At 42.2% G+C, this 144,179-nt stretch overlaps 1 protein-coding gene across 1 annotated transcript; it reads left to right on the top strand.

Moving 5' to 3' along the window:
* Window positions 1–24,659: 24,659 nt before the first annotated feature.
* On the top strand, window positions 24,660–84,038 carry LOC124805697 (myogenesis-regulating glycosidase-like). Its single transcript, XM_047266266.1, has 5 exons — window positions 24,660–24,777; window positions 42,671–43,662; window positions 63,697–64,131; window positions 72,864–73,020; window positions 83,839–84,038. Exons 1-5 carry the CDS (start codon window positions 24,660–24,662, stop codon window positions 84,036–84,038), a joined length of 1,902 nt encoding a protein of 633 aa, XP_047122222.1.
* Window positions 84,039–144,179: the final 60,141 nt, after the last annotated feature.

Below are 144,179 nucleotides of genomic sequence, written 5' to 3'. Positions count from 1 at the left end.
GAGATGAGCGAGGACAGTTAGGAAGGAATCGGGGCTTTCTCGAAGGTGACGGTAGGTGACACAGTCGTGACCAGGGGCCGTGTTGCGTTTGGACTGGAGGAGAAGTTTAATGTCTTGTGCTGTGATGGGAGTGTTGACGTCGGAGGGGGGCAACTGCCCCAAGTACTGGAGACTAGGAGCAAGTGGAGTGACTGAGGTATGAGCACGTTCCATGATGGTGGGGAAAAGAGAATAATCAAAGTGGGGATCATCGGGGATGGGGAAGACCTCGGAAAGGTGGGAAGCGAAGTGGTTGGCCTTACTGAGGGTGTCTGGAAGGGGGCGATCGTTATGGAGAAGGGGGTAGTGGGGAGCGGAAAGGGAACCAGTAAGACGATGGAAGGCGGACCAGTACTTGGAGGAGTTGATAGGGAGGGTGGCATTGAGTCGTGTGCAGGTCTGGCGCCAGTCCCGGCGTTTCGTTGCTGTAATAAGGTTCCGGACGTGTCGCTGTATTTGCCGGTGGCGTTGGAGTGTATCCCTGTCACGAGTGCGGAGGAAGGAGCGATAGAGGCGGCGGGATTCACGGAGGAGGAGGACAGCCCGCAGAGGGAGAGTGGGACGGTGTGGGTGGATGGTTTTAGTAGGAACATGGGCCTCCACGGCGTCAGTAACTACCGTCTGAAGGAAGGACGAGGCGCGGATGATGTCGTCAGGATGGCGATAGGTAAGAGGGTGGCTTTCGACCTGGGTGGAGATGGAGTCCCGGTAGGCATCCCAGTTGGCATGGCGATAGTCATGGACGACCTTGGGAGGGGGTGCAGGTTGCGGAGCCAGAGGGGGGCGGTTTGCAGACGTTATGGTGAGAAGGACAGGGAGGTGATCGCTACCTGTGGGGTCAAGGATGGCGACAGTGATACGCCCAAGGAGGTTGACGGAGGCAATGACAACATCGGGGGTGGTGTTACTTTCGGGTCGGGTGTGCTGGGGAATGGGAACAAGGTCACCCTGGATTGTGGAGAGGAACTGAAGCCACCGCCGAAGGGCAGCAGGAGTGCGGCTATGGATGTTGAGATCGGCGGCAATCACATAGGTGGAGAAGGTGTGGTCAATGTGTGAGATGAAGTCATAAGGAAGAGGAGCAGTGGAGCGGACATAGATGGTGGCACAGGTATTGGTGAGGGAGGGGAAGAAGACGCTAAGGATAAGGTGTTCAGTGGGGTCATTGAGGAGAGGTTGTGGCCGGACGGGGATATGCTTAAGGTGGCCAATCGCGACTCCACCCTGCGCACGAGGACCAGGAGCATCAGTGCGGTGGAGGATATAGGGGGAGGTGCGGATAGAATGGTGGGGCTGGAGAAAGGTTTCGTTCATGAGGAAGGTGTCGACCTGGTGGTGGGAGAGGGTGTGCATGAGGAGGTATTTGTTGGAGCGGAAGGAGTGAATGTTCTGGAAGAGGATGCGAGACTCGTGCTGCGCCATGACGGGAAGGAGGGGGGGAAGAGAGGGAAGGGAAGAGACTTAAACTAGGGTGTCGAGGCGGGTGAAGGTGAAGTGGGCTTGGTTGTGGGAGTAAGAGGCGAAGGTGTTCAGGTGGAAAACAGAGCGAGCAGCAAGGGATATTTGTTGGAAGGTGTGCGGGCACTGAAAAGGGTGAATGTTTTGGAGTACAACGGTAATGAACCGGATGATGTCCTCGGCCGTGGGGGGTGGACGGAGGGAATTGTTAGGATGGACAGGAGGATCGACGGGACGAACTGGGACTGTAAGTTCAGGGGTGGCTGGAGGGGGTTTAGCTTTACACTTGTGGGAGTATGTGGGATGGGGGCCATTGCAGGTATTACAGGAAGGAGGAGCAGCGAGGTTGGGGCAGTTCTTGAGAAAGTGGGTGGCCTTGCAATGGGGACAGGTGGGGGGGTTTTTGCAGTTGGGAGTCAGGTGGCCATTGTACATCAGGCACCGCTGGCAACGGTAGGATTGGGGAGGGGATTTGGAGGATTCAACAGGGTGGCGACGGTGGTATATCAGGGCACCCTGGGTGAGGAGATGGCCTATGGATGGGGCGGACTCTGAGTATACCCGCATGAGGTAGGTGGGACCAGAGGCATTGTGGATACGGCGGGCAGAGCGGATTTCCAAGTCCGGGTGGGAGTTCAGTTCTACCAACACTTCATCCTCTGTGATCACCGGGCTGAGCTTGGTGATCACAGCGGTGTAGGTGGGGGGGCGACGGGGAGGCTGGGGCTGACGAGGAGTGGAAGCGGAAAGGAAGGGTGTCAGAGAGGCGTGGGGGCCAAACATAACTCGTGGGAGTTTTCGCAGGAGGTCTGTGTGAAAGGGTGGGGACGGGGACTTGATAAGGACTGAGTCCCTACGGGGAATGAGTTGGGAGATGGGAGCACCAGGTAAGTACTTACGTATTTCCTTGGTGAGGGTACGAGCGTCGAGGAACTTAGGATCGGGAGTTGACAGGACAAAGGTGTGGAGGGTGGGGGCCAAGGTAGGGGTGGCAGGAGGAGGGGTGGTGTCCATGGTGACGGCAGGGGGAGGTGGTGTTGATTTTTTGTGGGAAGTGGCGGGAGCAGAGTCGGTAAGGACGCGCTTTTGGGGTTTTTTGGAGACTGGAGGCTGGGAGGAGGGGAGAGGGACGGGGAGGAGAGGGAGGTGGCGGGTGGCAGATCCCTGTGGCGTAGTGGAGGCACCGGGAGAAGCAGCTGGTTCAGTGGTGGCGATGGTGGCTCGGCGCGACGTGATGCGTGCGGGAGATGCAGAAGACGAAGCGACGGGGTCGGTGAGAGAGGGGAAGCCAACCACCTGAGGGGTGGCAGCAGAGGCGGCAACAGAGGCGTACGTGAGGGCGGGGGTAGTAGTGGGAGCTGTTGAGGGTGTGGAGGCTGGAGGAAGGGTGTAGAGGTGTGGGTATACAGCAGGGGAGGAGATAGGGGGGTGGGTAAGTGGGGGAAGCAAAGGGGAGGTGGAAGGAGGGAGGCCAGAGGCGGCACTCCAGGAAGTGACTGTGGGAGAGGGGGAGGGGGAGGTGTAGATGACGGTGGAGGTGGGAGTACTCATTGCAGACGAACGGCGACGGACAGACGGACGTGCAGCAGGCAGCGTCGGCGATGGGCAGCGGCGAACAGACGGACGAACAGCAGGCGGCGTCGGCGTCGGCGGTGAACAGACGGACGAACAGCAGGCGGCGGCAGCGGTTACGACGATGGCGATGGACAGCCAGCAGGCAGGCGGACGGACGGACGGACGAACGAACGAACGAGACAAACAGACAGACAGACACACACACACAATCTTCGAAGACGGAGATTCCTCCCTGAGAGTAGCCCAGGGTTTGCAATCTGACGCTTTCGAAGGAGGGGATCCAACCCTCTAGATGCGCAATTAGGTCAGCGTCTAGGGTTCTTGTCCAGTTAATAATCTTAATGTGGATAGAAGCTGTTCCAAGGTTGTCTTTCAGAAATGACTGCAGTATAATTTATCGTTTTTTTTTTTTTTTTTTTTTTTTTTATTCATGTCCACCTCTTCCTATTCAGCAGACATACCACTAACATTTTCCACACCAAATAAAGTCACAGTCTGCATAACAAAACCCCAGATCACGTAAGAAACAGATTGACCGTCCTTACAGCGGAACAGGCAACCGTAAAAATAGTTTTCCCGTCAGTCAACAGATGTCACAGGCGACGCTACAATGCCAACTGACCTGTCCATGTCGTGGAATTGGCAACGCTGTATATTCCGTGACGTGAATGACGCTGATACGCGTTCGGCTAGAGCGCTGCGCGCAAAATGCATTCGTCACACTGCTGACTGTAGCTCATGATCGGCTGTGGTTTTTCCCGAATTTTCAATCTAAGAATGTAGATTAGCTCCTGTAATTCTACAAACCAAGTTTATTTCTCACAATCATATGCGAAATGAAAAAAATGAAAATAACACACAAACATTTCTCGCGAGTTAGTGTTTAAATGCAGACTGTATTGCAGTCACAAGGGTTTTACAGTCGCCTTCCATGCCGTCTTTTTCTCTTTGCTATACAGCTCTTCTGATACGGGTTATGGGAGTAAAAAAGATCTCCACGTGCAGGTTAACACTAGAAAGTTTTCAAAATCCGCACTCGGTTATGATGCGAATTAAGGCTGGACATATTTCAGTGACAGTCATTTCAAATTTAAATTCTTTTACTTTGCATGTAACTTATCGTAAATGATATAAGAGTGGCACAAAACGATGAATTTTGGATTGTTGTTGAAAGGGGGCTGCAAACGCGGTAACATACAAGTGAAAGCGTGTTTTTCGAGCATATTTTGGCGGTGTCAACTTTGAAGAGCCACAGACGGCAAACCATTATTATGTTAAAAATTTACTTTGTACAGTTTAAAGATAACCCGCAAATATTCGCAACAGACGTATGCTTTCATCTGCAACACAGTTATTACTGGGGATATCCGCACTCGCGCAGACCTGTTACTATAAGTAGTGTTGTTTTCAAATGAAAGCTGTGTGAGGATTAATAGCGCTCAGATAAAAAAATTAAAATAGGCAGCATCTATAGTTTGCATGTTATGCTCGTTCTCTTCTATTCTCCTCCCTTCATTCCAGTATAAACGCTTGTTCAGAAGAATAAACGAATGGCAGTGAACATTGGCGAATTATCTATGAACACTAGTTTGCAGCAGTGTAAACGAGGTTTTACACTCGTTCACTTCATTGGCTCTAGTACATACCAGGATTTAGAGGGACCGATGATCGAGCAGTTAGATGACGGCTATTATTCATTTATTTCACTGTTGCGATTTCAGCTCTAGAGCCATTTTCAAGTACCAAGGGAAAGGTCTTGTAAGGTAATGCTTCTTAAATTGTTTACCAAATGTTACCACACTATGCTTTGCATTTTGTTATCCATATGTTATATTGGTTTCAGTTTTCACATTGCACACAAAAATGCCTCTACACCCAAAATTACGATAGTGAAGTGAATAAACAGTTTTAAAAAGTCCAAATCGCAGCAACGATTTCATTTAAAAATTATATTATATGATATGATTCTTGTACAGGAAGGGCTGCCACGTTATATCGAATATAACATCGACAAAATTTAAAAAGGATCGAATGCTTATGGTTCTTTATTAATTCTTACTCGTAACTAATTTATTGATTTACCTGAATTTAAAATCCACTCGCGTAACCTTTCTTTATCTTTGACGGGAAATCTGAACATTTTTAGTTCAGGATTTGTTCGTCTACTCCCTCCACAGTTGATATACTCGTAGGTCCTCGGTATGACGACTCGATCCACTACCACCGGTATGTCAGAAACAGCTGTACTTCACAGACGCTAAATAGTGGAAAGCTGCACGCGTTCGGCCGATGTTGCCACATATTTCACAGAACGGAGTGCCATCTAGTGGTTGATTCCAGAAGTAAGGGTGTGACGCTGTTGCCGCCTGGTGGCCGTTCCCTGACAAGGGTTGCCTGCTAGACCAAGCGATCGGGCAATCTGTTTCTTACGTGATCTAGGACAAAACTTTGTGCTAAGAATCTCTTTGTTCTCACGATACACAACAAAGAGTCTCGTGATCTGTACTCGAGGATTGTCGAAAAATTGGTGACGTTTTTGGCAAGAGTATATCCGTGACATATTGTTGCAGACGCATCCAGGATAGTCGATGATTCAATGTAATACTGTTCACATTTTCGCTTTTAAATAACACAGAGCAAAGTAACTTACTGTGTTTACCATATGAAAACACTTGGAAAATGTTATGGAAATTAAAGATATTTGTGAAAGTGACAAAATAAACTCGTTCTTCAAAAATGTACACGTTGAGCCATGTCATAAAATCATCATAACAAGAAAACTGGCGTTCTACGGATCGGAGCGTGGAATGTCAGATCCCTTAATCGGGTAGGTAGGTTAGAAAATTTAAAAAGGGAAATGGATAGGTTAAAGTTAGATGTAGTGGGAATTAGTGAAGTTTGGTGGCACAAGGAACAAGACTTTTGGTCAGGAGAATACAGGGTTATAAATACAAAATCGAATAGGGGTAATGCAGGAGTAGGTTTTATAATGAATAAAAAAATAGGAGTACGGGTAACCTACTACAAACAGCATAGTGAACGCATTATTGTGGCCAAGATAGACACGAAGCCCACACCTACCACAGTAGTACAAGTTTATATGCCAACTAGCTCTGCAGATGACGAAGAAAGTGATGAAAAGTATGATGAGATAAAAGAAATTATTCAGGTAGTGAAGGGAGACGAAAATTTAATAGTCATGGGTGACTGGAATTCGAGAGTAGGAAAAGGGAGAGAAGGAAACATAGTAGGTGAACATGGATTGGGGCTAAGAAATGAAAGAGGAAGCCGCCTGGTAGAATTTTGCGAAGAGCATAACGTAATCATAGCTAACACTTGGTTCAAGAATCATGAAAGAAGGTTGTATACATGGAAGAACCCTGGAGATACTAAACGGTATCAGATAGATTACATAATGGTAAGACAGAGATTTAGGAACCAGGTTTTAAATTGTAGGACATTTCCCGGAGCAGATGTGTGTGGACAATGACCACAATCTATTGGTTATGAACTCTAGATTAAAACTGAAGAAACTGCAAAAAGGTGGGAATTCAAGGAGATGGGACCTGGATAAACTGAAAGAACCAGAGGTTGTACAGAGTTTAAGGGAGAGCATAAGGGAACAATTGACAAGAATGGGGGAAAGAAATACAGTAGAAGAATGGGTAGCTTTGAGGGATGAAATAGTGAAGGCAGCAGAGGATCAAATAGGTAAAAAGACGAGGGCTAGTAGAAACCCTTGGGTAACAGAAGAAATATTGAATTTAATTGATGAAAGGAGAAAATATAAAAACGCAGTAAATGAAGCAGGCAGAAAGGAATACAAACGTCTCAAAAATGAGATCAACAAGAAGTGCAAAATGGCTAAGCAGGGATGGCTAGAGGACAAATGTAAGGATATAGAGACTTATCTCACTAGGGGTAAGATAGATACCGCCTACAGGAAAGTTAAAGAGACCTTTGGAGAGAAGAGAGCCACTTGTATGAATATCAAGAGCTCCGATGGAAACCCAGTTCTAAGCAAAGAAGGGACAGCAGAAAGGTGGAAGGAGTAGCCTATATAGAGGCGATGTACTTGAGGACAATGTTATGGAAATGGAAGAGGATGTAGATGAAGATGAAATGGGAGATACGATACTGCGTGAAGAGTTTGACAGAGCACTAAAAAACCTGTGTCGAAACAAGGCCCCGGGAGTTGATAACATCCCATTAGAACGACTGACGGCCTTGGGAGAACCAGTCCTGACAAAACTCTACCATCTGGAGAGCAAAATGTGTGATACAGGCGAAATACCCTCAGACTTCAAGAAGAATATAATAATTCCAATCCCAAAGAAAGCAGGTGTTGACAGATGTGAAAATTACCGAACTATCAGTTTAGTAAGTCACAGCTGCAAAATACTAACGCGAATTCTTTACAGACGAATGGAAAAACTGATAGAAGCCGACCTCGGCGAATATCAGTTTGGATTCCATAGAAATGTTGGAACACGTGAGGCTATACTGACCCTACGACTTATCTTAGAAGAAAGATTAAGGAAAGGCAAACCTACGTTTCTAGCATTTGTAGACTTAGAGAAAGCTTTTGACAATGTTGATTGGAATACTCTCTTTCAAATTCTGAAGGTGGCAGGGGTAAAATACAGGGAGCGAAAGGCTATTTACAATTTGTACAGAAACCAGATGGCAGTTATAAGAGTCGAGGGGGATGAAAGGGAAGCAGTGGTTGGGAAGGGAGTGAGACAGGGCTGTAGCCTATCCCCGATGTTAATCAATCTGTATATTGAACAAGCAGTCAAAGAAACAAAATAAAAGTTTGGAATAGGAATTAAAATCCATGGAGAAGAAATAAAAACTTGAGGTTCGCCGATGACACTGTAATTCTGTCAGAGACAGCTAAGGACTTGGAAGAGCAATTGAACGGAATGGGCGGTGTCTTGAGAGTATAAGATGTACATCAACAAAAGCAAAACGAGGATAATGGAATGTAGTCGAATTAAGTCGGATGATGCTGAGGGAATTAGATTAGGAAATGAGACACTTAAAGTAGTGAAGGAGATTTGCTATTTGGGGAGCAAAATAACTGATGGCGGTCGAAGTAGAGAGGATATAAAATGTAGACTGGCAATGGCAAGAAAAGCGTTTCTGAAGAAGAGAAATTTGTTAACATCGAGTATAGATTTAAGTGTCAGGAAGTCGTTTCTGTCGTGTGAGACCCAACTCGCTTTATTTGTTCATGAGACCCAGAAAATATTAGATACAGGCTCCCAGGTAGATGCTATTTTTCTTGACTTCCGGAAGGCGTTCGATACAGTTCCGCACTGTCGCCTGATAAACAAAGTAAGAGCCTACGGAATATCAGACCAGCTGTGTGGCTGGATTGAAGAGTTTTTAGCAAACAGAACACAGCATGTTGTTATCAATGGAGAGACGTCTACAGACGTTAAAGTAACGTCTGGCGTGCCACAGGGGAGTGTTATGGGACCATTGCTTTTCACAATATATATAAATGACTTAGTAGATAGTGTCGGAAGTTCCATGCGGCTTTTCGCGGATGATGCTGTAGTATACAGAGAAGTTGCTGCATTAGAAAATTGTAGCGAAATACAGGAAGATCTGCAGCGGATAGGCACTTGGTGCAGGGAGTGGCAACTGACCCTTAACATAGACAAATGTAATGTATTGCGAATACATAGAAAGAAGGATCCTTTATTGTATGATTATATGATAGCGGAACAAACACTGGTAGCAGTTACTTCTGTAAAATATCTGGGAGTATGCGTACGGAACGATTTGAAGTGGAATGATCATATAAAACTAATTGTTGGTAAGGCGGGTACCAGGTTGAGATTCATTGGGAGAGTGCTTAGAAAATGTAGTCCATCAACAAAGGAGGTGGCTTACAAAACACTCGTTCGACCTATACTTGAGTATTGCTCATCAGTGTGGGATCCGTACCAGGTCGGGTTGACGGAGGAGATAGAGAAGATCCAAAGAAGAGCGGCGCGTTTCGTCACTGGGTTATTTGGTAACCGTGATAGCGTTACGGAGATGTTTAATAAACTCAAGTGGCAGACTCTGCAAGAGAGGCGCTCTGCATCGCGGTGTAGCTTGCTCGCCAGGTTTCGAGAGGGTGCGTTTCTGGATGAGGTATCGAATATATTGCTTCCCCCTACTTATACTTCCCGAGGAGATCACGAGTGTAAAATTAGAGAGATTAGAGCGCGCACGGAGGCTTTCAGACAGTCGTTCTTCCCGCGAACCATACGCGACTGGAACAGGAAAGGGAGGTAATGACAGTGGCACGTAAAGTGCCCTCCGCCACACACCGTTGGGTGGCTTGCGGAGTATCAATGTAGATGTAGATGTAGATGTAGACTGGCAATGGCAAGAAAAGCGTTTCTGAAGAAGAAAAATTTGTTAATATCCAGTATAGATTTAAATGTCAGGAAGTCGTTTCTGAAAGTATGTGTAGGGAGTGTAGCCATGTATGGAAGTGAAACGTGGACGATAAATAATTTAGACAAAAGGAGAATAGAAGCTTTCGAAACGTGGTGCTACAGAAGAATGCTGAAGATTAGATGGGTAATTCACATAACTAATGAGGAGGTATTGAATAGAATTGGGGAGAAGAGTAGCTTGTGGCACAACTTGACTAGAAGAAGGGATCGATTGGTAGGAGATGTTCTGAGACATCGAGGGATCACCAATTTAGCATTGGAGGGCAGTGTGGAGGGTAAAAATCGTAGAGGGAGACCAAGAGATGAATACACTAAACAGATTCAGAAGGATGTAGGTTGCAGTAGGTACTGGGAGATGAAGAATCTTGCACAAGATAGAGTAGCATGGAGAGCTGCATCAAACCAGTCTCAGGACTGAAGACCACAACAACACATGGGTTGGTAAATTTCTGATAAGAGACATCATTTGTGTTTTATAAAATAAAATTGAGAACAAAGTCGTATTTGATATTTTGTTGTGACATTTATAGGAGGACTAATTTTCATAGCATAACCTCATGACTTGTAAAATTATACATACCTACTCGACTAACTTTATGCACGGCAGAACTTCGCCAGACTATTACAGCATTGAGTAAATATCCAAAAACATGAATCGCACACCATATATCTGAAACAGGTATAACCATGGTTGAAAATAAAGCGGTATCATAAGTTTCCGTAATTTGAAAAAGTTATATAAGACCTTGTTTTATTATAGATACCCACTTGTGGCGTTTTAGAACTTTTTATTATTAATTACCTGTTTTCTATCACTATGCTATACTGATGAATACCAGTGTAAAATCTTTTAACAAGATTAGCGTTAACAAGTTTTTTTTTAAAGGGGCCTCTTTTCTGTGTCTACCCATGGATGAGAAACTTAGAAGACATGTTACTATCGATAAGCGACTAAACAAGTGGGTGAATGACCAGGAGCTTATAGCTTAAAATGTAGTTTTTCTTTTCTCGAAATTATTATGAAGATCTTTTACAAACTTCAATCTTGGTAAAGGAGAGTGATTTCGTTATGTATGGAAAATCAGCTACAATATATTTCTTGTTCATATAATGGTTTTTTTGTGTTCGAACAGAATCCTACAGAATGTCTCTAACAAGATGTATGTTGAAAACATATTAATCACTCAGAAAAAATAAAAACCCGATTTACGTTTTATTAAACAGAATAAGCCACACCTGGGAAAAAAATACAGTGAAGGTAGTTACAGAATAAATTAATTCTAAATATGATAAAATTCACCTCAATAGTGTTCATAGTGTTGAAATGGTCTGCCACTGTTGTTTTCACCACTAATACATAAAGTTCTCACACCAAAGCTAATGCAAATTACTTCCAAAGACGTAGATGCGATGTTTTTCGTTGGAATCGCACTAACCAGAAACTAATGGGTAAGTTTACGTCTGTCAAATGATTGCAGAACGTAGAATTTGACAATAGAATTCCAGACGTATTTTGCATCTTCTCTATTGATAGCCTATTGACTGTGGCAATAGTTGATTTGATCTATGACAGAAATTTGAAAACTTTCGCCAAGAAAGTTATGAGTAGTGTTGCAGTGTGTTAAAGAACCAGCGAATAGTGGGAAACGGGAAGCCTAGACAAATGATTAGCCAACTGAGGAGAAGATAATTAATGAAAATGTAAGAAGCAGTAATCAGAAGTTATATGAGAAGAGAAGCATTAATTTAGAAAAAAATAAGTGTTTTGAAACAAATATACGAAATCCCGCTTCCTAAATGTTAAACCAATTCTTATAAAGATGTATCACTGTTAATAAAGCTAAACACTTTATTTCTTCTTGAACTTTGTGGTCAGACACAACTGGCAAATTATTTTTTAACGATACCAATAGAGAAATTTTTAAAAAAAAGTTAAATGTGGAAAATGGCTCAACTGTGAATACTGTAGGAAAAGTCGTTGACACTTGACTGAAACTGTGGACAAGAAATGTGTTTGTTCTCCAGTGTTTGCTCATGTCTAACGAACAATTCTTTAGCTACTGATAGTTTTTTGTTAACTTTATTTGGTTATGTGTGTCTTGTATTTTTTAGTGCATTAGAGTTTCAGTCCCAAACAATCGAGGCTCATTCACGAGAAGCATTACAGTTTTTTTTCTAGCATTTGAAATGTCTTAATCTGTGACTGTCTCGTGTGTATACAAAACGTTGAAGAAGGAAATCACATAGCTCTTAAAAATAAAACCATATCTTAAGGGACACTGCGGTTGTATATCAGATTTCAAATTACTGACACGTCATGTTCTGGTAATATGTCTTGAGGTTTACTTTCAGTTTGGAAGAGAATCTATCCGTATTCCCCGCATACTGCTTACAAGCATTCATTAAACTGTTTGTCAATGTGAGTTTCATACTTAGCATCAAAGTTAAAACACATTTGTCTTTTGTAATTTGATGAGATTAAAAAATTTTCTTGGAGGTAAATTATAATTCTTCCTGTAAAAAATTTAAAATGAGTAAAATAGTTTCTGTCTATTTACATGTTGTTGTTGTTGTGGTCTTCAGTCCTGAGACTGGTTTGATGCAGCTCTCCATGCTACTCTATCCTGTGCAAGCTTCTTCATCTCCCAGTACCTACTGCAACCTACATCCTTCTGAATCTGCTTAGTGTACTGATCTCTCGGTCTCCCTCTACGATTTTTACCCTCCACACTGCCCTCCAATGCTAAATTTGTGATCCCTTGATGCCTCAAAACATGTCCTACCAACCGATCCCTTCTTCTAGTCAAGTTGTGCCACAAACTTCTCTTCTCCCCAATCCTGTTCAATACCTCCTCATTAGTTACGTGATCTACCCACCTTATCTTCAGCATTCTTCTGTAGCACCACATTTCGAAAGCTTCTATTCTCTTCTTGTCCAAACTGGTTATCGTCCATGTTTCACTTCCATACATGGCTACACTCCATACAAATACTTTCAGAAACGACTTCCTGACACTTAAATCTATACTCGATGTTAACAAATTTCTCTTCTTCAGAAACGATTTCCTTGCCATTGCCAGTCTACATTTTATATCCTCTCTACTTCGACCATCATCAGTTATTTTACTCCCTAAATAGCAAAACTCCTTTACTACTTTAAGTGTCTCATTTCCTAATCTAATCCCCACAGCATCACCCGATTTAATTTGACTACATTCCATTATCCTCGTTTTGCTTTTGTTGATGTTCATCTTATATCCTCCTTTCAAGACACTGTCCATTCCGTTCAACTGCTCTTCCAAGTCCTTTGCTGTCTCTGACAGAATTACAATGTCATCGGCGAACCTCAAAGTTTTTACTTCTTCTCCATGAATTTTAATACCTACTCCGAATTTTTCTTTTGTTTCCTTTACTGCTTGCTCAATATACAGATTGAATAACATCGGGGAGAGGCTACAACCCTGTCTCACTCCCTTCCCAACCACTGCTTCCCTTTCATGTCCCTCGACTCTTATAACTGCCATCTGGTTTCTGTACAAATTGTAAATAGCCTTTCGCTCCCTGTATTTTACCCCTGCCACCTTCAGAATTTGAAAGAGAGTATTCCAGTTAACGTTGTCAAAAGCTTTCTCTAAGTCTACAAATGCTAGAAACGTAGGTTTGCCTTTTCTTAATCTTTCTTCTAATATAAGTCGTAAGGTTAGTATTGCCTCACGTGTTCCAACATTTCTACGGTATCCAAACTGATCTTCCCCGAGGTTGGCTTCTAATGTGGTAAAACTGTATTTCGTTAATATTTCCATCGGTAATAATGTTACACTTCCTTTCTGTTAGCCAGTGTGCCTCTCGTAAGAGTCGTCAGTCTCAATTTCTGTGGTATTTCAACAGATATTTGCAATTAAGTTTTCGCATTGTGTTGCTATAGTCAGTCCAAGCAAATAAGCCTCATCACGTATTACATGCGACGCTCAGAGTGGATTCAAAGCTTAGACTTGTTTCCCGTTACAAACAAAATTATTTTTATGTCGGAATTTTACGTGCCCATTCGAAAGAACAGTCCTGGGTTAGTCTAGCGTGATAATCCTTTTATCTGTATACATAAATAGAGACATTACTACACGAACAACAACTACTGCTCCAGCAGCGACAACACTGCCCTGGTCCGAACTGAACAACAGCTACCGCCAAGCATGCAGCATTGCTGAGTCGCTGCTGGGTTGCTGTTTGTTGTTCGTGTTTTACTGGCCCTGTAAACACTTATCGATAAAACGATTATCGCACTAGACTAATCTGGGACCGGTATGTCAGGATGGGCACGTAAAATTCCTATTTAAAAAATCATTTTGTTTGTAACGGGTAACATACCAGCGCCTTCCTTCGACAATTGGCGTCGCATGAAATAAGGGATGTGGATTATTTGTTTTGGCTGACTCCAGCTACACAATGCGAAAAGGAAATCGCTCTCTGCTGAAACTCCAGAGAAAATGAGTCTGGCGACTCTTACGAGAGGCACTCTTTTTAGCTTTGTTAGAGCCATTAACACATTTATGAGCAGAAACATTATTACTTTCCATTTTTGTTAGCTTATCTTTTACATTGTGGCTGTATTTTGTTAGCGAACTGTATCTACGCTGTTTGTTCCAATACCATCCAAATTTTCTCTTTATCTTTCCAGCTGGTTAATTTTGCAAACTATGGGATCTGCTAAATTTCATTTGCACTCTTATGGGCCGTAAGTAAACTGAGTCTGCGCCACAGTCTGTAATATGTCGCTTAAAATGTCCGTGTCGTCATGTCTCACTGTATTTCGCCTTTCTTGTGACAATGTCTCTTATGACTTGATCACGTAATAGTAGTAGGCGACGTGACTAAAAATTATGTGGTATAAACTCGGCTTGTCCGTAGGACTGACTGAATTACGCAAGTCACACTTTTTTGGAGTAGTTCTGTAACTCGAAACAAATCTCGTCCAAGAGCCTGATAGCAGTCATGATAACGTCGATAAAAGATTACTGAAGTGAACGTGCTACTTATAAAAAGAGAGAACAATGAAAACTTTTCGCATTATCCGTGCCACATTGATCACCATTAGAACAAAGGTAAGCTGCCATATTCAGTACGTAATAAAAAAAACTGATGTGTTAGTTATAAGAAAACTATTGACTCCTCATTTTTAGACTTTCACTGCAAATTTATTCCCGAAGTTTGATGCATTGATGATATATGTCAGTGAAATGAAAGTTATATTTCTTTCAATTTATGACGCGAAAAACACGGGGCAGCTAAGTACGGGTCCTAATAATTCTGAAGAATGGTGCAGCCCTATGACGAATTTCGTTTCCTGGCAAAGTTGAAATTGGTGTCAAGGTGTATTTTGTGAATATTTTAGTCACACGTTACACATAAAAGCCCTGGATGTCTATGAGTTCTACTAATTTTTCTTTTCACTACAGCATCATTGATAACACTTTCTGAGCACTGCTAATTCTAAGATAGGCTTTAAAGTTGCAGCAGCGTCTGTGGGTAGACTTTCTTTTAATTACAGATAAAACTTGCTCCCTCAAGTGGGTCGTTCCAGACATCGATGTAATAGTATCCGAGAACTTGAGAAGTGGTAGAAATTTATGTTCCGGAAAATTTTTATACTAGTCTACAATATTTATTTTATTACGAAATTTGCCAGGCACTGTCGGTCTGTAAGTTCTAACTGTAGGTGGCCATACTGCACTGGTGTGTTGCAAATTCATGTTGATGTTTTTCTTCGATTTAAAAACAGCTCTCTCCACTTTAAGCACTGCGCCGCTAAGTATAAAGCGTTCTCTGAATTTTTCAAGGAGACTGAATAAACAATATTTTGAACTGGAACCCACGTCCGGAAACGTACAATTTTCGTGCTGCAGCCGTATGGAAACATTTTTGCTAGGTAGGTATGTAATAGGACAGTCATGATCAGGGGGGGGGGTGGCGCGGGGGGGGGGGGGGGGTTGCTTACTTCGAATCGGCTGATGTCGTTCGACATCTGTCCTACGTCCCTGACCTGGTTCGACCCTTATTCACGCGTCCGTGAGAGACAGAGCAACATGGCTGAGTATACGTTTGCAGAATACACCGACTTGATTCTTATGCATCGCGAAGTTCACGGTAATGGAAGAGCTGCTCGTCGCTTTTATCAAGATCGTTATCCTCAACGTCCGACTCCATCGCATACCATTTTCGCCACAATTACGCAACGGCTTCGGGAAAGGCGTACCTTCACCACTGGCAGGTGTGATTGTGGTGCTCCAACGGGACAGACTGCAGAAACACCAGGCGTAATGGTCGCAGGTACAATGTATGCACCACACTTACACCAGGCGTAATGGTTGCAAGTACAATGTGTGCACCACACTTCGTCGTGGATACATCGAACCTCACTCGTAGTGGATCAGAATGCTAACCGTCCATTGAAAATGGAAAAAACGGTGTAACTGTAAACAACATTGTTTGTGAAAACTGATTAAGTTTAATTTTTGTTTATTTGCTTAATTAATGAGTGAAATTGTAAGGCAAATGATGTACTGAATCATCCCTAATAAATTACATATAAAAGTGGTCACATTATCAACGTGTTCTCAGTGGTTGTAGCACGGATACGGTACTTTCCCGGAGATGGGCTCCAATTCAAAATATTATCTATTCAGTCCCCTATAAAAGCACCAGAAGTTTGTAAGGCGAATTTAAGAGTACCCTACATTGAGGTGACAAAAGTCATGGGATACCTCTTAATATCGTTTGAGCCTCCTTTTGCATGATGTAGTGCGGCAACTCGACGTGACTGGAACTCAACAAGTTATTGGAAATCTCCTGCAGAAATACTGAGCTATGATACCTCTATAGCTCTATAGCAGTTCATAATTGTGAAAGTGTCGCCGGTGCAGAATCTTGTGCACGAACTGGCCTCTTGATTATGTCCCACAAATGTTCGGTGTGATTCATGTCAGGAGATCTGGGTGCTCAAATCATTCGCTCGAACTGTCCAGAATGTTCTTGAAACCAGTCGCTAACAACTGTGGCCCAGTGACACGGAGTGTTGTCATCTGTGCAACATTCAATCGCTGTTTGGGAACGTGAACTTCATGAATGACTACATATGGTCTCCAAGTAGCCGAAAATGACCATTTACAGTCAACGATCGGTTCAGTTGGACCAGATCACCCAGTCCATTCCATGTCAACACAGTCCACACCATTACAAAGCCACCATTAGCTTACACAGTGTCTTGTTGACAACTTAGGTCCATGCCCTCATGAAGTCTGTGCCACACTCGAAACCTGCCATCGGATCTTACCAACTGAAATCGGCCATGGTTTTCCATCCTTCTAGGGATCAGTTGATATAGTCACAAGCCCAGGAGAGACACTGCAGGTGATGTTCTGTTAGCAAAGGCACTCGTGTTGCCTACTGTCCCAACGAATACGTTCGTCATACGTCCCAGATTAATTTCTGCGGTTAATTCACGCAGTATTGCTTGTCTGTTAGCACTGACAACTCTATGCAGACGCCGCTGCTCTCGGTCGTTAGGTGAAAGCCGACGGCCATTGCGTTGTCCGTGGTGATAGGTGACACCTGAAATACGGTTCCCGGCTCACAGTTGACACTGTGGATCTCGGAATATATAATGCCCTATCGATTCCACGTTCAAAGTCTGTTAATTCCCGTCGAGCGGCCCTAATCAAGTCGGAAACCTTTTCACGTGAATCGCCTGAGTACAAAGGACAGCTCCGCCAATGCACTGCACTTTTATTACTTTTGTACGCAGTAATACCGCCGTCTGTATATGTGCATATCGCTTCCACATTATTTGAGTCCTGTTTACAGTACATTACTGCTTGTGATACTGTCGTACAATGAACACTATTATTTGCTACGTATGTGACTAACAGAATCTAGACATTCATATATTATGTCGAAAGAATGAGATAGGCTACGTTTTCCAGTACTTTTTGATTTGATGGGGATTTTCAGTTTCTTGTTTTTTTTTTGTGAAATTTTGAATATCTTCCCATAAGAGTACATAAGGCCATTCTGAACCCTAGACAAAGAGACAAAGTCTGTACGATAATTATTTTCGTTTCTAGTATTGTGCCCGCGTATACCGTAGTTCAGTTGAAACGGATTTTCATTAGCAGCGATAAAAACCATTACGGAGTAAATGTGTTGAGAAGTGAGTGTAAAAGTCCCAAGCTCCTGAAGATATGTACTATAAGATATAACCGTCATGTACTTTAGGCAATACTCTTACTGGTGGCTGTTGCTGAACAAAATCTTTATTTACAGGGTGTACATAAAGTCCGGGAATACTTTCAATTGTATATTGCATAAGAACTAAACATTGTACAGATGTCTTTCATATTGCATTTTGAAAGGTTTTTTTACAAACATTCGAAATACGAACTATGAGTGACCCGGCAGACGTCAGTACGGTAATTGAATTCTTGCCATACCCGTCCTAGCATAGCATCGTCGATTGTGGCAGTCGCTTCCCGTACTCTCTCCCATACCCGTTCCAGTGTGGCATCGTCGACTGTGGTAGAGGCGGTACATACACCAGATCTTTAATATGTCCCCACAGAAAAAAGTCACACGGAGTGAGATCTGGTGATAGGGGAGGCCATTTCCAACTCCAACACATAGAAAGTTCGCCCCGCACCTGAACTAGCCATGTTTGCGTCTAGCGCTGACTATCGGCAAATTACCAAACTACGCTGTGGCGGTATACATATAAAAAAAAACCATTCAGGGTTCCTCTTCAAAATGACGTATGTATGATATCTGCACAATGTTTGGTTCTTGTGCAATAAATAATTGAAAGTGTTCTCAGACTTTTGGTGCACTGTGCCAGAATATAATTCTGCAGGACAGCAGGGAGTAAAAATATTCAGAATAAGCAAACACTGTTGTTATATGTTTGTCTGAATGGCTATCTTTCGCAGTAGCTGCTAAAATCAACTGTTATTGGATTTCCCGTCTTAAGCTTACTGCAGTTAATTAAAGGGAATTTTACACCAGACGCGTTTCGCTTTTTTTATAAAGCATCTTCTGTGGTCATTCTGCAAATATGGATATCTGTGTTTGTACATCTCTAGTTGTTTTAGATCAAAAACAGTGTTTTGTTTATAAAGTTGGTGTGCAATTTACTTACGGTGTTTCTGCTTCTTGCTGACATGTTCTGCAAAATACTGCTTATTCCTTCTTTGTTAGCGGATGCTGATGTCGAATGAAACTTTGTTGCACGCATGCACTCGACAGTTCTTGTTTTTGCACTTTCTCTTACGCTGCATTGGCGTTACCTCACTTTGGTAAATACAGCTGCAGTTCTAAGTGGTCTCTCAGCGCAGTATTATAGTGTTCATGTTTGTTCGTTTGTTTTTCGTGTACGCTGTGAGCATGCCAACTTGTGATACTACTTTTTTTTAAAATTATACATGTAAAATTCATGTCTGTGTGTGTGTGTGTGTGTGTGTGTGTGTGTGTGTGTGTGTGAGAGAGAGAGAGAGAGAGAGAGAGAGAGAGATAGTTAGTGTAAATTAGTCAAGATGTCTTGTTTCCAAAAGTGAGGAAAAGCGTAAATAGCGCCAGTGCTGCGTAAGAAAAAGTACAGGAAGCCAAAAACTGCCAAGAGAATATGTGTAATGGAGTTTCTTTCAACATCAGCCTCCGTGAACAAAGAGGGAATAAGTAATGGTTTGTAGAATATGTGAACAAGAGGCAGCAACAATGTAAGTAAATTACACGCCGATTTCGTAAACAAAATACTGTTTTTAATCTAATCATCCCTTTTCTCTTCTCCTCTGCTACCGCTCTCTTAGCCACCATTTTCTGCGTAATGTATTCCTTTCATGCTTCTTCTGTTCCTTTTGAAACCACATACAAAAGTTTTTGCTTTTAAATACAACTTCTTTCCTCACTCTATCGTTACACCAGGGTGTTTCTTTCCGTCCTTTCTTATCACTTGTTTTTTTTACACACTTTTTCTGCTGTTTCCACCATATTTTTTCCCTATTTCTTTTCTAGCTACTTCATTTCGTCCCTGTTGTTCTTGACTATTTTCTGAAATTCTTCCTCCAATATCTCTTCTTTCATTTTCCACACTCTTACCATTCTTTCCTGTCTCTCTATCTTCATTTCTTCTTTAATATCCCTAACCTTCAGTATGTCTACATCTACATGATTACTCTGCAGTTAACAGCTAAGTGTCTGAGAGGGTTTATCGAACCACTTCCAAGCTGTTTTTCCACCGTTCCACTCTCGAATAGCACACGGGAATAACGAACGCGTAGATCGTTCCGTGTGTGGTCTGATTTATTTTATTACGATGGTGGTTTCTATGTGGGTGGGAGCCAACGGAATATTTTCACACTCTGAGGAGAAAGCTGGTGATTTAAATTTCATAAAAAGTTCCGCCTCGACGAAAAATGCATTTGTTTTAATGATTTCCACCTCCATTCGTTTATCATATCTGTGGCACTCTCTCCCCTATACAAAGCGAGATGCCCTTCTTTGAACTTTCTCGATGTCCTCCGTCAGTCCTGACGAGGATCGTACACTGCGCTTCAATACTGCAGAACAGGGCGGACAAGCGCAATGTAAGCCGGCAGTCTCTTTAGTAGACTGATTTTATTTTCTAAGTGTTCAGCCAATAAATTGCAGTCTTTGGTTTACTTTCACATCAACATTATCTATGTTATCTTTCCACTGTAAGTTATTTGTAACTGTAACCTCTAAGTACTTAGCTGAATTTATAGCGTTTAGATTTGTGTGATTTATCATATAACTGAAATTTATCGGATTCCTTTCAGTGCGCATGTGGATGACTCCACACTTTTCGTTATTTAGAGTCAACTTGCATTTTTTACACCATACAATTTATTGTCTAAACCCTTTTGCAATTGCTTTTGACCATCTGATTACTTTACGTTACAGTAAATGACATCATCATCTCCAAACAATCTAAGAGGCCTACTCAGATAGTCTTCTAAATCGTTTATGTAGATCATGAAGAGCAGAGAGCTTATAAAACCTTCTTGGGGAACACCAGATATTATTTCTGTTGTACTCGGTGACTTTCCGTCATTTACTACGACCTGTGACCTTTCTGACACGAAACTACGTATACAATCCTACAATTGAGACGAGACTCCGAAGGAATGCAATTTCATTAGAAGTCGATTGCGAGGAACGGTGTGAAACGCCTCCTGGAAATCTAAAATATGGAATCAATTTGACATCCCATGTTGATTTTCTCATTATTTCTTGAAAATAAAGAGCTAATTGTGTTTCAAAACAACGGTATTTTCTGAATCCGCGTCGGCTATTTGTCAATAAATTGTTTTGTTCGAGGTAATTCGTAATATTCAAACACAATAAACTTTAGAAAACCATACTGCAAATCTACATTAGTGATGTTGTTGTGGTCTTCAGTCCTGAGACTGGTTTGATGCAGCTCTCCATGCTACTCTATCCTGTGCAAGCTTCTTCATCTCCCAGTACCTACTGCAGCCTACATCCTTCTGAATCTGCTTAGTGTATTCATCTCTTGATATATTTCATTAGTTACATACCCATCTGTAATAACAATAAACATTTTTAGACGTAGAAAATTGGATTTTTTTTAAAGGCCTGCTATTTAAATTTGAACAATCTGTGTTTCTTAAGTCAATAGTATTTTTAAAAGTAATGTTTCGTAAATTATAAAATTATGGTAGAAGAAAAATAGAACTCAAAAATGAGGTATATATCAATCTTAGGACACTTTATTATTGATGGGGACGAAATTTTACCTGCTTATCATTTTACTGAATTGTAAAAGTTTGAATAATTTCCTTATGTAAAATGTTTTTACACAGAATAATTGTACCATTATTGTCAGCCACATGTAATTTCCACTTTAAATAACACAGATTAAAAAATTGTGGCTTGCACAAGAACTCTGAAATTTCATGTAAATTCAGTATGCAAGTTAGGAAATAAAAAGAAACTTTATTTTGTCCAATTGAACTGTGATTTTGACACTGCTGCTGTTCATGATTTAAAAGACAAATTAAAACAGTTATCTGTGTCAGTCACTTTTATTTTTCTTCACAATTCATTTCAAGGTCTTGTTGTTGTTGTTGTGGTCTTCAGTCCTGAGACTGGTTTGATGCAGCTCTCCATGCTACTCTATCTTGTGCAAGCTTCTTCATCTCCCAGTACCTACTGCAACCTACATCCTTCTGAATCTGCTTAGTGTATTCATCTCTTGGTCTCCCTCTACGATTTTTACCCTCCACGCTGCCCTCCAATACTAAATTGGTGATCCCTCGATGTCTCAGAACATGTCCTACCAACCGATCCCTTCTTCTAGTCAAGATATGGGTCTATAATTTAGTGGGTTACTCCTGTTTCCTTTTTTGGGTAGGCTACTGGTGTGACTTGCGCAATACCTCAGTCTTTAGGTACGGATCTTTCGACAAACGAGCGACTATATATGATTGCCAAGTATGGAGCTATTTTACCAGCATACTCTAAAATGAACCTCGCCGGTATACTTATATTTCGACTAGAGCCCTTGCCTTTATTAAGTAATTTAAGCTGCTGCGCTACACCGAGGATATTTACGTCTAACTTATGTTGCCGACTGCTAGCCCTCCTCTTTGTACAAAAGTCTCACAATATTCGTCCTTCCTCATTTATCCTTTCCCATCCTTCCGTTCCCAATACTTACTCAAACCATTTTCTTTGCTTACCTGTGTGTGCATTTAGCTCCCATTATCATAACTGTCTCTAGCATTTGGTTATCACAACTGTCTCCTCATTTCCTCTTCTAAGTGCTCCTTCTCTTTAACAGCACGCACACTTGCAGAATTTTCAGATCTTGCCCTTTGACTTTCACTCTTAACTGTATCAACCTGTCACTTATTCTCTTCACTTCCTGTTTCAACCCTCCTTTTATAATCACTGCCGTTCCATGTATTTCTTATTCCTGAGTGCTACTTCAAACACAGATCAGATCGATCCCACAGTTCCCTACTTGCTTTATATCCAATTTCTGAGAATCCTGGAAAAGCCAGTCTCCTCGTATTCATAAACTCCACTACTTCTTCCACCTCCCCTGTCAGTGTCTGTATATTCAGTGTACTAAATCTTAGCCCTTGGGAATAGCTGAGTAGCCTTCTACTACAACCATTCTATCCGAGGCTTGTTCCAAATATGAAAGCATGTATTTTATCTAGTGTTCTTTCTGTAATTTCTCTCTAAGAACTCTGATCAATTCAAAGTCTATAATTTGCTATAAGGTACTTCCGTCTTCTGCACACAATTGGTCAGTAAAATTTGTCCATCATGGTCATATAAACAATCTCCTATTAATTTTACAGCTAAATCACTGCAGATTGTTGGATATAATTACAAATTTTCAATAGCTGCTGCACTTTGTCATTCAGTTCTCGTAGGGACTTTTACAGTGGAAAATAATTCAGAGTTCGACATCAGCAACTTTTTTACATACATAGCCAGTCCTCCTTTCTTCGTAGTGTTTTTACATTAATGTGAAATTAGCTCGTATCTCGACGAGTAAAATAAATTTCAGTGATTTGCATGTAATCTGATACGCGCAAGTCTGCTAAAATTCCATCTATCCTTTTATTTTTCTGTCTGGATATTATGACAAGCTTATCGTTTCTATAAATGAGGCTTCTGATGTTTTGATGGAAGGTATTAAGTGATTTCCTTAAACAACCTTGACTTTGTACAAACTGTAGTATTTTGTTGTACTAGTTACTGTTTCAACTGTAACTATATCTATTCTGCAGCTTTGTCTTTCAGGTGAGTACGTCCTAAAAGGTCCTAGTGATGAACCTTGCTGAAAATCATTGGGATAGCATGGATTCTGGTATGGTCAGAACGGATGCTACTGGTAGTTAGCCATGCAGAAGCATTCAGATGAAAACCGTGTTGTGTATTATGTGACTGAGAGAGGCGATGCATCACACATCCATGCGTGAAAGTCGTTCTATATAGAGCGCGTTTATACACTCTGCACTATCAGCTGTGTCAATCACACATTTCCACCCGTGTCGCTGCCTAGGTGTGAGAAGTTAACAGTTTTACGTGTAGTCCGAGAAAATAAAGGAAAGAAAGACAAAGGGATCTGAGACAGCTTTGCAGTTGTGGAACGCTACTGGATGAAACCTGCTTTGCTCTCCATCTAAATGTTATTACGAAACCCGTAATACCATAATGGTGATGGACTGAAGTAGAATTAAATCAAACGATGCTGCGGAAATTAGACTAGGAAATTAGACATTAAAAGAGTAGCTGGAATTTTCTCACCGGACAAGAAAAATAACTGGCGGCGGCAGATATAAAGAGGATATAAAATCCAGACGGACAACAACAAGTAAAGTTTTTCAGGCCAAAAGAAAAATACGTTAACTTCGATTATAAAGATATATTTTAGGTAGGATTTTCTGAGGGTATTCGGAGTTTATCTTTGTGTGGAAGTGAAACATGAACGAATAATCGCATATACAAAAAGAAAACAAAAACGTTTGAAATGTGGAGTTGCAGAAGAAAGCTGAAGATTATCAGAGGTTACCAGATAACCATTGAAGAGCGCTGACTGTAATCAGAGAGTAAAGGTGTTTATCGCACAACCTTACTAAAACAAGAGACAGGTTCATAGGACTCATGCCGAGTCTCCAAGAAATACTTTATTTGGTAATGGAGGATGGTGTGACACGCGGAAATTTTGGAGACAGACCAAGCACTGAATACAATAAACAGGTTTAGGTGGACATGAGTTAGAATCGAGTTGTTTTTGAAGTAACCAGAAGACATTGTTAAAGATAAACGGCAATGTAACATGAGAGGCTTGCCGGAAATTAGAATGAAACTAGATTCAGAAAGCTTCTAATGGACTACAAAAGTTGAGAGCAGGAGGCGTGCAACGTATCAACCACCGTTATTATCACTCTACCATTAATAGACAGAAATGATAGAATGTTGTCTAATATTGGGCAGTGATAGATGTGCGCAGTCCATAGTCTGTAGTCGCCCTGCAGCAGAATCGTACATTGATGACTTGTGTGGTGTGTTTCTGTCGCAGCTATGCGTGCGCTGTTATTGATGTCGTCGCTGTCCGTGCTGATGATGACGTCGGCTGCGGCTGACGTCAGCACTCGGTACGACGAGAGCACCGGCCGCATCGTCGTCTCCATCGAAAGAGGTGATGTCACTCCTTCATCAAACCTACCCTGCTACAGCTTTAACCAATATCTAGACACACATCAAATTTAAAAAGAATCAGCTTCCACTGTGATCAGCAGCGTCAGCAGAATCAGTATCCCTCCTGATTGCATCATTTGAAACATTACCCACCCTTACCCCCTTCGTTTTTAACACTGTGTAGCGTAGATCAAAGGGCGTTGCTGACCGCTGAGTTCAACTAATTACAGAATTATAAGGGGTGATCAAAAAGTTTCCGTTCAAAGACCACACCAGCCCCTTGCCTTCATGTCAGTGCGGATGTACCACATCGCAGCTGCGCTGGGTTCCATTTACGCTGCAGCAAAGCTCTCAAACGGAAACGTCTTGATCGCTTCCTGTACAAACACACGGTCGTGCTTGTTATTTCACATTGAACTGCAACAATTGTCTGTCAGTGAAACTGCAACAGTGTTTCGATTAACTTCTTTTTCATTATTTCTCCCCTACATAAAGCAATTATTATTTAGACAGTGATTGCTGAAAGACGATAAATACACTGCGTCACAAAAAAGTGAACCTCCAAGAAGGGGAGAAGAAACAAAATGAAACTTCATAGGTTGGGAGGGTATGGGGAGTTATTTCAGTGTTTGCAAAACAGCGTCAAATTTACAAAGAATTTGGCAGTATGAGTCCACTTATCTGTATGATGTTGCACTTTCTCTGACCTGAATGAATGCGCTGATCCGGTTGGGGAGGGTGAACTAAAGACGTTGTATTCTATCCAGAGGAAAGTTTGCCCCAAACTCCTGTAACTTGTCCTTGATATCCTTGATACTGGAACTGGAACGGAGTTGGCTCCACACAGGTTCTATCGGGACAGATCTGGAAATCTTGTTGGCCATGGGAGTACCTTAACATACGCTGCAGTTCATAGACCAAGTGCCATGTACGGAAAAGCATTGTACTGTTGAAAATGGCACCACAATACTGTCGCATGAGAAGTAACATGTAACGTCGCAGGTTGTTCACTACGTATTGTTGCTCCATTAGAGTTCCTTCAGTCACTACCAGCTCCGACCTGAAGTCATACCCCACTGACGCCAAGTATTGTGGTGCCATTTTCAACAGTACAGTGCTTCTCCATACATGGCACTTTACAGCATATTACTCCGTACTACATCACCTTATAAATTACGATTTTGCCTCATACCTGACTTTACGTGCTTATTTTACGTGTACAAGTAGGGTGACTTTGAACCTCTGCATCTCGGAAACGGATGAAAGATATGAAGAAAATTTTCAATGTTGTTCGAGATCGGTATCTTAGAAATATATCGTAAAAATTTCAGCCATTTTGTATGCATAACCGTCTTGGAATCCTCGGCTTGGTTTTGGTCCATTGGTGACGGTGACAATATAGCAAAAAAAAAAAAAAAACCTTTTTGTGTTGCGAGCAATAGAGGATGAATATACTGGAATACGATATAATGATGTAGACTGTGATAAATTTTGGGTCAGTCTTGCAGGCGTGCATGGAAAACCGAAGTGGTTTAGGCGACAGGTCACGATATGTGGGAAATCCGTATTTGAGTCTCGGTCTGGCACACATTCTCACACATATGTCAGTAATAGTTAGTATCTCTTTCCCAACACAGCTGGTGCTAAGATGTTTGCAGGCAGTGAATTTATTTCGAATTAATTTCGGATAGCTGTCAGTCGTCATTAATGACTACACATACAGACATACAAGTAAATATTACATGCTGAGGCGGGCGCAAGACGATAATATCATGGATCTGGATTCCTCATAGTCTCGTTCTCACTGGTGTGGGAATACAGAGTAACGCTGTGGGCGTTAAGCGATGAATGTAGGGGACTATGGTACAAGGATGAAAACAATGTGACAGATGGAAGTTCGGGTCGGTCCGGGAGGCGAGCACACATAGCCGAAGTGGTTAAGGTGACTGTTCGTGATAAGCGGGGAGTTCGGGTTCGAGTCCCGGTCTGGCACAAATTTCCATATGTCACTAATAGATAGTGTGAGATCTATATCTCACACAGCTGATGCCAAGATATTCACAGTCAGCGAATTTACCTTGAATTGCACTCATTGACGATGGCATCATGCAGAGCTATTGAATTTCAGCGATATTGATTGCTACGTTTCACTCACTGTTCCAAATAGTAATAGATATGTTCAGTGGTATTCAGGGGTTGGTTGGGTTGGGTTGATTTGGGGGGGGGGGGGGGGGAGGGAAAGACCAAACAACGAGATCATCGGTCTCATCGGATTACGGAAGGAAATCGGCCGTGCCCTGTCAAAGGGACCATCCCCGCATTTGCCTGCATCGATTTAGGGAAATCACGGAAAGCCTAAATCAGGATGGCGGACGCGGGATTGAACCGTCGTCCTCCCAAGTGGGAGTCCAGTGTGCTAACCACTGCGCCACCTCGCTCGGCGGGATTCAGATCGAGTGAGTTATCAGACCAGCTGATGTGTGATAGGATGCCTGAAAGTTCATCAAAACTTCTCTGTGAACACAGCCATTGTCATCTTTCAAGACGGTGGTGTAAACTGACGATTGACCATTAAGATGGAGAAACAGCCACACTTGTTCACCTAGTACCTTGAAATAAATATCCTAGTTCATATTCAACGTGATAAATAACCTCAAAACATCCGCAGAACCACTTCTCGTCTGAAGTGCACCCTCAACATACTGCTGGTTAAATGCCAGATTGGGCTGTTAGTGCTCACAACAGGTCGCAACCCTGCGCTAAACGCCTCGAGTCAGCTACTGCCCCGTGTTTGTGTTACTTGGCTCGCTGAAGACGTCTCAATGAGAGTAATGGCCTTTTGCGGGGCACCCGGCTGCTAATGTCCACAACAAACAGTTACGTCCGCGATGTCTGCACGGAATCTGCTTGAGTTAGTCCTGCATACACTGACTGCAGCAATTGATGTCGATCTTGAAACCGACTGCCACTGACAGGGAGTGATACTCATCGTCGTTTCCTGTAGATTATGATCCTTTTGCGATCACTTTTCTCACGACATGTTACATAGCATGGGATGGTACGCTATTCCGTATTCAAGGTGTCCCAGAAATGTTGCGACGGATATCGATTGGTTGTAGAGCGTGTCTTGAGGAGTAAATCGAAGACAGGAATCCGTGTCCGGAAAAATCATCCAACGACGCTACAGAACGTCAAAGTTGAGGCACCAATGTCTGCCACTACGCAACCCGTTCGGCAGCAAACGTGACTTTATTAGGTGACGCACCGTAGGCGGAACGTCTCGCAATGTTGCTTGTTATTCAGTGATCGCGACTGGTTGCCACCATCTCCAGTGGAGAAGATGTAGCTAGCTGTTGCGTAGACTGACCTTGTCTTCTATGAACGTGATGCTCTGTTCCCTTGCTGGATGACGGTTGCCATCTGCCGTTTATTTTTCTCATGGATTCCGAAAAACATTGGCGATTGTAGAAGGTTCCAGTAGGAAAATAAACTGTGGATGGAAACCGGTGCCCAGAATCGCCATCCACCGATGCAACAGAGCTTCGCATTCGTAGGAGACAGTGCCTTTCTACGCAGCGGCTAGCTCCATCGTCTCCACTGGCGATCACTGAATAACAAACAACACGGCGAGACGTACCGCTTACTCTTCGTCACCATACACTATCACGTTTGCTGCCAAAGGGGTGTTACAGGGGCAGGCGTCACCATCTTTTACACCTTTTACTTCGACGCTCTGTAGCGTCGTTGGTTGGCGTTCCTGGACACAGGTTCCTGTCCTCAATAACCTCTCGAAGATGGTCGCATCATTTTTGGGAGATCCTGTAGACACATTGGGTAATCAGCATTGATACACCAAAAAGTTGTGCAACTTCATTTGCAGTGGGGTCATAAACACTGTATCTGCCGACTGCTGTGGCCGAGCGGTTCTAGGCACTTCAGTCCGGAACCGCGCTGCTGCTACGGCCGCAGGTTCGAATCCTGCCTCGGGCATGGATGTGTATGATGTCCTTAGGTTAGTTAGGTTTAAGTAGTTCTAAAGTCTAGGGGACTGATGAGCTCAGGTCTTAAGTCCCGTAGCGCCTACAGCCATTTGAACCATTTTGAACACTGTAACTCTGCCATTCTGTCACTCTTCCACGTCGGCCTATTGCACTGGACTGATTCCATACAAACAACTGTTACTTGCATAGGACGTCAGTGGCATGATTTAATGTCAGTGAATAACATCAAATAAAAGTTTAAAAATTAAGAAGCCTTTTCGGAAGGTATTTGTCTGGAGTGTGGCACTGAACAGAAGTGAAACGCGGTCAATAAGCAGTTCAGACAAGAAGAGATTAGAAGATTATAACATGACCACGTAAAATTATACTCAGATCAGATTCGTGATATATGATGAATCGTATTGTGCCTCTTCGCTGCACTTTGCTCCACCTGAAACTTAGATCCTGGATTTCCCTTATGGTCAGGCAATTTATCTGGTAATTAATCTTCTTCTATAAAATGACGCAACCGAAACATATAAATCCATTTTATAACACTTTCGTCGCATCACAAGATTACGTGACACACAAATGAGCTTTGCCAATATCTGTAATAAAATTGACCCTGACAAGATCTTTAACTAAAGTAATTGATTCTGACTGTTACCGCTGAGGTTTATATAGATTCTAACTATCGGGACATAGCTGTTTACATTGTTTAACATAGGAATTTTGAAGATTTCAGTTAAAAATTGTATAGTTTTAAGGATGAGTTACAGGATTTAGATTAATAAATCATTGCAAACACTTCAGAATAACAAACAGACGGAAAGAATATTGTTAATGTTGTTAAAAATCAAAAAGTATATTTTTACAATAATACACTGACGGAAAAAATCGCTACACCAAGAAGGAGTTGTGTGCCATAAACGAAAGTTGGTAGTCGTGTTACTACAGCTGAAAGTTGATATCTATTCACGTTTCACGCTGCTCGCATAAGAGTAGCACTACTGGCGCCGCTATGAGGATGCAAATTATGTTTGCTTTAAATACACGCTGTAACGGTCATGAGCGTTAGTTACTTTTGAGAATGGACGTGGTGAGTTGATGGTAGTCAAGAATGCTTTTAAGGCACAAAGACACCATTATCAACATCCCACTGAGTATGAACGAGGTCGTGTAATAGGGTTACGAGATGCTGGATGTTCCTTCTGCCACACTGCACAAAGACTCGGTTGGAATGTAGCCACTGTATACTACTGCCGGCAAAGGCAGTCGCGGGATTGTACGGTCGCAAGAGGATCTGGCTCCCGACGGCCACGCGATGCTAATGAGAGGGAAGACTATCGTGTCCAGCGTATGACTCTGGCTCATCGTCCTGCATCTGCAGCAGTAATTTGAGCAGCAGTAGGCACCACAGTGACAGAATGAACTGTTGCAAATCAATTATTTTAAGGACAGCTCAGAGTCAGACTCCCTGTAGCGTGCATTCCACTGAAACCCAAACAATCACCTTTTGCGACTTCAATAATGTCAAGCGACAGCTCATTAGAGGGCAGAGAGGAGTTCTGTTGTATTTTCTGATGAGAGCTGATTCTTCTCGGAGCCGGTGATGGCCACGTGTTGGTTAGAAGGAGACCACTTGAGCACCTGCACCCAACCTGTCTGTCTGCTAGACGCACGGCACCAACTCCTCGACTTACGATAGGGGTTGTGATTTCGTATGACAGTTGGTGTGACCTTCTTTTGTGTTTATCCAAAGCACCCTGACCGCAAATTTGTAGTAAATCTGGTGATTCGACCTGTTGTGCTGCCATTCATGAACAGCACTTCAGGGGGTATTTTCCAACGGGATAACGCTCGTCCACATAAAGCTGTTGTTACCGAACATGCTCTACGGAGTCTCAACATGTTGCCTTGGCTTGCTCAGTCACGAGATCTGTTCCAATCGAGACATGAGACAGACATGAAACTCCATCCCCAAAACTGACACCGGGCATCTGTACAACACAATGCATGCAAGTTTGTATGCTTGAATTCAACATTTTGGCGGTTACACCGTTTATTAATGTGGCAGCATTTCACGTTTGCGATAACTCATATGCCGCTTACGTTGACCTGTGATTTTTCAGTGTTCAAAAAAATGGTTCGAATGGCTCTAAGCATTATGGGATTTAACATCTAAGGTCATCAGTCCCCTAGACTTAGAACTACTTAAACCTAACTAACCTAAGGACATCCCACACATCCATGCCTGAGGCAGGATTCGAACCTGCGACCGCAGCAGCCATGCGTTTCCGGACTGAAGCGCCTAGAACCGCTCGGCCACAGCGGCCGGATTTTGCAGTGTTAATCACGTATATAATTTACAAAACTATATAACTCTTTACTCCTAAGTTTTTTTGTGAGTTTTACAATGCGTTTACATTCATCTAGTCCATCTTTTATACGAACTGTATTTCATAAAGGTTTCATTGTAGTTCATCATAGCTGCATTCAAAGTACCGTAATTTTATCAATTTAGCTAATAACTAAGATTATAACGTCAGCCCATTACCAGTTCCCACATCGCGTACAAATCGCGAAGTCTTACCGAAAGGTTCTGTTGGGCGGGAATCGCTGTTTCCATTAAGCGCCAGTCAATTCTGTTACTTACAGGTGCTATAGAAGACTGTTCAAGAGTGTATGGGCAGATCGAATAACTAATGAGGAGTCACTGAACCGAAACGGGACAAAACAAATTATGGCACGATCTGACTGAAGTAAAGGATCAGTTGTTAGGACACATCGTGGGGCATAAAGGAATTGTCAATTTGATAATGGAAAGAAGTGTGGGGAGTAAAATAGTAAGAAGAGACCATGACTTGGTTATATTCCACACGAGTGAGGGGAGCAGATGCACAAAGTTCTCCATTTGGTAGACATGTAGTTGGTTGATTTGGTGGAGGGGACGAAACAGCGCGGTTCATCGGTCCCATCGGTTTAGGGAAGGATGGGAAAGGAAGTCGGCCGTGCCCTTTCACAGGAACCATGCCGGAATTTACCAAAATCGATTTAGGGATATCACGGAAAACCTAAATGGTTTGAACCGTCGTCTTCCCGAATACGAGTCCAATGTGCTAACCGACAAGGCAATAAAAGAATGAGTGTCTCAATATGGTGTAGAATGTGGGCTGTTTTGAAACTTCGAAGCCGGATCCTTTCCTCTCTCGGGCAATATTCTAACCGATTTAACTGCCCAGGCAAGACGCACGACCCATCCTGACAGTTGCAGTTCTGCCAGTGGCTCCATCCTTTAAAAATTTCCTGGCATGCAGATTGTCCCACAAAATTTCGGGAGAGCTACCGGATATTTACAACTTGGTGCCAGGATATTTCAGAGCAGAGTCCTCTAGTCACCTTCAGGTGATATTGACGAATATTCACTGATTTCACGTATTTAAGAAGCCGCCGGCACATGGCTGGTGTATCCACCTGGCATAGCGCATGTGCTGATTGAATGGTGAATGCTCGCCACATAGATATTAAATCGATTGTCCTCGTGCGGTAAAATCGCGGAACGACGCCGGCTACGCAGAGCACGAAGTTTTCTTTTGTGACAAGATTCCATGCAGAATTTAACTGGCGACCGCCGCCTCGATTAATAAGGGACTCAGACAGATCATTGATGCATTTATGGCCGGCCGGTGTGGGCGTGCGGTTCTAGGCGCTTCAGTCAGGAACCGCGTGACCGCTACGGTCGCAGGTTCGAATCCTGCCTCGGGCATGGATGTGTGTGATGTCCTTAGGTTAGTTAGGTTTAAGTAGTTCTAAGTTCTAGGGGACTGATGACCACAGATGTTAAGTCCCATAGTGTTCAGAGCCATTTGAACCATTTTTGAAGCATTTGTGATGGAGCTCCAAAAGTTTGACGTTTGACCCAAAGTTTTTTTTTTTTTCAATGCATTTCATCAACTGACTTGTGGATATGCAGTGTTCGGCGATAGCTGACTTGGAAGAGGCGAGTATGCCGTTGATGTAATACAATACGATCCTGCACAGTGCATGTCGTTTTCCCTATGTAAGATTTGCCACATTCGCGCGGAATTTTGTAAACATTTATCTTGTGCAACTCTAGTGGTCTTTGACAAATACACGTATCGCTGGTGTTTTGGAAGGGCGAAGAAAGATTGCTTTAACTTTATGGCTTCTTAATATTCTGCCTATTTTCAGTGAAACATTTCGAATACATGGTACATAAGCAGTCTTTTTAAAGGCCCTATCCTCTTCCTCGTTTTGTCGTTTGTACTTCTATGGCGCTCTCTGTACTTGCTGAGACGAATATCCACTGTTTACGAGCACAGTTTGCAGGTGTTTCAGTTCCGTTTGCGGATTATCGACATCCGAGATGGTATGGACTCGGTGGATTAATGTCTTTAGAATGTCCATGTTTGTGCTGGATGGTTTCAACTAGTAGCTTGTAAAGATAGGTCTTTATTAGTGGGCTTTCGAAAAACAGAATGGCCAATTGTGGTATCACTCTTACGTCGCACCAAGACGTCCACAAACGGCAAGCAACCACCTTTCTCCATCTCCGTAGTAAATTTTAAGTTATCATGTATGGAGTTAAGCTTTCGAAAGAACTTTCGGAGATTGTCCAAACCATGAGACGAAACTCTAAAAGCGACATCAGCATATCGCCAAAATACTGTTGATTTTAAAATAGCTGATGTGACTTCTCGCTCCTCAAAATCGTCCATAGAAAGACTAGGGAGACAAAGGACTCCCCATGGCGACACCGCCCGATTGTTAAAAAAACTTATAGTTAAATAAAAAGTACGTTGAGGAAAGGGTGTGCTGGAACAAAGCTGTAATGTCAGCTCCAAACCAATTGCCAGCGAGCTGCAGTGAGCTCACCAGAGGGACATTTGTAAAAAGAGAAACAACATTATAACTGACCAACAAGTCATTGCTTTCCAGCTAAGTGAGTGAAGTCTGTTGATAAAAATAACTAGAATTTCTTATATGATGTGGATACTTGCGGCGAAATATCGTGGCAACAAGTAGCAAACATCCAGCAGTTCTCTCGAAATTTTATGGAACCTCTTTCCTACCTCCTGAATTTCACAGAAGATCCGCTGCTAACCACGTTGTGCTAGCAGTACTGGAAAACTTGAAAAGTAAGAGAGAGGTTTTGGCAAAACTGAAGCTGTAACAACGGGTCGTGAGTCGTAGGTGGATAACTCAGTAGGTAAGAGCATAGATCGAAAAAGGTATACATTTCGTTTGGCTTTAAGATACAGTGTGTTGTTACAAGATACAATGTACAATTATTTACATATTTACAAACATATGCGGGTTTAGACCTCGATCTATGAGTAACTTCAATATTATTATAGATGGATATTCAGTGTCCTCAACCACTCCACAGCTTCCTCACTGGCCTGATGAATCTCCTCCATCGAACCATTGAATCTTCTAAGTGGGCAATGCATAATGATGTGGCAGATGGTCTGACAGCAATTTTCCACTTGTGCTTCCAAAAATGACATCTGCCATGTTGAGTTTTTATCCGTTTAAGCGATGTCCAGATTTTTCTGGGTTGTTTGAAACCAGGGGTTGCTTGGTTGGGTTCGAGACCAGTCCAGATATATCTAGGTTTGAAGACAGCCAGGCGCTGCGCCAAGCTTCTCTTACTGTAAACTGATCTTGGGCTAGGTACCTTCCTAGAATCCAAGAAGGGTTCCGAGATTTCAGGATGAGATCTTCATGTAGACAGTCTTAATGTATTGGTAAGAGAGTGTTGTCACAGCGTTTATGTCATTCTATCTTCAGTGCTAATGCTCTTCGGAGATGAGGAGGTGGAATACTAGAAAGTACCGGTAGCCACTTCTGAGGAGAAGACTGGATGGTGCCTGACATAATCCTCAATGTGTCATTCAGCTGGACATCTACCTTCTTTGTATGGGTACTGTTAAGCCGTAGTGGACTGCAGCATTCACCTACTGGGTAAACTAGGGTAAGTGCTGTAGTTCTGAGAGTAGATGCAGAGGGGCCCCAGGCTGTTCCTGTGAGTTTGTCCAGGATGTTGTTACGGCTATTGATTTTAGAACATGTTTTGCATAGATGTGGACTGTAGGTCAAGGATCGAGCCAAGATGACTCCTAGATACTTAGGGTGAGGATTAAACTTCAGCAGGTGGCCACGATATTGAACTTGGGGAATATAGTTGGCTTGTCTGTTGCTAAGATGGAAACTGCTGCCCTCTGTTTTCGTTATGTTTGGTTTCAGTCTCCAGCTTTTGAAGAACTTGTCGACTCTCTGAAGATCTTCTGTGACCGCGGTTTCTGCTGTCAGTGCAGCGTACATAAACTTTCTAGCAGCAGTAGCTGGTAAATCCGCAGGGTATATGTTTAACAGCAATGGGGCAAGGACCGATCCTTGTGGTAATCCATCATTCAGTTTGTAAGGTGTGCTTACGTTGTCATTTAGGTGCACTTCGATCGCTCTGCTGGCCAATATGTTGTTCAGAAGAGTGGCAAATTTTTTGTATGGTATTGTTTTAAGGAATTTAAGGAATTTGAGGATCATCACTTTCGCCAAACTGTGTCATATGCTGATGTCAGGTCCACAAACACATCTACAGTCTTCTTGCGATCCAGAAACCCTCTCTCTATGTGACTTGTTAGGGCTAGCAACTAGTCTGTACAACTGCGCTTTGGTCTAAAGCCAGCTTGCCCTATTGGTATGTTATCTAGAGTTATAGCCGAGATATTATATATTATTCTTTCCAGAAGCTTATAGCTGACACTCAGGAGGACAATAGGCCTACAATCTTCTGCATTATCTCCACTTTTCCTAGGTTTCCGTATTGCGAAAATTTTAGCTCTTTTGGATATTTGTGGTAGCTTTCCATCGCGTAAGATTTTGTAAAATTTAGCAAGCCATTTAGTTGTTCGGGGACCACAGTGTAATAGAAATTCTGGACATCTAGTATCTAGTCCAGCAGCTTTTCGTGATTTTACTTCCTTTAGCGCAGATGAAACCTCAACAGCAGTGATATCAAGTGAAAAATGACAAACTGCTTCAGCCTGGCATATATTTGATTTTAATTCTGACCGAATTCTTTTTGCCTCTTTCTTGTCATTGTCGGCAGATTTTTTTTGCCAGACTAACTAATCTGTTTGCTGTTGCATCTGGTTGTATTTTGGAGCACTTAGCACTGAATTTAGGAATACTGCTACCAAGTGTTCATAAAAGAGATCATTTTCCCTGAGGCTGATCCATTTTTCTCTTCTAGCTGAGTCTAGGGAATTTAGTAATTCATCTGGCACATACTAATCCCGTAAAGCGCTTATAATTTTCTATTTTAGATGTGATCCACTGTATATTATGTTCCAGTTCGCAAGTGAATTCTGACCAGTTGGCTTTGGCAAAGTTCCAGCGTGGCTGTGGGACTGATCTGATGGCAGGCATTTCTAGGCCGACTTTGACGACTGCTGGTCTGTGCTGACTTCGTGGGAAGTTGTCTAGAATCTTCCTGCTGCATTTCAGAGGTCTTCCGGATGAGTCCATTGAGACAAAACATAGACCCGGGTTATAGTCATTGTTCCATCTAGCAGAGTGGAAGGAGCCATTTTCTTTGGCATAGTACAACAGAAAGAGGTCTTCAGCATCGGCCCACTCTCACACGTCTTGGCCCTCCTTGTCGGTATAATCGTATCCCCAGTTGGTGCTCTTGCTGTTAAAATCTCCGAGGATTACAGCTGGGTGTTGGATGTTCTGGATGGCCTCATTCAAGATCCAAGGCTGTGATGGAGGCTTATAGATGTTTGTAATTTGAGTGCCTGCAATCTTCATTTTGGAGGCAAACATATTATTGTTCACATTTGTGCTCATTGTTTCAGCTTCATCTGTGTTGTTTCTTACATACGGTGCAGTACCATAACTTCTGTGAAATGTTGCATTAGCAAGCTATATCCTGGAATCTTGCATAAAGCTGATCTTGATTTTTGCATTGAGTCTCTTGCAGCAGAATAGCATCCACCCTGTGGTTGGACAGTAATTTTGCTAAGTATTCACTTTTTGACCGGCTTACTCCTTCTATATTGAGTTGTAAAACTCTTAATGTATGGTCGAGGGCCATTCTGAGCTTGAGCCATGTTGCTGTATCTTCCAGTTGCTGGGATATCCTGAAGGAAAACTTGGGGCCTAGCAGGCAACGTTGTTGCATTCTTGGCACCACCCTGGGGTCTCGTGTGGGGCACTTTGAGGTTAAACCCACGGACGTGAAGCAACGACGAACCCCATCGAAAAAAGTGGACAGCCAGATACACTACCAGTCCAACACGCTATTTTAAACTGCCAGCAAGTTTCATAACAGCAATCACTTCCTCTGTAACGAGGACTTAATATGACCGAGGTCCTGTTTCCTCGCGAGTCAAATCCTCATTTCATTTCGTCGGTTATTTCTATCAAATGTTTAGCGTTACACATCCGTTCATCTAACCGTATATAGCTGTCTAAGACAACCGTCAGCTGGTGTAGAGAAGAGTCGTGCAGTATCGACTGGCTTAAGTTTTTTGACTTTACTGTGTAACTGTGGTGCCTAATCGGTAAATTAATATACGATTCTCTTACCTCAAGACATGGTCTACGGATAGCACAAAGTAACGATTTTTACTTTCTACGAATAACACAGTGTAAAGATTTTTACTTTTTATTTATAGTGCTTAATGACATCGAAAGTAAATGAACTGCAATTATAAGACTTGCCTTGCACAAAGCGTTTTGCAGTATGGGAAATTGTCTCTCCTGTGATAATATCGGTTGTTAATCATTCACTGCATTGTTACTTATTGAACAATACGAGGGGAGATCAATAAGAAACGCAACATATTTTTCTGTGAAAGTAGGTTGGTTTCATTCAGGATTAGAATACACCGTATTATTCCCTACTCTCTCGGCTACAGAACCCTATTTCTACAACGTAATCTCCGTGCAACGCGACGGCCTTACGCCACCCTACAGGGAAGGTCTTTGTGCCGCATGGTACAGCTCTGCTGGTCGGTGTTGGAGACAACGCCTTACTGTATCAGTAACCTCTGAATCATGCACGTACTGCTTCCCCAGGAGTGTATCCTTCACTGCGCCAAACAGATGGAAGTCTGAAGGTAGGGTGGATGAAGAACTGTCCAGTGACGTTTTGCGGACTTTCTGGTGTGCGCAGACTAGTGTGAGGACCTGCTTGTCATGTGAAGAAGAAGTTCATTTGTGTTTTTGTGACGAAGAACACGCTGAAGTTGTTTCTTCAATTTCCTGAGGGTAGCATAATACACCTGAGAGTTGATCGTTGCACCATGAGGGAGGACATCAAACAGAATAAGTCCTTCAGAGTCACTGAAGGCCGTCGCCACGACTTTACAGGCTAAGGATGCGTCTTCTAACTTTTTCTTCGGAGGAGAGATGGTGTGGCGTCACTCTATGGACTACGGTTTTGCTTCCAGTTCGAAGTAATGAACCCATGTTTCATCGACTCTTACGATGTTTGACAAGTTGTCACTATCAGTCTCGTAACACGCAAGAAATTTCATACAGATGATACTTCTTTGTTCTTTATGGTCTTCTGTTAGGCGGTGAGAACTCCAGTGGGGGTACACACATTTGAGTGAAACTTCCTGGCAGATTAAAACTGTGTGCCGGACCGAGACTCGAACTCGAGACCTTTGCCTTTCGCGACCAAGTGCTCTACCATCTGAGCTACCCAAGCACGGCTCACGCCCAGTCCTCACAGATTTACATCCGCAATTACCTCGTCTCATACCTTCCAAACTTCACAGAAGCTTTCCTGCGAATCTTGCAGGACTAGCACTCCTGAAAGTAAGGATACTGCTGAGACATGGCTTAGCCACAGGCTGGGGGCTGTTTCCAGAATGAGATTTTCATTCTGCAGCGGAGTGTGCACTGATATGAAACTTCCTGGCAGATTAAAATGGTTCAAATGGCTCTGATCACTATGGGAGTTAACTTCTGAGGTCATCAGTCCCCTAGAACTTAGAACTACTTAAACCTAACTAACCTAAGGACATCACACACATCCATGCCCGAGGCAGGATTCGAACCCGCGACCGTGGCGGTCGCGCGGTTCCAGACTGTAGCGCCGAGAACCGCTCGGCCACCCTGGCCGGCGGCAGATTAAAACTGTGTGCCGGAACAAGACTCGAACTCGGGACCTTTGCCTTTCGCGGGGATGTTTCCAGAGTGCTAGTTTTCAGGAGTGCTAGTCCTGCAAGATTCGCAATATCCTTTCTTTCAGGAGTGCTAGTCTTGCAAGATTCGGAGGAGATCTTGTGTAAAGTTTAGAAGGTACGAGACGAGGTACTGGCGGAAGTAAAGCTGTGAGGACGGGGCGTGAGTCGTGCTTGGGTAGCTCAGATGGTAGATCACTCGCCAGCGAAAGGCAAAGATCTCGAGTTCGAGTCTCGGTCCGGCACACAGTTTTAATCTGCCAGGAAGTTTCATATCAGCGCACACTCCGCTGCAGAGTGAAAATCTCATTCTGGACAGATTTGAGTGTTTGATTGTGGTTCTTCGATCATCTCGAATGAGTGTGTGCGCACGTACCAACAGTGCGGGAATCACAGCTGCGTGGGGCCGGCGGACATGCGGGAAATCGTCCAGGTTTGCGCTACGTTGTTGTGATGATGACAGACGCTTCTCTATAGATATTCTGGAAGCGCCTATGAATGTCTGCGATGTTCTTGCTTTCAGCCAAAAGAAACTCAATGACAGTTCTCTGTTTGGAACGTACCTCCGTTACAGACGCCATTATGAAGGCTATATCGCCACCACTTATCGGAACTTCATTAAACTATAGGGACTGAAGGAGGAATATTCTACGATGTCCCACAATGAATTCCGCATATTTTCAACCTAAACTGGCAGAGAAAAAGATGTGTTGCATTACTTACTGAACGCCACTCTTAGTAGAACCCATAAGCGTGGCAACTTATTGCCACTATTTTACCTCAGTTCACCAATATTTATCTCGCTGTTTAAAAAAAAAAGGTTCAAATGGCTCTGAGCACTATGGGACTTAACATCTGTGATCATCAGTCCCCTAGAACTTAGAACTACTTAAACCTAACCAACCTAAGGACATCACACAGATCCATACCCGAAGCAGGATTCGAACCTGCGACCGTAGCGGTGACGCGGTTCCAGACTGAAGCGTCTAGAACCGCACGGCCACACCGGCCGGCGCTGTTTTACAGATGTCGCAAATAAAATATAAAATATTCTCCTGATACACACATCCAACATGCGCCCAGAATCTACACTTGGTACACAGCACTCAGTGTTCTTAAAATGACTGCAGACACACAATGCACTTTTCAGTTTCTTCTACTGACCGATTATTTCCATTGAATTCGTGTTCTCTTCGCTTCTTTGCGATTGTGTTCCAATGGTCAACCTTTGGTGTTTGTTTCATTTTGGAACACCGTTACTTCTACTCTCTTGCAGACATTATTTTTTCTGCTTGTAATCTTTTTCTAATCATTTATTTCTAATTGTTGAAAAAGCTTCAGCTGCCTCCCTCGCCATCGTAACCTTGCTGAAAGCCTTTTTCATGCACTGTTCATTCCAGTTTCTTCTTACTTTTTTACATTTACCGCCATTTCAATCTGAAAAGAAGTGAGAAGAAGTAATTATAATTTAAAAATTTAAATTACTTATGGTCGATACCGAAAGACAAAAAGGGGGTGGGGGGCGGTACTGCACAACAAACACTCAGTAGGATCTCGTCAATTTTTTTAAATTTAATTCATCAGTCTTCTGACTGTCTTCCTCTCCTGTGCCAACCTTTTCATCTCCGAGTATAAATTTCACCCTACGTCCTCAATTATCTGCTGGATGTTTTACAATCTCTGTCTTACTCTACAATTTGCACCCTCTGTAGCTCTCTCTAGTACTACAGAAGCCAGTCTCTGATGTCTTAACAGATGTCCTATCATCCTCACACTTTTTTCTTGTGTTTTCTATATACGCATAGCGTTTCCTCGCCGAGTCTGCGGAGAACCTCTTCCTTCCTTGCCTCATAGCGGACAATTGCGAGTGTAAACCACCCACTGCCAGCTGCTCCAGTTGCGACATCAAGTGAAAAATTAACTCGACATCCACGGAAAAAGATAGGACCTAATTTTCCAAACTTGTCTCCAGCACCACGTCTAAGCGGATTCTCTTCTGTTCGGGTTTTCCCACAGTAAAATTTTCGCCACCATACTATGCTGTGGTACAAACGAGCATTCTCAGAAATTTCTTCCTCATATTAAGGTCTGTGTTTGATACTAATAAACTTCTCTTGGTAAGGAACGCACTTTTGGCCAGCGCTAGTCTACTTTTTCTGTCCTGCTTTTTCCGTCCATCATGGGTTATTTTGCTGCCTAGACAGCAGAATTTTTGATTCCGTCTACTTCGTTATTCCCAATTGTAATGTTACGTTTCTCGCTGGTCACATTTCTTCTAATTCTCATTAGTTTCTTCTTTCTTCGATTTATTCTCAGTCCATATCTTTTACTCATTAGATTGTTTGTTACATTCAATAGATCCTGTAATTCTTCTCTTTCTTTGAGGATAGCAATATCATCTGCGAATCGTATCATATCGTAGATATCCTTTCACCTCGAATTTTCATCCTACCCATGCACCTCTCTTTTATTACCGCCATTGCTTTTTCGACGTATAGTTTGAACATTAGAGGCGAAAGACTACATCCCTATATTTCATCCTTTTTAATCTAAGCTCTTCGTTCTTGATCTTCCAGCTTTATTATTCCCTCTTGTTTCTTGTAAATTTGTATACTACCCGTCTTTCAGTTTTCACTTTGTCGCATATTTTTCCAGGTAGACAAACCCTATGAACGTATATTGATTTTTCTTCAGTATTGCTTTTTATCAACCGTAACGTCAGGACGACCTCTTCACGCTTTTACCATTCCTACAGCCAGACTTACCGTCATCTAACAGATCCTCAATTTTCGTTTTATTTCTTTTGTATATTATTCTTGTCAACAACTGAGATGCATAAAATGTTAAGCTGACTGCGCGGTAATGTTTACACTTGTCGGCTTTTGCTTGCTTTGGAATTGTGTGGATGATGTTTTTCCAAAAGTCTGATGGTATATCGCCACTCTCATACGTGCTACACACCAATGTGAATGGTCGATTTGTTGCCACTTCCCGAATGATTTTGGAAATACCGGTGAAATGTTGTTGTCCATTCTCTCTTATTTGACCTTAAGTCCTCCAAAGCTCTTTTAAATTCGCGTTCTAATTCTTGATCCCCTATCTCTTCTATATCGCCTCCTATTTCCTCTCCTATCACGTCATCAGACAAGTCTTCCCCCTCATAGAGGCCTTCAACGTAGTCCTTTCACCTATCCGCTCTCTCCTATGCACTCAACAGTGGAATTCACATTGCACTCTTAATGTTACTGGCCTTCTTGAACTCGCCATAGTGTACGTTCTTTTATTTACAGAAATTATCACGAAATGTTTGTTAGATGTCACACCCTGCATAACATAGATAACCGAAATGTAGCAACGAAGTTAAGCACTCATCTTAAAAACGGGTACCACAGACCTCAAAATATCTTGCGTGCGCTTTGAGCTACGGCAACACCACGAAGCATTCGGAGCAAGCAAAGCACTGAAGACAAGAAGAAGATAACTGTCTCTAGGGTACATGGATACGCGAGCTCGCTTCTTCTTACTGTAGACTTCTACCATTTGGAGGCGAAAAGAGAAATCTCAATAGCGGCCGGTACTGTAAGCCGGCCGATATTGCGCGGCTCTCTCCTACCTTTGACTGCAGATTTGCTTTGGGAATAAGTAATTGAACTTAACTGTTGTAATAAAATCGTATTTGGTTTTTCAGGTGGTGACAATGTTGACGTCGAATCCGTCGCTGTCCTGGGATACGAGGGTGCTCCTAGTACATGTCACAATGCTGGACTCGATGAGGATTGTTTCCAGTTCCAAGAATCGAGGATTGTTGTTGAGCGTTCTCAGAGGGACGAAGGAGTGTGTTACAGATTTTCTGCGTCGTACGATATCCCAGGTATAATAGTAGAAAACTGCATTCCTCACAACGGTAGCCACCTATACGGAGGTCCAGAGCAGTATAATCAATACTGGCCCATAGAGTCCAACGTATACAGCAATTATTCGTACGTCACTAAACAGCAGGACAACGTCGGCATTGCCGAGCGGTATTGGCTTTTTTCGGACGGTAGATACGTCCACGCGCAACCAAATATGCCTCTCTTCATCAATCAGAACATCAACGACTCTGTGGGTTGGCTGTGTCTTGCCGCTGAGAAGGCACCGCCATACTCGCTGGAGCGATCCGGCATCGTCCTGAACAAGACGACGTGCGTGTTTGAAGACGCGAGGCAGGCCCACGAGGATGCAGTCGAGAGGTACCTGGGCAGACCGTCTGGCATACCGGACGAGCGAATGACCACGCACCCTATTTGGTCAACGTGGGCGCGGTACAAGAGGGACATTAACGACTCTACGGTGAGGCAGCTGGCCTCGGAAATAGTCGCCAACGGCTTCAACAACAGCCAGCTCGAGATAGACGACCTGTGGGAAACCTGCTACGGGAGCCTGACGTTCGACACGGCCAAGTTCCCTGACGTGAGGAAACTCACAGAAGATCTGCACGACCTGGGTTTCCGCGTCACCTTGTGGGTCCACCCCTTCGTGAATCTCGACTGCGAGCCGTACCATTCTCAGGCCCTCGCCAGTGGATACTTCGTCACCAATACCGAAGGCAGCGCCAATACCTCCTGGTGGAATGGCGAAGGCAGCGTCGTCGACTTCACAAACCCTGAAGCGGCAGCCTGGTGGGCCAATAGGCTTTGGGTAAGTACTGTTGTGACTCCTAAGTAGTAGCGAGTTATCATGTGACAACTCAGTATCAATCGATCTTCGTTGGGTAGCTACTTGCGATTATTGGCTGTATTACACGACCTGTCAAAAGCCAGAAAAACCATCTTTTGCAGCGCAGGCCATTGCGAGACGTGCAGGAAGACAGACTGTGAGGTTCTGGAAGGTACGGTACCAATGGGGATTTGGAGCCAGGCTTATAACAGTGCCGTGTCCAGCTGCGCTAGGTTTCTTGGCTGAGGATCGATGGCGCGAACAGCCTGATCGAACTGGTCTCACACTTCCTCAGTTAGGTTTACAATCTGAGAGTTGGTGGCCAGGAAAGTACAGTAAATTCATCTTGGTGCTCTTCGAACGACGCGCTTACACTGATAGCTGTGTGACACGTTACATTGTCCTGCTGACAGATACCATTGTGCCAAGGAGAAACAAACATGTAGGGATGGACATGGTCCCCAAGGATAGATGCACTCTTGTATTGACACACTGTCCCTTCCAGAATTTCGAGATGATCCAGGGAATGCCAAGAAAACATTCCCGTGACCATAACGCTCTCTCCTCCTGCCTGCCGTCTTTCGAGGATTATTGTAGGGTGTTTGCTTTCTGTCCGATGGAGCTTAAAACTTGATTTTTCGGAAAAGGCATCTGTCGCCACTCAGTAGATGTCCAGCTGTGATACTGGCGTTAAAATTCCAGCCTTCGTCGTCGATGAACAGCGATCAGCATGGGTGCGTGAATAGTGAATAAGGCGCCTGGTGCGGAGGCCCATACACAGCAAAGTTCGCTGAACGGTCGTTGGGGAGACACCGCTGGTAGCCCTCTCGTTCATCTGGGAGGCCAGTTGCTCAACAGTTGCACATCTGTTCGTCTGTACATATCTCTGTACTCGTCGTTCACCCCTGTCATCTACACATTTACCTCGGTACCGATTTTGGATATTACCGTTTTGCGACGCACGGTCTACTTCAACCACTGCGGTACGCGAATAGTTTACAAACTTAGCCGTTTCGAAAATGCTTCCAGCCTTGTTCCGATAGTGAATGGTTGTGCCCTTTAGGACGTCAGATAAATTGCTCCAGTTCCGCATTACGACTGGGGACTGATGACCTCAGATCTACATCTAAATCTACATCCATACTCCGCAAGCCACCTGACGGTGTGTGGCGGAGGGTACCTTTAGTACCTCTATCGGTTCTCCCTTCTATTCCAGTCTCGTATTGTTCGTCGAAAGAAGGATTGTCGGTATGACTCTATGTGGGTTCTAATTTTTCTGATTTTATCCTAATGGTCTCTTCGCGAGAGATACGTAGGAGGGAGCAATATACGGCCTGACTCTTCGGTGAAGGTATGTTCTCGAAACTTCAACAAAAGCCCATACCGAGCTACTGAGCGTCTCTCCTGCAGAGTCTTCCACTGGAGTTTATCTATCATCTTCGTAACGCTTTCGCGATTACTAAATGATCCTGTAACGATGCGCGCTGCTCTCCGTTGGATCTTCTCTATCTCTTCTATCAACCCTATCTGGTACGGACTGCTACGGATCCCACACTGCTGAGCAGTATTCAAGCAGTGTGCGCACAAGTGTACTGTAACCTACTTCCTTTATTTTCGGATTGCATTTCCCTAGGATTCTTCCAATGAATCTCAGTCTGGCATCTGCTTTACAGACGATCAACTTTATATGATCATTCCATTTTAAATCACTCCTAATGCGTACTCCCAGATAATTTATGGAATTAACTTGACTAGAAGAAGGGATCGGTTGGTAGGACATGTTCTGAGACATCGAGAGATCACCAATTTAGTATTGGGGGGGGGGGGGGCAGCGTGGAGGGTAAAAATCGTAGAGGGAGACCAAGAGATGAATACACGAAGCAGATTCAGAAGGATGTAGGCTGCAGTAGGTGCTGGGAGATGAAGAAGCTTGCACAGGATAGAGTAACATGGAGAGCTGCATCAAACCAGTCTCAGGACTGAAGACCACAACAACAACAACAACAACTGCTTCCAGTTGCTGACCTGCTATATTGTAGCTAAATGATAAGGGATCTTTCTTTCTATGTATTCGCAGCACATTACTCTTGTCTAAATTGAGATTCAATTGCCATTTTCTGCACCATGCGTCAATTAGCTGCAGATCCTCCTGCATTTCAGTACAATTTTCCATTGTTACAACCTCTCGATATACCACAGCATCATCCGCAAAAAGCCTCAGTGAACTTCCGATGCCATCCACAAGGTCATTTATGTATATTGTGAATAGCAACGGTCGTACGACACTCCCGTGCGGCACACCCGAAATCACTCTTACTTCTGAAGACTTCTCTCCATTGAAAATGATATGCTGCGTTCTGATGTTAAGTCACATAGTGCTTAGAGCCATTTGAGCCGCATTATGACAACGACTGCACACTGTCGCCACCCCCTCCCACACTGTCCCCCGACACGCTCACCTGCTGTAACATAGACTGATAGACTGTGATCACATTAATGTGACTGTATCGTGTAACTGCAGTAGGTACCAGAAAGATTAGGAAACACCAAAATGATTTTTCCGCGTTTTATGGAAGTCATATTCACACTAATAAAAGGAACGTCACAGGTATAGTTTTATCATCAATGAGTCAAAACAGGAAATGAAAGAGAAAAAAGGAGGCAATAACGGTGCGAATCTTTTCCGGGAATTAGAATCACTTTGCACCAAATCCTACAGATAGATGATTTCAGCAAGCGTGTGTGGTCCTCACATGCAGTCTCGCCCATAGTTTTCGTATACTCTCTGCTTGTACGTTGTTGGTAACATATATAAACGGGTGTGATTACATTTGTTGGAAGCAGTTAGTATTACATAATGCATTAGTGAAACCAACAAAACCATAGTACACTACTGGCCATTAAAATCGCTACACCACAAAGATGACGTGCTACAGAAGCGAAATTTAACCGACAGGAAGAAGTGCTGTCATATGAAAATGATTAGCTTTTCGGAGCATTCAAACAAGGTTGGCACCGGTGGCGACACCTACAACGTGCTGACACGAGGGAAGTTTCCAACCGATTTCTCATACACAAATAGCAGTTGACCGGCGTTGCCTGGTGAAACATTGTTGTGATGCCTCGTGTAAGGAGGAGAAATGCGTACCATCACGTTTCCGACTTTGATAAAGGTCGGATTGTAGCCTATCGCGATTGCGGTTTATCGTATCACGACATTGCTGCTCGTGTTGGTAGAGATCCAATGACTGTTAGCTGAATATGGAATCGGTGGGTTCAGGAGGTTAATACGGAACGCCGTGCTGGATCCCAACGGCCTCGTATCACTAGCAGTCGAGATGACAGGCATCTTATCCGCATGGCTGTAAAGGATCGTGCAGCCACGACTCGATCCTTGAGTCAACAGATGGGGACGTTTCTATGGCAACCATCTGCACGAACAGTTCGACGACGTTTGCAGCAGCATGGACTATCAGCTGGGAGACTATGGCTGCGGTTACTCTTTAAGCTGCATCACAGACAGGAGCGCCTGCGATGGTGTACTCAACGACGAACCTTGGTGCATGAATGGCAAAACGTCATTTTTTCAGATGAATCCAGGTTCTGTGTACAGCATCATGATGGTCGTATCCGTGTTTGGCGTCATCGCGGTGAACGCACATTGGAAGCGTGTATTCGTCATCGCCATACTGGCGTGATCACCCGGTGTGATTGTATGGGGTACAATTGGTTACACGTCTCGGTCACCTCTTGTTCGCAATGACGGCACTTTGAACAGTGGACGTTACATCTCAGTTGTGTTACGAGCCATGGCTCTACCCTTCATTCGATCCCTGCGAAACCCTACATTTCAACAGGATAATGTACGACCGCATTTTGCAGGTCCTGTACGGGCCTTTCTGGATACAGAAAATGTTCAACTGCTGCCCTGGCCAGCACATTCTCCAGATCTCTCACCAATTGAAAACGTGTGGTCAATGGTGGCTGAGCAACTGGATCGTCACAATACGCCAGTCACTACTCTTGATGAACTGTGGTATCTTGATGCTGCATGGGCAGCTGTACATGTACACGCCATCCAAGCTGTTTGATTCTATGCTCACGCGTCAAGGCCGTTATTACGGCCGGAGAATGCACCCAAATTGCGTGTAAATGGAATCACATGTCAGTTCTAGTACAATATATTTGTCCAATGAATACCCGTTTATCATCTGCATTTCTTGTTGGTGCAGCACTTTTAATGGCCAGTAGTATATCATCTTCTGTAGATGTATAACTGTTTTCAGGAAGGGTTGTTTCTTTTGTTAGGACTCAGAAACATTAGCAGTACGATCAGCCACAAATATAGCTGCTGGACAATGACTGCTAACATTATTAGGAAACAGCGCCTTCAGTAGCAATAAATTTACTTTCCTTATTAATTATTCGACAATACTTTTACTAATTCTAAAATAAGCAGTTGCTATAATTCAAGCCAAGAAATAGATAAATTATTATAATTGTTGTAAAAATGAATGTTGGATTATTATATAGGACAGTTTTTCTAAAGATACTGTTATTTCTTGATAACTGATTGAATTATTACTTTTTCTCCTTTCTCTTTTTACATTTATGCAAAGATACTAGATCTTGTCACTAACTGTTCCTTGAATATGAAAATAATCTGCAGTGGTAACGGTTTGAACCATGACCTTGCCGTTGGTGGGGAGGCTTGCGTGCCTCAGCGATACAGATAGCCGTACCGTAGGTGCAACCACAACGGAGGGGTATATGTTGAGAAGCCAGACAAACGTGTGGTTCCTGAAGAGGGGCAGCAGCCTTTTCAGTAGTTGCAAGGACAACAGTCTGGATGATTGACTGATCTGGCCTTGTAACAATAACCAGAACGGCCTTGCTGTGCTGGTACTGCGAACGGCTGAAAGCAAGGGGAAACTACAGCCGTAATTTTTCCCGAGGGCATGCAGTTTTACTGCATTATTACATGATGATGACGTCCGCTTGGGTAAAATATTCCGGAGGTAAAATAGTCCCCCATTCGGATCTCCGGGCGGGGACTACTCAAGAGGATGTCGTTATCAGGAGAAAGAAAACTGGCGTTCTACGGATCGGAGCGTGGAATGTCAGATCCCTTAATCGGGCAGGTAGGTTAGAAAATTTAAAAAGGGAAATGGATAGTTTGAAGTTAGATATAGTGGGAATTAGTGAAGTTCGGTGGCAGGAGGAACAAGACTTCTGGTCAGGTGACTACAGGGTTATAAACACAAAATCAAATAGGGGTAATGCAGGAGTAGGTTTAATAATGAATAGGAAAATAGGAATGCGGGTAAGCTACTACAAACAGCATAGTGAACGCATTATTGTGGCCAAGATAGATACGAAGCCCACGCCTACTACAGTAGTACAAGTTTATATGCCAACTAGCTCTGCAGATGACGAAGAAATTGAAGAAATGTATGATGAAATAAAAGAAATTATTCAGATTGTGAAGGGAGACGAAAATTTAATAGTCATGGGTGACTGGAATTCGAGTGTAGGAAAAGGGAGAGAAGGAAACATAGTAGGTGAATATGGATTGGGGGACAGAAATGAAAGAGGAAGCCGCCTGGTAGAATTTTGCACAGAGCACAACATAATCATAACTAACACTTGGTTTAAGAATCATGAAAGAAGGTTGTATACATGGAAGAACCCTGGAGATACTAAAAGGTATCAGATAGATTATATAATGGTAAGACAGAGATTTAGGAACCAGGTTTTAAATTGTAAGACATTTCCAGGGGCAGATGTGGACTCTGACCACAATCTATTGGTTATGACCTGTAGATTAAAACTGAAGAAACTGCAAAAAGGTGGGAATTTAAGGAGATGGGACCTGGATAAACTAAAAGAACCAGAGGTTGTACAGATATTCAGGGAGAGCATAAGGGAGCAATTGACAGGAATGGGGGAAATAAATACAGTAGAAGAAGAATGGGTAGCTTTGAGGGATGAAGTAGTGAAGGCAGCAGAGGATGAAGTAGGTAAAAAGACGAGGGCTAGTAGAAATCCTTGGGTAACAGTAGAAATATTGAATTTAATTGATGAAAGGGGAAAATATAAAAATGCAGTAAGTGAAACAGGCAAAAAGGAATACAAACGTCTCAAAAATGAGATCGACAGGAAGTGCAAAATGGCTAAGCAGGGATGGCTAGAGGACAAATGTAAGGATGTAGAGGCCTATCTCACTAGGGGTAAGATAGATACCGCCTACAGGAAAATTAAAGAGACCTTTGGAGATAAGAGATCGACTTGTATAAATATTAAGAGCTCAGATGGAAACCCAGTTCTAAGCAAAGAAGGGAAAGCAGAAAGGTGGAAGGAGTATATAGAGGGTCTATACAAGGGCGATGTACTTGAGGACAATATTATGGAAATGGAAGAGGATGTAGATGAAGATGAAATGGGAGATATGATACTGCGTGAAGAGTTTGACAGAGCACTGAAAGGCCTGAGTCGAAACAAGGCCCCCGGAGTAGACAATATTCCATTGGAACTACTGACGGCCGTGGGAGAGCCAGTCCTGACAAAACTCTACCATCTGGTGAGCAAGATGTATGAAACAGGCGAAATACCCTCAGACTTCAAGAAGAATATAATAATTCCAATCCCAAAGAAAGCAGGTGTTGACAGATGTGAAAATTACCGAACTATCAGCTTAATAAGTCACAGCTGCAAAATACTAACACGAATTTTTTACAGACGAATGGAAAAACTAGTAGAAGCCAACCTCGGGGAAGATCAGTTTGGATTCCGTAGAAACACTGGAACACGTGAGGCAATACTGACCTTACGACTTATCTTAGAAGAAAGATTAAGGAAAGGCAAACCTACGTTTCTAGCATTTGTAGACTTAGAGAAAGCTTTTGACAATGTTGACTGGAATACTCTCTTTCAAATTCTAAAGGTGGCAAGGGTAAAATATAGGGAGCGAAAGGCTATTTACAATTTGTACAGAAACCAAATGGCAGTTATAAGAGTCGAGGGACATGAAAGGGAAGCAGTGGTTGGGAAGGGAGTAAGACAGGGTTGTAGCCTCTCCCCGATGTTGTTCAATCTGTATATTGAGCAAGCAGTAAAGGAAACAAAAGAAAAATTCGGAGTAGGTATTAAAATTCATGGAGAAGAAATAAAAAATTTGAGGTTCGCCGATGACATTGTAATTCTGTCAGAGACAGCAAAGGACTTGGAAGAGCAGTTGAATGGAATGGACAGTGTCTTGAAAGGAGGATATAAGATGAACATCAACAAAAGCAAATCAAGGATAATGGAATGTAGTCTAATTAAGTCGGGTGATGCTGAGGGAATTAGATTAGGAAATGAGGCACTTAAAGTAGTAAAGGAGTTTTGCTATTTGGGGAGCAAAATAACTGATGATGGTCGAAGTAGAGAGGATATAAAATGCAGGCTGGCAATGGCAAGGAAAGCGTTTCTGAAGAAGAGAAATTTGTTAACATCCAGTATTGATTTAAGTGTCAGGAAGTCATTTCTGAAAGTATTCGTATGGAGTGTAGCCATGTATGGAAGTGAAACATGGATGATAAATAGTTTGGACAAGAAGAGAATAGAAGCTTTCGAAATGTGGTGCTACAGAAGAATGCTGAAGATTAGATGGGTAGATCACATAACTAATGAGGAAGTATTGAATAGGATTGGGGAGAAGAGAAGTTTGTGGCACAACTTGACTAGAAGAAGGGATCGGTTGGTAGGACATGTTCTGAGGCATCAAGGGATCACCAATTTAGTATTGGAGGGCAGCGTGGAGGGTAAAAATCGTAGAGGGAGACCAAGAGATGAATACACTAAGCAGATTCAGAAGGATGTAGGTTGTAGTAGGTACTGGGAGATGAAAAAGCTTGCACAGGATAGAGTAGCATGGAGAGCTGCATCAAACCAGTCTCAGGACTGAAGACTACAACAACAAACAACAACGGTTTGAGCACGGAAATAAAAGCCTTTGCTTGCAATCTGTTCGTCACCACAATAAAAAACTGTACGCTAAGCAACATCCAAATGGTTCAAATGGCTCTGAGCACTATGGGACTTAACATCTGAGGTCATCAGTCCCATAGAACTTAGAACCATTTAACCTAACTAACCTAAGGACATCACACACATCCATATCCGAGGCAGGATTCGAACCTGCGACCGTAGCTGTCGCGCGGTTCCAGACTGAAGCGTCTAAAACCGCGCGGCCACACCGGCCGGCAAATAAAAACACGTAAAATTAACATGAAATGAAGAAGTTAATTATATTGGACTATGATTGGCATTGTTAGAAAAACTAAAAGAATAACAAAATCAGAGTTCGTCATCTGTGCAACGCGCACGTTCAAATTAACAAGAGAAATAAGCCAATGAAATCTGTAACCAAGGTGCACAAACAACCAGATGAATGAGTGGTGCTCGGAAATTTGGGGAAATCTGTGGTAAGGTCATATTGGACCAAACTGCTGAGGTCATCGGTCCCTAAGCTTACACGCTACTTAATCTAACTTAAACTAACTTATACTAAGGACAACACACACACCCATGCCCGAGGGAGGACTCGAACCCCCGACAGGGGGATGATGCTCAGAATACGAACTCTGAAATATGAAAATAACACATGCTATAGCAAGGGCGACACTCACATCTTCAAATTTCACACTCAGGAGGGGACGACAACAAGAAATCGAATGCTTAGATAACCAGGAAGCGAATGGTAGGAAGTCAAAGCTCTCCGTTCTCAGCGAAAATTCTGTTGGAGGGGTGACAGCATGTTTGTAGTCATTACGGCGAACGAGAAAGTACATTGGAACATGAAAATAGGGGGGAACGCTGTAAAAATTTGCTCGAGATACCATACAATGCTCATAAACAATTTGCTAGGTTCGTATCTAGATTAAACTATCTTTTACTATTGGTCGATGTATACACAATATCTAGTACGGGAGGCAGTACACTGGTCTGGATGAACAGAAATAGCGTTGATTTGTTAAAACGTAAAACATTATTTTCCAAAAGTCCTTTAATGCATAGATCGCGTTTACATAAGAAAATTAAAAGATGTTGACTAGCTAGGCCGGTTGTATCAACTATCTTCAGATCATGCTTATATTAAATGCAGGTTGAATGCAAACTGAATGTACCGGTAATAATCATCATAAAGTGAGCCGCATTTGTGTTGAAAGAAACACGAATGAAAAATTTGGTCCTACATCCCTGTTCATAACCATTCTTAATTTTTTTGCCGTTGCATAAAGCTTTTTAGCTGAACTATACTGTAATGGTACAATCAGTTTGTTCAGCCAGAGTCTTGTATACTATGGTGCTGAGCCAGACACAGTTTTGCTGTTGGTGTTAACACCAAATTTCTTATTCGTGTTTGTTTCTACATGTACAACAGGAATAATCAATTCCTAACACGCCAAACACTTTTAATGCATCATTTATTTTGACCATTTGGGCTGCCTCTTTTGTGAACCCTAGCGTTGGAGTCTTTTTGCCTTTACTCTTTTATTCCCATTATGAAATATTCTGCCACATTACTCCTTCACCGTACATGTTATAAAAATAGCATTTTGTTGTAAATAATATGACTGCCTCCTTCTCAATTTTATTACAGTTATATTGTTTGTGTATTGTTAGTCTTAGTCTATACTTCTGCAGCATAATTTCAGGGATTTCAGAAGTATTAATCTGCCTCATATTGTGTAACAATTTCTCAAGATCCATAACCGACTGGAGGATTCGTAATTTTCTTTACTGTATTTCGACGCCAATTACAGGAACTACAGAATCTAAAACGCAAGAAATGAATATTTAAATAGAAAACTTTGGAATATAACATGTTTTTTAAACTGACTAAAAACTTTAAAATAATTTCTCCTAGACCCATACAGACTACTAACCCAATACAGATAGTCCCAAAAATTTGTGCTTGGATATTTTTAATAACGATGACAATACTTGTGAAATTTAAAACGAGAAATGTTGGGCGCATGCTGTAGGTAACTGATGCATTAATAGTTCACCTAAGTCACCAACAATTTTATTGCGCTACAAATAATAAGAACTCTTTTGGGAATTTTCTTAGCGACAGCTACTCTCGACACTCCGTACTGTACCTACTTCATGTGCCGCACGTTTTTCGCTTTAAGTTTTAAGGTGTTGTCATAGCTATTAAAAATTAACAAGCACTAATTTTTGGGTCTGTGTTTATGGGGTTAGGAATTCGTAATGGGGTTCAGAGAAATTATTTTATACTTTATAGTCCGTCGGTCTCGTGAGGGCTCACTAATATTGGAATAGCACCCCCACCTTCGTACGTATGGGAAATCCTGTATGTACCTCAGGCTTACGTGATGGAATTATATTTTCCTCGAGACATATTGAGACTCATATTTTATCTTCGATAAGGATATAACCTGAAGTAATGAACTCAAATTTGTGCCAGAGCTGGGACTTGAACCTGGGTCTTCTACTTATTAGGGAGGTGTGCTACCCACTACACCACCCTGGGATTGCGGCTAGCAAAAGACTGAGTGAACGGATCAACGAAGAACCTGAACGGGTGTCATTGGACGTCCACCCTACCACCCCGAACAAATTCAACGAACAATACAGAACAAAATGAGATCAACTAAAGAAAAAAAGATCCAATGCCCCCCCCCCCCCCCCTAACACGAACTTCAATTCACACCTTTACTCATCTTCATTTTCTATTTCTTAAATTGTCGTTATTGCTGAGGCTCTCAGTTTTGTACATAATGGAGAAATCCTGCCTGTTCCTCAGGCACAGGTGATCTATTGATCCGATGGAATTATATTTTCCTGGAGACATACTGAGTCTCAACTTTATCTTCCATGAGGATAGAAGCTGAAGTAATGTATTAAAATTTGTGCCAAGGCTGGGACTTGAACCCAAGTCTGCTGCTTACTAGACATACTTACGTTACTCACAATGTCAGGATGGTGCAATGCATAACACATAAGCCTGATAAGCAAGAGACCCAGGTAATTTCATCATATCGACAGATCACCTATGCTTGAGGTACAGGCAGGACTTCCCCATTACGTATAAATCTGGGGTAAGCTGAATTCGGAATCGCTGGAGAGAAGGCAACATTCTTTACGAGGAACGCAATTGAGAAAATTTAGAGAAACGGCATTTAAAGCTGACTGCGGAGCGATTCTACTGCCTCCAACAAAAACTGTTCATAGGGACCGCGAAGATAAGATTCGAGAAAGCATATAGATTGTCGTTTTTCACTCGCTCAATTTGTGAATGGAACAGATCCCTCGCTCAATTTGTGAATGGAACAGAAAAGGAAATGAGTATTAGTGGTATGGGTACTCTCCGCCACGCATAGTTCGGTGGATTGCGGAGTTTCTATGTAGATGTTGATTTTCAGAAGGGTTTTGGAACATATAATGTGCTCAAACAATATGAATCACCTCGAAGAAAACGATTTATTGACAAATAGCCAACAGGGATTCAGAAAATATCGTTCTGCTGAAATTCAACTAGCGGTTTATTCTCGCGAAGTAATGAGTGCTATCGATAGGGGACGTCAAACTGATTACAAATTTTTAGATTTCCAGAAGGCTTTTGACACCATTCCTCACATGCAACTTCTGATTAAATTGCAAGCGTATAGAGTACCGTCTCAGTTGTGTGACTGGATTCATGATTTATGGTCAGAAAGTTCACAGTTCGTAATAACTGACGGAATTTCATCGAGTAAAACAGAATTAATATCTATTGTTCCCCAAGGAAGTGTTATAGGTTCTCTTTTGTTCCTGATCTACATCAACGATTTAGTAGTAATTTGTGCAGCCCTCTTAGACTATTTGCAGATGATGCTGTCATTTTTCCTCACGTAAAATGATCAGATGATAAAATGAAATTGCAAAATGATGTAGACAAGGCATCTGTATGGTGAAACAGTGGCAAATGACTCTTATCATGAAAAGTGTGAAATCACCTTCATGTGAACTAAAGAGAATCCTATAGATTTCAGTAACACGATAAATCACACAAATCTAAAGGCAGTAAACTCAACTTGGAGATTACAGCTACGAATAATTTAAATTGGAACGATCACATAGAAAATGTTGTGAGAAAACCAAACCAAAGACTGCGATTTATTGGCAGAACACTTAGAAAATTTAACAGGTCTTATGACGATACTGCTTGCACTACACTTGTGCGCCCTCTCCTGGGACTATTGCCTTAGAGTGTGAGATCCACATAGGATTTCCGGAGGACATCGAAAAAGTTCAAAGAAGGGCAACTTGTTTCGTATTATCGAGAAATAGGGGAGAGAGTGCCAGGGATATGATACACGAATTGGGGTGGAAGTCATTAAAAGAAAGGTGTTTCTCGCTGCGGCAGGACCTTCTCAAGAAATTTCAATCACCAACTTTCTTGCTTTTTTTGACACCCACCTGCAGAATAAGAGAAATCAGAGCTCGCACAGAAAGATTTAAGTGTTTGTTTTTCCCGCAAGCTGTGCGAGAGTAAAACGATAGAGAAATAGCTCAAAGGTGGTTCGTTAATCCCTCTGGCTGGCGCTTAAATTTGCATTGCAGAGTAATCGTGTAGGTTTAGATTGTACTTATGAAACACACCTGGGACGACTTCGTGCATCATCTGCGAGTCCATAATCCAGCTGCCCTTGACCTGTGAGGAGACATCAGGTGCTACATACGTTGAATCCATGCGACTCATAATAACTGAAGTATTGCGTTCCAAATCAGCACGCTATTAAACAGGCGGTAATAATGTTTCGGGTTAAGGGTAATTTGTTAATGAGAAGTGGGGAACGGTATGAAACAGCATTCAGCGTTTCCGTTGAAACATATTTTTGAAACCATTTTCTTGAGAAATAGTGTTCGTCGACCACCCTGCAACCACAACAATATAGCTATGACAATATTTATTAAGTGCAATGGACGACAAGTTTTGCAAATAATGATGTTTATTTGTGTTCCTCGTTATGGATGAGTTATTTCATGCTGAAAATAACGGTAAGAAATAAAAAAAAGTCTGCTTAAATTGAATTTTTTTTTCGAGGGAATTAAGAGGAACTTAATGACAGTTGTAGCAGATTCAATTTACTATTCAGTATATTTTCGCTGCAAGACAAACTACTCTGAGAACTTTATCTCTGGTGGACATCATAGTACTACCTTCTACTAAGAGTCAGACACCTGACCAGCTGTTTAGTTTCTTGGCTTCTAAACACAGAATAGTGTTTCGATGTTAGTTATTTGACGTCATGTGCTGTCAAACACATTTTGTAATCGTCATTCACATCATCATCGTCTGAGTAGTTTGGAATCCAGGTCTTGTCTAGGCTTTCCGATGCACTGTCATCTACAGCGACAGGCATCGATGGTGCTCTTCCCATTTCCCATTAGGTCGCTGTCTACGCTTCTCAGCCAGCTATATCTCTGGGTAACCCCGAATTCGTGGCATTCCTAGCTTACTCTGCTCACTTAGCCCTTATGGGCTGGCTGCACTCGTCCATCAAACAAACATTGTCTCTCGCACTGCAAAAAATGGTTCAAATGGCTCTGAGCACCATGGGACTTAACATCTGAGGTCATCAGTCCCCTAGAACTTAGAACTACTTAAACCTAAGTAACCTAAGGACATCACACACATCCATGCCCGAGGCAGGATTCGAACCTGTGACAGTAATGGTCGCGCGGTTCCGGACTGAAGCGCCTAGAACCGCTCGGACACAACAGCCGGCTCTCGCACTGCAGTGCGGCTTCTTGTAATGGCACACAACGTGTACTTCTCTTTCATTACACTAAGTATTGCAGATTCCAATCCAGTATTCGTTGTCCCAATTTACTAATTTTCCTGTCTCCGCTACCCGGCCGCGGTAGACGAGCTGTTCTAGGTTCTTCAGCCCGGACCGCGCTGCTGCTACGGTCGCAGGTTCGAATCCCGCTTCGGGCATGGATGTTTGTTAGGTTTAAGTAGTTCTAAGTCTTGGGGACTTATGACCTCTGAAGTCCCATAGTGCTTAGAGCCATTTGAACCATTTGAACCTGTCTCCGCTGGTATAAAGGCGATCAAAAAGTTTCCGTTGCTGCACCTTGTATGTAACGTAGCGCGACTCCAATGCATGTTCAAAATGATCAAATGTGACTGAAATCTTATGGCAATTAACTGCTAAGGTCATCAGTCCCGAAGCTTACACATTACTTAACCTAAATTATCCTAAGGACAAACACACACACCCATGCCCGAGGGAAGACTCGAACCTCCGTCGGAACCAGCCGCACAGTCCACGACTGCAGCGCCTTAGACCGCTCGGCTAATCCTGCGCGGCTCCAATGCATGTATACGAGCACTGGCGTGAAGGTAAGGGTCTAGTGTGGCATTCGTATCTTTCCAACGTGCGTGCTGTAAATATCGAATCATCAACTATGGCGACGTTAGTACCAAATGCGTCCAGACAGGACCAACGTACTGTTATTCTTTCCTTGGCTGCCGAACAACAAACACCGGAAGACGTCCATCGGAGAACGAAGAATGTCTACGGGGATGAATATCTATCGAAAACCACCGTTGAGAAATGTTGCGCCAAGGGTGAAGCTGTTTCATGATAAGCACGTCTCCATATCGCAAATGTCATAACTCAGAAGTTACGCCAACTAAAGTGGGAGACACTGGAGCATCCCCCCTCCAATAGTCCTGATCTCTCCGCCTGCGATTATCAAGTCTTCGGTCCCTTAAGAAAGGCCCTGAAGGTCCCACGACTCCTGTCGGACGACGATGGGCAGCAGGCAGTTACGGACTTCTTCACGCAGCAGGACCCGCCCGCCGTTTTACCAAAGCAGTATCTTCAGACTAGTGCGTCGGTGGGATGAGTGTCTCAATGCTCAAGGCGATTTTGCTTGATTGGTATAACTATTCTAGACTGCACGGCCTTCGAACAGAAACTTTTTGACCGCCCCTTTTAATTCCTAATATGCATCGTACCTCTCCATTGCTCGTTCAGCAACCTCCAAGTTCCCAATAGTTTTCGCATTAAAGTCCGTGTCCCACAGCTATATACTGAAACAGATAACAAACTTTGATTGTAAATTTTCTTTCCAAACACATCTGAAATACACTACTGGCCATTAAAATTGCTACACCACGAAGATGACGTGCTACAGACGTGAAATTAAACCAACAGGAAGAAGATGCTGTGACATACAAATGATTAGCTTTTCAGAGCATTTACACAAGGTTGGCGCCGGTGGCGACACCTACAACGTGCTGGAATGAGGAAAGTTACCAACCGATTTATCAAACACAAACAACAGTTGACCAGCGTTGCCTGGTGGAACGTTGTTGTGATGCCTCGTGTAAGAAGGAGAAATGTGTTTCCGACTTTGATAAAGGTCAGATTATAGCCTATCGCGATTGCGGTTTATCGTATCGCGACATTGCTGCTCGCGTTGGTAGAGATCCAATGACTGTTAGCAGAATATGGAATCGGTGGATTCAGGAGGGTAATACGGAACGCCGTGCTGGATCCCAACGGCCTCGTGTCACTAGCAGTCGAGATTACAGGCATCTTATCCGCATGGCTGTAACGGATCGTGCAGCCACGTCTCGATCCTTGAGTCAACAGATGGGGACGTCTGCAAGACAACAACCATCTGCACGAACAGTTCGACGACATTTGCAGCAGCATGGACTATCAGCTCGGAGACTATGGCTGCGGTTACCCTTGACGCTGCATCACAGACAGGAGCGCCCGCGATGGTGTGCTCAACGACGAACCTGGGTGCACGAATGGCAAAACGTCATTTTTTCAGATGAATCCAGGTTCTGTTTACAGCATCATGATGGTCGTATCCGTTCTTGGCGTCATCGCGGTGAACGCACATTGGAAGCGTGTATTCGTCATCGCCATACTGGCGTATCACCCGGCGTGATGGCATGGGGTGCCATTGGTTACACGTCTCGGTCACTTCTTGTTCGTGTTGACGGCACTTTGAACAGTGGACGATACATTTCAGATGTGTTACCACCCTTGGCTCTACCCTTCATTCGATCCCTGCGAAACCCTACATTTCAACAGGATAATGCACGACCACATGTTGCAGGTCCTGTACGGGCCTTTCTGGATAGAGAAAATGTTCAACTGCTGCCCTGGCCATCACAGTTTCCAGATCTCTCACCAATTGAAATCGTCTGGTCAATGGTGGCCGTGCAACTGGCTCGTCACAATACGGCAGTCACTACTCTTGATGAACTGTGGTATCGTGTTGAAGCTACACGGGCAGCTGTACCTGTACACGCCATCCCAGCTCTGTTTGTCCGCAGCTCGTGGTCGTGCGGTAGCGTTCTCGCTTCCCACGCCCGGGTTCGATTCCCGGCGGGGTCAGGGACTTTCTCTGCCTCGTGATGACTGGGTGTTGTGTGATGTCCTTAGGTTAGTTAGGTTTAGGTAGTTTTAAGATCTAGGGGACTGATGACCATAGATGTTAAGTCCCATAGTGCTCAGAGCGATTTGAACCAGCTCTGCTTGACTCAGTGCCCAAACGTATCAAGGCCGTTATTACGGCCTGAGTTGGTTGTTCTGGGTACTGATTTGTCAGGATCTGTGCACCCAAATTGCGTGAAAATGTAATTGTGGTGTCACTGCCAGACACCACACTTGCTAGGTGGTAGCCTTTAAATCGGCCGCGGTCCGTTAGTATACGTCGGACCCGCGTGTCGCCACTATCAGTGATTGCAGACCGAGCGCCGCCACACGGCAGGTCTAGAGAGACTTCCTAGCACTCGCCCCAGTTGTACAACCGACTTTGCTAGCGATGGTTCACGGAGAAAATACGCTCTCATTTGCCGAGACGATAGTTTAGCATAGTCTTCAGCTACGTCATTTGCTACGACATAGCAAGGCGCCATATTCAGTTACTTTTGATATTGTGAATCATGTACCGTCAAGAGCGACGTTCATCATTAATGGATTAAAGTTAAGTATTCCACCAGCTACGTCCGTTTTTCTAAATTCTAATTTCCTTGTCCTGTTCCAGACCTCACGCCAGCCTGCGTGAGCTAAAACGCGTGCCTTTCGACCTCCTCTAGTAACACAGTGTTGGCTCTCCTGCCAACCACAACAGTAATCACATGTCAGTTCCAGTATAATATATTTGTCCAATAAATACCCGTTTATCATCTGCATTTCTTCTTGGTGTAGCAGTTTTAATGGCCAGTAGTGCATTACCCAGTTTACCAAAACCATTCCACGCCATTTTCATTTTCCTTTCATTTATTTTATTGTTCACTGAGTCTTTGTCTTGTAGAGCCATATTTACAAAGGAAATCTCAGCTGTTGCTTCTAAGGCTTTATTGTTCATCTCTAGAATTATTCGAATGGGATTCTAATAGTTAACTGATTGCAGTTTCAGAGAAAGTGGATGTTGAACAGAAGGAGCTTCTCAAATTGGGCAAGTCAATAAAGCGTTGGTCCACCTCTGGCCCCTATGCAAACTGCTATTCGGGTTGTCACTAATTAAAAGAGTCTTGGATGTCCTTCTAATGGATACTGTACCAAATGATGTCCGACTCACGCGTTATTTCGCCGAAATACCGAGATGATTGGATGTAGTACCAATAACGCTCCAGACGTTCTCATCCGGGGAGAGACCCGGCGACCTTGCTGGCTATAGTAGGGTTTGGAAAGCAAGAAGACAGGCAGAAGAAACTCTCACTATGTGCGAGCGGGCATTATCTTGGTGGAATGTAAGCCCAAAATAGCTTGCCATAAAGGGCAACAAAACGGGGCGTAGACTATTATCTACGTAACGCTGTGCTGTGAGGGTGCCGTGGATGAGGACCAAAGAGGTCCTACTACGAAATGAAATCGCTCCTCAAACCATAATTACTGGATGTCGGGCCGTATGGCGTGCGACTTTGGGGTCGGTACCCCACCGCCGTCTCCTACGGCTCCAGACACGTTTTCGGTCTGAAGTCTCATTGACTGATGTAGAATAGTCGTCAGTGATGATTCTCGCTTCAATCTGAGCTCCGATGACCAGCGAAAACGTGTCTAGAGATGCTTCGCACAGCAGTGGGATAACAAGCTGACTGTCACTTGCCATGTTCCCCGACAACCACGGGTGATGGTATGGACTGCCATTGCAGTACGCCTTTGGCTGTCATCCGCGACATCCTTACAACACAGCAGCACGTCGAAGATTTTCGGTGCCCCGTTTTGTTACCCTTCACGGCAAGCTATTTTGTGCTTACATAATACTCACTCGCCATACGGAGAGAGTTTCTACTGCTTGACTTCGTGCTTGCCAAACCTTACCTTGACCAGCATATTCGCCGGATCTCTCCTCAATTGAGGACATTTGAATCATTATGGACGGCCCTCCAACCAGCTCGGGATCTGGACGATCTAGCTCGCCACCTGGACACAATCTGGCACGATATCCCTTAGGAGGGCATCCAACAATCATATGAATCTATGGAAAGCCGAATAATTACTTTTATAAGCGCCAGAGGTGGACCAGCGTTACTGACTTGCTCGTTTTGAATCTGTTTCTCTTGAACAAATCATCCAATTTTTTCTGAAATTGTGCTTATTTGTTTGGTTTTACATGTAGATCACATCTACCGACTTCCGCCGCATTCAGATAATCTTTTTTTCGTCTTAAAGTTGAAACTTACCCTTTGAATGTAAAGAAAGACTGTGTTGGTAAACTTCTACGTTATTTGATACTGAAACAGCTGAGTAAAACTGAACGTACTCAGACAGTTTTCTCTTTACTTATTCTGATCATTTCTAAACTGACACACAATATTTTAGCACAAAGCAATCTTTTAATAATCCGTACTGCCGCGCGGGATTAGCCGAGCGGTCTAAGGCGCTGCAGCCATGGACTGTGCGGCTGGTCCCGGCGGAGGTTCGAGTCCTCCCTCGGGCATGGGTGTGTGTGTTTGTCCTTAGGTTAATTTAGGTTAGGTAGTGTGTAAGCTTAGGGACTGATGACCTTAGCAGTTAAGTCCCATAAGATTTCACACACATTTGAACATTTTGAATTATCCCTACCAAAAGAATAGCCCTGAATAACAATAACCTATACCCTTCATGAATCACTTACCTCACAAAAATCTTCGTTACTCGAACTACTGCAATACTGCGAGCGCCAATACTGCCAGCTAAGTAAAAGATTAGGCATATACTTAGCACATGAAAGATTTTGATAGAGAACAAACAATGTATTTACCTTAATAGTGTTCAAAAGTCATAAACTATATGTATAACTTCTTGACATCTATTTTGACAAATTTCGTTTTCTGACGGATACACGTCCAGATCGTCTACTCATATTAACATCTAAAAACTCTGGCATCTCTCTCCCCACATCCATCACTGCTGGCGGCTCACCTCCAACTGCCCAACGCTACGCGCTGTTCACATCCAACTGCCCAACACTACACTAGCGAATAATCCAACAATGAGTCCAACCAGCCACAGACTGCACGCCGGCCGGGGTGGCCGAGCGGTTCTAGGCGCTACAGCCTGGAACCGCGCGACCGCTACGGTCACAGGTTCGAATCCTGCCTCGGGCATGGATGTGTGTGATGTCCTTAGGTTAGTTAGGTTTAAGTAGTTCTAAGTTCTAGGGGAGTGATGACCTCAGAAGTTAACTCCCATAGTGCTCAGAGTCATTTGAACCATTTTTGAACAGACTGCACACAGCGCAGTCAGCGATTTTAACACAGAGCGCTACGTGGCGTCACCAACATAAAAACCTTAACTGCCTACTTACAAAGTATACATTATTTTAGCCATATTGTAAATGATTTTTAATGCGGCATTACATATCTGAATACATTTCACTTGAGTGATTTGTCAGTCCGACGATTTTAAATATGGAATTAGATATCTGAATACATTTTACTTGTGCAGTTTGTCAGCCTGACGTTCCTGTGTGACTGTCACATTCGTTCATGTACCTTTCTAGGCACTAAAAAACGAGACGGGGATCGACTCGTTCAAGTTTGACGCGGGTGAGACCAGCTGGCTGCCACAGCTGCCCGACGTCGAACCCTTAGACCTGAGCCCGGTGCAGTTCACTGAAGACTACCTGAGGACGGTCTCGCAGTTCGGCTCCACGATAGAGGTGCGCGTAGCCGAGCGGACGCAGCAGCTGCCGGTGTACGTGCGCATGCTCGACAAGGACAGCAGGTGGGGCTTCGACAACGGGCTGCCGACGTTGGTGACGACGCTGCTGCAGATGAACCTGGTGGGCTACCCCTTCGTCCTGCCAGACATGGTGGGCGGCAACGGCTACGGCAGCGACGTGCTCACCAAGGAGCTCTTCATACGCTGGCTGCAGGCCAACGTCTTCATGCCGGCCATTCAGTTCTCCTACGTGCCCTGGGACTTCGACAACGAGGTACATTAAACTTTTATCCATTCTAGATTTGGGACACGGAGACTATCTTAAAAATGGTTTCAGGAATTACTGCAATAAATCGCCGTTTTTCTTCAGTTTTTAATAAATAATAAAAAATAATAAATAAGAATAAAATAATAAAAATTGAAGAAACAACGGCGGTTGGTTGCAGTAATTCCTGAAATCTTTGACGAGATACGTTACTGTATGGAGAGGGTACCTTTTACAAATGCCTTTTACTTGCAGCTCCACTCAGAAATTAACCCTTTCTCTTGGGTCTTCATGGAAGGGCACCAGGACAAGTGCCAGTAAGCGAATCTGGTTGTCGTCCGCAATCTATATAAACAAAAACGTCAATGTTCGTTTGTTCAAAATCGTTTATTTCCGAAAGTCCTTGACCGATTGCTTTGAAAATTTGTCACAACGTTGTCTTAGAATGCGAGCATGTTTTTATATACCTAATGGAACGTCACATCGTATATAAATATGCATTATGATAATAAATGTCGGTAATATGAACACGATCGTCCTTAAAATGAGAAAACGATTTTCTCTCCGTGCATTATCCCAAACACGGCGAAAATGTTTCTGACTGCCTCCGCTGCTGTCATCCCTCTACTGAACACAAACTGAAGAAGACGTCGGAACTGTTCCGATTTCTTCACTTGGTACTCCATTTTCTAGCATTCACAGTCCCACTTACTACCTCCAGATGACAAATTGACTATGTGTAAACTCTGACAGCAACAGTGAAATACAAGTAAAAACGACAATCGATAAATGAACCTACAGCAACTGGAATACCAACGTGCAAACAAAAAACACTAAGGACTTATGCACCAAACTAATTGAATGCCAGGATCAAATTCTGTTCAACATTCTCAAGTTATGTTCCACGCCAATTTGAAAAATGCGATTTGGAGAAAAACGTATTTATTGGATTACGTTTTTTTAAAGTAAATTAAAAATACCTCTAGTCAGCGATCCCAGACCCGTACAGCAATCCAAAAATATGTCCTCCATCTTCCTCGTGGCTATGATGGTCATTTTTAGCACCCTTTGTCGAACATTTCTCCATCTGAGGGGCGCAGCCACATGTGCAACGGTGTCCCTTAATGCGCGCCTTCTGCGGAACAATAGACCCGCAGAGTTCTAATTCAGTTGTCGAAATAATAATATTAATTGTCGCTTGACGTATCTTTAAGTGTAAAATTTTGTCTTCCTTAAGGTGTCATAGAAAACGCCTGTCAATCTGAAAGCCGCTGTCACGATTAATAAGATCTTCTTTCAAAAGTATTAGATTGGTGCATAAGTTTATAGCGTTTTTGCATGTTGGTATTACTGTTGCTGTGGGCTTATTTATCTATTGTCATTTTTTATTTGTAATTAACTGTTGCCATCTGAATTTACATATTATCATTTTGTCATCTGGATATAGTGAGTGGAGCTGTGGACACTAGAAAATGGAGTACCTAGTGGAGAATATTTCCGACATATTCTTCTGTTTGAGTTCGACAGAGTGGGGACACCAGCTAAGAGAGCGAGATCCATTTGCACCGTGTATGTGGATAGTGACAGTGGACACGGCAAGGAAATGGTTTTCTCATTTTAAGGAAGGTCGTTTTGACATTACTGACTACCCATGTTCATTAAGACCTTCAGTATTTAATTAAAATTGTTTAAAGGCATTAATCCACAGTGATCCACGTCAGTGCACTCGAGAACTGACAAATGCGATGAAATGTGACCATCGTCACATTTGCATGCAATGGAGAAGGTTCAAAAACTGGTGTATGGGTACCACTTGCTATAAGCCAAAACCACAAAAATCAGTTGGTGGCCATATGTGTATCTCCGCTTGCTCGTCAGCTACTGGCTCGTGAACAACACCGACTATTCCTGTACTGTGTTATCACCGGTGACGGGAAATAGTTGTCTTATGCTAAGATAAGGAGAAGAAGGGAATGGTTGAACCCAAACAAAGCAGCAACAGCAAGACCCCAAACAAAGACCTGCGCGCGTCCACAAAAGATAATGCTATACATCTGGTGGTTCAAATGGCTCTAAGCACTATGGGATTTAACATCAGAGGTCATCAGTCCCTTAGACTTAGAACTACTTAAGCCTAACTAACCTAAGGACATCACACACATCCATGCCCGAGGCAGGATTCGAACCTGCGACCATAGGAGCAGCGCGGTTCCGGACTGAAGCGCCTAGAACGGCTCGGTCACAGCGGCCGGCAGCATCTGGTGGAACAGCGACTGTGTGGTGTACTATGAATTGCTCCCCCGAGGTGTACCATCATTGCTGACATGCACTGTCATCAACTGAGATGGATTGCAGCCGCAGTCCAAGAACAGCGACCAGCAAGACTGTGTGAAGTGATGCTACTCCACGCTGAAGCCCGCCCACATTCGCCTAGGCTGACGAAAGGCACTATAAAGGAGTTGGATTAGTAAGTCATTCCGCACCCACTTTATTCAACTGACCTTGCGCCCTCAGATTTTCAAATTTTCTGCTCTCTGTCAAACAAGCTTCAAGGAACCTCCTTTCCGGACGAAAATGCACTCCGAACATGACTAGAGTTCTTCACCTCAAAACCATGTGATTTGTATAGTCGCGTAATCGAAAACTTAGCGCAGCGTTGGCAGACTGTTGTAAACGGTGAAGAATAATCACGTTCTTAGTTAGTCTGTTTTTTGAGAACTAAGATGTTTGAGTAAATGAGAGAATAGCAGTGTACAGTATGTATTGATCAGTCTAATATGTCATTGGTAACTACAGTCTATGTTATGTGTATCTGTTGAACTTATGGAAAACGCTACGAACTTATGCATTAACGTAATGTCTCCAAGGATTTCTCCATAATTGATTTCCGGAATATCTCATGGGAGGGGGGGGGGGGGGAGAGGCAAGATTTTTGTGACAGAAAAATCCATGAATGTCCTATGGAGTTACAATGCTCGACTATGGCTGACTTACTGAGCTGCGAACGGCAAATGTGGCAATAATATTCTGCGCACCTTTTATGAATTATGTGTGTGGTCCGACCAATGTTGGCCTTGCGATATTGTCATGGTATTCTCCAGACTCCAGCAGGAAATCCAGATTATCCTCTACCGTGCCGAGAAGACCATATGTGTTTTTAGAACGCCGGAAGACTATTTTAACACAATATTTCGTTACGATTCTGCCTAATTTAGATGCAATATTGCTCACATGTGGGGAGGAACGCACTCCACTTGAGCAGCTCCTTATCGAGTTGACCTTGTGAGCGGTCGCGCTTCTTCCTCCTCAAAGCTGTGCTAATCTGATGTGAAGAAAATTCGTTGTCTTTCAAAACAGATTCTGCCTGCAAGAATTCAGAATTTCTCGACAGTAACACTGAATATACTGTTCTCGGGCTTCCAGCCCCGCCAAATGGTTAAATGCCCTGAGCTTTCAGCCAAGTAAGCCTTAGCTATTGTCAGGTAGAATGGCTGTTGATATACTCATTTATGCTCTAGCTAGAAGACAAGTCAGTGGTGACTGCGATGTCACCATATATGGGCATATGTTGACTCGACATTCGATGCACTCGCTTCAAACTCGCCATCGCTTGACCCCACACCACAATGAACTGTGGGCCACTGTCTGTGTTAAGAGTGCTGTCAGTATTTTTTACTTCAATGAATAAAAACTGTCATGCTCTGTCTTGAGTTGTTTTACGACGCGCACTATTTGTCTGACAATGGATTGGCTGCACTCGCCTGGTATTTTGTAAAGGTCTTAGATCGCCTGGGGTGTACAAAACATCCCGCAGGTTCCGCCACAGATACGTAGGACAGACAATCTGCGCTATAAACAAGAATTGTAGCTGCAGCAGCAAAATACCTCGTCATCAGATGCACAACAGATCACCGCCTATCCTACTTTCAGAGCAGGCAAGGCTGTCACTTGGACGCTCCGTGATGTAGCGTAGACGTTCAACACGTTCTCGCTTACTCGTGGTTTCGCTATCCCTCGACGCAATACGCGAGCAACAGACCAGATTTGCCATTTCCAGAATACTGGTTCCCAGATGCCGAGTCGTAAGAACATCACACCCCCGGCAAGAAAAGTGACACAACTCGAAAATGCACTACATGAGATACTGTAAATCGACTTAAAGGATACTATAAACTTATACTAAAAGATGGCAAGCGTCCTTTAAATTTCAAGTAAGTCATTTTGCCAACAAAATTACATTACAGTTTATACAACAGTAATATGGACATGTATGTATGTTCGCGTCGAATGTGAGCTGTTATCAGGTAATTATGAATTTGTATATGAGCGTTTGGCATCATTGGCCGGGTGGCCCCTTGCGGGACAGGTCCAGCAGCCTTGGTGCAGGTCTTATTACATTCGACGCCACATTGGGCGACCTGCGCGCCGGATGGGGATGAAATGATGGTGAAGGCAACACAACACCCAGTCGCTGAGTGGAGAAAATTCCCGAACCCAGCCGGGAATCGAACCCGGGCCAGTAGGACGGCAGCCTACAACAACACTAACAAACCTACCAGGAAGTGGACAAATTGCGAGATAGAAAATATGACGTTCTTCGTGCGCGTTGGGGCACTTCCACTTATTTTTCAGTGAAAAAATTAAAAATTGCCGTTTTTTTGATGTGTCGCTTATATTGCCGGGTTACGAAATTTCCTTTTGTCAAATTCGTTTGCGTCTCTGGATTTCACAATTGCGGCCCGTTGCGTCACAAGAATGATTCGACCTTTCGTCTCAGCTCCACTTAGGTATGAGGGCTATTCATTTATCAAGGGCCGATCGGTCGTGAAATGGAAACCACAACGAAAATAAAACATGTTTTACTTGCAACGGATAGCTACACATTCCATCTACTTCTACTTCTCTACATAGTTGCTGCTCCGACTTACACTCCTGGAAATGGAAAAAAGAACACATTGACACCGGTGTGTCAGACCCACCATACTTGCTCTGGACATTGCGAGAGGGCTGTACAAGCAATGATCACACGCACGGCACAGCGGACACACCAGGAACCGCGGTGTTGGCCGTCGAATGGCGCTAGCTGCGCAGCATTTGTGCACCGCCGCCGTCAGTGTCAGCCAGTTTGCCGTGGCATACGGAGCTCCATCGCGACAGCGTGGACGTGAACCGTATGTGCAGTTGACGGACTTTGAGCGAGGGCGTATAGTGGGCATGCGGGAGGCCGGATGGACGTACCGCCGAATTGCTCAACACGTGGGGCGTGAGGTCTCCACAGTACATCGATGTTGTCGCCAGTGGTCGGCGGAAGGTGCACATGCCCGTCGACCTGGCACCGGACCGCAGCGACGCACGGATGCACGCCAAGACCGTAGGATCCTACGCAGTGCCGTAGGGGACTGCACCGCCACTTCCCAGCAAATTAGGGACACTGTTGCTCCTGGGGTATCGGCGAGGACCATTCGCAACCGTCTCCATGAAGCTGGGCTACGGTCCCGCACACCGTTAGGCCGTCTTCCGCTCACGCCCCAACATCGTACAGCCCGCCTCCAGTGGTGTCGCGACAGGCGTGAATGGAGGGACGAATGGAGACGTGTCGTCTTGAGCGATGAGAGTCGCTTCTGCCTTGGTGCCAATGATGGTCGTATGCGTGTTTGGCGCCGTGCAGGTGAGCGCCACAATCAGGACTGCATACGACCGAGGCACACAGGGCCAACACCCGGCATCATGGTGTGGGGAGCGATCTCCTACACTGGCCGTACACCACTGGTGATCGTCGAGGGGACACTGAATAGTGCACGGTACATCCAAATCGTCATCGAACCCATCGTTCTACCATTCCTAGACCGGCAAGGGAACTTGCTGTTCCAACAGGACAATGCACGTCCGCATGTATTCCGTGCCACCCAACGTGCTCTAGAAGGTGTAAGTCAACTACCCTGGCCAGCAAGATCTCCGGATCTGTCCCCCATTGAGCATGTTTGGGACTGGATGAAGCGTCGTCTCACGCGGTCTGCACGTCCAGCACGAACGCTGGTCCAACTGAGGCGCCAGGTGGAAATGGCATGGCAAGCCGTTCCACAGGACTACATCCAGCATCTCTACGATCGTCTCCATGGGAGAATAGCAGCCTGCATTGCTGCGAAAGGTGGATATACACTGTACTAGTGCCGACATTGTGCATGCTCTGTTGCCTGTGTCTATGTGCCTGTGGTTCTGTCAGTGTGATCATGTGATGTATCTGACCCCAGGAATGTGTCAATAAAGTTTCCCCTTCCTGGGACAATGAATTCACGGTGTTCTTATTTCAATTTCCAGGAGTGTAGATACACGTCGTAGCGTTGTATCAACTTTCCAATACCCTAGTCGTAGAGCGCAGCGGCCTGACACTTACGCAAATTCCCTAAGCTGGTCTGCAACTCGTTGTCTGTCTCAAAATGTTGTCTTCATAACAAGCGGTTCCCGCGCGCAGAGATAAAACTCACAGGGAACCAAACCCAGGTTGTGCGGTGGGTCATCAAACACTTCCCACCGGAAACGCAGCTAGAGCACAGTGTGTGGCCGAGAATGATAATGAGGAGTGGAATGCAGAAATGCATGGCACTTATGTTATGAGGGCGGCATGAAGTCGGACGAAATCTCTCAACAGGTGCTTGTACATGGCAGGAGAAACTGTTTTCTTAGTATCTTTATGAACTCAAAGCGACATCATACGGTCGGCGGGCATACTAAACACACTGTCCAAAATATATCTGCAGTGCTTCGTCAGATCTTCACTGTAGTTCCCATTTCGCGACCGATCGGACGTTAATAAAAGAATAGCCCTCATACTTCCATTACTGCGTCATGTGCTCGCAGCGCCACCACATGGGATTCGTTCTTGATCTTGGTAGAGGCCACAATGATTTGACCCATCGATTAATGTTGGACGTCCTGCGTGTATACACTAACGGAAAAAAATAGTACAACTGGAAAGAGGATGTTGATCTTGATCCGATGACAGCAGTCGCCATCTGTGGGGTAGTAGATGTACTGATAATGGTTCAACGTCGTCCGCCAACATACAGGGTAGGATAGTAGCATAGTTGCCAGAGCGCCACCTACGCCTGCTCTTTAGTAAGGAATGTTCACAGCCAGAAGACTCAGTGTGGAACAAGCGTGTGAAACAAGCAGGCAACGATGCCCTGGAGATGAACTCGAGCTTCCTGCAGCTAAGTGAGCGAGGTTGAAAGAGGTCAAATTGTTGCCGGATGGTCCTTTCGGAGACTTTCCACACAAGTTGGATGTGCTGCGTTGGTTAGGTAAGGATACTAGTATCAGTAGTCACGTGAACATACTCAAACCTATAGACGAGGTTCTGGACGTCCATGCTACACAGACGACCGACAGGAGCGTCATATTGTAAGAGCAGAAGGGGCAGATCTTACAGCTACCAGAGCACAGATAAGAGGGCTTGATTGTTACGAACCGATTATTAGCACGGGACTACAGGCAGGCACACCTGTAGCCCATATTCCAGTTACACCGCAGCATCGACGTCCACGGCTCGACTGGTGCTGTCAGAGCGTTACTTGGAAGATGGAATGAAGGAAGCTCAGTGACCTTCAGCAATCAAAGCAGATTATTCTCACACGCAAGGTGTGTACATACGACGTAGACCTGGTGAGCGTTGTCTCGTAGAATACCCAGCCCATGGCCTTGTAGTCTGGGTGCGATAAGATACTTCTCCTTTGGTGTTTCTGGAGGGGACGCTAAGCAGCGCTCGTTACGTCACAGTGTTGTTAGACCTGTCCTTGTACCATTCTTACAACAGGAAGGTGGTCTCTTGTTGCAATAGGATAATGCTCGCCCACACATTGTGGCTGAAACTCAATGTGCTCTGCAAGACGTGCAGCAACTTTCTCGGCGAGCACAATCTCCAGACGAGTGTCCAGTCGAGCATTTGTGAGATGTGACTGCACAAGAGGTGACTCGTGAGACTCGTCAACCAACTACTCTTATAAAATTATGTAAACAGGCCGAGCAAGCATGGAACAACTATTTCCAGGACGGTATTCGCCATCTGTACAATCGACATGATGCCACAGTGAGCGCTAGCATTGCCGACCGCGGAAGCTACACCACGTACGAACATAATGAGATTTTCACTGTGCAGCGGAGTGTGCGCTGATATGAAACTTCCTGGCAATTTAAAACTGTGTGCCGGACCGAGACTCGAACTCGGGACCTTTGCCTTTCGCGGGCAAGTGCTCTACCAACTGAGCCACCCAAGCACGACTCCCGACCTGATATGAGACTTCCTGGCAGATTAAAACTGTCTGCCGGACCGAGACTCGAACTCGGAACCTTTGCCTTTCGCGGGCAAGTGGTCTGCCTACTGAGCTACCCAAGCACGACTCACGAACCGCGCACACTCCACTGCAGAGTGAAAGTCTCTTTCTGGAAACATCCCCGATGCTGTGGTTAAGCCATGTCTCAGCAATGTCGTTTCTTGCAAGGAGTGCTAGTTCTGCAAGGTTCGCACAAGAGCTTCTGTTAAGTTTAGGAGGTAGGAGACGAGGTACTGGCGGAATTAAAGTTGTGAGGACGGGTCGTGAGTCGTGCTTGGGTAGCTCAGTTGGTACAGTGAATTTCACAAATTTATATTCGTTTGACTGTCGACTGCGAATGTAGTTGAGTTTTCCAGCTGTACCTTGCTTGCTCAGTAATCCACACTGCGTCACCGTGTTGCTGTGCTGCAGACGGTGGAGATGAGCCGCGAGTTGACGGCGCTGCACGCAGCCTACGCACCACGCATCGTCGACCTGATGAAGAAGACGGTGCAGGACGGCACGCCCGTCAACCTGCCCATCTGGTGGCTCGACCCGACGGACGCCACTGCGCAGGCCATCAACTCTGGTGAGACTCACCTCCCGTGTGCTGTTGTTTATAACCAGCATCTCATTTTCGCCTATCGCTGACATATCTGAGTTTCTCCACATTTCGTTGTGCCACTTCTCTGCATGTACTCGCATCATTAACGTAGCTAATATTAAAAGTTGAGGTATGTCTTGTTTGATACGCTATCTACGGCAAAACAGTTCATAATCTCGCAATAAGAGCATTTTTTTCTGAGAAACCTAAATAACCAAAACTATGAGATACTGATGTCAGACCTCATGTGGAATGTTCTCACATATTTCTCGCGCTACCTTTCATCTCTGCTCATCTTTTATCTTTATTCGCCATCGACCATACACACGATGGAATAGGCTACATCTCTGATACGTATCACACATACACTTAATTACATTCACAATTACACATATATTAAATTTTAACATACATTCACATATTATAAAATATAGATTCAGCCAATAGTTATACAACTTTTTAAAAAAATTTGCAAGACATGGATTATGCTGAAAGTGCTAATTTGTTAAATACACTTTAAGACAAAAATAGCGACGCACCACACAAGAAATATCCGAATGGGACGGAAATCGGTAGATTTACAGACACACAAATCATTAAAATTTTAGAAAAAATGGATGATTCACTCAAGAGAATGAGCTTGACACATTGAACAAGTCAGTCACGCATTGGTCGACCTCTGGCCCTTATGGAAGCAGTTGTTCGGCTTGGCGATGGTTAATACAGTGCCAAATTCTGTCCACTTGGCGCGTTAAATAGTTAAAATTCCGAGATGGTTGGATGGTCCTGCCCATATCGCACCGAAGTTCTTAACTGGGGAGAGATCCGGTGACTTCCTGACCAAGGTACGGTTTGGCAAGCACGAAGCAGACACTCGTCTTGTATGGGCGGGCATTGTCTTGCTGAAATGTAAGCCCAAGATGGCTTGCTATGAAGGGCAACAAAACTGAGGGTAGAATATCGTCGAGGTACTGCTCTGCAGTAAAGGTCCCGCGGATAACGACCAAAGGGGACCTGCAACCAAAAGTAATGGCACCCTAGTTAGTCCTCGTGGTTGTTGGGCCGTAAGAGTTGTTCTAATCAGAATCGACAGCAGACCAACACCGACAACGATAGTTCAAGTATACATGCCGACGTCGCAAGCTGAAGATGAACAGATAGAGAAAGTGTATGAGGATATTGAAAGGGTAATGCAGTATGTAAAGGGGGACGAAAATCTAATAGTCATGGGCGACTGGAATGCAGTTGTAGGGGAAGGAGCAGAAGAAAAGGTTACAGGAGAATATGGGCTTGGGACAAGGAATGAAAGAGGAGAAAGACTAATTGAGTTCTGTAACAAGTTTCAGCTAGTAATAGCGAATACCCTGTTCAAGAATCACAAGAGGAGGAGGTATACTTGGAAAAGGCCGGGAGACACGGGAAGAATTCAATTACATTACATCATGGTCAGACAGAGATTGCGAAATCAGATACTGGATTGTAAGGCGTACCCAGGAGCAGATATAGACTCAGATCACAATATAGTAGTGATGAAGAGTAGGCTGAAGTTCAAGACATTAGTCAGGAAGAATCAATACGCAAAGAAGTGGGATACGGAAGTACTAAGGAATGACGAGATACGTTTGAAGTTCTCTAACGCTATAGATACAGCAATAAGGAATAGCGCAGTAGGCAGTACAGTTGAAGAGGAATGGACATCTCTAAAAAGGGCCATCACAGAAGTTGGGAAGGAAAACATAGGTACAAAGAAGGTAGCTGCAAAGAAACCATGGGTAACAGAAGAAATACTTCAGTTGATTGATGAAAGGAGAAAGTACAAACATGTTCCGGGAAAATCAGGAATACAGAAATACAGTACAAGTCGCTGAGGAATGAAATAAATAGGAAGTGCAGGGAAGCTAAGACGAAATGGCTGCAGGAAAAATGTGAAGACATCGAAAAAGATATGATTGTCGGAAGGACAGACTCAGCATACAGGAAAGTCAAAACAACCTTTGGTGACATTAAAAGCAACGGTGGTAACATTAAGAGTGCAACGGGAATTTCACTGTTAAATGCAGAGGAGAGAGCAGATAGGTGGAAAGAATACATTGAAAGCCTCTATGAGGGTGAAGATTTGTCTGATGTGATAGAAGAAGAAACAGGAGTCGATTTAGAAGAGATAGGGGATCCAGTATTAGAATCGGAATTTAAAAGAGCTTTGGAGGACTTACGGTCAAATAAGGCAGAAGGGATAGATAACATTTCATCAGAATTTCTAAAATCATTGGGGGAAGTGGCAACAAAACGACTATTCACGTTGGTGTGTAGAATATATGAGTCTGGCGATATACCATCTGACTTTCGGAAAAGCATCATCCACACAATTCCGAAGAAGGCAAGAGCTGACAAGTGCGAGAATCATTGCACAATCAGCTTAACAGCTCATGCATCGAAGCTGCTTACAAGAATAATGTACAGAAGAATGGAAAAGAAAACTGAGAATGCGCTAGGTGACGATCAGTTTGGCTTTAGGAAAAGTAAAGGGACGAGAGAGGCAATTCTGACGTTACGGCTAATAATGGAAGCAAGGCTAAAGAAAAATCAAGACACTTTCATAGGATTTGTCGACCTGGAAAAAGCGTTCGACAATATAAAATGGTGCAAGCTGTTCGAGATTCTGAAAAAAGTAGGGGTAAGCTATAGGGAGAGACGGGTCATATACAATACGTACAACAACCAAGAGGGAATAATAAGAGTGGACGATCAAGAACGAAGTGCTCGTATTAAGAAGGGTGTAAGACAAGGCTGTAGCCTTTCGCCTCTACTCTTCAATCTGTACATCGAGGAAGCAATGATGGAAATAAAAGAAAGGTTAAAGAGTGGAATTAAAATACAAGGTGAAAGGATTCGCTGATGACATTGCTATCCTGAGTGAAAGTGAAGAAGAATTAAATGATCTGCTGAACGGAATGAACAGTCTAATGAGTACACATTATGGTTTGAGAGTAAATCGGAGAAAGGCGAAGGTAATGAGAAGTAGTAGAAATGAGGACAGCGAGAAACTTAACATCAGGATTGATGGTCACGAAGTCAATGAAGTTAAGGAATTCAGCTATCTAGGCAGTAAAATAACCAATGACGGACGGAGCAAGGAGGACATCAAAAGCAGAGTCGCTATGGCAAAAAAGGCATTTCTGGCCAAGAGAAGTCTACTAGTATCAAATACCGGCCTTAATTTGAGGAAGAAATTTCTGAGGATGTACGTCTGTAGTACAGCATTGTATGGTAGTGAAACATGGACTGTGGGAAAACCGGAACAGAAGAGAATCGAAGCATTTGAGATGTGGTGCTATAGACGAATGTTGAAAATTAGGTGGACTGATAAGGTAAGGAATGAGGAGGTTCTACGCAGAATCGGAGAGGAAAGGAATATGTGGAAAACACTGATAAGGAGAAGGGACAGGATGATAGGACATATGCTAAGACATGAGGGAATGACTTCCAAGGTACTAGAGGGAGCTGTAGAGGGCAAAAACTGTAGAGGAAGACAGAGATTGGAATACGTCAAGCAAATAATTGAGGACGTAGGTTGCAAGTGCTACTCTGAGATGAAGAGGTTAGCACAGGAAAGGAATTTGTGGCGGGCCGCATCAAACCAGTCAGTAGACTGATGACCAAAAAAAAAAAAAGGCAGGCGACACTCAGGCTGGTAACCCATTGGTCTCCGGAGCGTGTCCAGACACGTCTTCGGCCTGGAATCTCACTGAGGAGTAGAACTGTCTTCATTGATGAGTCCCGTTTCGAATTTAGCCTCGATGACCAGCGAAGACCTGTCTGGAGATGATCTAGACAGCAGTGGGATACCAAGCTGACTGTCGCCCGTCATACAGGGCAACAACCAGGACATTTCATTTCATAGCAGGACCCTTTGGTTGTCTCCCGCAGCACTTTTACAGCACAGTGATATTTAGATGATATTCTAAGCCCCGTTGCCCTCCATGTCAAGCCATCCTGAGTTTACATTTCAGTAAGATAACGCATTCCTGCACACGGCGTGAGTTTCTACTGCTTGACTTCGTGCTTGTCAAACCCCACTTTAGTCAGCAGGTTCACCGGATCCCTCCCCAACTGAGAAAGTTTGGAGTATTATGGGCAGGACCCTCCTACAAGCTCAGCATTTTGACGATCTAACGCGCCAGTTGGGCAGAATTTGGCATGATATTCCTCAGGAGGACATCCAGTGACTCTACCAATCAATGCCAAGCCCAAGATCCAGTGGTGGACCAACGCGTTATTCAATTGTTCAACTTGTGTAACTCTTCCTCTTGAATAAATCATCCATTTTTTCGAACCTGTAGTCATTTGTTTGTATTTACATCCAAATCACATCTCTTGATTTCTGTCCTATTCGGTAATTTCTTCGTGACACGCCGTTGTCTTTTTCTTTTTTGTCTTAGAAACCAGACTCTGTGGGACCAGGCTGCTTTTACCTGTCTGTGTCTTGAATTATCTGTGGTGTCACCGCCAGACACCACACTTGCTAGGTGGTAGCCTTTAAATCGGCCGCGGTCCGTTAGTATACGTCGGACCCGCGTGTCGCCACTGTCAGTGATAGCAGACCGAGCGCCACCACACGGCAGGTCTAGAGAGACGTACTAGCACTCGCCCCAGTTGTACAGCCGACTTTGCTAGCGAAGTTACACTGACCGATACGCTCTCATTTGCCGAGACGATAGTTAGCATAGCCTTCAGCTACGTCATTTGCTACGACCTAGCAAGGCGCTGTATTCAATTGGTAATTAATATTATGAAGCATGTACCGTAACGAGAGATGTTCTACAATTGTAGATTAAAGTTAAGTATTCTACCAGTTACCTCCTGTTTTGCTAGTCTTATTTCTCTGACCTGTTCCAGACCTAACGCCAGTCAGCGTGTAATTAAACGCGTGCATTTCGGCCTCCTCTAGAAACTTCTGCCAACACTACATTATCCATTTTAATTTTTTGTCTCGTGTTGTGCTGGTGTGTCTTATTTGAAATTCTTTTGCATTCAATGTATATGTACACATGTACAACAGTAAATATATTAAGTTTTTTAAACAGAGATCGTCAGTGATGTCTTGGTCCAGGCCTACACATTTCTGTTATAACGTTTTTTGTACCTACAGTATACCACTTATATGTATAGTGCCCCCATATCAGCAGTTCATAAGAAGTTTGAGACTCGATGAACCGAAAACAGGTCAATCTGAATTATTCTGAAGCTAATATATTTCACATTAATATCCCATATTAATATATTCGATATTAATATATTCCGGATTAGGTATGTTAGCCTTTATATTTTTTTACTGATATAACTGATGTGTTTCTCCAGGTCAAATTTCAGTCACTACGGAATCCTAAAAGTTTAATCGATCTATTTTCTATATAGTTAGATAGTCCTAACAGAAGATGATTGGTCTTATCAGAGCTACACACAACTCTGTTGAAGAACAACCGTTTCACTGTAGCATCTAGTGGTTCAAGTGACATGTATTGCAATTCTGTTCTGTCTTGATGAATTCTCTATCTTCTTCCAGCTTCTTTTTACACGGACAGCCACACTTTCTTTCCTGAACGAGTACAAATGAAGTCAGTTATTTGTCAACAGTTCCCATCTCCTATAGCGGAGTTGCTGCAGCTCTGTTCAGTATTTAACAAACAGCTTACGACATATCATCTACGTAACTACAGCGACTGATTAACAAAAACTACTCTAGAAACAGCACAAGTCGCTTTTAGTTTGCACTTGGTTACCGTTTCGGAACAAAGCATATTCAGACCAAAATGTCTATGGCCATGTGCCACCGTTGGCAGGACTGATGAAGTAATGCCTTACACTGGGTACCAATCAAATGTGTAGAATAAATTACTTACTTGACTATTTCCAGACCACTTTCATTTAAGCTTAAGAAATATTTCGGTCGTTTTGCACCTTTCCCTCAATTTTGGCGTGCAATGTGCAACGCAATATCTGTGCATTAAAAACTGACACATTCTGTACAAGTTACATAAGGGTGAGCCAACGGATGAATTTTCTACGTTATTATAAACTACCTGACATGAAATTCTTCTCAGAATACAGTAACTTGTTCGTATTTCGCGTTGTCGTGTGCAGAGCCGATCACATCCAGAAATTATTTATCTACTTGAGGTGCAAATTGCCTGCTGGGAACGGCTATATTGAACCTACCGTTTTTGAATGTGATACGAGTTTTAGCGGATTTCTGTGGACCATATGTCAGGCTGGAAATTATGTTAACGAGCCCGCTAACATGGCACTAGCCTTAACATTTCTTTTCTTTTTGAGTCATTAGTCTTCTGCCTGGTTTGACGCAGCCCGCCTCTCATGTCTCTCTGTTGCCAACTTCTTCATCTCCGAGTAGTTCTTGCACTCCACGTCCTCAGTCTCACATTGGCTGTATTCAAATCTCTGCCTTTCCCTACATCTTTTACTCTCTAGAGCTCCCTCTCCTAACGTGGAAGTTATCATCTGATATTTTAACACATGGAAACTGATAAGCAAGATGTTTAGTCTCTCTAAACCCACAAGCAACATCGTTATCGTCGCAACACTTGACGTATCATGGCATCCTTCTTCTGAACAGTGTTTTCAATACTTTCATTTCTTCGACAATTCTGCGGGTAAATTCCCCGTCCTTATCTTGTCAGCCCACCTAATTTTCAACATCCGTCTACAACATTACGTGTCAAACACTTCCATTCTCTTCTTCTCCTGTTTACCCACAGGTCATGGTTCCCTGCCATACAAGTCCGTGCTCCAGATATACATTTTCGGAAATTTGTTCCTCAGCTTAAGGTGATGTTTGATACTAGTAAACCTCTTTTCGCCAGGCGTTCCCTCATTGCCTGTGCAATCGTTCTTCCTTAGTTGGTCATGTGTTATTTTGCTTCCAATGCGCCAGAATTGCTTCACATTGTGTACTTCGTGGTCACCAATTTTGATACTAAGTTTATTGCTAACCTCATTTCTACTACTTCTTATTACTTTTATCTTTCTCTAGCTGATTCTCAGTTCATATTCAGTATTCATTAGACAGTTCATACCATTCCACACATTCTGCAGTTCTTCTCTTTCACTGACGATAACAATCACACAGCACATTCCATATGCGGAATGAACGTCAGAGTCGAAAGACTGCATCCATCTCTTACACTTTTCTTAATCCGAACATTTCATTCTTTATCTTCCATTTTCATTGTTGCTTCTTAGTACCTGTACATTTTACATGATATCCCTCTTTCCCTACACCTTCGTCCTACGTTTCCCGGAATTTCGAACATTTTGCACAATTTGACACTGCTGAACGCGTTTTCGAGGTCGACAAATTCTATGAACGTATCTAGATTTTTCTCAAGTCTTGCTTTCATTATCAAGCTCAATGTCAGAACTGCTACCCTGATGCCTTTCCTTTTCTATAGGAAAACTAATCGTGGTCTAATGGACGATATTTTTCCGATGGTCTGATAGTATGTCTCCAGTGTCAGATTTTGCAAATCAACTCGAATAATCGCTTTTTTTTGCCTCTCCACCAATGATTTTAGAAACAGCAAAGAGATGTTTTCTATGCCTTCTGCCTAATGGGGTCACAAGGATTCCAAACTTCAGTTAAACTCTTATACTGTATCACCTATAACTTCCACATAGACTGTCATTCCTTCTTCTGTCACCTCATCGCACAATTCCTCCCCCTCATAGAGGCTTACAGACTATCCGCTTTCTTCTCTGTGTTTAACAATGGATTGAAATCTTAATGTTTATGTCCATAGCTTTAATTTTATCTATGTTTGTTTTGACTTTTATTTATACTGAACCAATCCTTCCAACGACCATCTCCATTTTATTCCTTAACATTTTTCCTATAGCCACTTCGCCTAAGCGTCTCTGCAGTTCATACTAATTTAATTCCTAACTGATTTATATTGCTATATTCCTATACTTCCGAAAACATTTTTTACTTCCTACTTTCGTCGATCAATTGAGGTGTATCTTCAGTTATCCAAGGATTTTTCGCAGTTAGCTTCCTGTTTGTCTGTCCAGCATCTATGATTGCTCTTTTTATAGGTGTCCATTCCTCTTCAACCCAAATGCGTATTGTGGCATTCGTTATCGTAATATCTACAGGCTGAGGGAGCTTCAAATACATCTAATCATTTCTCGGTACTTCAGTATCCTATCTCTCTGCATACTAATTCTTCCGGACGATTCTCTCAAACTTCATTCTAGGCTTCATCATTACTAAATTGCGATCCGAGTCTATACCTGTTCCTAGGTACGCTTTAAAAACCAACATGTCATTTAGGTGTCTCTGTCTGTCCAGCATTTAATACAGTTGGAATCTTCCTGTGTCTCCAGTCCTTTTCCAAGCGTACTTCCGCCTCTTGCGATATCTGAACAGTTCAAACCTCACTTCGTTCACTTGTAGTAAAACTTAAGGATTTGACAAAAATAGCGTAACTTGTCGTCAATCCTTAAGTATCTAAATATGAACACAGTGAAGGAGAAGTAACTGGATTAATTGGACTTAACTTGATAAAGTCGAAATCTTGACAATAATCTTCGAGCTTGCTACTTCTTGTGCAAGCTTCTAAAAAAAGATCTGGGATTAGGTTTACATTTCATGTTTCTCTTTAAATAAACAGTTTTAGTTTTGATGTCATTTTGCCACATGGTTTTATCTCCGGTTTCGACGCACTTCCACATTCACAGTTGACATAAGTTCTCACATCCGATTATGCTGACGTAATAGTTTACAGAGCGAGCTTAAAATATTTCTGCTTCGTAGCATACATGACAGCGAAATAAGTAGTCTGCTTTGAGCAGCCAAAGATCTTGCAAAATCTCCAGGTTCAGGCTGGAGTTATTATTCTATCGTTTGTTTACACAATTCTGAACCAAGTTACTAACTTTTTGAAAATAGTACAGTATGAAACACATAGCTTGTGAATAAAGTTTACAATCGTTATTGGTATTCATTTATGAGAATGTGAATTTCTGCACAATAGTGAGTTTTTCAGTCTGTTCGTCAACCCAGTGTTTTGCAATATTTGTGTTTCCTAAGAATAAGTTACATAATTTTTGTATTCAGTATCAGGAATAAAAAATTATAACAGGAATTTTGGTGAGAATAGTTTTGTCAGTTAAACACGTTTCTGAATCCAAAATTTACGACGTAGTTTCCATATTTCAAATTTGGATATTGACTGTTTGGGAGGGATGTGGTGAAAACTGGTAAGTGTTTCAGTCTTTCTCTGTCCTAAATTTTCCGGTGTTACGTAAAGCTTCGAAAGTCTATATTTTAACATAGTTTCACAATTCTTAACTTTCTGCTCTTTGTTTTATTATTGGAAGAAGAAAGGCTATTTCCGTGTTGTAACACTCAGGGACTTGGACGTATAAAATATGTATTTTGTCTGTTTCATAATTTATATTTTATTAATAATTGCGTATTTGAAAAACTTGGTTGCAGGTATACTTTGACGACAGTTTTCGATGATCGGTAAAATTTTATTTAAGGGGGACAAGAAATCAAACGGGCCGACTTGGAACAGAAGAGGAACCACAGGACATTTTAATTTCCACTGTCCATACTTTCACAAATAAAATCATAAAACTTTGTCAGCATGACCAGGAAGGATTCAGGATTCACGCTCAAAGCGGTGGAAGTTCAAAAACATAACAATTTTTTTTTTTTACATTTAAAGTTTCGTCATTTTTTCTCTTACTATTGGCTGCATTTGTTGCTATAGGAACACTTTTCTTCATAAGTAAGAGAGATTGTTCGATGAATTTTACACAGGATACAAACCATACTTACAGCTGCTGACACTCTATAATTTATTTAATTTATGAAAAAATGAAGGAGCTGTTACATTTTAAACCTCATGGTTCAAATGGTTCTGAGCACTATGGGACTTAAACATCTGAGGTCATCAATCCCCTAGAGCTTTGAACTACTTAAACCCAACTAACCTAAGGACATCACACACATCCATGCCCGAGGCAGGATTCGAACCTGCGACCGTAGCGGTCGAGCGGTTCCAGACTGAAGCGCCTAGAACCGCTCGGCCACTCCGGCCGGCTTTAAACTTCATGTTTAGAAAAGACTCAAATTTTATAGTTAATTGTCTCATTTTTATCACAGTTTTTAATAGATTTGGAAAATTCTATAATTTTGCATTTAGGAGCTCGTGTTTAATAAGCAGTGCAAAAGTCTTCGAAGATCCTCTCTTACTTATCAAGAAAAGTGTACCTATAGGAACAAATGCAGCCAATAGTAAGTGAAAAAAATGATGAAATTTTACATGTAAAAACAAATTTCTTTGTAATGTTTTTGAACTTCCTCTGCTATACGTGTGAATCCTGAATCCATCCTGGTCACGTTGACAAAGTTTTAAGAATTAATTTGTAAAGGTATGGACAGTGGAAATTAAAATGTCATGTGGCGCCTTTCCTGCTCCAAGTCGGTCCGTTTAATGTCCTACCAGCCTTAAGTGATATATTTTTCGAATACAGGCATTAGGAAGTGTCTAAGAATGTCACCTACTAAAATATCGTGCGAATAGATTAAGTGGCAAGATTTATATTCGCTCCAGATCGTAAAGATGGCCTAGAAATCGTTGATGAGTCTGTTGGTACTGTTACACAGTGTATTGACTTTTACTAGATGAAATTTATTGCAAATCTCAGTCACCTTCCTCTCTGAGTTTTAACAATATTGCGAATGCTGTGTCAGTACATGAAACCTTTTCCGCGCAGAGTTCCTGCTGGGGGAGGAGTTGCTGGTGGCGCCGGTGTTGGAGGAGGGCGCGGTGAGCCGCGACGTGTACCTGCCCAGGGGCAGCTGGAGGGACGAGGCCGACCCGCAGCACCCGGTGGTGCAGGGCCCCGTCTGGCTCCGCGACTACGCAGCTCCGCTCAGCGTCCTGCCCTACTTCACCAGGCTCTCAGAGGACTGAGGCCGCTCCCCCTGCCCTCACTGGTCCTCTAGATAAATCCTTGAGTCAGTGGAAAATATTCGATACAAACAAAGGAAATAAACTTCATTAGCACCATTTTCGCTCCAGCTTTCCGACTTTGTCACTTCGATTATGGTATGTCATTGACAAATTCCTTACAGGTCTACCGTGTTGATGGTGAAGTGGCTGGGAGCTGACTGGGGAACGGTAAGGTACTGGGATTACAAGATTATGTACTCTTGAACAGCGGTTTATTATCAAAACAAACTCTTTAAAATTAGAAAATACACAATTTAATAATAGGAGCACTGGTACCTAGTGAACAAGACCCAAGAGAGAGACAGGCCATGCAGTCCCGGATCTACGATATTTCCGAACGGGTGCATAAAACTTGGTAGTGGCGCCTCCCCTGCCCCTAGAGCGATTGAGATAGGACGTCAAAAATAAAAAAATAAAAAAAACAGTTTCTCAGAAATATATTCATTTTGTCTTCTTTCTGAAGAGTTTCATATACGTATAAAACATACATGTTCGAGGAAATGTAAGACATATTATTTGGTCTTTAGTGTGCCAAAGTGCAGTGGCACGCCTCTTCAGACAGCATTCTCGAATTGAACGTCACTGTATTTTGTTCTGTGGAATTCAAATTTGTATATTTTGTAATGGAAGCCATCAAACATATATTCGGGACAGTGGAAATTAAGATGTCCTGATGTGCCTCTCCTGCTCCTAGCCGGCCGGTTTGACATCCTATCCCTTAAAAAAACCTCACAGTTAGTACTGGGTGGGATTATTTTTGATCGGGAGACTAAGAACTCTTCAGAAAATTTGTACTTTTTATTGCCTATTAGTTAATAACTTTCTGTGTCGTGTGATATAAAATAAATTATAGGAAACATAAAAACAGTAAAGACTAGAGACAAGCAAGACAGTACACATTTCTTCAATCCTTAGGTCCCAGAAGTTTTTTCTCTGTAATCTTGCTACAGCTTTACACGGCGTGCTTTCCTTTCTGAGAAAGGATCTATTACCTCACCAAATGTTTTGCCACTTGAAACATCGCAATGTCGTTGACTAATACCGAAAAAACTGTTTGTACGAATAGCAAGCAAAATTGCTGTGGTTTCTCGATTTGATTACGTATATTTTGTCACAGTCTGCTAGATAAAAAGAAATAGGACTTTCCAATATTGCAGCAGTTGTCACACATGCCAAACAAGCGACACTGTTTTAGCACGAATGGTCATTTTTTTCCATCTCATTTACAGAAATAGCACTACAGAATACAATGCACGAAGTACCGATATCAAATGCCCACTATAAGCAAAAAGTCTTATGTTACGAAATAGTTTCACATTTCATTCATATGCTCTAGGTTCTCAAGCAAGAGATCGAAAAGTAGTAGTAATACGAAATTTTTATATAAGTTTGTAACCGTCATATTCTTCGATATACTTAGTGTAATGTCCCCGTTTCTTCTCCTTCCCCATTCTAACAATCTCGTCATCACTAATTCTGTAACTATTCCTGCCACTGTCAAAACATATTCTCCGGTTAACTTCACTAACACCGCCAAAATCACCAGTTTAATTATCCCGTGTTTATTATCCTGTTAAGCGCTATTACGTGTTTGTTCAACGCATTTTCCTCGCTATTCCGATAATAGAACCAAGCGGCCGCTAACCGGAGACTGTATAACTAGTACTGTAGCGATGTGGCAAAGAATTTTCTGTCAAAATTTCATCTTCTTGGATACACCGAGAAGGTATTCCTTGCCTGTTTTCCTGTTGTTCTTTATTTGCACTCTGGTAGTCTGAATCTATGGATTTCGCTATTAATTATTACAGGGCTTATCATTCGCACACACAATCAACCACATAAACACACAGCGATTGTCATTCACTGCTACGGATTTATTCGGCTCAGCTCGTATAGCTCCGTCTCCTTTTGTCTGCGAGAAAGTTTTTTATTTCTAGATGCATCGGGGATTCCCCTGGCAGACACATCACATATACTACGTACGCATTCAAAAATCAACTAATTATTCGTTCAGATATCAACTTAGAATGTGTTCAAAAGTGTTCAAACACCAAAAGGCATGTATTCCAAATTCATATGAACAATCGATAGACCAACGTGTGCTGGATGCTAGGCTCTTTGTGAAACAAGGATTTATTGCTCAAGAATTGAATCGGGCGCCCCATGAAATTGCCGCCAGGTACAGATGCCCTGGTTTGCTCCCTCCCCCACCCTAGATCCGGACCTGAAGCTAGGGCGCGTACGTCACAGCAAATCTGAGTGTTAGCACCCATTGCCGACGGGGAACGGGTGACTATTTCAGACGAGTTGACTACGCGTTTAAGTGCATGCAAGCTGTCGATAGCACACGACAAAGTTAAGACCTTTAGTGGGTACCTTTTCAATTACGAAGTGATTTCCCATAGGCTCCGCACAGAGTTTAGCGTTCACGAAGTGTGTCGGACAAGCCCACTAGTGTGGCGTGACGGATAGGCACGAATTTCTCGTGGGCCCCGCTACAGAATAGGGCGGTTAGAGCCAAGAGAAATTGAAAAAAGAGATTAAGATGGTATGGGCATGTTAAAAGGATGAATGGGCAGATACTCCTCAAAATTATGGAAGAACTAAAGATGGAGGGGAAAAGACCTAGAGGGCGCCTAAGAACACGGTGGAAATGGGAGTGAGAATATCTGTAGAAAGGAGAGGTGTGACCTGGCAGCAAGTGGAGGAAGAAAAGTGGTGGGAGGACCGAGCCAAATGGAGAGGACTCGTCAGCACCCAGACCCGGCAGTAACTGGAGCGGGATTCGGTTACCGATAGATAGAGCCAAGGCTCTAACACATCAACAAATATTATTCTAGAAATGAGCGAATGCAAGACGATAATTAAAATAAAAAGAAAAACTAAGCCAAGATCGCTACACATTGGCGGGCCCAAAACAAATTACCAAAATAATTTAAAGCACTAAGCAGTGCTAGCAAGACTTATAAACTTCCATACGGCGTTACTTCGTTACTTGTTATCAGACAATTACAGGTCAGGATTTATATCCTGACGGTGTAACGACTTGTAGATTGTTAAGCTTGATGCTGTTGGAAGCCAGCTAGAGCACGCCAAGCTAGGAAGTCGGAGACACTATACTTGCCGCCGTCAACATAAAGTATTAGAAACATTCCTACCTATCGAGTAGGAGAAGAAGAGGAATTTGAAATTGGTTGTACAGAGGCACCTTGGAGGTGCAGAGCCACACATCAGATTGGCCAAAGCCTGTAAATTGCCAGTGGATTGGTGGGCCGACTATACGAAGAGAGAAACAGTACGCCGCCACAATCCCTTAAATATCCACGTTTTTATATTCAGACAGGGTTATCAGTCAGACCGTTGAGGCGCCAGATCCATATCGCTCGTTACCAGCCTCGGTAAGCTCCGACAAGCCTCTTTTTCTCACTTGGAGTGCTGCTCTCAAAATATGTACCGGTACTTAAAAACGCTGCTAGTATTCATTACTACTGCTAGCGATCATCCCACAGATTCATACACTGACTTTTATTGTGCAACCAGTTGTCTCTTTCTAATGTTTAGAATTAGCCTCCAGTGTAGCAGTTAGTCTGATTGCAAGTAAGATTGCAGACCTCTGAGTCCATGAGTCTCGTGCTGCAATCATCATGTCAGGTCCCAAAGTCCGTATCTCTTATAGGTGCCTTGTAATAGTATTTGGTGCTGATCTAAGCTATCAATCTACCTTTACTGGATGTTTGTCGTTTTGCGTCTGTTCCTAACTGCTCGGTAACTGCAGACTGACCTGTAACTGCCTGTCTTCCCTCTGTCCTGTGTTAGGAAACTACAATGCACATCGGTTGATCAAACCAGTAACTACACTTAGCATTTGCTCAAATGGCTTAAAGCTCAACGATAAACGCCTATCAGGCCGATGCCAAAGTAGTTCAAAGTGTTAAATAGTTGCAGCAAGCACTATTAACAGACAATCACAGGTCAAGAACATCAACTGATGAAACTAGTAATTACACTTAACAATTGCACAAACGGCATAACGCCCAATGACAAATGCCTACCATGGTGAATCCAAAGTAATTTAACGTACTTGAATTTGACAGTTTAATATTTTAAAGGAACACGATGCCTCGGCCGTAAAGACAAGTTTACTACAACACTGACCAATCTCAAGTGAACAGAATTCCACTAACAAGAATTTTAATAGCACGTACACGGGATAGCTGAATCAACGGCCTGCAGCCAGGCTTATAAGCCTTACAGTTGGTGAATTTGATTTAGAATTTACGTGAAAGTAGGTTAAAATACAATAAATCAATTAGTAACTGTTTGAGGAATCTTAAGATCAAATTTGAACGCTCCTCCGTGGGCAGGCACGTTATCAGTCTTATAAACACAGTGACCTTTACGGCGTAATGTCCGATCAAAACACTAGGTACGAGGCGTGAACTTCGTCAGAGCTTTCCAGCTTCGTACAGACCATACAGGTTGTCGCAAATGGCTGATCCCAACTTACACTAAAGCCCACTTCTAGACGGTGCTGCTTAGATTTACTTAAGTGGGATTTACCATTAAATAACAAGAGAAATTAATTACAAATATGAATGTCCTCTTCTCAGTACCATACGCATTTGAAATATAGAACACTAAAGTAAGGCAAACGCTTAATCTCACGGGTTACAGGTAAGCACATGACGGGGGTAGCAAAATGGTTCAAATGGCTCTGAGCACTCTGGGACTTAACATCTGAGGTCATCGGTCCCCTAGAACTTAGAACTATTTAAACCTAACTAAGCTAAGGACAGCACACACATCCAAGCCCGAGATAGGATTCGAACCTGCGACCGTGGAGGTCGTGCGGTTTCAGACTGAAGTGCCTAGAACCGCTCGGCCACAACGGCCGGCACGGGGGTAGCAGACCAACAATGCAGAAGGAATCAGCCAAGTTCGCGGGGCAGAAACGGCAAAGCAAACAAACAAATCACAAAACAATTATTACAAAGGCAGCCATTTAGGAACACAGATAGTAGTAAGTAATTCGGATTTACTAGACTCAGCTGCCCACTTGTCTAATCAAAATAGATCCTTTCCGATAGATGTATGAGGAATTTACATTACAAAATTATGTGGTGGACGCTACAAGACCAACCAAAGTATACAGTGAGCTCCCTTTCTCGGTTCGCTCCTATTTCAATTAATAAGGCAATAAATAATGGATAACCTCTCATGTAACGCACACACATAAGGAGAATTAAACGCCATTATAATATAGTACAAAACACCAATGAATAAAACAAGGTGGGCAAACACTGAATAGATAAACACGAGACAGGTAGGTTACAGTTGACTTTAAAGAAAAATTCGACAGAAAGAGTGGGCTTGCGTACACAAACAACCAAGCCAGTCGACCCAGTAGCGTGGGGAAGCAGGGAACAGAAATGTAATTATAATCCATGATCGCCACGAATCTCCGATATGGGTACAGAAAATGAGCTAATGCCGTCTCGTAGAAAATTACAAACAAACATTTTCAACCACAACATAAAATAGGAAGAACGACCACAAATACCAATTAGACTCGAAAGAAACAAGGATGAAGTGGGTAACACATCAGTTAAGAACAGACTTAATTCTAGAATGAGATTTTCACTCTGCAGCGGAGTGTGCGCTGGTATGAAACTTCCTGGCAGATTAAAACTGTATGCCGGACCGAGACTCGCTATATCCTTTCTTTCAGGAGTTCTGCAAGGTTCGCAGGAGAACTTCTGTAAAGTTTGGAAGGTAGGAGACGAGATACTGGCAGAAGTAAAGCTGTGGGGACGGGGCGTGAGTCGTGCTTGGGTAGCTCAGTTGATAGAGCACTTGCCCGCGAAAGGCATAGGTCCCGAGTTCGAGTCTCGGTCCGGCACACAGTTTTAATCTGTCAGGAAGTTTCATACTTAATACCTTTTACAGAATGCATCACTATATAGTTCAGACTATAGACATACGTACAACGGTTCCCGAGTTGGCTCATTTCCTGTACCGGTAGAGTAGGTGACAGTTAAACTTCCATCTGGTTTGGAGGTGCCAATAACTCTCCACAGGTCAGGCCACCGCCTTCCAGCTGTGTTCCGTCCAACAGAACACTTACATTTCCTAGGCAAAGTCTGGCCTCCAACTCTCCACAACACTGCCAGTAAGTCACTTCCATCTTGCTTGCTGAGCACACCCCTGTATCACCGTCTGTTGCTGTTCATACTACCTCTTGCTGGCAGGAGCCCTCTTGTCTCCCAGCAACGGAATAGAGACGTACACAAGACAGACGCAACAGATTAGTGAGCGCCAAGGCTGTCACACACACCATGCTTCAAGAGCTCATCAGCAGTTGAACAGAAGTGATGACGGAATGAGATTTTCACTCTGCAGCGGAGTGTGCTCTGATACAAAACTTCCTGGCAGATTAAAACTGTGTGCCCGACCGAGACTCGAACTCGGGACCTTTGCCTTTCGCGGGCAAGTGCTCTACCATCTGAGCTACCGAAGCACGACTCACGTCCGGACCTCACAGCTTTACTTCTGCCAGTATCTCGTCTCCTACCTTCCGAACTTTACAGAAGCTCTCCTGCGAACCTAGCAGAACTAGCACTCCTGAAAGAAAGGTCCCGAGTTCGAGTCTCGGTCGGGCACACAGTTTTAATCTGCCAGGAAGTTTCATATCAGCGCACACTCCACTGCGGAGTGAAAATCTCATTCTGGAAACATCCCCTAGGCTGTGGCTAAGCCATGTCTCCGCAGTATCCTTTCTTACCAAACAACTGATCTTCCTGTGAACCATCCACAACTGGATCAGGAAGTAGGGGAAACACCACACACATTAAGGTAGCTTACAGATGATAAATGTAGATGAAAAAGTAATAATATTGACATTAGCAGTGGTGTAATAAGAAGCAGGCTACCACCTTTTTCAATTACAAAACTACTGCAGTATTTTGTTTCACAGTGACAATAGTGTGCCTATCTTTCTCGTGTCGCATTTCATGAGCATTAGCTAGAACAATCTATTTGTATTGGACATATGAGGAAAAATGGTATATGCACGGTGATTTATATTTCTGTGAAGCCGTAGATGTGTAAATATAGCTTCCCTGGCTAGAAGTACAGATGCAAATACCTCACAGTTAAGCCGCAAACAGTAGTTTTTACTGGTAACATAACATCAATGTTATAATAATGTTTAATACTTCCAGTTTACGTAATTACACTGTTAGTAAGATATCACATCACACAATACCAAACCGTTTCAAGTTTCCATCCTATCTCTCATAACTGTTAGAAATATGATTCATACTGTTATAATGACTTTTGGGAGTGTATCCAAAACATTTAATTTTATCTTTCAATTTCTCAGCTAGACAATATACTGCCACTGCCAAGAAGAATTGTTCACCGACGTCTGATTGTAATATTGAGTTTATTTCTTGAGGTGTTTGTGTGGTTAAACAAAATATTTTCATATAACACACGCTGAATTTTGTTTGCAGCACAAGAATAAGGGGTAGACTGTGCAAATCCATAACAATACTGCACAGATGGTTGGTCAAGCAAAGGGCCAGAGAGTATATGTGAGATGTGAATGGATTCCATGAATGTTTAAATTAAACGCCTCATCCCTCATGATTTGGAAATTGGCTAATCATATTTTCAATACTTCTTGAGCCACAGACTGCCAACAAATGTGATGTTCATCAGTATCTAAAAATTGTAATTTATAGATGGTCCATTCAAGAAACAGTTCCTTTGCCATATAGGAAAAATACAATATTGTCGTCCACGTATGACATATCTCCTACAATAAAACAGACTTCCCTTTGTGTTTCATCTTTAGAGAATTCTGTTGACTGGTTGATAAAAATTGCTGCCTGCATATTTAGTTCATACTATTTTCCATTACAAATGAAAGAATTACATATTAAATAGAGAAGTGGAGCATATTTACATCTCTGACAACTATCCAAATTGATGTATCAAGAAAAAGTTTCCTTATTAGCTCAATAATTTTCTTTTCTCTTACCACCATTCTTCCCTTTCCACATCACTTTCTCCTTTCCACCTTTGTGTATCCTCCCTCCCCCTTCTGTCTTTCACTCCTCAAAACACAATGTTTTATGTTCTCATTTTGCTACTGACACTGAATGACACTTTTACTGCTGTCTACCGCCTTCTGCTACTTCCACAACTTCTCCTCATTCAGTTCATCTTATTCTCTCCCAGATGTTCCCTCTCTCTCACATAAAAGTCAGCTTACACAACCACACATAAGCAGTACTGCTGCAGCTGCTGGTGGGTGTCTTTGGATCTGTGTGCTGTTGTTTGAGATTGTGTATTCATGTTTCATGCATTTGTTTTCGAGAAAAAATTCAATAGCTATGATCTGAGAGTACATTATGAATACTATATAATAAAAATGTATTGGCTGCTACACACTGTAAGGGCAGAACATGTTAATGACTTTTTACAATTATCTTATACTTAACTGATGGTCAGAATTCATTCCTAGAAATTTAGTCTCAGTTGTATCTACATTTACTTTAACATGGTTGTTTACTGAAAGTAGTGGCATTTCTTTCCTTTATGTTCAATGTAATTTCATCACATATTGACAAAATCGTTATTTCTGTGAGTGTTTCATTTGCATTCTCTGCAAGGAGTTCAGCATTTTTCACTAACACTACTGAGAAAGTAGTCAATGTGTATCAGAACTGAAATGGTCCATATGTTCTATCATTAGGTAGTCCTGTATTAATTTGTTTTAGTTCTGATAACTCTTATTTGAGGCTTGCGTTATCTTTGCTCTCTGCAGCCAATGTGCTAGGTATGATACCATAATTCTATAAATTTAATATGGTTGATTTTATACTTCTGTCACTTCACAAAGCAAACTGTGACCAATTTATAAGGTTGAAGTTATGGATGTAAGTCATTATGAGGTCTTTCATAACTGATTTTTTTTTAGAATAATAACAGAAAAGATGTGAGCTTGTAGTTTTCTATGTATTTTGTGTTAATGTTCTTTAGCAGGACGACAACTCTTGTTGCATATTTTAAATTGATGGGAAAAACTCATTCATAATTTTTTTGAAGGAAGCTTATGAGTTTTGCATGCACTGTTTGAGCACACAGACTATTACTTCATCTCGGCACACTGCCTTTCATTTCTTTACTTTTTAACCATACCATTTACCTTACTTCAAGCTCTTTCGTTGGTAATGCCTGCAAAATACTTGTTGCATGATTGTTCACAGGTGTTACATTTCTTTTGTGAATTTTTCTGCAGTACTTAAAAAATATTTATTCAAGATGTTTGCTAGTTAGTTAGTGCCACATACCATGGACTAGATTCATTATAACTATTACTGTGAGGAATGTTTCAGCTGAACAAAACTGTGGAGACAAATTTATTTACATAATGCTAGATGATCGCTGTTTACGGGTTTGTAATTACCTAATTATTTCTATTGAGGAATTCCTTTATGACATACAAGGAGTCGTTAAGAAAAAATAACTTCATTCTAAATTTAAAAAAGTCAGCTGTCTGTCAGACATCTTTTTTCAAGAGCCACATCATCAAAGTGTTTTATAGGTGGGTATTGAACTCCTTTATGTGTCAAAGTTGGGTTCACTAGAGGAACTGCAGATTCAATTCCTTTGTGGTATTGTATTAGCGGATGTCTCTATTACTCTTATACTGCAGTGGATTGCTGATAGCAAATTTCATGTATGAATAAATGTAACCCAAGGCTGTCGTTCATATTTCCAGTTGCTTAAATAGGTGACTGTAAGATTTATGTCTGTGAACTCTGCATATAATTCTGGTTACTAACTTTTGTGCAATAAATGTTTTTTGCCTGAGTGAAGAGTTACCCAAGAACATTGTCCTGTTAGACATCAAAGAATGAAAATATGCCAAATATATTACGTTACTCATTTCTGTGTCCTCATATTTGACAACTATTATTGGTCGCAAAAGTAGCTGAACCTAAACATTTTACTAAGTCTACTACATGTTTTTCCCAGTTTAAGTTTTCATCAATATGCACGTACAAGAACTTAGAACTTCCATCGTTCTTTGTCGATAGATATAGCTTATGACCGCATTTAAACACTCATGAACTTTGCTGTTTCCATACACGCAAAGAGGATGATATGAATTTACTGTACGCTCTACACTTACTAACCCTTTTGTACTGCAACATGTGCTACACATGTGGACAGACTGTATTCACTGATGTAACAGGAGGAGGATCATGAAGTTCTGTCTGCATGTATGTATTTCGACAACGATACCTGCAATAGAGTATGTTACCTGTTTGAAAAGGGTGGCTGTGTTTCGTTACTGAATCAGTTAATCAATCATCATCTTTGAAGAAGCACCAGGGACTTAGGATTGCTGAGTTTAAAAAATACCATTTCACCTGAATGAATTTTCACTCTGCAGCAGCTTGTGCACTGACCTGAAACTTCCTGGCAGGTTAAAACTGTGTACTGTACCTGAACTTGAACGTGGGATCTTTGCGTTTCTCAGGAAAGTGCTCCACCGACTAAGATACTTACGTCTGACTCAGGACCCTCCCATATAGCTTTACTTCCACCAGTGACTAGTCTCCTACATTCCAAACTTTACAGAAGTTTTCCTTTGTACCTTGCAGGACATGCACTAAGGGAAGAACGGATACTAAATCAGCGCACATTCTTCTGCAGAGTGAACATTCGTTCTGGTAACAATCTCACAGTCTGTGGCTAAGCCATGTTTTCGAAATATTCTTTGTTTCAAGAGTGCTCGTCCTAACACGTACACAGGAGAACTTTTGTGAAGTTTGAAATGTAGGAGATGAGGTGACGACCTGTTTAGAGTTGTGGTTGGTTAGCTCATTTGCTAGAATACGGCATCCAGTTTCAATCTGCCAGGAAGTTTCGAGCCATTATTTTACCTGATCAGCCACTATTGTTCTAATCCACAGTATGCCCCGTAGAAACCTCCTCTTTATGTCGTTTGACTTTATAGCAAAGAGAAAGAGTGCGCATTGGAGCAGCTTCATTGAAGAGCGAGAGTGTGAAACACTGTAAAGTTGTTTTAAAACGAAAAATACCACACTCAACGCTATAAAATCAGTGGAATTGGCGTAGTGGCGAAGTCAATTATATGATGGCTACAGTGGAGGTCGTTTCTTCCGCAATACCCCACGCAAATGTTTTAGCACTTCGTAATAATCGTTCACGGCTACTCTTTCATAACTTATTGGATTTCATAATTAAATAGAATTAACTTTACTATTGTTCAGCTGAGATTCGGCCACTATTTCCACTTAGAATTTTAATACCTAGGACATTTTACTTGAAACATACAAATCAGTCTCGACGCTGTCTATACCAATCAATGGGCTGTCTGAAAATCTCTTTATGTGGACATCCTAAGATGACACAGCATTGCTTGGCTTATGCGCCACAACACTAACCAGCAGTTTACCATCGAAAATAAATCAGCCCTCTTTTGTCATTCACTGAATGAGACGTAATCGCTGCAACTTGCAAGTTGACGGTGCAGGTCAGTTCTAGGAAAAATTCGTTAACGGACAGTACCCTGTATGAGCTCGTATGATGGGTGCTTCCGTAACGAGGGTAACCGAAGCGTCTTGTGTTTCAAGAGGTGCCGTATCGAAGATTTATACCGCGTACAGGGAAAGCGGAAAAACATCATACACTAAGTCACAACGAGGAAGAAAGTGTGTGTTGGGCGATGGTGACAGACGGGCATTGAAGAGGACTGTGACAAAAATTAGAGGACGACAGCTGCAAAAACCACTGCAGAACTGAATGTTGCACTCGCGAACCCCGTGAGCACCAAAACAAGGCAGTGGGAACTCCCTAAGCTGGGAACTGCAAGGTGACCTGGAGTTCCACAAGCCGGCCGCTGTGGCCGAGCGGATTTAGGCGCATCAGTCTTGAACCGCGCCACTGCTACGGTCGCAGGTTCGAATCCTGCCTCGGGCATGAATGTGTGTGATGTTCTTAGGTTCGTTAGGTTTAAGTAGTTCTAAGTTCTGGGGGACTGATGACCTCAGATGTTAAGTCCCATAGTGTTCAGAGCCATTTGAACCTTTTTTGGAGTTCCAAAAGCACTATCAGAGATGCTAATGGTTGTAACAGGAAAACGTGGTGCGGAAGCCGTAAGACCTGGGTTAGGGAGCAATGGAAGAAGCCATTTCGCTGGATGAGTCTTATTTCACACTGTTTCCAACTTCTGTCTTAGTTTACACCCCGACAGTGAAACGTGGCGGCGACTCGGCCGTCTCGTGGTATTCCATGAGCCGATTGGTTTGTCTGCAAGGATTATTGTCACCATTTTGGCTGATCAGGTCCATCCGGTGATACATTGTTTATTCCCCAATTGTGATGTTAGGTTCCAAGACGACAGGGCCCTGTTCAGACAGTTCGCTTCGTCCAGGGCTGGTTTGAGGGCACGAGGATGAATTGTAGCATCTTCCCTGGCCTCAACTGTCACCAGATGTCGATATTATTCAGCCTTTGTGCTCTGCTTTGGAGAGAAGGGCGACCGACATCCACTTCCATGACAGTTATCTAAATTTGCCACTATTTTGCAGGAAGACTGGTGTAAGATTCCAGTGAAAATCATGCAGGGCATGTTCTCATCCACTCTCAGACGAATGGAGGCTGTTTCGAATGCCACCGCGTTTTCTACACCGTATTAGGCACTGTAATGTGTTCTGTTTTTGGTGTTGTATATCTTTGCCCATACCGTATACTTTCAATGAAGTATGGTTTTACTGGGAAACCATTGATTAACCAGGGACTGTTCACTTTTTTTGGTACTCTCAAGACATTTATCATTACCTGTGCATAGTCGAACGGCACATGTCTGACACTTTCACTTGGTACGATGAGAGTGTTTTACTAAGCTACACAACGCACATCTCCTTAATGTATTGTCTGAAGGCGTATATGCTGCTCCGTTTACCCGTTTAGCTTGTGGAATATTTAGATTATAACAGCTGATTCGTAGTGCTTTATTTGCTCTTGTTGTTGAACACGTCGATGCTCCCACAAAACCTGTTGTGATAGTGACTCAAAAACCCTTGTAAATGGTTCTGCCTTCTGCATTAATTTCGCTGAAGATCATACTGACACTGACTGCAGCTACATCAAGAAAATGCCACTTTATCAGGTGCGATCATTTCACTTTCGTTGTCGCTATCTTTGGTTCCTGACTTCTGATTACGATAATGCATCCTGCGACTGATGTACCACTGGTAAGGTCAGCAGCAGGCAGATTCTGGGAGTCTATGGTTGAGAAAAGTAGATAACCGTTACTTGACAGTGGCTGTTTTTCATTGTCTTGATTAGTCCCAAAGCTGGTTCGTAGTAATGACTTGTGTCAGAAGAAAGGTTAATTTAAAGCTATGTCTACACTGACCATCAATAAAAACTTAAGTTCTCTGACTCGCATAACAAAGAGAAAAACCAACTACGAGACAGCGGAGTATACACGAAGCATGAGCCACAGCAGTATTCTCAGATCTAGGAAAGGTGGAAAATATCAGCCAATCCAAAACCGAATACTGGAGTTGGTCGCTAAACGTCAGAAAATGTCATACTTCCGCTCTTAGACCAATCATGACGATTTTGCACAGTAACCACTGGCAAAAAATGGTTAACAATAACATTGGTTGTGGTTTTGTTGGTATGAATTTTTCGATAATTGTTTGCTCAGAGTACGTTCGCGTGGACTAACACGACATTTATGTCTGAAAATAGCTCCAGGAAAAGCAAGTAAAAAGAGGCAGAAGAAATCTTGTTACCATAAGATTTTTCCCTTTATTATACGCAACGTATGAAAAAGCGAACGTAAAATTTTGATTCCACGTAAGGAGGACTCCACAACAATATCAAAGAAAGCGACGGCTGAGGACACGAAGGAAAATTAATGCAAAAAACCCCTTTGTGACACACGTTGTTATAAATTATGTGGAAGTAGATAGCGTTATCTTAACGCCAATTTGCGTAGTATTTATTGTGTAGGAGGTATTTTCTCCACGTTTCTGAAGCAGCTTATTCCAGACGCTTCCTACCTCATGGCCGGCCAGTGTGGCCGAGCGGTTCTAGGCGCTTCAGTCTGGAGCCGCGCGGCCGCTACGGTCGCAGGTTCGAATCTTGCCTCGGGTATGGATGTGTGTGATGTCCTTAGGTTTAAGTAGTTCTAAGTTCTAGGGGACTGATGACCTCAGATCTTAAGTCCCATAGTGCTCAGAGCCATTTGAACCCTAGCGCCTCATGTTTTCTTATTTCGTACGTGTCGTCGAAACGTGAAGGTCCAGTAACCTCTACCTTAGTTCTGTCTCAGCCTTCGACGCAGGTAGTCGGTATGATGCGACAACATGTATACCTGTGTTCCAGAAGGCCACGCGTAAAAGCAAGATTTTCCTGTCCTCATACCTCTGGTTTTATTGGTGATAAAAAAGTAGGATCAAGTGTTTCAAATAGGCCTTGGGCTAGGGACCCTTTGTATACCCAACCCGAAGGATGGTCTTAGTGTCACTATCCGACAGCACAAGGTGAGAATATGAATATTATACACTTGCTCTTGCTTAGGAAAATGGTGCAATTTTTTATTTTTCTTTTCTTTTCTTTTCTTTTATTTTGAATTTGATGTAGTCTGCGATGGGCTTGATGGAACTTACGGAGGCACCATTAGTTCAAGGGTGGTTTCTTCGAAAACACAAAGAAAGGGTTTTTCACTATATTTTCACTGCCACTAGCGGGCCAAAACACAACCGTGGATATCACGACGGCTATGAACAGCAAATGTCTGAAATGTTGATGGTATATTCGTAAGATCCTGATCTCGAATAAGCACGAAAATTTTCTTGACCTCTTTACCCGTTTCCAAGATACAGAGGTTAAGAGTTACCCGACTTCTACACGTAAAATCCGGTATGAGGCGAAATCTAAATAATAAACAACAGCAAAAAATTGCTCACATTTTAACGGTGTATTCCTTAGGCATTTGTCTAGACGAACCATCTTCCCGTTTTCAAAAACCTTCATCTGTTATTGAGAAACACCCCAAAAATTTGTTTTTTTGACAATCAAAATCCATTCGCGGACTCCAAGACGGCCATGAACAGCAAGCGGCTGCAATTTTTACTATGAATTCCTAAGATCTCGACCTCGAACGATCTTGAAAATTTTCTTCATATCTTTATCCGTTTCCGAGATACACAGTTTCAAAGTTAACTTACTTGTTCAAGTACAAAACGTACATAAAATTCGGTGTGAGTCGGAAACTTAGTTTATAAAGTGACGTATCACGGAGAAATATGCTGTAAAGTGTTTCCGTTATCATCTGGGAACCCCATGTCGTCGTACTGAAGCAGATGAAAAATTTTGTTGCACTAAAATTTCAATCTGTGGTGCCAAATTATAGTTTTGTATCATTTCAGTTTCACACAAGTAAACTATCCGAATTTTAGTGATCAGTACATTTTCTTTCGCATGAATTCATGGCATGCTGAAGCAGGGAAAAGAGGGGAACTAGTACAAAAATACGAAAATGTTCCTGTTTATTTAAAATAATCTGAGAGAAAAATCAGCTGCCCCATTCAACCTTCCACAGAACTTTTAAAAACTTTCCAAAAAATTTTGGCAGGTCAACATATTTGTGATTTTCTGTGCCGAGGGAGGAAGGTAGTTGTAGTGGTAGTGGAAAGGAGATGGAAAAGTAATACAGTAAATGGTTTCAAATGGCTCTGAGCACTATGGGACTCAACATCTTAGGTCATAAGTCCCCTAGATCTTAGAACTACTTAAACCTAACTAACCTAAGGACATCACACACACCCATGTCCGAGGCAGGATTCGAACCTGCGACCGTAGCAGTCCCGCGGTTCCGGACTGCAGCGCCGGAACCGCACGGCCACCGCGGCCGGCAATACAGTAAATACTGCAAGATAGTACGCAATGGCTGTGTTATAGAAAGAGCGAAGAAGACGACGGTCGTGTGAGAGAAAGAGCGGGATACAGTGGCAGCGGAATGTAGTTCACAGTGACAGAACAGTACTAGGAGAAGAGTGAAGGGAAAAGTGCAAAGAAGGGGGAAGGAATGAAGAAAAAGAGGAAGTGAATGAGAACCAGGGATAATGACACAGTATATGACAATGCAAACGAGGAAGAGAGAGATAGTCACATTGAGAAGAGACAGCAGCAGTAAGAAGAAAGGAAGGGAGGAAGGAAGGGGTGATAGATTAGAGGGAGACGCATTGAGAGGAGACTGTAGCAGTAGAACGAAGAGAACTGGGGTCTTGACACAGGAGACAATGACAGAGAGACATATAGAGATAATGACAATGAAGAGGGTTTAACGAGTGAGCAAGAAAGGGCAACTGGGAGTGGATAGGTATGAGCTACTTACAACGATGGATTGATTACTGGGTGTGAGTGAGTTGCAGTAAGGGGAGCTTGTGGGAGTTTGACATGAGATGCATGTTAAAAAATCGCGAATATGCTCGCATGCCAAAGTAATTGGAAAATTTTTTATAGGTGCCGAGGAAGGAAGAATGAGCCAGTTCGTACTCTACTTTTCGCTCAGAGTCTTTTAAATGAACAGGAACGTATTCGCATTTTTTGTGCCCTGACGGGAGCATTTTTCAGACGCTATTTTCTTTTTAGTTGAATATAGCTATGGTTGAACCATAATGTTTGTACATACTTCGCATGTGCAGCAGCAGATAAGACGATGCTTGCATAAAGCGACTCAGCGACGAGACCAAAGTTGTGTAACATCGAATTTAGGCGGGGACGATGTGAGAGTAGCCTCGGCACGTGGCCGTCTTGTGTGTATCGTGCGAGACACACGACCGCATATTTTTGAAAACACCGGAAATAGCAGAAAGAAGCAGCTTTTTCGCACGTTTATCTTTCAATTCTTTGCACACATTCCCACGTGAATTGTGAGACGAGTGTCAAACACGCAAGAAATATACAAATGGTGAGCAATTCTTTTGCGCACAATGTCGCCTTTTGTAAATAAATGAGTACTGTTGTTATCCGCATTGTGTTTTTGATTCCACTTTCATATATTCTGTTAACACATTACTGACACTTTGCGACACCGGAAAATAGTTTTACACCTAATGATATTTTTAAGCAGAATGGAGTCGAGGGGCTGGAATACTACGTGACATATCACACCCCACACTCTCTGCGACGCAAATAATATTGATCTGTATCATTTTGTGATTTAGAGTAGCATTTATATTAAGTGGTGAATTTGGTCGTAGAATTTTTCCGTAAGTTTAATAAACGCTACAGATACATATAACAGAGTCTCTTGTGATCGGTAGCATATTCTCCTTCACTATTTACAACAATCTGCCAACCCTGGGGTAACTTTTTGAATCCACGACTGTATAAATCACGTGGTTTTGAAGCGAATAACTCATCCAGCCAAGTTCGGATGACTTTTCATCCGGGTAGGTAGTTCATTGAAGATTCTTTGGCAGAGAGCTGAAAAGTTGAAAATCTGAGGGCTCAAGATCAGGTGAACGAAGGGGTGCGGAATGACTTCCCAACCCAACTCCTGCATAGTATCTCTCGTCAATCTAGCAAAATGCGAGCAGGTGTTATAGTGGAGCGGCATCACTTCGCACAGTCTTCATAGTCGTTGTTCTTATACTGCATCTGAAAGACATCTCAGTTGTTGATAATAAAAGTCAGTAGTCACCGTTACATCTCGGGGAAGGAATCAGCAGTACACGACACCGTCGCTGTTCCACCAGATGCATAACATTCTCTTCTGTGGATGCGCGCAGGTCTCTGTACCGGGAATTGCTGAATTAGCATAAAGACACCATTTCTTCCTGCAAGGTTCGCAGGAGAGCTTCTGTAAAGTTTGGAAGGTAGGAGACGAGGTACTGGCAGAATTAAAGCTGTGAGGACCGGGCGTGAGTCGTGCTTCGGTAGCTCAGATGGTAGAGCACTTGCCCGCGAAAGGCAAAGGTCCCGAGTTCGAGTCTAGGTCGGGCCCACAGTTTTAATCTGCCAGGAAGTTTCATATCAGCGCACACTCCGCTGCAGAGTGAAAATCTCATTCTGGAAACATCCCCCAGGTTGCGGCTAAGCCATGTCTCCACAATATCCTTTCTTTCAGGAGTGCTAGTTCTGCAAGGTTCGCAGGAGAGCTTCTGTAAAGTTTGGAAGGTAGGAGACGAGGTAGTGGCAGAATTAAAGCTGTGAGGACCGGGCGTGAGTCGTGCTTCGGTAGCTCAGATGGTCAGGAGCGCCGTGGTCCCGTGGTTAGCGTGAGCAGCTGCGGACCGTGAGGTCCTTGATTCAAGTCTTCCCTCAAGTGAAAAGTTTATTTTGCCGGCACGGTAGCTCAGCGTGTTCGATCAGAGAGCCGGTTGGCCTCTGTAATAAAAAACTGAGTGGAAGGATCAATCACCGAACTTGAACAGGATGTCTTGCGACGTCCGCAACGACCAAACACAACGATAAAAAAAGTGGTAATCGTCGTGCATTCTGAACTTAAAAAAAAGATGGTAGAGCACTTGCACGCGAAAGGCAAAGGTCCCGAGTTCGAGTCTCGGTCGGGCACACAGTTTTAATCTGCCAGGAAGTTTCACCATTTCTTTTCACCAGCGACAATACAGATTAGAAATGGCCGGTGTTGTCCACCACTCAATTGATGACGAGCAAGCAGATATGTGCCAATTGATCACGAGCAAGCAGAGATGTGCCTGTGGTCACCCCCTGATTTTTGTAATTTTGACTAAGAGCGGAACTCATACAGGCGATTTTTGAGCCGGTCCACTGAATGAAAATGCCGCGCAATGGTGGAATGATAACGGTTCATCACATCTGCCAGTTGTCGAGTGCAATGACGTGGGTCATTGTGGATTAATGCCTTAAAAACAATCTTCATCAAATCCTGAAGGGCTTCCGGAAGTGGAGAGTCGCTAGTGTTGAAACTTCTTTATTAGAAATTTTACTTAAACTGCTGAGTGAAATTGAATGCAAGTGAACCTACTTTCTCTTTACTTATTCTTATCATGTCAACACTGACCCACAATATTCTAGCGCAACGCAATCTGACTACTAAAAAAGAATAACCTGACTTCAAATAATTAATTCAAAAGAATGGCCCTGACTAAAAAGAAATCTTAACAATAACCTATACATTTCATTAAGCACTTACCTCACAAAAATCTTCATTACGCGAACTACTGCAATACAGCGAGCTTCAGTACTGCCAGCTAAATAAAAGATTCCAACTACTAAAGCCACGGACTACTAATAGGCATGTGGTTAGCAAAGGAAAGATTTTGTTGCAAACAAAATAATGTATTTTTTACCTTAATAATCTGACATCCAGTTCAGACACAATCATAAATCGTCATTGACATCTAGTACAAAGATATATAATCATGAATAATTTTCAATCTCCAAGTCGAACATGTACAGATCGTTAGCCTACGCTAACACTTCAGACCTCTACCCTCCACCAATGCTAACTTCTCACATCAAACATCCATCACTGCTGGCCGTTCACCTCGAACTGCCAAACAGTACTTCCATCACTGCTGGCGACTAACTTCCAACTGCCCAACACTACTGGCGAACAACTTCCAACGACGAGTCCAACCAGTCACAGAGTCTCTTATAAAGAAAGCGCCGTCAGAGATCCAATGCAAAGCGCTACACAGTTCTCCCAACACAGAAGCAGCCCACTTACAGTATCAATACTATCATCCTTAACCATTTTCTTGCCGTACATTATCCCCAAACACAGCACAACTGTTTCTGGCTGCCTCAGCTGCTGTCATATCTCTACTGAACTCAAACAGAAGAATATGTCGGAAATGTTCGATTTCTCCACTTGACTCTCCATTTTCTAGCGTCCACAGATCCACTCACCATCTCGAAATGACAAAACGATAATATGTAAACTCAAACAGCAACAGTGAATTACAAATAAAAAACGACAATCGATTATTGAACGCATAGCAACCGGAATACTAAGATGGAAAACAAAAACGCGACGAACTTATGTACCAACTTAATATTTACTTCATCTTGACAATTGTTGCTACCGATTAGGTGCTCGTTTGAGCAGTTATGAGGTTGCTGCATCCTGAGGTTTTTTTTTTCTCACCGAAAGACGAAGATGACAGGTGAGGGCCACGTGAAAAAAAGAGAACAGCGTGGTAGGATGTCCTCTGCCTTTAAAAGACTCTGTGTCGTATTTACATGAATCATCGCGAAGAAGCAAATGAGAAGGTGGGGCAAACAAATTCCTCGGGTACGGCTACATTATTTGTAGGCAAGTTTTGGTTTCAGTTTGTAATAAAAGCAGCAGCAAATAAGTTGTAGATTTAGTGGTGGCAGTGGTTGTTTTCTTTCTCCAAACGATGTGTATCTTGGTAACTGGCCAGGCACAGTTAGGTGATGCATTTCAGGTGAAGGTGGAATCTGTGCTTTTGGAGATGTTATTGCGAGCAAGCGACCTGTGCTACGGCGGTCATATCTGAATTGCTGCACTGTATAATGTTCATTTACAGCTAGGGCAAAAATTTGTTTGATTGGTTTAGAACATTAAACAGCGAAAGCAAATGTTTCTTGTAGAAAAATTAAATCACATTGTGCAACATGCCTAGTTGATAAGCAAACTAATCGAAAAACAAAATAATCTGACCACGACCATCACCACTTCGGTATATCACGAGAAGTGCTAGCAGCGAAATTTTAGCAAAAGAACGGTCAACGAAAATGGGTAGCGTAAGTTAATCCCAAGGTGCTATAGCAGAGTTGCAAAAAGAACTGCTAGAGAAGTGGAATATACCGGTTCTGGCATTTCTTTGTGTGGTGTGCGTACTGTAAGACTTTCGGTACACACACCATCACATTATTTGACTTGTCGCTCTAACGAAGTAGGCGAGTGTCAGCAATATCTCTCGTGGTCTTATTGTGGCGTGTTTATCTTCTGCCGTTAGGTCAGACAATAGAAATGCCACTGGCACGCTTAGAGTAGCAGATTGACGGCGACCAACTTTAAACAGAACTTGATTAATTTTCACACACATTTATTAAAATAATAAAAAGCATAGACATTACATAATTTGATTCTGGATGCTGTTTACAACTGACAATCTGAAGTTCCTTTGGTCTTAGTACGTTAATCTTATTCTCACATATCTCTGATACTTGACAAAGTGTCTATTCATTGATCTTCATGGCTATGTACAGGAATGTAGTAATCTTATTAGGCGCAGACTGAAACTCGACTATAGACTGGTACAGACTACTGTAGACTGGTACAGAGTGGTGCAGACAAATGCAGACTGAAGAATCGGAGGTCTGTACACTCGTTATAATACCTCGCGCGTTCAGGTATCACTGCGCGAGTGTGATCCGCGAGGAGAAAAGGTTCTACGTTAGCAGCAATCTCATTGGCTGCATTACATATTAATACGCGGATCGGCGGAAGCAGAATTTGGTCCGTCTCTAAGACAGTGCCATCTCGTAGTGCGGAGACGGACGAGCGCTGCGCCTGCGCTGTTGTGCTTAGCGGGGCGCGCTCTATTGGGAAAGTTGTGTACGCGCTGACTACGTGGAACTATGTACACAACACTTTGCTGCTTATACTATTCACGAGACCCCAGTGACGTATTAAAGCTGATGTTACTGCTTACCCCATGCAGATTCCTAAAATTTACAGTCCCACATGATTCTTCGGCCCTGATAGGATGTTCTATTGAAAACTAGGCTACATACGCTAATGGAAAAAAATCGTAACACCAAGAAGGAGTTGGTACGACATAATCGGAAGTTATCTGGCGGGTTTCTACGTCTGAAAGATGCTGACTGTTCAAATTTCGCTTCAATCGCATAAGAGTGGCGCTAGTAGTGGCACTATGAGGACGCAAATCGGACCTGCTTCAAATACACGCTATAACTGCCGTGAGCGTTAATTACCTTTGTGATAGGACGTGCTGAGTTGATGTTAGTCATGAATGCCTTTAAGCGACAAAGAATTCATTATCAGCACTTCACTGAGTCTGAACAAGATCGTGTAATAGGACTACGAGAAGCAGGATGTTCACCCTGCGATACTGCAGAAAGACTTGGCAGGAATGTAGCCATTGCACATGATTTATGGCAGCGGTGGCCAGGAGAATGTACGGTCGCCGGAAGAGCAGGCTCCCGATGGCCACTTGGCACTTCCGAGAGGGAAGATCATTGCTTTCGACGTATGGCTCTGGCGCATCTTACTTCATCTGCAGCAGCAGTTTGAGCAGCAGTTGGCACCAGAGCGATACAACGAACTGTTAAACATCTGTTACTTCAAGGATGGCTCCGAGTCAGACGCTCTGTAGCGTGCATTCCACTGACCCCAAACCACCACCATTTGCGACTTCAGTGGTGTCAGGCGAGAGATCACTGGAGTGCAGGGTGGAATTCTGTTGTGTTTTCTGTTGAAAGTTGGTTCTGCCTAGTGTCACTGATGACCGTGTGTTGTTAGAAAGAGGCAAGTTGAGGTCCTGAAACCAAACTGTCTGCATGCTAGACACACTGGACAACACGATTTATGCTCTGGGGTGCGATTTCATATGACAACAGGAGCACTGTCTTGGTTATCCCACGCACCCTGATTGCAAATTTGTACCTCAACCTAGGGATTCGAAGTGTTGTGCTGCCATTCATGAACAGCATTTCAGTGGGTGTTTTCTAGCAGCATAACGGTCGCCCACATACCGCTGTTGTAACCCAACATGCTCTACAGGGTGCCGACATATTGTCTTGGCCTGCTCGATGACCAGTCCTGCCTCCAGTCGAGCACATGTGGGACATCATCAGACCACAACTCCAGCATCATCCACAGACAGCATTAACCGTCCCTGTATTGACCGACCAAGTGCAACAGGCATGGAACTCCACCCCACAACCTGACTTCGGCATCTGAACAACGTAATGCATGCACATTTTCATGCTTGCATTCAAACTTCCGACGATTAGACCGGTTATTAATATAGCAGCATTTCACATTTGCAATGGCTTATCTGATGCTTACATTAACCTGTGAACTGTAATGTTTATGACTTGAATATGTTACCTAGACAAATGTGTTCCCGAAGTTTCAGTACTGCACGTTAATTATTTTTTGGTGTTGCAATTATTTCCGTCAATTTATAAGAGGTTGAATTCAAAAGTCATCAATGACCACAGTTATAGTAGTGCTGCAAGCCAAAAGTAATTCTGTGAACGCTAATTATGGTTAAATCTAATCACTAATCATTTCAGCTATGGTCTATATTAAGTTTACGTATCTTAATGTTACATTGCTGCTCTTCTTTGTTATAGTGTAGCGTGTGTGCGCTGCGTGATCGAATTATTTTGATATTAAAAGTTAATACTTCCCAAGTGCGCTTACATCTATGTTGTAAACTTTTACATGTATGGTACTGTGACACACATGCTGTCCAAGGACAGCTTGACAGTGGATCTCGGTATCTGGGTTTATTTGCAATAGCCTTAACAATGTTCAATTTATGCAAAAATTAGACAAACGAAGACTGCTTGGGTGAGGTGGTCCATGTAATATCCTATACTAAATTTTTAGGTAGATCATACTGAGATACAGGCCGTTCACTGCATGTAAGACTTTCTATAACAAAAAGAAACAGTGTCGAAGGTTAAAAACGAATTCTAAGATATAGCTCAAATATAGTTGAAGATAGAAATAGTGCAAGACGATAGGTGCATAGCAGAACACAGTAGGCAGGCCGCTTTCTTACCATCTCAAACAAGACACGGAAAGCGTCGCTTTCAATAGTAAGCCTTGCCTTCGCCAGCCACCAGGAAACACTGACTGCCCAGGTAAAAAATAACTAACACGTTGTCGCTATGTCGCAACGTACACATGACTGGCAACGCCGGGTCGGTCCCTTACAGAACATTTGACCACACAGTCAATCAAATTTTGCCAGAATATTATGGTATCATTTGGACTTAAAGCACAATAATATTTTGGCAATTCAGTTAAATCCAAGCTTTACCAGCTGTCTAGCGGTATTTTCATTTGTTATAGCCTTCAGCAGCTGCGGATACCCTGCGTATAAAATTATTTAAAGAACATGGTGAGGATTTTATTGAAAAATTTCAGGAAGTGGAAATCGCAATAGAGACGAAATTTGGCACATGGATAGAGCAAAGAGACAAGTGGTTCATCAAAATATTTGATGAAAATTTCTCCGAGTGCAGAAAGGCACAAACCGAAGAACTACACGATGATTTTGCTGAACTTATAACAGTACCGTCTGCTACTGTTATACCATAACCTCAAAGATGGAGGCAATTTGTATCACGTAATTATTAGTCAAACAGTTATGGTATAAAGAAGCAGAGCAGAGTTACCCTCTGGAAGGAATTTAGTTATGTTGACCATGATATACCTAACGGAGGTGGCTTATCGGAAGTGAAAGTCAGAATTACGTAAATATTTAAACAGTAACAAACAATAATGTACCTATCCACAGTGTCCAAATGATAATAAAAATCGGTCGCCAGCCTAATTAGGTATAAGAATGAGTAACATTCTTGTTCAAGAAACCGAAAATAAATAACTTCAACGGGCAAACACAGCCTATACTTTGTCACACGAGCGTGCAATGAACTCTGGCACCTGCATATGTTAACGTTAAGGTTGGAGCTGACAGTTAGAGCAGAACAAACTATTTGCATAAATATAATAGATAACGATACACACTATTACCTTCTGGGCTTAGTCAACTGAATGGTATCAATAATATTACTATTAATATTCACTGTAGAATCATAAATTGGACATATGTTCAGTATTTCTTTTCAAACATTTTCCTATCCGACAAAAAAATTGTAAATGTAGTTCACTGCAAAATTATGAAATGGGCATAGGTTAAGTCTCTCTCTCAGCTAAAAACTTTTCTATTTAAAATTAAAGTTAAATGTATTTCACTAACAAACACTTTCTTACTGACCTTTGAATAAAAGAAGTTACTGTCATCATAGGTAGTGGTCTTCCTATTAATCATTATTTAGCTTAGCACAACAGACAGAGTGTGGGTCCTGTTACACTATTTATAAGCACTTTCAATACACAATAGGAACCCAATACTGTACAGAATTTGACAGGAATAGCATGAGTAATTGACACTTTCTATAATTAAGTAGCTTTGTGCATTTGGACTACTTTCAATGGGGAGGGGGGGGGGGGGGGTGGGGCTTAATCTTGACCACTGTAATAGAGCAAAATAAATGCCCTTTCATTACATTAGTGAAACAAGCACTTAGCAAACATGAACATGTAACTCTCAACAGTTGCAGTTCTGAACTTATACTGCAGTGAAACAACAAAATTGAGATATTTGTAAGATCCTTTCAACAAACAATATTAATTTGATCCTAAGTGGAAATGTGACAGAGGAAAGATCAAGGTAAGTTTTCATAAATAGTCTTTTGGTTTATCTTATAACTGAAAACAAATAAATCATCCACATGGGCTAATCCTTCACTGTACGTTTCTACAATTCCTTGGTTCCTTTTCAGTGATTACGCAACTGGGACGCGAGTGCATGTTGGTGGGTGGATTTGCAGGCGGAAATGCTGGACTCTGTCATTTCTTGATGGCGATGATAGATACCAATTTCAGAATAGTTCCAGCTCTTTATCCATCCATCCGAGGCATTGGAAAGCGGCAGCAAAAGCCTCTCTCGGCACCAGCGCAATACTCAACTTTTACATGAGCAGTTGACAGTTTGGTAGCTCGTTCCCGACTGACTCTCCCTTCCACCTTTCTATCCATGCCAACCACATTTTGCGCGTGCTGCAAAGTTCCGTTCCCGAGGGGAACCACACCTACTTTTACGTACAAAATAACTAAAATCCCATAGTGAGGATCATTCTTTACATAACAGCAAATATTTACTTTAAACAAAACATATAGTTTGCACATATTGGTATTTCCATAAAAAATTATTTAAACAAAGTTACAATTGTATACATTAAGTTTTGTTCCCTCCAAATGAGGCAAAGAATTTAACTAATAAAGAGAATACATTGCACAGTATTTTATCGACACATCAAAGTTTTTACAAAGAAAGAATTATACAATTTATACAGTACTGAATTAGTAATAATTACAAAAACTCAACGATATAGTCTTGAATAAACAGAAAGCTAAATTGAATCAGTAAAAAGTTAGGTAGGGTCTGAGTTGTGGTGTTACAAACTCGTCGAAGACCGAAAAGTGAGAACGGTTGTTCACTTACAGAAGTTCTCAGAACTCAAATACATGCTCTTGATAAAGAGGAAAGCATGTGCGAAATATCAGAGAAAACAGATAGAATTCAGGAAGTCGTTGGCTACGAACTGAAAACTGTCAACGATGCAGTCACAGACGACTTGGACAACTTGGAAAAGTAGATTAGTGAAATTGAAACCCAAGTGAAAGAAATAGATGTCACAACACCATTAGTCGATGATTCGCCTACAACAGAACATCTGCAAGTAAGGAAACGTTACAAGTCGAGTAAAAATTGTTAGCACAACCGTTAGTATGGGAGCAAAACCACCTGTGACGATGTAAATGTTGGAAGATATTAAGTTACGGCAGTGGCACATAGTGACTCAAAAGTCCACTGACATTTGAAATTTCAACATTTTGTGGATTAACGTAGACAAAGAAGTAAAAACTGACACACTTGCTTGACATGGGATTTTACTGAAACCAAAAAGGCGCACAAAATACCAACAGATGGTACTTCATATGATACAAAAACAACAATTAGCATAACAATTGGTACTTAGCAAAGGCGATGTTCTTTATAATAAATGCTCAAGATGTCAGCCATCATTCATCAAAAACTCCTATAGTCTAGGAACAATATTGTACACAGCGCTGTACAGCGTATCAGTAGATATGGGAGAAACGACCGTCGGATGTTGTCTTTTAGCATCAGTAATGGTGACGGAGGATCGCGGTAGACTTACGAGTTCAGGGAACCTCACAACCAACAATAACACGGGTTAAGGTCTGGGAGACCAAGTATGACGGACGTGGCGGCTGAGCGCGCGATCCTCACCAAACGACGTTCGCAGGACACCTTTCAGAAGTGTAGCAGTAAAGGGTGGATCGCAATCCTGCATTCAGTGCGTGTGTATCGGCCAGGCTAGGGATCATCTGACTCCCTCTCTCACTACAGCTCATTTTATACAAGATTCTCATGCGGGGTCGCTGACGTGTTGCTGTTCAACGGCATATCTTGGCCAGTTTTTGCACTCGATTTTGGTTTCAATAAACCCATGTCATTTCAGGCAAGATTATCAGTTTTTATGTCTCTACCTCTACTATCCCGTGGATTAGTGCTTTTTTCAAATGTTAAGGGACTTTGGGTCACAGCAGTGTACTTGCTGGTGGTGGTGGCGGCAAAGAAAAGATCCAAGATGGAGGAAGAAGAAGATACAAAAATCCAAGATGTCACTGGTGCGAAACGTAGAAATGTAAGATAACGCTGGAGGAATTTGAAAAAGCAAGAAGACGGCAAAATTTAAAAAAAATTGAATGCAAGATGGTGTCAAGAGCCTTTTCTTCTAGTGGTCATTATTATGCCATGACCAAAAATATCTGAACAATCTGAAATTTGCACCATGTTCAAAAGTATCTGAACGATGTAATATCCACCCCTATATTTTATTCAGAATCATATTCGCGACAGCGTTGTGTGTGGAATGCGAATGAACATTCTCGTGATGTTAATAAAAAAGACCTCGTCGATAATAAAATAATAAATAATTATTGTCAATGACATAATTCAATATTCTGCAAGAAATTATACCTCAGGCAATACCCATGGAAAAACATAATGAAAATCTCCATCTTTTGTTATCTATGATTCTTCTAGAATAATCCTTCGTCTTGTTCGAACTGTTGTACTGATCGGATGTGACTGAAGTCTCGTAACACAGAGGTCTCTAAAAAACTGTATTATGTTGTTAATTAATATTTGAAAAATAGAGTTTCTGTCATTGAAACGAATCTTCTTTGTTTGGAGTTTTTTTTTTCATTATGACTCTCGTCCTATATAAATGTTAAGTTTTTCTGATCAGCTACAAAGGAGGGCAGCCATTAGCGCTATTGATCTACTGCGCCGTTTATTGGTAAATGCTGAATAATAAGCGATTAACATTGAGAAATATTTTTAAATGTTAATGCATATAGTAAAGGTACAAAAAAGATTTTATATGTATTATTTGTTAGTAGTAAAACAGTGCCTGAAAGAGATTCGGTAAGTGATTATCTTATGTTAGACATAAACCTTGATGGTCGTTATTGCGATAATAATTGTGTATAGGTGGCCCAAAACCCACTCAGAGCTAATAAATTCCATTTAGATTGTGAATAATCTTTACATATAGTGAACTTATGTCTATGCAAACAGCATTGTTATCTGCTGATGTATGAAGCCCGGTTATTTCTTAACAGCTTTTATGAAATACTTTCACAGGAAACAATACATTAGTGTTGTTTGCGTGTGATATTGTATGACAAAACTGTTCATTTTGCTTAAAGAAAAGCGTTGTCACCTCGAATAACAATAGCGGTTAATTCGATAGACGATCTGCAACTAGTAATGAGACTATTATGCAACAGCACTGAAAATTACAAAAAATTGTTACTCTTGTATAGTTCAAAGTACTTATCATACATGTAGCTTGTTTGCTGGTTTTATATAATCGCTTTTGTGCATGAACTTAGTGCCATTTACACTGCTTGACAGACAACATTGCTACACGTTACCGGGGGGAGAAAATGGCTCTGAGCACTATGCGACTTAACTTCTCAGGTCATCAGTCGCCTAGAACTTAGAACTAATTAAACCTAACTAACCTAAGGACATCACACACGTCCATGCCCCAGGCAGGATTCGAACCTGCGACCGTAGCGGGCGCCCGGCTCCAGACTGCAGCGACCAGAACCGCACGGCCACTCTGGCCGGCCCCGGGGGGAGATTTCTTTAACAGAATAACGATCATTAGCCGGGAAAGCAGTGATTAAATATAACCTCATATTACATTAATAATAAGTAACTGGTTTTGTTGTAGCCTTGGTGAAATTATTGAAATATTATATCTGTTGTAATTGTTTACAGGTGTAGTATACCGTAACAAAATATTAATATGTATGTTATTTTCTTTTGACGCATGAATCTGACATGGGAGAAATTATCACATGCATAAATGTCATGGTTAGCACACTGGACTCGCATTCGGGAGGACGACGGTTCAATCCCGTCTCCAGCCAACCTGATTTAGGTTTTCCGTGATTTCCCTAAATCGTTTCAGGCAAATGCCGGGATGGTTCCTTTGAAAGGGCACGGCCGATTTCCTTTCCAATCTTTCCCTAACCCGAGCCTGCGCTCCGTCTCTAATGACCTCGTTGTCGACGGGAAGTTAAACACTAACCACCACCACCACCATAAATGTCATCTGAGGTGTTGCAAGAAATACTTATGAACAATTGAGCTGTGCTATCCGCCGAAAATTGAAGCTCAGGTAGGAGCAGGTGATCATGTTTATAACCTACACATATGCACGCAATTAGCATTAGTTGCTTGTGTCCTCTGAAAATAGCAACGCTTAGTCAAAGTGACAGCAGTGACAGCGTCAGCAGCAGTGCTTCAGTATTCCAGCTGCGACTGTAATATTTTCAAGTATAATTGTCTTGCAATTATTTTGTGTACACATTTCACCAATTTAGCTATTGTTATTTGTATATGTGTTAGTTGTAAGGTGTTTTATGGGATTTATTGTTATTTGCAGTGATATAGTTTTGTGCAATATTAGTGTCAAACAAGGTTAGATCGAAGAAGCAAGTAAAGTCGAATGAGCATACTGATGAAGAAATGGCATCAGACCCTCAAATAGATCAACCTTCGCACGCTTCAGTGCAAGTCCTTGAGGATGTAAATATAGATGATAACAATTGATTACCTGATATTCCAAGTGAAAATGAAACTGAGGAGTTGTCAACACAGACGGACACTCCTGCAGTTAAATATTTAGAAGTGAATGATAATATTTCTTCCGGGTATGGGGCAGAAATTAGCAATTCTCAAGCTATGCCATTGCCAGATAGTAAAACGGTAGCATTATTATTTGTAAAGTTACAATATTATGGAACAGAAAAAGGAAAAGCGTAGGCAAGAAAAGGCTCTAAAAGAACAAGAGCGTGATAGGAAATTCATGGAACAAATAAACAATATTTATATAGAACAAGATAAGGATATTGTCCAAAGAATTATCAGGTGTTAGTCGCTCTCGATACAGAAATTACGACTCAATTCAACAAAGAAATCAATGGAGTAAAGACTAGTATTAAACCGGAGGCTAACCTACCAACTCAAGTGAATAATCTTCAGACCGAAATAGATAAGTTAGAAACGCTGTTCCAAGCTTTGACTACTACTGTGGAGTCAATAAGAATGATATCCCCACATCATCATCATTGGATTGTCTGCCTTGCGGCAGGTTTTGACTGCATAGCCCTCCATGCTTCTCCGCGCGACCGCTACGGTCGCATGTTCGAATCCTGCCTCGGGCATGGATGTGTGTGATGTCCTTAGGCTAGTTAGGTTTAAGTAGTTCTAAGTTCTAGGGGACTGATGACCTCAGATGTTAAGTCCCATAGTGCTCAGAGCCATTTTGAACCTCCATGCTTCTCTTTCCTCTGCGTTCCTCTTCATTCTTTGGTAGGTACCTTCTTCTATCCTTCCCTCTCTTTCCAGGAACGAAACCTTCAATTGCTTCTACTAGAAGGCAATCTTCTCTTAGATTGTGGCTTATTCACTTTAGTTACCTACTCTTCGCCGTCTGCACTATCCTCCGTTTTTCTCCAACTCTTCTTCATTCTCGACTTTATCAGTCCAGCTGATCTTTATTCTACTCCATATCCACATTTCACAAGCTTCAATTCTCTTCTCATCCTGCTTTCTCAAAGTCCATGTTTCTGCTCCATACAAGGCTACGCGCCATATTAAGCACTTAACCAGTCGCTTCCTTAATTTCTTCTTTAAACAACTCGTTAGGAGTATTCTCTGCTTTTTAAATGTCTCTTTCTCCAGAGCCATTCTCTCTTTGATATCTTGTTGGCAATACTTCTTTAATCCAAATTCCCAAATACTGTTCTATGATTTCTGACCACAACTTAATTTTCACTTCTTTTTCTTTAGACCTATGACCACGCTTTTGGTTTCTTTTTAGTTATTTTCGTACCATATGCTGCACAGGCTTCATTCAGGTCCTTTAGCTTTTGAGTCAGGGTCTCCTGATTTTCTGCAAGGACCGCCATGTCACCTACAAATCTTATACATTCAATTTACCGCCCTCCTATCCTGACACCTCTTGTCCCATCCAAACAGCTTTCCACTACTTCCTCCAGATAGATGTTAAATAGGATCGGTGAGAGGCAACAGCACCCCTCCCAATCTTGCTGTTTTCAGAGATTCCATTACCTTTCTGATTCAGGTACAGATTTGCGATCAATCTTCTCTTCTTCCACTTTACTCCCTTCTTTTTCAAGATATCTAACAGTTTATCCCACTGCACTCTATCAAAGGCCTATTCGAGGTCTGTGAAGACAGCATACACTTCTTTGCCCTTTTCTATGTACCTTTAACCCATGGTTCTTGGAAGTCCGATAGCATGTCGTGTTCCCTTTCCGCTTATGAAACCATATTGTTCTTCACCAAGTGTTTCTTCCAGCGTTCCATGTAGCCTCCTATTCATAATTCGAAAAACTACTTTTGCTGCCTGCGATATTAGGCTGATTGTCCTGTGGTATTCACACTTTTTGGGATTATTAGTCTTTGAGATTTGGACTATTGTGCTTACGAGAAAGACTTCTGGCCATTTCCCTTTGTCATAGATGAAGTTGCAAAGAGATCTCAACTCATTTTCGCCTCTTTCTTTTAAACTCTTTAAGATTTCTGCCGGAATGTCATTTACATTACACGCTTTGTTGTTTTTAAGTTCTCTCAATGCCTTATTTACCTCTGAACCCACGCTAAAATCTCCTTTTTCATCTTCATTTACTGATTCTTCCTTCTCAATCTGCAGATCGGGAGGTCTTCATAGATATTTCCAATATATTCTTTCCATCTATTCTGAACAGCGTGTGGGTCACTTAAAAGAGTTCCATCTTTCTCTTCTATCTCCATAGTTGTTTTTTTCTTACTTCCCTGAAATACTATTTCCTTGGCTACTCGATACATCTTTTCATACTTGCCCTCTTTCTTCAGTGTCTCAATTTCTGAGCACAGTTCTGTCGTCCATTTTTCCCTCTCCTGATCAGTTACTCTTCGCAGCTCATTGTCCAGTCTTCTGTATTGCCTTTTTCCTTCATCAGTTTGTGCGTTTTTCCATTTTCTCCTTTCTGCCACCTTCAAGATCATGCAAACGGTAACCCATGGTTTCCTTCTCCGCTTGCACTTCACCAGACCAACAACATCTTTACTGGTTGCTTTCAGGGTGTCTCTGAAGTGGTTCCACTGTTCATTTATGCCCTCTGTCTTTCTCTAATTTTGCACTTGTCTCGGAACTCTTCTTCAAGCTTTTTGGTTACTCCTTCTTCCTTTAGAGCATCCAAGTTAAATTTCTCTCTCACTTTAACTACTAACATTCTTTTCAATCTAACCTGCACACCTGCTACAACCAAGTTGCGGTCAGAGTTAATATCTGCTCCTGGATAAGCCTTGGCATTTCTCATGCATGTCCGGAATCTGTATTAGTATGTAATCGATCTGGTATGTGCTATTGTCTATATTGTGTGTCCGTGTCTACCGTCTTAATTTGTGATGTTTAAAAAGCGTGTTTCCAACTACCAATGAGTTTTCCTTACAAAATCTGACCATTCTCGCACCTCTTTCGTTTCTGTTCCCCAATCAAAACTTTCCAACCACTTCTCCGTCTTTCCCTTCGCCAGCCACCGCGTTCCAGTCTCCCATTACTATTATGCACCACAAAAGTACAGAAGCAAGTCCGAACGGAAGGAGCCAAGGCATTGAACATTGAAAATCACAATCCTGGAACAATGTCAGCACACAGCAACGAAGACGCTGGTACTGACGGGCAAAAGAAAAAGAAAATTTGCCGACAACCTCTATTGCAGTGCGTAATAGACTATGTTTCGGTAATCAATTTGTATTACCCCAGAAATTTGTTTCACCAAGAAACCTGAGTTATGAAGCACACTGCACTTGTAATAAAGTCAGTACACCGCCTGCTAATGACAACAACTCCATGCACTTAAGTACCTTAATGCATGAAGAGAGCTTAATTAAACACCGCCAATTCCAAGTATTCAACGAGGAGGGTAAAAAGAATATTCATCCCGTAGTTTTTATTAGAAACTTTAGAAGTGTTCTTCCAAAGTCTTGGGAGGAGGAGCAGAAAATCCAGTTTGTGATTTCACACATTTCCCGTGACGCATTGCTCTGGCTGTTGAACGCAGCAGAAACATGCAAGACATTTAACGAATTTGAGAAGGCGTTTCTCGACCAGTTCTGGTCAGCGTCGACTCAAGAACGACTAAGAAAGATAGTATATAACGCAGAAATATATTACCCGAAGACAGGCTCTTTGAGAAAATACTTTGAAAAATATATTAATATGACAAGGTACTGGGATGAACCAGTAACCACACGGGACCTGTTACGGGTACTGAAGGCTAGATTGTCAATAGATATTAGCGAGAAACTGTTTAACGTCACAGATACATTAAGGATTTTTTATCTGTGATAGATTCGTTAGCGTAGTCCAAGAAGACGCCAGAAGGAATTCTGACGCAATAAATAGTGCCAACTGTTCTAACGGAAAAGGCTCCTGGACCAGAAGCAATGGAAATAGGGGCAAAGGCAGTCCCAAGAAAAACAAGAACAAAACCCATGGCAATGGGAAGTATATTAACAGTAAAAATCTTTACAACCAAAAATCTGATTACTTCTGCAATAGTAATAGTTACCAGGAAACCAATGACTACCAGCATCCGAATGGTAAGCAAAGACAATATAATAACGAAAATGCCAGCAATAATAATAATAATTCTAATCGTAAAAGACGAAATGAAAATACATCGGAGAGTCCGTACAAGGATGAACCACAAAACGTGAATGGTGACAATGAATATTGGCGACAACCAGGATCAAGTCATTGTCAGCCACAACAAAATTTTGTGAATCCGTGTCAGGCAGTAAATTACGTACAGGCTATACCCATGCCGAATAACCAGTATCCACAATGGTGGAACCCGAGTAGACCACCTCAGACTGCAGAATCACAAAATGTGAAAATAGTGGAGGTATCTTCGGAGCCGAAACAGAATAAACCAAAGTCAACAAACCAATCTCGGTCCCGTTAGACCTTCGCGAGGAGACCGAGACAAATAATGAAGGCAATAGGTCTATGCAAGAGAACATCATTATGATTCGCTATCAGGATGGTATGAGAATCGATGATGAACTCTATCGCTGAAAGGGAAGAAAAGGAAACTATTGAAGCAAGTGTCAGTCGAACCATCAATGGTGTAGCAACCATTATCCTCCTCGACACAGGTGCGAGTGTATCGCTGATGAACGAACATTTCTTTAGGAAGGTAATGCAAATAACAAGTCTGCCGATTTTGCCTGTTACGAATTGCAAAGTTATAGGAGCGCTGAGAAAGAAGGCACTAATTATAAAGTACCAGACACAGGTTGAAGTTTCCTTTGGAAATGATAGCGTTATATGCACGTTCCTACTAGTAGAAAACTTACCAATACCGGCATTAGTGGGCCTTGAGTTTTTACGGGAGAGAGAGGCTATAATAGATCTCCCCAGAGGAACATATGTACTTAAGTACCGGCAGCGACCAATAACGTTGAAGCTGAGTCGGGAGTTCGGTGCGAGCCCTCCGATGACAAGAGGATTAGGTGTAACTGTCGGCAAACAAAACTTGTTGCTGTTAGAGTATATTCGCCCACAAAAGTGCCATACTAACCGGAACAATGATGCACCCAATACAGTGAGTGAAATCAGCGCAACAATACAGGAAAATGTGAAAGAGACGTCTTGCATTGACGCTGCCAGGCCGGACAATTAATAAAATTGCTATCCAGATACCATGAAGTATTTATAGATCGACCAGGTATCATAAAAGATTATGTTTATGATACGAAACTCTATCTCCATAAGACCTATTGCAGAGTTTCATACACGGCCAATGGCAAGTATTGTGCGAAGGACCATTTAAAATAATCTCAATTCCACGTGATGGATGTTATGTACTAGAAGATGTCAGTACAGGGAACCTCAAAGGACTGTATTGTCACAGAGACAATAAGAAATATTTTCAGTAGGAAACCAATTTTGTGTCTCTGTAAAGAGAACAATATGTTCAGTGCAAATGCACAATAGCACAAATGTAAATAGTAGAAGAAGTTTCATTTACATAGTAGTTATAGTGAAAATGTTGTCATAAGTAATTTCATGAATTTTTATGTACTAGTATGTAACCCCACATGTCAGTAGTTACGCTGTAGTATTGATAAAGTATAAATCCCCAAGCGGGAGAATAATGTTTTTCCTGATAAAAATTTTAATTATCCTGAAGAGGTCATTTACTCGGCAGAAGTTAGTGTAAATGCTATCTCAGTAAACATAATTTTCTCATCTTTTTTATTTAGGTTATAGAAATTCCCCAGTTCATTTCCATATTTAATGACATACATTTTATTTATGCTCATTGATACTCATTCATTCATATTCTTGTTAGAATTATTACCAAATTATGGGACAGATGTCTATGTTCGGTTCACCTAACAAGAGAAAAGCTCATGAGAGCAAACGGCAAAGATAACCGCGTAAGGAAAACCGAACTTAGAACGGTACACAACAGGAAAATGTTAAATGAATAGCGAATGCGGATACAGAGAAACACGCAACTCGCACGCAATTAACATTCGTTACGTATGTGCATTCACATAGGTGAGGGTCATAGAAATATTCATGACTCATTTACCCTCTTACATGAATAAACACACACACACACACACACACACACACACACACACATATATATATATATATATATATATATATATATATATATATATATATAGAGTTCAATGATGATCCTATATTCATATCAATGTAGAGGATTCTAACAGTCTCTTGTCTCATATTTGTTTGACAACATATGATCTTCGTTATCATGTTATTACAATATGGAACAATGTTAACATGAACAAAAATCATTACTTTCTAAAATGTCAGTTGTATAGAAGATTGTCTGCTGTGTATTTATGAAACACTAGCAGCAATCAGGACAGTGAAACGTGGCTCACAAGAACTATGAAAGTCTAGTGGGCACGTTAAAAACTGTGTTTTCTTTTAAGAAAAGTGATGAACAGTATTTATAGCTGTGATTTTTGAACATATGAACGCTCATAGATGGTTAATGTTAGCGGCAACGATATGGATGTTGAAAAATTGTTACAGTATTAAAATTGATAAAAAATTGCAGATCTCAAATAAAGATGTTACGAGTCTTCTTCGCGTGCCAAATGTTATGAGACAACTGTACAGCCAGCCGCGTGGCAACAATAAATGCAACGCAGCACCTCGCGGAAATGTTTGCTTATGGCAGGAGATAAACAGAGCACACGGTGGACACCAGAATGAAAAACGATGCAGTGTCGTACATGTGCATAACTAATTAAAGTTAACAATGAATCACTACATTCAGATGAAGAGTGTCAAGATGCAGGACATCGTCCGAAAACAAACAGTATGAATCTGTGTGAATAAAAGTGAATTAGAAACTAACACTTCATCCACAGGATGAATATAAAAATTACCAAGTTACTGTTACCCATTTTCGACATATCATGCACCCACCTTGTATTAGAGGGACGTGGAAAGAGTGAAGCAGGACCTGCTGCAGTAACACTTTCAGACAGCAACAGATCCAGACCAGGGTGCGGCCGACGGCAGTCGATGCTCCATCCACGAGGTGGGGGGCGTTCCAGGAGCGGTTTCTACCTGCCTGCGATCCACCGGCTCGACAAGGGGGCGACTTCGCGACGTCGCCGAGGAATCGTTATATTATCTTTTATTTGAACTACATGAACTTTTAATTTTCATATTAAACCTCCTTAAAAGGCTCTCTTGGCCTCTGATACAACTAAACACAAATATAAATAAGAGTCTTCAAAACATTATCTGTTATAATCATCTCAAGCCTGACACATAAGAGTAGGTAACTGTATTTTATTGAAGCCCCTTGGACGGTTTTGTTCCCGGTTTTCCGGATCCAGTGAACCCAGATGGGGAGGGGGTGGATAAGTTAACACGGGAAGTCTCATCCGCATTTTGCAAGATTTTACAGTTACTGAAGTCATTTACACAATCACATCAACACTAATTGTGTAATGAGTTACTCATTGTATACCTTAGCATTTGCATGGTGAAAACATTGTGTTAATGAAGTGAAAGGGAACAATGAGCAACGTGGATATGGTGGATTGATAATATATATAAACTAGTTTTCTTTAATCAGCCCAAGGGGCAATGTAATATCCACGCCTATATTATATTCGGAATAATATTCGCGACAGCATTGTGTGTGGAGGGCAAATGAACATTCTCGTGGTATTAATAAAAAGGACTTCATCGATGATAAAATAATAAATAATTATTATCAATGACATAATTCAATATTCTGTAGAGAATTATACGTCAACAATACCCATGGAAAAACATAATGAAAATCTCCATCTTTTGTTATCTATGATTCTTCTAGAATAATCCTTCGTCTTGTTCGAATTGTTGTACTGATCGGATCTGACTGATGTCTCGTAACACAGAGGTCTCTAAAAAACTGTATTATGTTGTTAATTAATATTTGAAAAATAGAGTTTCTATGTCACTGAAACGAATCTTCTTTGTTTGGAGTTTTATTTCATTATGATTCTCGTCCTATACAAATGTTAAGATTTTCTGATCAGCTACAAATTAGCACAGCTATTAGCGCCATTGATCTACTGCGCGGTTTATTAGTAAATGCTGAATAATAAGCGCTTAACATTGAGATATACACTCCTGGAAATGGAAAAAAGAACACATTGACACCGGTGTGTCAGATCCACCATACTTGCTCCGGACACTGCGAGAGGGCTGTACAAGCAATGATCACACGCACGGCACAGCGGACACACCAGGAACCGCGGTGTTGGCCGTCGAATGGCGCTAGCTGCGCAGCATTTGTGCACCGCCGCCGTCAGTGTCAGCCAGTTTGCCGTGGCATACAGAGCTCCATCGCAGTCTTTAACACTGGTGGCATGCCGCGACAGCGTGGACGTGAACCGTATGTGCAGTTGACGGACTTTGAGCGAGGGCGTATAGTGGGCATGCGGGAGGCCGGGTGGACGTACCGCCGAATTGCTCAACACGTGGGGCGTGAGGTCTCCACAGTACATCGATGTTGTCGCCAGTGGTCGGCGGAAGGTGCACGTGCCCGTCGACCTGGGACCGGACCGCAGCGACGCACGGATGCACGCCAAGACCGTAGGATCCTACGCAGTGCCGTAGGGGACCGCACCGCCACTTCCCAGCAAATTAGGGACACTGTTGCTCCTGGGGTATCGGCGAGGACCATTCGCAACCGTCTCCATGAAGCTGGGCTACGGTCCCGCACACCGTTAGGCCGTCTTCCGCTCACGCCCCAACATCGTGCAGCCCGCCTCCAGTGGTGTCGCGACAGGCGTGAATGGAGGGACGAATGGAGACGTGTCGTCTTCAGCGATGAGAGTCGCTTCTGCCTTGGTGCCAATGATGGTCGTATGCGTGTTTGGCTCCGTGCAGGTGAGCGCCACAATCAGGACTGCATACGACCGAGGCACACAGGCCCAACACCCGGCACCATGGTGTGGGGAGCGATCTCCTACACTGGCCGTACACCACTGGTGATCGTCGAGGGGACACTGAATATTGCACGGTACATCCAAACCGTCATCGAACCCATAGTTCTACCATTCCTAGACCGGCAAGGGAACTTGCTGTTCCAACAGGACAATGCACGTCCGCATGTATCCCGTGCCACCCAACGTGCTCTAGAAGGTGTAAGTCAACTACCCTGGCCAGCAAGATCTCCGGATCTGTCCCCCATTGAGCATGTTTGGGACTGGATGAAGCGTCGTCTCACGCGGTCTGCACGTCCAGCACGAACGCTGGTCCAACTGAGGCGCCAGGTGGAAATGGCATGGCAAGCCGTTCCACAGGACTACATCCAGCATCTCTACGATCGTCTCCATGGGAGAATAGCAGCCTGCATTGCTGCGAAAGGTGGATATACACTGTACTAGTGCCGACACTGTGCATGCTCTGTTGCCTGTGTCTATGTGCCTGTGGTTCTGTCAGTGTGATCATGTGATGTATCTGACCCCAGGAATGTGTCAATAATGTTTCCCCTTCCTGGGACAATGAATTCACGGTGTTCTTATTTCAATTTCCAGGAGTATATATATATATATATATATATATATATATATATATATATATATATATGCGCTACACCAAACTTATATATATATATATATATATATATATATATATATATATATATATATATATATATATATACGGGGTGTCCCAGCTATCTTGTCCACCCAAAATATCTCTGGAACAATAACAGCTATTGGAAAACGACTTTCACCGGTATCAATGTAGGGCTGGGGCCCATGAATGTACATATTTGGAAACATTCTAAAACGAAAGCATACGTGTTTTTAACACAAACTTATGTTTCTTTAAATGGACCTCCCATATTTTTTCTTCATCAATCCATAGCATGATAAAGCACATACACAATGGCGTTGATTGCATCGCAATATTCCCATTACATCCCGAGATATTGAGACGCGAAGTTGACGCTTGAAACACCCGCTAGCGCACGTCCTGAGGCTCAGGCGTGAACCCCATGCTGCCCGTAATCGCCATGTGATTGACAAATAAGTGTCCCTCTTGATAAGTATGGAGGTGTGATTACACATATATATACAGGTTGGTCTATTGATCGTGACTCGGTCAAATATCTCACGAAATAAGTGTCAAACGAAAAAAACTACAAAGAACGAAACTTGTCTAGCTTGAAGGGAGAAACCAGATGGCGCTATGGTTGGCCGCTAGATGGCGCTGCCATAGGTCAAACAGATACCGACCGCGTTTTTTTAAAATAGGAACCCCCATTTTATATTACATATTCGTGTAGTACGTAAAGAAATATGAATGTGTTAGATGGACCACTTTTTTCGCTTTGTGATTGATGGCGTTGTAATAGTCACAAACATATGACTCACAATTTTAGACGAACAGGTGGTAACAGGTAGGATTTTTAAATTAAAATACAGAACGTAGGTACGTTTGAACATTTTATTTCGGTTGTTCCAATGTGATACATGTACCTTCGTGAACTTATCATTTCTGAGAACGCATGCTGTTACAGAGCGATTACCTGTAAATACCACATTAATGCAATAAATGCTCAAAATGGTGTCCGTCAACCCCAATGCATTTGGCAGTACGTGTAACGACATTCCTCTCAACAGCGAATAGTTCGCCTTCCGTAATGTTCGCACATGCATTGACATTGTGCTGACGCATGTTGTCAGGCGTTGTCGGTGGATCGCGATAGCAAATATCCTTCAACTTTCCCCACAGAAAGAAATCCGGGGACGTCAGATCCGGTGAATGTGCGGGCCATGGTATGGTGCTTCGACGACCAATCCACCTGTCATAAAATATGCTATTCAGTACCGCTTCAACCGCACGCGAGCTATGTGCCGGACATCCATCATGTTGGAAGTACATCGCCATTCTGTCATGCAGTGAAACATATTGTAGTAACATCGGTAGAACATTACGTAGGAAATCAGCATACATTGCACCATTTAGATTGAGATCGATAAAATGGGGGCCAGCTATCCTTCCTCCCATAATGGTGCACCATACATTAACCCGCCAAGGTCGCTGATGTTCCACTTGTTGCAGCCATCGTGGATTTTCCGTTGCCCAGTAGTGCATATTATGCCGGTTTACGTTACCGCTGTTGGTGAATGACGCTGCGACGCTAAATAGAATGCGTGCAGAAAATCTGTTATCTTCCCGTAATTTATCTTGTGCGCAGTGGCAGAACTGTACACGACGTTCAAAGTCGTCGCCATGCAATTCCTGGTGCATAGAAATATGGTACGGGTACAATCGATGTTGCTGTAGCATTCTCAACACCGACGTTTTTGAGACTACCGATTCTAGCGCAATTTGTCTGTTACTAATGTGCGGATTAGCCGCGACAGCAGCTAAAACACCTACTTGGGCATCATCATTTGATGCAGGTCATGGTTGACGTTTCACATGTGGCTGAACACTTCCTGTTTCCTTAAATAACATAACTATCCGGCGAACGGTCCGGACACTTGGAAGATGTCGTCCAGGATACCGAGCAGCATACATAGCACACGCCCGTTAGGCATTTTGATCACAATAGCCATACATCAACACGATATCGACGTTTTCCGCAATTGGTAAACGGTCCATTTTAACACGGGTAATGTATCACGAAGCAAATACCGACGTCCGCAACTCGTGGTCGTGCGGTAGCGTTCTCGCTTCCCACGTCCGGGTTCCCGGGTTCGATTCCCGGCGGGGTCAGGGATTTTCTCTGCCTCGCGATGACTGGGTGTTGTGTGACGTCCTTAGGTTAGTTAGGTTTAAGTAGTTCTAAGTTCTAGGGGACTGATGACCATAGATGTTAAGTCCCATAGTGATCAGAGCCATTTGAACCATTTTTTTTGCAAATACCGCCCGCATTGGCAGAATGTTACGTGATACCACGTACTTATATATTTGTGACTGTTACAGCACCATCTATCACAAAGCGAAAAAAGTGGTCCAACTACACGAATATGTAATAAAAAATGGGGGTTTCTATTTTAAAAAACGCAGTTGATATCCGTTTGACCTATGCCAGCGCCATCTAGCCAGCCATAGCGCCATCTGGTTTACCCTTGAAGCTAGACGAGTTTCGTTCGTTCTAGTTTTTTCGTTTGATGCTTATTTCGTGAGATATTTGGCCCTGTCACTGTCAATGGACCACCCCCACCCTTGTTTCGCTATATATATATATATATATATATATATATATATATATATATATTGCTGAAATAATAGCGATACAAGGAAGGTGCACAACATATATTAATGATTAAATAAGTGAAACAAAATTGCAGAAGATGTTACCTTTGCAGATTATGTAGGCGTAAAATAACACATTTAAAAATATGATACATACTACTGCACAGAACCAACACATTTGATATGAGCTACGGGCCAAACTCGATCTTAAAACGACCGTGGCACTCAGCAATGATTATTTGCGTGCCGCTTTCCTGTGATTCAACGACTCTCTATAACAGAAGTGTACAGACTTGTTAGTACTGCGAGGCGCAAACATCTTTGTCATTACGTATTCGCCGGAACTCCAAACATAACGTGCCGTGAGACAAGCTACTATTCTGAATTGAATTGCTCCTGCCCTATTGCCAGATGGACTGGACTCAGAAGATGTAATATCTACAAGTGGACGTTCTCTCTATTTACAAGAACGAACCGCGATGGGCGTGTCGTCATCATATCAATAGCGGGATGCATGCTCTACATCACCGCTGCCAGAGATGCCTATGTTATTCACCAGGTCAACTAAATGCACGAATTGTTGACAGCAACGGCCCTATTACACGTGTTTGCGGCGCACCAAACGCTCTTCTCCCTCACGACGATGTCTTCCATTGAAAATGATGACCTGAGATTTGATTGATACGAAACCCTAAGTCTATCCACATATCTCTTACAGTATACCGTAAACACATATTTTGTTTAGTAGATTTAAGAGCGGTGTTGCAAACAGGCTTTCAGGAAGAGAATAAACGCAGTGTCACGTTCAACATCGGTAAGAATAGCATTCTGGATGTTGCGAACGAAAAGGAGCTAGTTTTCACATGATCCCTGAAAGCTCATTATATTCGAGCGTAGCTCTTTTTCCATAATTACATAACAATTTGGCGTAAGTGATACACATGTCCTCTGGCGCGTATCAAGCACTAGGACTATCCGTGCAAACTACTCTCTCTAAATCAGTCGGTTCTCATAAATGACCCCAAATTTACATGTAAGTTATAACTTCCGAAGATCAGAAGCTTAGACTACACTAAAGCGTAGATCACTAACAAAGGAATACTCTGTTTTCCTTGCTCATACTAGTTGGTTCTGGCAACGAGACAGCGAGATAGGATTATCGCGGCGTTAGCTGTGATACGAAGGTCAAAACTCACCTCGCCTCTTCGTTTTACTGTGTGTGACTGACTGTCGTACAAAAAATACGTTTTTCACTACATTTCGAGAACAAATTCTAGGTGACAACGCTCTAAAAAGGAAAACACTAGAGAAAATAAAGTTTTACGTCACGTCACATCCAGATGATTTAGTGTCACAGCAGGACTTCACTTGCAAAAAAGTAGGGGAAGGCAGCAATGGTCTTAACCATAACACAACACCGTCATTCCAGTCAAGTGAGTCCAAAAAACCTCGGAAAACCCAAATCTTAATCATCCCGAATACTGCTCTAATGTCCTCCCAGCATGTTGGTAACAGTAATAATGGGAATTATCCGAAAAACTTGTGGAATGTTAATATAAAAGATTGAAGTGCTTGTTAAGATAAATTATTACCTGTTTTTTGTTAAAAAGTTGACACTCTGTAATTATAAACTACAGTTATTTCTTGACATTTATGAAGTGAATTACGCCTGACACGAAGTAAAATCGACTCTTGTCATGTACTTAACTTGTGCTACGAGGATTGAGCATGCTCATTTGAAGCAAAAAGCTTCCTATGGACGTGTCTCCCATTCCGAATTGTTTCCGACGTAGAAGACATTTTAAGTACTTTCCGCCAGTAACTATCCCGTTGGATGTTCAGTTGTCCATGGTGATTTGTGAGAGAAGCAGTGGAAGGGATTGAGAGTGTAACAGCGAGAAGCATAAGTTAGCTGTGTTTATACATACGCTGGCTAAAATGTCACAGATGTACAATGGTGAAGAATATGCAGTTATATGTGTGTTTGGCTCTTGCTGCTGTTGAAGAATACTGAAGGCACCCTCCGACACGTCGAATCCATAGTCGTAGAGTGTTTACCAGATGTTCCTGCACACTGAGTCAAACAAGAATTCTTCCAAGTTCTCATTTTTCTTCTGAACTTGTAGTTCAACAACCTGTGCAGGAACAGCGTGGTCCTGTTGTCAGCACACGGCGACACTCTGCACGTATCAATTGCCTCCCACGAACTCGTGTGCGGCGAACATTACATGCGGAAAACTTATATCTACTTCACCTGCAGTGTGTCTACTATCTTCACATTGGCGAGAATGTAACTCGATTAGAATTTTGTCACTGCTTAAACAACAATCGTCATTTGCTTCCATTAATGCTATTCACAGATGGAGCCACCTTTACAAGGAATGGAATCTTAAACACACGTAATAATCGTCGACTGTGGCAAGAAAATCCACACACTACACTGGAAACCGATTTCCAAGTTCGTTTTTCAGTCAGTATCTGGTGTGACATGACTGGTAATATGTGCAGTCATTTTAGAAGAGCGAACTACGGGACAGAATTACTTGCGTTTTTTAAAAAAAAAATCCGTTTGTTGAATACCTTGAGAACGTTTCTTTGGCCACGTTGACTGTAGTATACTTCCAGCGTGACGGAAAGCACCACATTTTACCAGATGTGTGAGTAAACATGTCAACCGTACTTACCCTGATCGCTGGACTGGTCATGTTAGCACAATTAATTGACCATCAAGATCGTCGTACCTTACAACATTAGATTTTTGTCCATCGGTTTGGATGAAGTCTGAAATGCACAATCGAAATATGACACGCGGGATGAACTTCTGAGGTCGCATCATGGACGCTGCTGTTCTCATTAGGGAACATGCAGAGGCACTCCTAAGAAACACAACGTGTTCTAAGAGTGTACAAATACAATGAATTTGACTGTTTCGAACGTTGTTGTGAAATGCACAACAACTGTAACGTGACGTGTACGACAACGCTTAGAAGTGAATGTGTTAAAACTATGTATTTTTCAATTGATACTTTGTGAAACGCTTGTTGTAATGTTTTAGCAATTGTTGGAAATTTATTTATGTTGTTGTTGTTTTTGTGGTCTTCAGTCCTGAGACTGGTTTGATGCAGCTCTCCATGCTACTCTATCCTGTGCAAGCTTCTTCATCTCCCAGTACCTACTGCAACCTACATCCTTCTGAATTTGCTTAGTGTATTCATCTCTTGGTCTCCCTCTATGGTTTTTACCCTCCACGCTGCCCTCCAATACTAAATTGGTGATCCCTTGATGCCTCAGAACATGACCTACCAACCGGTCCCTTCTTCTTGTCAGGTAGTGCCACAAACTCCTCTTCTCCCCAATTTTATTCAATACTTCCTCATTAGTTATGTGATCTACCCATCTAATCTTCAGCATTCTTCTGTAGCACCACATTTCGAAAGCTTCTATTCTCTTCTTGTCCAAACTATTTATCGTCCATGCTTCACTTCCATAGATGGCTACACTCCATACAAATACTTTCAGAAATGACTTCCTGACACTTAAATCAATACTCGATGTTAACAAATTTCTCTTCTTCAGAAACGCTTTCCTTGCCATTGCCAGTCTACATTTTATATCCTCTCTACTTCGACCATCATCAGTATTTTGCTCCCCAAATAGCAAAACTCCTTTACAACTTTAAGTGTCTCATTTCCTAATCTAATTCCCTCAGCATCACCCGACTTAATTTGACTACATTCCATTGTCCTCGCTTTGCTTTTATTGATGTTCATCTTACATCCTCCTTTCAAGACACTGTCCATTCCATTCAACTGCTCTTCCAAGTCCTTTGCTGTCTCTGACAGAATTACAATGTCATCGGCGACCCTCAAAGTTTATTTCTTCTCCATGGATTTTAATACCTACTCCGAATTTTTCTTTTGTTTCCTTTACTGCTTGCTCAATATACACATTGAACAACATCGGGGAGAGGCTACAACCCTGTCTTACTCCCTTCCCAACCACTGCTTCCCTTTCATGTCCCTCGACTCTTATAACTGCCATCTGGTTTCTGTACAAATTGTAAATAGCCTTTCGCTATCTGTATTTTACCCCTGCCACCTTTAGAATTTGAAAGAGAGTATTCCAGTCAACATTTTCAAAAGCTTTCTCTAAGTCTACAAATACTAGGAACGTAGGTTTGCCTTTCCTTAATCTTTCTTCTAAGATAAGTCGTAAGGTCAGTATTGCCTCACGTGTTCCAGTGTTTCTACGGAATCCAAACTGATCTTCCCCGAGGTTGGCTTCTACTAGTTTTTCCATTCGTCTGTAAAGAATTCGTGTTAGTATTTTGCAGCTGTGACTTATTAAACTGATAGTTCGGTAATTTTCACATCTGTCAACACCTGCTTTCTTTGGGATTAGAATTATTATATTCTTCTTGAAGTCTGAGGGTATTTCGCCTGTTTCATACATCTTGCTCACCAGATGGTAGAGTTTTGCCCGGACTGGCGCTCCCAGGGCCGTCAGTAGTTCCAATGGAATGTTGTCTACTCCGGGGGCCTTGTTTCGACTCAGGTCTTTCAGTGCTCTGTCAAACTCTTCACGCAGTATCGTATCTCCCATTTCATCTTCATCTACATCCTCTTCCATTTCCATAATATTGTCCTCAAGAACATCGCCCTTGTATAGACCCTCTATATACTCCTTCCACCTTTCTGCTTTCCCTTCTTTGCTTAGAACTGGGTTTCCATCTGAGCTCTTGATATTCATACAAGTCGTTCTCTTATCTCCAAAGGTCTCTTTAATTTTCCTGTAGGCAGTATCTATCTTACCCCTAGTGAGATAAGCCTCTACATCCTTACATTTGTCCTCTAGCCATCCCTGCTTAGCCATTTTGCACTTCCTGACGATCTCATTTTTGAGACGTTTGTATTCCTTTCTGCCTGCTTCATTTACTGCATTTTTATATTTTCTCCTTTCATCAATTAAATTCAATATTTCTTCTGTTACCCAAGGATTTTTACTAGCCCTCGTCTTTTTACCTACTTGATCCTCTGCTGCCTTCACTACTTCATCCCTCAAAGCTACCCATTCTTCTTCTACTGTATTTCTTTCCCCCATTCCTGTCAATTGTTCCCTTATGCTCTCCCTGAAACTCTGTACAACCTCTGGTTCTTTCAGTTTATCCAGGTCCCATCTCCTTAAATTCCCACCTTTTAGCAATTTCTTCAGTTTTAATCTACATGTCATAACCAACAGACTGTGGTCAGAGTCCACATCTGCCCCTGGAAATGTCTTACAATTTAAAACCTGGTTCCTAAATCTCTGTCTTACCATTATATAATCTATCTGATACCTTTTAGTATCTCCAGGATTCATCCAAGTATTTATGTATGAAACTAAAATGTATTGAATAATACAGAAAATAAATAACAACGCATGTATAATGTATGTTCGATTCGGAATAGGGCATATGTCCGTAAGAAGTATTTTGCTTCAAATGGTCGATCCTGTCATATCCTTGAATCTTGACAATTCCCCTTGGGACACGCTGCATATTCCGTAATATTTTACCAGTGGAGATATTACGGGTTGTGTGTATAAGTGAGAGCGAGAGAGAGAGAGAGAGAGAGAGAGAGAGAGAGAGAGAGAGAAGTGGAAAAATGGAGAAAAATGTATCAGTAATATACTGTACATGTACACACACACATATATAGAATTTCGGAGTTATCTAGTGACACAGGATGTAAGAGATACGGGAAGTGGAAAAGGTAGGGGCATTATATGGACAGGAATACTGGCGCAAAAGGTTAACTAAACACTAATAATCTGCTAACGTAAATGACTATACAAATTTGAAATGAGTATTTATTTCACTGCTGACATAACATTACTTTCAGAATTGTTCCACGAATTCAATGTAGTCAGAGAGGAACATAAATTTACGAGATCACAGTCGTCTATACTTTTTCACTGTCTTCTAGTTTCAGGTTTTTTGTGCCATCTTTGTACAAGTGATATATGAAGCAATATAGTTTCTGTTCTTTAACACGATGTTCATTCCTTGCAGAACTCTACTAAAAACCTACTTTTTTAAAATGAAATTACAAATCGAAGACCTTTTAGAAATATTAGTGTTGTAAAAATTACAAACAAAGAGAAATTTAAATCCCTGGGACGAAGTAAAAATGTTTTATTACATTAATAATTCTAAATTTATGTCTGTGTGCAACTGAATAAATGTGATGTATATTTTTCCATGTGCGTTTTGCCTCAGTTAATTAGAAATATTTACAGTGGCCTGAAATTTATCCAAGTTTTGATTTGTAAGTACCTTTGTAATTTATGTATTTTAAGTTGTAAACAGTTGTGACTGTGGGACTTTCTCGGTCAATGTATTTTCTATTACTTGCAGGTTGTGTGTGTTGATATTATACTACACCAGTGCTTGCTTTTCTGCTGTGGAGCTATTCTGCCTCCAGCGCTGTAAGCGTTTGTCAGGGCAGCACTGAAACTGTACACATGTTTCCCATCACGTTATTACGATTTCTTACTGTCGTGTTGATAACTAGAGAATGTAGTTACTTCACGACTATGGACAAGTATTTTATTTGTGTGTGTTTTATATCCACGGGTTGGGCCTCAAGTCAGTGGTCAATAGCAATCCTTTGACTTCGTTTACCTTTGCGCAGCGATGGTCATTTGAGGACTTGACTAGTGTGTAGTACCCGTAAGTCAACTGACACTAGTGCTTTGATGAAAATCACATCACTCCATCTTTCGGCTAATGGCACAGCAACCTCTTTAGATATTCAAGAAAGAATAAGCAGTTTGAGGTTACATTTGTTTTTACCTGAGAAACAGGACCGTAATTACCGTGAAGTTTGTGGAACGTTTTCCAAACGTACAACCTCAGTTAATACAAAGTATTTGCAAATTAATTTCAGCTTTAAGGAGACTGGTTTGATTAGGCCAAAGTCTTTCATCAGATCAGAACCTTAATGTTGTTGTACAATGTTTCGTGCAATCACCGACTAAATGTCAAAGAAAAGCGTCCAATGACGACTGAATAGCAAGAGCTCATTTACTAAGGGTTCAGGAAAAATTGAAACTGAAACAGTGTTGGCTTACTTTACATCAAGGCCAGAACGAAGATAATATGGAGAGGCGTATGGAATTCTGAGAGCAGTACACAATCCGAAAATAAGCCGATCCCAGGTTTTATAAATGAATTCTTTGGATTGACGAATCGACATTTAAGGTTAAGAAAGACAAATGTGGCTCCTGGGATTCTATAAATCTTCATGTGACAATGGAGGCAGAGTTAAACTCTCCTGGGGTGAGATCACGGGCAGCAATTTTCAGCAGTGTGCTAATCGGGCTTTATTTTTTTTAACCACGTTGTAAGTTCTCTGAATTACCTACATATGCTTCAGGAAATATTGTTAGAGCTGCAAAACAGTCCACGTATTGAACACGTGCACTTAGTTCATGATTAGTTCACATGGCAATAAGATGGAACACCTGCATGTTATGGAGCTGTTGCGAGAGACTTCCTAAATGAAAACTTTGGAGAATGGATTAGCAACTGGCTATTACTGAATGGGCTCCACGGTCCTAGATGTAACACCCACGAATTTTACAGTCTGGCATATACTAAAAACTGAGATTTAGACCGTTGAGAATAGTGATGTTGAGCCGTTAAAGAAACGAATCCAATAAAAATTTGAAAACCTACAGCTCGGAAATTATCAAGAAAATTTGTAAATATGTGCTGAAAAGATGTACTATTTGCTAACAACAGCATGGGAACTACTTTGCGCGTCTTTTGTAAATTCAGTGAACTCCCCATGCATGAAAAATTTGAATTTTCATTTATTTGACAACTGACTTGTGGCCTACCTGTATTTCAGGTCTTTCACCGTGTTTAGCTATAAGTTTTGTTTCTCATTTACCAGTGGACGCCTACGCGCAGTATGTCACTGATTCCCCGCATTTTCACATTATTTCAGTACATACATGAAATATAGTATGCTCTCCCAGTGGGCACCAATCAAGCATTTTCTATAAAACGTGGCTGAAATTGTTACAAGACTGTTCATTATCACACGAGGAAGCCAGTTGATGAGTAGTGGCTTTAGCTTAAAAGGCAGCAGACTAGAAGTCAGCTCTTATTACGACTGAGTCAAATAATTTTCAGTTTTTGTCCTTCTCTTGTACAATAAACTAGGATTGCTACCATGTATCATGTTTCTTCGGGAATGAAAAATAATAACCATAGTAATCACAATAACAATAATATAATCACTGTGGTACACAACTGGTGAAGTACGGTAAGGAATCATGAGACAGTGGAGTGTGTTTACTAATACAGTCATGCGCGTATCGTAAATACAGCGATCATTATTCAAAGGGGGTGGAGCCCGTTGTAGATATGTTAATAATTAGCGACCTGTTTCATTACTGACATCATTTTCCAACATTTTTGAAAACATGATTTATTCTACAATAGTATCTCACTTGAGCAACTACAAAATCCTCAGTAATCCACAGTTCGGATTTCAGAAGTGTTTCTGAACTGAGAATGTCATTTACACGTTTGCTCACCTCATTTTACAAGCACTAAATAACAAAATACCATCGGTTGGTATTTTCTGCAATCTCCTTAAGGCATCTGACTGTCTGATTCACAGCAATCTTCTAGATAAACTGAGGCTTCGAGCACTTGATGGTACAACCAACCAATGAATAATATTACATCTAACCAAAAGAATGTAGAAAGTAGCACTCAGTAATTCAAACCATGTAATCAGGGGATATTCTTCTGATTGCGGAGAAATCGCGTATGGGGTTCCTCAAGGCTCAATCTTCGGTCCACTATTATACCTCTCATTTGTAAACGATCTTCTGACTAATACACAGCAAGCAGAATCAGCTCTTATTGGGGGCGACATTAGTGTTGTTATCAATCCAATAACACACAAAGCATTGGTAGAAATGGTAAGCAATGTTCTTAAAAGTGTCACTGACTGGTTTTCTGCGAATGGTCTCACACTCAGTTTCAGAGAGACACAACGTACTCATTCTGCACATCTACAGGCACTATGCCAATTATAGGTGTAACACATGGTGAGGAAATAATAAACAGGGTGCAAACTTCAAAAATTTTTGGTGTCTATATTGATGAGAATTTAAACTGGTAAATGGTATTTTGAAACTGCTAAAACAACTTAGTTCAGCCACTTTTGCACTAAGACTTATTGCAAATACCACAGTGCAGAGAGACAATTCAGTAAGTTGACATATTTTGCCTGACAGTGAAGATAGATTTCAAATTTAACTGAATAAGGTTCTCCTTGACAACTCCTCCTGTTCTGTAGAAGAATATCAATTATTGTAATGCGTAAAGGGTGGTGAGTAGGAATTACCAATTCACACCTCTACATTAAAAAAAAAGGCCATCACGTCCCCATATTTACAAATTAATGCTATTTGAATGTAAAATTACTAGTTCCACGTCATTACGTTTTATCGTGCAAATGATCCATGGGACAGGTAACTAACTAATTAACTAACTGGCTTCAGTGATGTTCACTTTTTAATGAGTCGATAAATAAATTTACATTTCATTACGATTCATCATTAAACCTCGCCACTACTAATCTACCACTATGATTAACACGAGTTTGGTGACAGGCGCAAAAATAAAAAAAAATTGAAAGTTGCCTGATTCGAACGAAGTATGGGCAGAATTTTAGTCTGCCACATTATTTCGTTTATTTAGTTCCACACAGAAGTAGACTCAAAATCATCGTATAATATGAATAACAACTGAGGGTTGCTACACAAACAACGATAAAACACTGATTACTTTATTTGACCTCGTTAATTTAGTGAAAGTGTTGGTCAAACTTTTAGTGGTAGGTACAGCAACAGACACATTGGAACGGAGACGTTCTGTATGTGGGGTGTACCCGAAACCCGTCGAAAAAATTTCTGAAGTTGTTCAGTGCTGTGGAGTGCAGTGCTGTGAAAATATCTGCACAACAGTGACAATTTCGATGGACCCTTCCGACAAGCTGAGCTCATCAAAGCGCTGCTTACGGGATTCGGGGATGCACCTCACGGAGCTGGTAAGCAAGTCAATGTGATGTCGGTTTTTAGGATGTTTCCCACATCCAACTCGGTAAATACCTGGCTAGAAAACCCGTCCCGCCTCAGATACACGCTAAGCAAACACTTAGAAAATGTTCTCACACCTGAACGTCAGATTCACTCCGGATGGGGACAGATGGGGTACACAGATACCGTCCAGGGTGGCGCGGTGGCGTCACAAGCGCATCAGTGCTTTCAACTGTCTGGGAAATTACTTGAACACATATAACAGTCCTGATCTCTTAGAAAAAAGGGTCAAAAGTGAGGAAGAGGAAGAGGAAGAGGAAGAGAAAGAAGAAGAATAAGATTGCAATGTTTATCAGTTGAAGAAATTAAGTCTGTAAATGAGTCCTTGGTCATATTGTGGCAACTTTATTTGTAAACGTCCCTCTTTATCACACAAACTTTGGATTTCGCTACTGTAAGTTTCGGCTACTGCCATCTTCAGATCTGTTAAAAATAGAAAATGGTTGTGTGCAACAGGCCTGGTGATACATAAAGATATTTACATGATTAACAGCCATGCACACCAGCCATTTAGAGAGTACACACATAGCCAAAGTTAGAGCGCTTTCAGTACACATTTGGGTAAAGAAAAACATGCGGTAGTAAACACAGAGGATGAGATGGAACTGTTGCACAAGGCACTGTAGGGAAGAAGCCTACTCACGCCTTATAAAATTCTCATCAGTCTTTCCATTGTGTGCCAGCCTAGTCCGCTGTAACTAGCTCTGACGTCATAAATGTTGCGCAATACTTTAAAAATCATGTAAATAACCTGAAACATGTCTAGCATGTCAGGAGTAATACTAAATTAATATATGTTGAATTTCAGTTCAATAACTTTAACCATTTTTGAAATTTGGACCTTTATCTGTAATAATCATTGGCGCAACAGAAAAGAGCTAGAAACTTAAAAATTTATATTTAGATTCCTTTTTCATAATAACTTAGTAGAAACAGTATTTTGGATCTCACAAATTAAAATTTTAGTTGAAATTCATAATTTTCTGGTTTTTGTCTTAGAAATTAAGGAAGCAAGATAGATTAAGTAGGCGAATAAATAAGGCTAGGATGTTTAAATTTAAGTATAAGGGAGATCCGCTATAAGCATAAAGATGTGAGAAGTTTCAATTGAATAACTATGAAACTATAGCGATAGCGTATCTCCAAAGGGCAAGTTCAGAGCTCGTCCACTGCGTGTAGTGTAATTAAATTAATTCTCTCGCCCAAAATAATTGACTTAGCCACGTCAGACTTTTATTATGATTACTTACCTGTGTGCTGATTGCACATTTAAATTGAGAGCTTCATCGGCCATCAGCAAAGGAAGCAATGATTTATTCAATAACTTAAAGTGGTGCATTACTAGCCCAGCGGCTAGTCGGGAGAGCGGATTTAATCAGGCGTTCTCTTAGCTGTCCGCACCGTGGCTTTATATATAAGAACGCTGCACGAGAGAAGAAGGCCCCAGTTCTCCTCAGATGCTGATTTGCGCACCACCTGTGCCGGGAGTCGCGTCACGTTGGTATCATTGCTATAAATAGCCTCAGATGCCGTAATAAGTTACTCGGGTTACGCGTAACCATGAAATCGTTTTCGAGTGAAGAGTTAATTCTGGGATGACTTTAATGATCTATCTTCATTTTACATAGGTCGTATTCTCAAGTGCCGTCGCGGGACAGACATTCTACCATTATTTAGCGTGGTGTTTGATGAACATTACCATCAAATTATGGCGAGCATTCACTTAAACATTTAATTTGAACAGTTATAGTTGCATCAGCGCATTAGACTCTGAACTGCTCTGTTAGCTGGATTGTGTGGATTCTTTTTGGTCTGTGACTTTCAGAATATAGTGAATATTTTAGACAGAATCGTTTTTGATTATGAATCCCAGACAATCTGCTAATTCCTCAGAGCTATAAGCTGTAGCTATAAGTGTATTTTTCAGATGAGGTGGGCACTAGGAATTCTAATTACAGGCTTCACGTTTTGCTAATCACTTTCTGGTTGCCAATATTGTAGTTAGAGAGCCAGTGTTGAGAACAGCAAAAGACAGCATAAACAATAGGAGCATTTATATGACAATTAATTCCACCCGCCGCCCCACATATGGTTAATCGGCCGGGAAATGCATCTTTTCTACATTACATTCTACATTTTAAATAAGAACAATTAATTTCCAACCAGCTGCCCCACAATTGGTGCTAATCGGCTGGGAAATGCATCTTTTCTACATTACAAAACATTCTACATTATATTCTACAATTAATTTCCAACCAGCCGCCCCCCCCCCCCCCCCCACATATGGTGCATCGTCCAGGAAAGAAACTGAGTAAAAGTGAAAGTGATTTTTAAATATTCGGATTCGGGAGTGAAATGCGTCACGCAACTGAGTAATAGAACAGTGATAGTGTTACGTGTGCATGTGGACGACGCAACTGGATTAACAACGCATCTGGATTGACAGAGCTGGCACTGAGTCTAGCGGCACTGCCGGCATCGCGAGAAGCCAGTTTCGCCTCACCGCAGTCGTCTGCCAGAGCAACCGGAGCCGCGCCTGCAGTTGTGGGCCACGCAAACACACAGCAGCCGTCGAAGTGCCATCTGCAGTTCAACGCGCCACGTCACATCAGTAAACCTGGTATGCCACGCCGCCAACGCCACATGTCGTGCAGAAGGAACTAAGTTAAGTGAAAAGCTGTTAAAAATTTTACTAACCTGCACTAAAAGACTGTCGGAGATGGAACTGCCAGAAGAAACTGAGGTTAAACTTAAATCAGAACCTATGCCTGTTGAGGGAACTGTAAATCCAGACAACAGTTCAAGTGTAAATATGCATGAAAATAGTAATGTTAAAGTGAAATATGAAGTATTGTCTCCTGACAGTAGTCTGAGAAGGGGCAATGATTCAATAATAGAGACCCCTGTAGTAAAGCAGAAAGCAGAAAATGTTAATTTATCGGATGATAGTTTATCTGATGAGTTAAAAACGAAACAGTCATCAGAGGTGGTAGAGTTTAAAAAGGATAAGTTAGATATGACTGATCAATCAGAAGTTTCATTTCGTTTTGATGATTCTTGTATTGGAGCTAGTTTTCGGTCACCTGAGTGTGATAAAAAGCCAGCTAGTGAGCAACCCAAAGATACTGAGGCTATTGATTTAAATGTTATATTACAAGCAATAGCTGCCAGTAATGCAAACCTGTCAGCCAGTAATGCTAGAATGACAGCTGAATTAAAGTCTGAAATAACTGAGGTCAAATGCAGCAATGCAAAAATGTCAGCCAGTAATGCTAGAATGACAGCTGAGTTAAAATCTGATATAACTGAGGTAAATAACAGGATTATGGCCAGCCAAACCAATTTTAATAAACGATTGGAGGAAATGGACAATACCTTCAAGGCTGGTTGCAATAAGTTGAAACAGGATCTGGACAGTTTAAATTTAAGAAAAAGGTTGCTCAACAGTTATCTGAGATGTGTAAAACAGTAAAATCCGAAGTTGCTGAGGTTCGCAAAGACTTCCAAATGGAAGATGCGAAGCTGGACCACAAGTTAACAGGAAAGATCGAGGCGGAATCTGAACTGTGCTCAGATAGATTTAAAGATGTTAATATAAAAGTAAACATATGTCAATCAGAAGTAGATGCAATCAAAACTGATACTACTCATATTGTGCAAAAGTAGATAATGTTGAAATGAGAGTGGAAAATATTAGTACTAACATTGCTAACATTGAGAGTAAAGTACCTTCAGTAACTTCTGGTAATGGTAGTATGCAACAAATTGTAGCTGCAAACGCCGCTTTTATCGGGTGTCGGCAGTTCTTGCGGTTTGATCCAGATAAAAATATCCACCCGCTAGATTTCTGGAACGATTTTGAAGATGTGATTCCACCAACTTGGTCTGAACGAGAGAAAATCTCATTTATTAGAAGCCATTTAGCAGGTGACGCCATGCGTTGGTCAGCTGATGTTATGTTGAAGTGTAAAAATTAGCGGAATTTAAAACAGCTTTCATTAATGAGTATTGGTCTAGTAATAAGCAGAATGAAGTGTTGAGATACTTTTGGAGTGGAAAACGCTTCAATGCAGGCAAGGAATCTATTAAAGAGTTTGCTAGGTCATGGATCTCACGTTTGTCACATTTGGCCGAAAAGCTAAAACCTGAAATGATAATACTAGGTCTTGAAGCCAAACTGCCATGGTATTGGCAAACTAGAATTACATCTGCCCCTAGAGACAATCTGGATCGTTTCATTGAATATTTGGAACGTGTAGAGCGTGTGGCTGCCAATGAGGAGCAAGCACGTAATAACAGAAATGCTAATAACACTAGTAGTAATTTTAAGAACGAGCAGAATGGCAATGTAAACATCAGAACAGTAGGTGTTCGCCATCCTAAGAGAGGTAGGAATTGGAGAAATAATTATCAGAACCAACAATGGCATCCAAATGATAGTAATTTTGTTCCGAACAAAATTATGCAGGTAAACAACAGTGCGGAAAGCAATGCTGTGCCAGTTAACTATAATGGAAATAAAGGAAACAGTAGTAAGCCGAGGCAGGAAAACTAGTTCCCGTCTATGAGGACACTGGCGATCACCAGGTGATTATTTTTCCTAAGCCAGTAATTACAGTAATTTGTAAGACAGACCAGAATACTCAGACTGAACATGTGGATGAGGGATCGGTAGCATCTAAGGATACAGCAGAAATATTAGATCACTCACAGTATTTGATAGATACCGTGTTAGAGACGCTTTCTAAGTGGGAAGAGAAAGAGAAGGCACAGCAGTGTAACGGTAGGGAAGAGCTACAATATACTGAATTGTCGGGTGAAGAAGCAGAAGATATTCATGCTTATATTTACGATGAGGATGATGTGCTCTTATCTAAAGTGCCTGTGCAGGATGTTGATACTGTACTAATAGATTTAGGACAGGAGGTAAGTGAGAATGTAGAGGATAGCCTGTTGAGGGTCGATGAACCCAGTAGCTGTGACCAGTTGTCACTTGAGAAGGAACCCGACGATAATAATGAAAGTGGTTTAGCTGTAACTAGTGTTATGCCCGGTCTGGAGGCGCAGAATCGCTCATACTACAGTAATTTGGGTCATGTTCAGCAAACTAAATGTAATGAAGTCGTACGGTGTTTCGATTTAAAATTAATAGACAGACTGGAAAAGGCAGCTGAAAATGTAATTCAGGAAACCCCTACACACTTTGACCTAAATGTAATGAAGACAGATGTCGATCACTTTAGTTGGAGACAAATCCAAAAGGAACTATTGGATGAGTTTGAGGAACCACCTGTACAAACTAGAATAAGCCACCATATAATAATAGTGAATATGTTGGGTATCAATGTACGTTGTCTTTTAGACAGTGGAAGTGAGGTGAGTGCGATATCTCAGTCCTTCTTTGATGCATTACCTGGTAAAGACAAGCTTACAGTAATGAGAGTATCAGGACTAAGAATAATTGGTGCTACTGGCAAGGTGTCAAAAACGGTAAAGCAAGCAGCTTTGCTGCCCTTTAACATTAATGGTAATTTAATTGATCACCCATGCTTAATTGTAAATAATCTCAGTATTGAGGTTTTAATTGGCATAGATTTCTTGACAAAATATCAGAGTGTTGTTGACTTTGAAAGAAGCCAGTTAAAAGTGGTCTTGCCGATAACCGGAGTAATTACGGTACCTTTTAGTGATAAACATGTAGTAACTAATGATGAAACTTGGGAGCTGCCTATCTGAGTTCTGAAAAATAGGAGGTATTGGGACGAAGGTGTTAATCTTAGTAAAAGTAAGCTAAACACAGAAGAAGAAGAGGCAATTATTTTGGACAAAATAGAAGCCAATTTGCAGGAAATCGTTAAAATTTCAGCTAATCAGAAGGAAGAACTGAGACAGGTTTTAAAAAGGCATCATAAGGTATTTTCAAATCGACCTGGCGTGGTCAAAGGTTATGAATGTCAATTAAAGGTGAAACCTGGCCAAGTGTTTTTCAGGAAGCCATACCCAATACATGTAGCTAGAAAGGAGCCGGTTCGAAAGGAGATACAGAGAATGCTAGAGTGGGGTGTGATTGAAAAAGCGGTCAGTGAGTACAATAATCCTCTTGTTGTTGTACCAAAAAGAGACGGGAGTGTCAGATTGGTCTTGGACGCTCGTTGGTTGAATGAAATAGTGGTTAGGGAAAGTGATAGACCGCAGAACATGGACGAGTTATTGCAAAAGTTCCGGGGAGTAACCTTCTTAACTTCTATGGACATCACGTGTGGATATTGGCATTTACCACTGGCGAAAAGTTCAAGGAAGTACACAGCATTCTTGTACGAAGGAGTTTGTTACCAATACCGTGTGGTACTTTTCGGACTTAATATCTCTGTTTGTGCCTTCGTACGTGTGATGTGCCATGTTTTAGGACCAGCCTTAATTAATAAAATAACAGTCTACGTAGATGATCTGTTGATAGCAACTCCTACCTGGGAAGAACACATAGTTTTATTAGAGGAAGTGTTAGAGGCTATTGATAGGTGGCGTGAAACTAAAGATTGAAAAAAACAGAGTGCGTTAAAGAGGAAATAGGTTTCTTGGGATATATGATAAGTGGGAAAGATATTCTGCCTAACCCAGGCAAGCTAGCAGTCATTGAAAAATTTGAGGCTCCCAGAAACAAGAAGCAGTTGAGATCGATGTTCGGTCTTTTCGGCTTCTATAGGAGTTTTGTTAGTGATCAGGCTTTTGATGCGCCCTGTCTTCACCTCCTGCTGAGAAAGAATACCCCTTGGGTTTGGACAGCAGAATGTCAACAGGCGTTCGAGGTGCTTAAACAATCTTTAATTAATAGTCATATTTTACATCATCCTGATTTTGAAAAACCGTTCTGTATGTCTGTTGATGCTGGTGGCTATGGTATAGCTGTGGAGGTATTCCCAGTAGAAATAGAAAACGAACAAGAAGTGCACAAGACTATTGCTTTCGCTAGTCGATCTTTACAGGCAGCAGAGAGAAATTATTGCATCTCAGAACTGGAAGCATTGGCAATTGTATTTGGGGTACAGAAATTTGAGCAGTATCTATTAGGTCACAAGATAATTGTTTACAGTGACCATAAGGCGTTGACCTTTTTAAAGACCTGTAAGTTGAGGAATGCTCGTTTGGTAAGATGGTCATTGTATCTCCAGCAGTTTGGCCTTGAGGTTAGATATATTTAAGGGAAAGACAATCTGGTAGCTGATGGGTTATCTAGAAGTGCGGAGTTCTGTGATGACAAGAGAATTTCAGCAACAGACCTAAGTGAAGTACGAATGTTAGCGTTGCACGAAGTAAAGGAAGAAAGTGCATTGAAGAGGGTGATTAAGAACTTGAGTCGTGAGCAAAATGCAGATGACCAGCTGAAATTAGTAAAGAGCTATTTGGGAGATGCGAACTATCATAAGGTTTCTCAATACTACTGTCTGCATAAAGGTATTCCGTTTAGGAGGAAAAAGGTAGGTGTTTCTGAGTGGAAGCTGTGCTTTCCCTCACAACATGTAGACTTACTTATCGACTATGTACACCTGAGGTATGGGCATTATGGTGGAAAGAAGTGCATTCCAAAATTAAAAGAGAAAGTAGTGTTTTAAAACATGTACCGCCGTGTTGCCAAGCGTCTAG

The sequence above is a fragment of the Schistocerca piceifrons genome, chromosome 7 (genome assembly GCF_021461385.2).
Source record: "Schistocerca piceifrons isolate TAMUIC-IGC-003096 chromosome 7, iqSchPice1.1, whole genome shotgun sequence".
Taxonomy (NCBI): domain Eukaryota; kingdom Metazoa; phylum Arthropoda; class Insecta; order Orthoptera; family Acrididae; genus Schistocerca; species Schistocerca piceifrons.
Note: the sequence above shows the minus strand (reverse complement) of the source record. Positions and strands in the feature narration are given on the sequence as shown.

What these genes read in the sequence shown, in the direction of transcription:
- LOC124805697 (XM_047266266.1), top strand. Translation starts at nt 24,660, where the DNA reads ATGCGTGCGCTGTTATTGATGTCGTCGCTGTCCGTGCTGATGATGACG. An exon ending in CCTGGGACTTCGACAACGAG is followed by an intron (nt 64,132 to 72,863) that starts GTACATTAAACT and finishes GCTGTGCTGCAG; the next exon opens with ACGGTGGAGATGAGCCGCGA. An exon ending in TGCGCAGGCCATCAACTCTG is followed by an intron (nt 73,021 to 83,838) that starts GTGAGACTCACC and finishes TTTTCCGCGCAG; the next exon opens with AGTTCCTGCTGGGGGAGGAG.